Below are 114268 nucleotides of genomic sequence, written 5' to 3'. Positions count from 1 at the left end.
ATTCAAAGTCTTCATTTGTAAAAAAAACAAAAGAATATTTTAATTTTTTTTAGTGCTGTGACCCCCCCCCCCCCCCACCACAAATAATAGGACAGCCAGGCTCTGGGTTGGTAGAGGCATTTAGAGTTTTCTACTTTCTGCCATCAAACTTTTGAGGCTGGGCTCCTGTAGAAGAGTCTGCCTGGCTTCCCAGCCCCAAGGACTGTCTCATGAAGCTCTAAGAACACTGTCTTGTAATTGATGCTTTACTTATATATCTCCTCTTCTGGACTGTGGTTCCTCTAGTCCATCACAGCACTACCAGGGGCTGGCACCAAACAGGCATCTGGAAATGTTAGTGGACTTAACAACATCATTGCAAAACCTGAGGAGGAACATCTATCCTCCAAATTGTGGGTATCTTTCTCTAGCTCCATCACCAGAGCTGGTATTTGTTCTGGCGAACCCTTTCCTTAGCACCTGCTAAGTCCTGAAAAGGTAGAGACAGATTACGCACAGCTGGACTCTGCCCTTTGGGAGGAGAATATCCCCAGGCGCCTGGATGAGCCATCCTGAAAAACGAGTTCTCTGAGTCAACCCTTGAGTGAGTTCTGGTGGGAAAGGGCCCAGGATATTTGAAGCAGCCAGTGGCTTCTGAGAGGCAAAAAGAAGTGTCTCCTCCAAAGGGACCTGCCTCCTTATCTCACGCAGAAAGACAAGGAAGCATATAGGCTCAATTGTGCTAGCATTTTGTCAAAAGGATTGGGACGGTTCAAAAGACCCTGAACTAGAAATAATTTTTTTCTCGTTCTTATTAGATATGAGTATGTTTTGCCCATCATAAAACAAAAAGCCTCTTAACCCTAGATTATTCTAATTACTGTATGTTCCCCCTCCTGTTTATAGCTAAACCTCTTGAACAACTTGTCTAAACTTGCTATCCTCAACTTCCTCACTTTTTATTCACTTCCTAACTCAGACTCATCCCTAAAGTAAGGCTTTCCTTCCGGGTCCTGCCGGATGATCTCATCTAGTCCAATCACTTCAGCTATTGCCATTATGCTGACACTCTCCTGAACTCCAAACCCACATATCCAACCACATAGTAGACATCTTGACTTGGCTAACCTCAGAATTAATGTACAGAGCTGTACTCATTATTTTTCCCCCAAACCAGGTCACCCCTAAGTGTTCCTTGCCTTTGTGAATGACATCTCCATCCATATCCTTGATCTGCCCCGCTCCCTTTGTCTGACATATATAGTCAATTGTTCATACATCACTGTCATGAATGTCATGAATGTCCCTCAGATGCGTGCACTTCTCTTTGTCCTTATCGCTTTTTGGATCAGAACTGTCATCACCATCATTTTTGCCTACATGACAACATCAACCTTATCTGTGGTTTAACAAGCATCCAATCTCGACTACTTCAATCCATTGACTACCTCAAATCTATATCGTAGTAGTATTTCCTAAAATGCATATTAATTACATTCTTCCATTGCTTAAAACTCATCAGTGGTTCCCCATTGCTCTCAGGATAAATTCCAAATTCCTTCACCAACACAAAAGACCCTGCATGAGTTGGGCCTTGCCTAGCCCTCCAGCCTCATCTCTCAACACCCTGCTATACTCTACCCCTCAGCCATCCTGAATCATCCAAAGCTCCCCCAGTGAACCATTCTCTGCCCAGTTTCCAGGTCTTTGCCCATCTGTTCCTTCACCTCCAGTGCTCATCTCCAGTTGCCTTCTTTATCCTCCCTAACCTTCACCTAGCCAACTTCTGTTTCCACCTTTAGGCCTCAGTTTAAATGTTTCCACGGAGAAGCCTTGTCTCCTCAATTCTAGCCTGGAAGATCCTTTAAAGGGCTCCTACAACAAACATACTGTACTTTATCCCCAAAGCATTTATCATAGTAGATGGCAATTACTTGTCCTCTTGTCTGTCCCACTTACAAGGCCCCTGAGGGTAGGAACCATATCTGTCTAGTTCACAGCTGAATCCCTAGCACTAGGCATGGTACCTGGCTCATGGTGTGTGTGTGTGTGTGTGTGTGTGTGTGTGTGTGTGTGTGAGAGAGAGAGAGAGAGAGAGAGAGAGAGAGAGAGAGAGAGAGGGAGAGAGAGAGATGCAGTGAAGGGGCAGATGCCATAAGAACCCTGGAGAATGAGGGACAAATTATTATAGGGCTTGGCTGACTCTCAGAGATTATAGCCATTAATGGGATGTGGAGGACAGGATCAACTCAAGAGGCTCCCATGGTTTGAGCCTGAACAACTGGGAGCATATGGAGCTATTCACCAACAGTGACCATAGAAGGGAAAGGTAGGCTCAGGGAAAAGTTGAATTCAGGAGCAGGGGACTGTGGGGGCTATGAAACACACATACCAATAGACAGATGGGTAGATATTTTTGTAGCTCCAAAAAGAAGTCAAGACAAGAGACACCCATCTGAGAGGCTCTCTACAGAAGTCAATATAGAATCCATAAAGCTTCCAGGAGGAGGGTGTAGAGAGAGAAGAGAGGTTGATGGCAGAAGCCTTGGGGATGCTTACAATGTGCTGGGAGATGAGGAGGAGGCAGGAAAATGGCATTTGCAGAGGTAGGAGGGAAATCAAGAGAATTCACGGTCATTGGAGCCAAATGGAATGGGCCCAGAGAATGTGCCCATCCACATCACTGAGTGCTACAAGAAGGTAGAGGAGAATATGGCTAAATTATTTGGAAACTAGGAAGTCTCTGATTAAAATGGAAGCCAGATCAGCAGTGTTTGAAGGATGGGAAATAAGACAGACAAGGCAGCAAATGTGGACTAGCCTTTCCAAACATGTCAACCCAGGCGAGGGGAACAGCGACCTAAGAACTGAGATAATGTAAGTGAAGCACTTAGCAGAGCAAGTAACTTGCCAATTGATGTAACACGTTGTCTTTAACAAGGTGGTAGTTGGGGTGGGGGGGAATGGGAGAGGAGAAGAAGTGGAAAAGTTGCTGTGTGAGGGGGAGAGAAAATGATGGAGTGAGCCAGACTCTGGCGGCGGGGGCAGGGGGGGGGTGGCAGTGTTGGCATTGGGACTGAGTATTTGGAGGACTTGCTAGGGAGCACAGGGAGGTAGATCTTGTCAAAACCTGATTTGGGTTAAGCTGTCACCTGCTGGTTGTTAAGGGAGGCTGCTGCTTTTGTTCCATTTTCTTAGAGAGCCATGCTGAGTCAGCCTGGGGTGTCTCTCGCCCCCAGAATTTTCCAGAATGTCCTGGAGCCCCGGGTTTCTGCCTCTTTGCCTCCCCCTATCTGCTGTTCTTGAGTTGGAGGCAGCTGGACCTGAGCAGCCCCAAGATGTCCCCAGCAGGCATACACTGTGAGAGGGAGTGTCAGAGAGAGAGAGAGCACTTTCACACCTTCCCCGTGGGTTGCCCTCTTTTAACAGTCTGAACCTTCACCCTGATTCCATGTAACCTGCCATGGTTGATGACACTTCGGAAGCACTTGCAAGTGTTTCCACGGGCCCACTGATGAATTTGCCTATCTCCCGGGTCAGCTCTGCCACACTGTCCCCACTCTGCTGCGCATGGCTGTTCTCACCCCTGCTCCAAACCCTGTCATTTCTCACCCTGAAGTAGTGCCACGGTCATGGGAGAGGCCTCCCCACCCTCCCAGCCTCCTTCTCTGGTGTATTTCACATGTACCCTTTGCTTCATTCTGACCAAACCTACTCTCATGCCTGTGACTCTCCACCTCTTCATAAAGTGTTCTTCTTGCGGCAGTGCCCTCCCTTTTTTCCACAGGCCAGCCCCTCCTCATCTTTCAAGAATGGCATTCATCTGGAAGCCTTTCCCAACATTGCCCCTACTACAACCACTGGTGAGTTGGATGTGCTTCCCCCACCTCCAGCATTCCCATAGCAACTGGTGGCTGGCCCCCTCTTCTCTGTTATTCCTTGTACCTAATGGTAACAGTTGGGGAATGTCTGTCTCGTTGTCAGATCAGGAATTCCTCCAAAATGAGGATTAGGTCTTATTAATGTCTATATTCCCAAGGAATAACTAGTTCCTATCTACCACATAGCCCTCCTTCATTCCTCAGTGACCATTGGTTGAATGCATAAATGTCCTCATTACAGAATGGATGCCTTCTGGCAGTAAGATAAAGGAGGCATGTGAAAGTGAACACTCCTCCTTGCCCTGAGACACATAGCCAGGCTCCTCCATCCTTGTCGCTATCCTATCCTTCCATGACTCAAGAGTTGCCAGTTTTCCTGTTAGTTCTTTTCTTTTTATTCCACAAATTTCAACCTTTGCTGAGATGTTTAGTTACCAGTAGGCAAAAGGGTGTTTCTGGTTGTTACTGGGGTTGCTAGTCTGAGTCTCCTTCCTGTGTGTCAAGTAGACTCTTTTCTGAGGGTGTCCAAATCTCAACAGGGCAGCAGGTCCTTAGACAAGGTGCCACAGACAGGGGGGACTTCCAGAAGATACCGCTGCCCAAGAATTGGCAGAATCGAGACTGTGTCAGCATCCATGGTCAAAATGCTGGCAGGTGTATCCAGGTGCCATAACACGAGGGGTCCAGAGCCAGGTCCAAAGGGTGACAGAGGGTTTGAGAGTGCCCAGGAGTCAAACGTAGATTAGGACTGAGGACTATTCAGAACTCTTGGTCTTAAGTGACCCATTGGAGCTCAATTGAACAAAAGGGGGGAATTTATTCAAAGGTACAGGAACAGGAGTGAAATAAGGGCTGATGGAATTCAGGGCCTTCTCTTCCCCTCCTCCTTCTCTCCCCCTTTCCCAGCTTTTTTGGGCCCTCTTGACAGAAAATACCACCAGGGCAACTCCCCAGTGTACATCCTATAGATCCATCCACAAGAAGAGAGACCACTCTCTCCTTCCCAGTTCCAAAGTCTCAAGGAAGTCGATCTGAGTGACTCATCTTGAGTCAGCCTGGGTCAAACAACCGCAGCCAGAAGGACAGCAGCATATTTGTTGTATACATGTGTACATTGTGCAGAAGAACAGGTCCCTGAAAAGTAGAGGTTGTTCAAGACAACCTCATAGGTGTTCAGTTCTGGAAACCAAGAGTTGGGCCAAGGTGATAAGAAGAATCCCAAGAGACTGAGAAGCAAATAAGTACAGGCTGGATCTTGGGTGACAACCTAGATCAGGTGGCCTAAGGTCTGATCATTCCAAAGAGCCCAGTCTCAAAAGGCAGTGTGGAAAAAAAGGTTTCTGGGCTTACATACATTTTGGAGATACTGCATTTCATTTCCCTCTATTTAAGATTTGCGTATGTATTAGAATATTGATAAATCTGAGAAGTCCTGTGAGAAAAGACCTGTTTCACTTTAAATCATAACAACGTGTATGCAGCCCTTCTTTTACTGGGATATCTATAAATCGTCCACCTTTCACAGTGCATACTTTGGAAACAGGCCCATAACATCAGCTGTCATCTGCTAGTTATTTTTATAGGGATTGGGATGGTCCATGGGCCTTGATTTAAAGCAGTGTTTCCCAAGCCACATTTATTTGCCTATGACCTCACTGGAGTTTGTCTTATATGTTCCCTCTTGTTATTATTTGATATATGTATTTTTAAATTTTATTTATTTTTGAGAGACAGAGAGAGAGAGAGAACGCAAACACATGTGAGTGGGGGAGGGTCAAAGACAGAGGGAAAGAGAATCCCAAGCAGGCTCTGTGTTGTCAATGCAGAGACCGTTGCGGGGCTTGATCACATGATCCATGAGATCATGACCTGAGCCAAAATCAAGAGTCAGACACTTAACCAACTGAGCCACCCAGGTGCCCCTTATTTGATATTTTTATCTAAATCAACTGACCAACTTTTTAGAGGTACAATTTTTTTTTGCATGTTTATTTATTTTTGAGAGAGAGAGCATGAGTCGGGGAGGGCAGAAAGGGAGACACAGAAACTGGAACAGGCTCCAGGCCCTAACCTGTCAGCACAGAGCCCAACGCGGGGTTCAAACTCCTGAACTGCAAGATCATGACCTGAGCCAAGGTCAGATGCCCAACTGACTGAGCCACCCAGGCTCCCCAATCAACCAACTTTTTAAAAGCCTGATCCAAAACAGTTATATCCTTAAAATCATGGATTTGATGTGGTGGTTAAATATTTCCCCCCCATACATATGGAAATACATCCTTAACAATTACAGTAAAAGTGTTTGTCCATGCATTATCTATAATCTTCTCAAGTACTAGGGGTGGATGGACCACATTGCAGAGACACTGATTTAAGGTGTCAAGAGTCAGGGTGGCTATGTGACAAAATGCCTGCACACCTGCAGGTTTGTGCCTGGGACCATGCTTACTGTGCAATTTTGGAGTCTGTGATCTGTTTTTATGCCTACCCAGATCTTCTTTGGAGGGACCTGGAAATCAAATGCAGATTCTCCTTTGGCTTTGGGGGTTGGCAGTAGAGTAGTAGTAAGAGACTCTGTTATTCCTTAAGGCGGTCTTTGAATTATCTTGGCCTACCTGCAGCAAACAGATAGTATTGAAATGTCTCACTTGGTGGTCTAGGATTGATTCTGAAATGGGAAGTCTATTGAAAGACACCATTAGCAAGGCGAAACTCGTTCTGGCAGTCTGCCTGAGAGAAAGAGCATAACTTTGGAGTCAGGCCTATCGGAGTTTAAATCCAAAATTCAGTACTTACCAGCTGTCTGTTCTCAAGAAACTTTTTTTTTTTATAGTCTAATAAAATTCTACTATTATCATCATTGTCCAGATGAGGAAACTAGGGCTCAGAGAACTTAGGCAACTTGTCTGAGGTTACACAGCTAATTAACAGCAGAGCAGAACTCACACCTAGATTGGTTTGACTTCCATGTATGTACTCCTAAGCACTGTATTACCCTGCTTTCATTCATTTATTGTATGCCTCTTTGGTAGGATCTGTTGCTAGGTGCTGGGGATCAAGTTTCAACAAAGACAGACCTTGGGTTCAATAGGGGAGACAGACATAAAATCACTTATTGCCCTCCTTAGCAACTTAATAACAATTGTGATAAGTGTTACAAAGGAAAAGACACTCTATGAAGGGCACTTGATCCCAGTGAGGAAAGAGGGAGTGAGAGAATGTGGGGAAAGGGGATCACTTTGAAAAAGTGATATTAATGTTGAGCTTTGGAGCATTCACAAGAATTAATCCCAAAGTGTTTACCACTAGATGTGATAGAGATATTTCAGTGGTCCATGGATGGACACTTTTTGTATTTATTTGTAAATGACTTCATAGACATTATTATTTCATAGATATTATTATTAAGGAGGAAGCTAAGTAAAGAAGGGGATCGATTAAAATAGTAAGTAAAATAGTGGAAGTGGTAAGTAGATATGGCAAAATTCACAGAGGTCACACTTGAATTAAGCAGGCTATGTGGCACCCTGGGAGCTACTTTAGGAAATTTGAGCTTTATGCCAAGAGTGATGGGAAGTATTGTGGGAAAGGGGTAAGGTAGACCCGCGTGTTGAAAAGTTCACTTTGGCTCCTGTTGGCTATCAGCTTGTGAGAGGGCCAGAATGGAGGCTGAGACCCTTGTTAGGAGTGTATTGTGATAATGCAAGCAAGAGATAGTGCAGACTTCGACAGATGTGTGGGCAGAAGAGGTAGATGGGTTGAAGAGAAGCAACCGGTTGGACTAATGAGAAAGGAAGGAGGAAGTTGTCCAGGATGGAGCTTTTCTAGCTGGGTGGAGGAAGATGTTGAGTTCGGCCCTGGAGAAGCTTGTGAGGTTATCCAAATGTAGATGTCAGGTAGAAGGTTGTAGGTCACTTATCTCTGACACAGTTTGATAAAATAGCCCCACAGAGCTGTCGTGTTGGATTCAGAGCAGAGAACATAGTAGGTGGTCCCTAAATGGCAGTTCTTTATCCTGTGCATCTCACTTCTGCCCTATAGTGTGCTAGGGATGCAACGATGGACAGAGCCAGGTCGGGTTTACCCTGAGGTCCCATTCCCTTTGGCCCCCTGCACCACCACCCCTTTTCAGCACAATTCCTGACTCACAGTAGACGCTCAATAAATGTCTGTTGAATTAACGAAATAAATTAGGGCCCTTGTGACCCAGGACTACATGCACTCGTTTGGAAACTGGAGCTGCACCAGACCTTTGGTTTGTTAAAAAATTAAAATTAATAATAGTGTGAAATAATTCAGAAGGTTGAAAGGCATGGACAAAGGCTAGGGCGGGAGCTCCTGTCTCCTGGCTGCCTCGGCGCCCGGCTAGCGAGCAAAGAAGAGTTGGTGGAAGGGCTAGAGCCCAGGCCACCAACATATTCGCTGCTACGAAAAGGAGCACGAGGACAGCAGCTCGGCCGGGGACTGGCGCGGTCCCGCCGCGGCCTTTAAAGGCCCACCACGTGGCCGCGCTGCCGGCCACGGTCCGGGGGCGGCGTCTGGGATGCGCCTGCGCACTGCCTCGCAGAGGAGTACGGCGTTCCGAGAAAAGGCGCGGGGAAACGAAAGGAAGGTGGCTTAGGGTGGGCGGCCCTGGGAGGAGTCGACTCCTTATGCAAATCACAGCGGCGCGCAAGGGCCAGGAGGCGGGGCTTGCGATGCAAAGCCTGGTCCGCCTTTGGAAGCGCGAGGGGGCGGGCCCGCAACCCTCGGCCTCCTTCCGCGAGTCTCTGACGTCGCGACGTCTCGTTTAAAAGCGGCCGCGCAGGCGCAGTGAGCCGAAATGCGAACTTAGGCTGTTACACAACTGCTGGGGTCCGCTCTCGCCGCCCGCCCGGCAGTCAGTCAGCGTTGCCGCCGCTGTCGCCGCCTTAGCGGTTCCGGGAGTCTCAGGCCCGCAGCCGCCGCCGCTTACCCGCGCCTTTGGGAGCCTCCGGGAGCTCCCGTCCGCCCGCATAGGCCGGTCTCGACCGTCTGCGTCTCCTCGGCGCCACTCGCCGCCCGCCGCTCTCACCGCTCCGGCCGACATGAGCGGGGACCATCTCCACAACGATTCCCAGGTACAGTTCGGCACGGTCCTCTCAGCGCCCCGGCCCCACCCCGGCTCTCCGCGACCCCCAGCGCAGGCCCCGGCCCGGCCGCTTTGACAGGCCGGAGCCCCAGGCCAGGGGCGGCCGGCCGGCGGAGGTGGGCTCGCTAGGCCTAGGACGAAAGCCGCCAAGTTACATATTGGGGTGGCGGGGGTGGGAATGGCTGCCCCTTAAAGGCCGTTCCCGGGGGTCCCTTCCTCCCTGGGGCGCAGGGTGGGCTAGGCCCCCGGCTCCGCGCGCTCGCCGCCCGCGGGGTTAAAGGTGCCTGTTTTGTTCATCTTCCCCCTTTTCTTTCTCCAGATTGAAGCGGATTTCCGATTGAATGGTGAGTGTGCCCCCCGCCCCGACCCCAGGTCCTCCCGCCGCCGGCCGCCTACCCCGCGCCCCGCTGGAGCCGGGCAGAGGACAGACATGGCGTCCCAGAGACTAAGTCCCGGCTCCTCGCTCACCGGCCCCATTGTTCCCATCGGGCCGCCTCTGGACCCCCTTTCCGGGGACCCCAGCACCCCCAGATCACGGCCCTCCCAAGAGGGGGCAACGGAGACCCGGCGTCGCCCGCCGCCGGGCTTCGGGCAGCCTTTCCCGGCCCGGATTCCTCCCGGGAAAGTCGCCTTGTCGACAGTCGGGACTTAGTCTCTGCGCCATTTTCTTTTTCTCTCTCCTCTCCTTTCTGTGCCTGTGTCTCTTTCTCTCCCTCCCTCGGCTCTTTCCTTGAGCTGCCCAGAAAGAGCTTTCTGCAGAGCAAAGCCGTATAAATCATAGACTTCACCAGAGAGGGAAGGGTGGGAGACTGAATTGTTACAATTTTTTTCCAAAGAGAACTTTATTTTGGGGGTTATTCCCTTTCTGCTGCTTGTTTGTTTCCTTTTCTGTTTCCAGAATGAAAGATATCCTCCGGCAACTGTTGAATTTGGTGGTGGTTGGGGGTGGTGATGGTGTAAGTTGTTTGTGATGGGAATTATGGTTCTAAAACTAAAGCTGCCCTTTGTGGAGTTCTTCATATTTTGAGATTGTTTTTCCCAAGTTGTGTTCTTTGCGAAGGTAGTAGTCCCTCCCTTCAGAAAGTTTGCAAGTGTGTGGGCCGTCCAATGTAAATGTTGGACCCAGGGAGATAGATTTTTTTTTTTAATTAAAGTATTACTAGAACTTTTCATTGTGGCTGAGGTTCCTAAGGCAGCACTTTTCCCCCCTTTTTTCTTTCTTCCTTTTTTATTTTTTAAAGAACCTCAGTTTAGTGTACTTGTCAGGAGGAAAGATTGTTGAGCATCTCATCTGGACTTGGTGTATTGGCCTTTTCTTTTGGGCTGTAGGGAAGAAAAAGAGATTTTATTTATTGAAACAAAGAGTGACCAGCACCCACCCCGGCTTCCTGTTCTTTTTTGGAGGTCTCTGTTTTTCAGGAATCAAGAGCTAGCTTGCTTTTCCCAGAACTTTATGATTTTGACCCCTTTTCAGCCAAATCGAGGCATTTATTTATCTTTGAGTATTTCCACTTCACTTAATGAAGAGTTCCCCCAATAAAAAGCTCACCCTGAGGGCTTTTCAACAATCTTATTGAAGGAGAAAAGTACCCTCTGTAGTGTGCTGGGAATTCCCACTGATTCTGATGGTACATAATCCTGCTCAATTGAGTTTGGGTTCCGGGAACCTCTCCAATGGGAGAAGCTGATGAGTTATGTTTTCTGATGTTGTAATCAGCAGTCCATCGTGTTAGCCTGGTATACTGAGAGCAGCCTTATGTTCAGGTTTTGTAATGGGGCATCTAGCAAGAGATGGGACTCTGAAAGGAAAGATTCTGGTTAAATTCACATGTTGCATTTCTTGAGCACCTGATATGTGCCAAACACTGCGCATAGTGCTAGAGCTGAACCTTTGGCCACAACGCTTCTCTTGCCCTCAATTCAGTCTATCGAGAGAGACATAATTAGTTAATTATAAGGTGGGTGCTAAGGCATATGTATACCCAAAATGCTTTGAGAAACTAGGGGACTTAATTTTGTCTGGGGGTGGGGAAATTTCTCAGAGGAGGTGACTTCTGAGTGTTGTGCAAGACTAGGTGCTGAGTGTCAGGGGTTGGAGTATTTCTTAACTATGTTGAGCTAGCCTATCAGGGTTTTAAAAGGGAGATGAGGCCCCTGCAGTTCAGAAAACCGAAAAGAGTGTAGATGTTTCTTAGGGATGTGGGAGCAAAGAAAGGACATGGCAGGTGAGGATTTGTAAAGAGTCCTTTTGACCTCTTCGGGGAAGGTAGGAGCAAAACACAGAAAAAGTGTTCTTTTGACTTTAAGACCAGGCTGAGTAGGTCATGTATTTAGTAGTGAAAGAAAGTTTAGTCCTTTCTCATCAATGTTATTCTCCATGTTGCTCACTTAAATTATACAAAGGAACTATTGAGTATGTGAATGATTGTGGGCTGGGTGGGTTGTTGATCTTTAATGCTGTTTTTATAGAGATTGAAACCGACTATATTGACTTCTAGAATGTGATCACTTGTAATTGCAGTAATTGTTAATATTTGTTGAATACTTACTGTCTGCCTGGCACGAATCTCAGCTCTTTGCATGTATTATCTAATTCAATTTAGTCCTTGGAAGGACCTTATGAGTTAAATACTATTATCTCTGTTTTATGGATGGGGAAACTGAGGCTTAGTATGTTTACTAGCTTTCCCAAGGGCAGGGAGTGGGGCACTCCAAAGCTCCCAGGTGTAGCCAGTATGCTATATATGTGATTGTAGTATGACAAAATTAAAAGCTGAACATCTCTATTTTCTTACAGAGCTGAAAAATGTGGGAGGGAAGGATTTGCTAGTTTGTCATTTGCTTACTTTTTAACTAACCTACTCCTTCAAGAGAAAAAGCATTTTAACTGCCTCCCTACCACCGTAAGTGTCTGACACTGGACTAATTATCTTTGTAAATATTGTTCAGAAGAAAGGTGTAGTGTTAGTAACTGTGTGCTTACTCTATTAAGTAATAGCCTGGTAACAAGTGATTGATTTATGTAACCGTGAAAGACTGTTTTTAAAAAATAAAAATCAGTGTTTAATTGTACACAGACATGTCATTATTGATCTTTGTATTAAGAAGAGTTTGCTGTAGCATGATTGTAAGTGGACTTAGCTGAACTTACAGATAACTGTGGAAGTTCATATATACTAACATCCCTCATTCTGCCTGCCCTCGTCCCTTAAGATCTGAAAGGTTTTATGCCCTTTGGAGTTCATTCTTTACAATAGTTAAAACTGTTGCTGTTCATTTGAAATTCACAACATTCTGGCCCATGCTTAACTGCTGGGAAAATCTGTTATTTGTGAAATGCTTTTATATTTAAAATATTGATGGTGAGCTTGGAGTTTCAGTAGTAGAAACCATAATCTTTTGACTACCTTTTTCCTAGGTGTTGGTAGCACTAACTGTGGTGGGTCTGAGTCATTATTACAGTAACTGCCAGGTTATCTGCAGAGTTGAAAATGGTAACATCATGTTGGGGGTTAGTGATCCTTCTGCTGTTTTCAAGTTTTTGCCCATCCACTTTGCATTTGTGGGGTTCTTCCCTCCTTGGGATGAGCAAAGTATAATGCTTGATTCCATCAGTGACTGACTATTCTAAGCAATGTTATATGGGATCATAATTTGACATCATCTTGTGTTGATTCTGGTTTAGCTTAATAGATTCGGATTGTATGGAAGAATTAAATATAAATTGTTTCTGATGCAGATAGATGTATTTCTATGCTGTTAAGTTGCAGGTTGAGGTGGGGGGTGGGAAGACTGATGATGTGGCTATCTGAAAGTTACCATCACATTTTTAAAACTGCAAACTGATGGCGCCTTCAAATGACATCTGGCACATCTTCTTGCTCAATCCAGAAGCACTTAAGTATCAGGCTCCAGTGTTTTTCTTTCTACAGCTAGACTCCTTGGGGCATCTTTTCAGAATTAGTGACTACTGTAGCATTTTAATACTATTTAGACTTGAAACAAAGTTGCTTGTCAACATGTGTTTTTTAGATTACTAGCATATCAGAACTTCCAAACAAATTTCAGATTCCGATGTTGCTGGTAAAACAAGAAAATCCAGGAGTTATTAAAGGAATCAGAAACACCTCATAGTTTGAAAGGTGAAACTAGGTAATATTGATGACACCAGCTCCTACTTTTCTACCAAAGTAGGTAAAATGGAAAATACAAACCCAGAGTTAGTCCCCAAATCTCACTTACCAATTGTAGTAAAAAAAGAATTATCTGACTTTTTTTAACATCAGCATGAAAATGAGGAATTGTGAGAGTTTGAAGGAGTGATTCATTAATTTGTTCTGGGTTCTAGTGAATTGGTATCCATTTATACCATGTACAAGAAAGAGCCAGGGATTCTTCACATGTTTTAACTCTTTTATTCCAAAATTAGGCCATTGGGGGTTTTTCTTTGTTTTCAGCATATGTGTGGGGGGGGTGCAAAAATATCTATGTTTTAGAAAGCTTGGTGTCATATCAATTATAACAGTTATCCTCTGCTAAGCGTATGCGAAATGATTCTATTGTACTTCATGGATATATTTCATTTTAGGAGGCTTCAGATTATACTGAATTTGTGCGTGTTGTATTAATTGGGTATTAATGCATATGTATGTTATGGATCTTTAACAACTTTAGCCACATTTTTAGTACAAAATAAAACCTGATTTTTATCAGATGCAGAGTTCTTTCCCCAGAAGTATGTTTTTGTGAGGGATTTCATCCTTCCCATATGAAACTATGTTGAACTCCAATAAAGTTCTAGCTATATTTGGAAAAAAGGATTCAAGTGTAATTGTTTAGTTTTGAATGAGGCTATGGAAATGCTTGAATATTTGATATGGGACCCTGAGGTTAAAAAAAAAAATCCTTTTGAAAGAAGGTAAAAGGTAGTCAATTCATCGCTTTTGTATATGGGAGAGTCAGTTGAGTGACTTTTCCGTGTCCTGTGGTTCAGATAATCTGCCTCTTAAATATTTAGAGCCATTAACTTTGCATAACAAGGGCATTTGGGCTATTGAGAATTGAGAATTGGCTTCTTAAGGTAAAAAGGTTGGGATGGGAGAAGTTCCTAACTGGATTTTAAGAAGTGAATGAAGTATTGTGTTTAAAGGAAGCTTTCATTCAGATTGTGATTAAACTTTGAATAGTAATAGTTGGCACAAGTCTTTTCTCTATTTCCTTGTCTTGTAAATCCAAATTTGAGATACAGCTTTCTATCCCTGTGGCACCAGACCAGTCATCGAAGTGGGAAATCTAAAGAGAGGCAAGGAATAATTAGCATTTTGCCAGCCTCTGCCCTTCCCCCACAACCTGCCTATCTAGGTGTGCGTTGTATGTATGCTCTGTGTTGATAGCACCAGTGCTTGGGTACTGTGGAGGGGGTTAAAGATTGCCGGGGGGAGGGAGGGAGGACGGGTAGCATGGAAGCCTGGGCTTTATTATTAGGTGGAAAAAAGCTCGTAGGATATGTTAGATATTAATGGTTATTTTTGGTAGGGTTATAGGAAATGACAGTATGCTTAGTAGCAGGTATTATTTAACATGATTTTTATTCTGTATGTTCAAGAAAGATGCTAAGTATTTTTCAAACTGAAGTGATTCTGCTGATTATGTCAAGTATATCTTCAGGTATATAGATTGTAGTATCAAGCTATTAAATGTCTTTGTCATTTATGTCTCTAAAATTTTAATCAAGAAATTCAAAGGGACATAAGCAACTTAGGTATTAAATTTCTTTTTGGATGGTATTCTTTTTAATTTGTTGGCTTAAGTTTTTATATCTAAGTTATCTCACTGCCACCTTTACCTTTGTATACTGTTCTTGGTAATTTTTCTGAAATTTATAGTAGATATTTTTATTTACATCTCCTTCCATGCCCTCTTAGGGCTTAGGGTAGATTTAGGGTAGAGGTGCATTAGATTTAGGGTAGAGGTGCAACTCTACCAGGCTGTTCATTCCTCTCTGAGCCTTTGAAGTTAACTTTTGTTTCGGTGGATTGGAGGAACCAAAGAACTAGTTCATTAACATTCCTGAGATATACCTAGAGAAGCTCCAACAAAAGGTGTTAAAGCAGTCAGCATTACTGGGGACTTTAATTCTCTTGTCTTTGTTGATATTGTTGAGAACAGGTTTAATAGATCCCTGGGTATCTGACATTTTCCTGTTTTTTAAGAACAAAAACAAATCAGCCAACTCTTGGTCTCGATATTTGCATTTTTCTTAGCACAGCCTAGCAAAGATAGATGCTGGGATCTTTCTTGGAGAAGATATCTTTGGCTGTTTGGAATTCACCTTCCCCCATCCCCCTGAAAAGTTTTAAGGTGTAGGTTAATCCGCACTAGAGTGCACTAGAAATGCACCCTTTGGGGGTGCCTGGGTGGCTCAGTTGGTTGGGTATCTGACGTTTGGTTTTGGCTCAGGTCATGATCTCACAGTTCGTGAGTTGGAGCCCCGCATTGGTCTCTGTGCTGACAGCACAAAGCCTGCTTGGGATTCTCTTTCCCCCTCTCTCTGCCCCATCCCTGCTTGCACTCTCTCTGTCTAAATAAATAAATAAACTTAAAAAAAAAAGAAAAAAGAAATGTACCCTTTTGCTATTTTGTAAAAAGTCCAGATTTTAATCTTATTACCATACGAATGCCTAGATTTAGAAAGGTTTGTAAGCAGAATACTGGCTGGGCAGAACTTAAACATCGCAGGTTTCAAGATCAGTGGATTAGGGGATCTCATTGGCTAAGACCCTTTACTTTACCCAACTCCTATAAGATAGCCTCTTCATTTGTAGTGCGTTATCTGAGCTCTTGCTAGGCAGTAGAAGGGGAAGTGGAAGGAAAGAAACACGTTTTGAGAGCTTAGTAGACATCACATTTTTGTATTCATTAAATGGGAATTTAATGGGAATAGTACAGATTGTATAGGTTTATGGGAGAAGCTGAGACCAAGAAGGGAAAATTTTGCTTTTTACACCTTCTCAACTCCTCTTTTTGGTAGCATATTACCTGGTCTAGATTATGGAAATCCCATACTGTAATTGGTAAGCTTCTGGTATAGATGTCCCAGCCTTCTCTTAATTATGTGCTGGTAGAGAAAGTTTAGACCCCTTGCACCTGGAGGGCTAAGTCTTCAAGAGATGATTTGGTGTAAAGGCTGGAACCAGAGTGCTACTGAAGGGTATAAGTGATGAAGAGGGAGGCTGTGGGGAGTACTTTCTTGAGCACCTGTGGTAAAATAGAAAATTGGAGTAGAAAAATCTAAGTAAGTCCCTATTCTTAGTATGAAACTTAACTCGGGCTGCCAAATTTTGTTTTGTTATCTGTAGATAAGGATGGTATTTCTATGCTTCACCAGCTATTGAGAATTTATAAGTATATAATGTGCCTCTTTGTCCATATTTTACAATTTAAGCTTTGGTCAGACAGCTTCCATTATGAAATAGATCTTTATTTTGAGTGTTAGGTTTGACATACTGTTGTTGGTGACTCCTTCCTTCCTTCACTGGTATTCCCTGATAACCTTTTAAATCTTCCTGACATTTACACAGTGAACAGTAGCATATACCTAGAGTTGGTTGAGTCTTTATCTAACTGAACTTCACAGCCTACACTGATGTCTTCTGACTGTTAAGCAACCACTATAAAAGGAAAGGTGGTGTATCTATATGTAGGTTTGGGCTAAGTAGGAGCCAAATGTGTATCTGGTTCCTACTTTTCTAAGAATAAGGCAAGGTTGTCATTGCTGAAAGAACTACTTTTTCAGGGGAGATGGGCTTAGACATGAAAAAAACATATTGCTGTAGCTAATTTCTCAACCCTTTAATAGAACTATGGATTTTCTATTAAAGATACCCAGAGCTTATATGTCAATTATATTTCAATTTTAAAAAAGGTACCCAGAGTTTTATCTTTATTAGATGCATTTAATAAGTGAAATGCCAAGTTCATTGTTGATGATTTTATTTATTTATTTTTTTATTTTAGAGAGGGAGTGTGTGAGCAGGGGAGAGGGGCAGAGGGAGAGAGAATCTTAAGCAGGCTCCATGCTGAGCATGGAGCCCAGTGAGGGGCTTGGTCCCATGTCCCTGTCGGGATCATGACCTGAGCTGATGTCAAGAGTCAGATGCTCAACCGAGTGAGCTGTCCAGGTGTTCCTGCGATTTTTTTTTTTCTTAACAACAAAACTCAGTATTTCTTGTGTCAACATGTTTTTTTTTTCAAATGCCACTATTTTACTTCTTGCCCCAAAACATTTTAAACTCAGAAGACTGAAAGTGTCTAAGAGTTACCTACATTTTTCATTTATTCACATACTGCTTTTAGTGACCAACTCAACTTCCTGTGAAATAGTTCATTCTTGGCAACAGAATGCCTTAAATAATAAAACTTAAGGGGCACCTGGGTGGCTCAGTCGGTTGAGTGTCCAACTTCAGCTCGGGTCATGATCTCACAGTCTGTGAGTTCAAGCCCCCCGTTGGGCTCTGTGCTGATAGCTCAGAGCCTGGAGCTTTGGATTCTGTGTGTGTCTCTCTCTCTGCCCCTCCCCTGCTCATGCACTCTCTCTCTCTCTCTGTCTCAAAAAACAGAAAAAAACCCAAAAAACATTAAAAAATTTAAGAAAAAAAGAGTATCACAGAAGCATCACAACAGGAGCAGACTTCAGACTTAATTAATATTCAGTTAAACGTGGGCCAGAGAAAATAATTTTATAGGAGAGAAATTACAAAATAGGGTCTTATTTTATTTTATTTTATTTTTTTAAATGTGTGTTGATTTAAAGAGTCTTCAAAGATAAAATTTTCAGGATGTCTGGGTGGTTCAGTCAGTTAAGTGTCTGACTCTTAATTTCCGCTTAGGTCATGATCTCATGGTTCGTGAATTTGAGTCCCATGTCAGGCTCTGTGCTGACAGCATGGAACCTGCTTGGGATTCTCTCTTCTCTATCTGTCCCTCCCCTACTCACTCCCTCCCCCCCCCAATAAATAAACATTTTAAAAGTTTTCAAAAGATAAACGTGTCCGGAACATGGCTTTTTGTTGTTGTTGTTTTGTTTTTTAATGTTTATTTTTGAGAGAGAGAGAGAGAGAGAGTGCATGAACAGGGGAGGGGCAGAGAGAGGAAGACACAGAATCTGAAGCAGGCTCCAGGCTCCGAGCTATCAGCACAGAGCCTGAACCCACGAACCACAAGATCATGACTTGAGCTGAAGTCGGTCACTGACTGAGTTACCTAGGTGCCCCAGGAACATATGGTTCCTAAAGTATGTGAAAAAAAATCCTAGAGTAAGTGACTGTTTATTAATACTGCATGGCTCTTTTGCCCTCGGTATGTGAGAATGTCCAAGATTGGATTAAAGTCTTCAAAGCTTGGGCTTCTTTCTCTTACCCTTTTTTTTTTTTTTTTTAATTCCTGATTCAGAATGTGAATGGTTGGGGGAGGGGGGTGATTGTGTCTATCTGTGTGATGTGTGTGTGTCCCCATCAAATCATGATAGAGTGTAAAGGACAGAGATTGAGTCAAGGGGGATTTGAATTTAAGTTCTTGTGCTTCAATAGTGAGATCTTTGAACAAGTTAATCTCCAAGTCTTAGTTCCTTACCTGTAAACTAGGTCTAATACTTAACTCAAGATTGAGGATTAAAGAGCATGTGAAGATCACTTTAGAAAAGGTGACACTTAAAACAGAATCTTAGTTCCTTGCCACATCTTAAAAAAGAAAAATCCAAAACCCAGACCTTTTTCAGAGATTACTTTATTTTAGTCTTTTGTGCAAAGGGAATATCTTTAATTTTTAAATTGGGGTACCCACGGGGGAGGGTCGCCAGGGAGCTTTGAATATGATACTGTTGCTGTGAATCCAGATGGGCTCAGGACAGTAAGACTTTGTGTACAAACCACTTTGTTTTTCAGAGTTAAATTGCAGTTTAAGAATCTTTGGCAGCCAGTAACTTTTCCCCCTTTGCACTTGGGATGGTGCAATATTTATAGATCTACTCAGAAAACTAAAAATTTCATGTTTAATTGCAAATGGAAAATTTAAGCTGCCATATTCATTTGTTCAAACATTCGGAAAGTAAATACCAGTAACGACTAGACACAGATGAACGAGACAAATCCATATGGCTCTCAGAATGAACATTTTGAAGTGAGTACTTGTAGGTCTGTACACTCACTTCCTTTGTTGAGATGCCATCTTTTTCATGGGGCCACAGTATAAAGGCTCCTGACATAGGTTAAATGGGATGGAAGGTACTTTCTATCAGTGAATACTTAACTGTCCGTGAAAGAGGGACATCTCTATTTGAAGTTTTTTTTAGGATACCTATAAACTCATTAAATCCTTTCACCTGGAATAGAAGAAGTTAAAAGTTCTGTTTATGGATTTCTCATTATTAGACAACAGTATTGCATGAGTTGTAGAGAAGTAGTTTTCAGGTTTCCCTAAACTGGTAGATTTATCAGTGACTAGCAATGTTCACATTGTGTGCAAGAGATCCGTGTGACAATAGCCAGTCAAGTATTTGCTTGAAATGGTTAAAATTCTTGAACTCAGTTGCCTGAAATAGAGTAAAATCACCATCTTCAGAAACTTGAAGAACTAAGATCTTTGAGATTAGACTTAGTACTTAAAGTCCTGGGAAACTAATTTTGTGAAGCAGTATAAATATATTACTATTTTTACTGCTTCCTAATCCATGAAGTGTCTTGGTATGAAAGCCATTAAACTCCTCAGAAGAAGGTTGAGAGTACATAATGGTATTACTTCCAGTGATCTGAATACTGGAAAAGTGATTGAGACTAAATGTTAGACTGACCATGCCTATTCTTACAGTGAGTTTTCACAAGAATGAATGCAGTGTCACTAGTGCTTGCTATTTAACAACAGAAATGAAGAAACAAGAGTCTCTCAGAGAATTGAGACTATTTGTTAATTTTTCATGGTTCCTGTTAACCAGAAAAGAAAACAAAAGCAGGGAGGAGGAGCAGAAGTTGTCTAGGCTTTGTAACTGCTGGCTTGTTACACTTGACTTCCAAGCAGAAAGCTCTCCAAGGCCAGACCAGACTCCCAGCTCTGAGAGGTCTCCAGTTAGCTTCCTCAATGCAAGTTCAGATGGTGGTGATTTGACCATAATTATTACCTTTTCCCCTTAAAAATCAAATCACCTCCTTTCTCCCTTGAATGCAGTGTGATATAAAAATAGACACTTAAGCAGAACTTTATAGTCCTTTATAAATGTTAGCATCTTCCTAATCTCAGAATGTCAGGAGAGTTGTATATTAGCAGAGAATGCTTGTTTGCTAGCAAACTGTAGAAAAACAGATTCTAGCTGGGCAAACAAGCTGAAATTTTTCCTCCTATAGTCCTGAAAACACTATAGCACTTCTTTAGGACTGGAGCTAATCTGTAGAATTTAGATGTCAGATAGTGTTTGTGCTAGGCTCCAGTTTTTAGGGGAATAGTTTAAAGTTACAGTACAGTGTGATTCAATTGGGTCCATAAGAGACTGAAAACAGTAAAAGTGTTTGCATCAGTAAGACTACCAGTATATTAAGCAGAATCTATACTCACTGCACATATGTAAATATGCATGCTAGTCAGTGCTATTGTACAAAGGTGAAGATAATTTTGTTAAGCAATTTTGTTATTGAAAACTTGATTTGGGGTGCCTGGGTGGTTCAGTTAGTTGAGTGTCCGACTCTTGATTTCAGCTTTGGTCATGGCTCTCATGGTTCATGGGATTGAGCACTGCATAAAGTGTGGAGTCTGCTTGGTATTCTCTCTCTGTCCCCCAGCCCCCTCGCTCCCCCTTAAAAAAAAAAAAAAAAAGTCGTTCCACAACAACTCTATTTCCCAAAAATTACATTCAGTGTGTATTCTTCTCCCACAAGTCTATAGTCCTGTTTTGTTAAAGTATTTCTTTTTACCCTGGAATACCTTAGTCTTTAGGATTTGGTACAGTTGGATAAATATCCCCAGTATGTATCCATTTTACTACCTATTTGGGAAGGCACTAAGTATTAAAAACTCCTTGAAGGTTAGCAACATCTCCGCCTATTTTAGTACTGAAGGCATAGTTTTGGATACTCCTTTTCCTTTCTAAGTGCAGTCTGTCTGCAAACACCACTTAATCCCAAGCCATAAGTAGTCACTTTTCTCTGGCTTTGAGCCTTTCTTGTCCTCTTTTTCCAATTTTTTTTTTTTTCTAGACTGGAGAAATTTACATGTTTTGCTTATTTACTAGGAAGTGTGTAAGAGCACGATCTCATCCTGTGTGGACAGTACAGATGCTTTCAACAAATGTTTAAATTGTGAAGTGGGAACCCCTCTCTCTCCTAGCTTATTTGCTGGTTGAAAATCCAGTGAGAAAAATCGAGAGTTTTACACTAAGTTTTCTTTCTTTCTTTTGTAAAGATTTTATTTTTTTAATTTTTAAAAATATGTATTCATTTTTGAGAGAGAAAGTGAGAGCGAGCACGGGGGAGGGGCAGAGAGAGAGGGAGACACAGAACTCGAAGCAGGCTCCAGACTCCAGGCTGTCAGCCCAGAGCCCAACGCGGGGCTTGAACACAATGGTGAGATCATGACCTGAGCCAAAGTCGGACACTTAACTGACTGAGCCACCCAGCCACCCCTAAAGATTTTAAGTAATCTCCACACCCAACATGGGGCTGGAGCTCACAGCCCCAAGATGGAGTCACCTACTCCACCAACTGAACCAGCCAAGCGTGCCTGCACTAACTTTTCATTGTTGTCGAGCTAAAATGCTTAAGAATCACCTGGGAGTACTTGGTAAAAATACATATTTCTAGGCCTAAACCTCTTAAGTTGATTCTGTAGTGGCACAGACTGAGAAATCTGCATTTTTAATACATATCTAACAATCCTGGATGATTCTGATTAATACATGAGACCACAGATCATCTTTGGAGAAACTGATCTATCTGGACTTTACTATCTTACTTGCGTTAAGATGTATGTTTTTGCTTCATTTGTTCAGGGTACTCCATTGGTTAAGCTATTTAGTTTATGGTATTTTTTAAGGACCAGAACAGTGTTTTTCAGTATATGTTTATAAAAGGATTATATTTATCCTACTCTAAATACCTTCTTTCAACGAGTAATTCACCTAAATAGTAGAGATAGTTAACTGACTTTGCAGCTGTTTTCCTATTTATCTCATCAGAATCCTAATTCTTTCTCCTCCTTCCATGTTTAACAAGCCGTTTGATCCTGATGTCATCTTTTAGGATTGGGTGACTAAGCAAAGCACAAAGAGCAAGAGGTTGTTTTCATACTAATATCCCCAAAATGGTTAAGACAGGGACTTTTAGAAGGTAAGTGGAGGTATGGGTACAATTTAGTGGTCTTTAGCTACTGATAGCACTGATTGACATGGGAGGATGTGAATAGAGCAGTGGTTCTTCTAGCATGGTTTCCTGATCAGCATCAGCATTGTTTGAGAACGTGTAGGAAATGTAAATTATTGGGCTCATCCAGACCTACTGGCCTAAATTCTTGAGAGTGGGGGCTTAGCCATCTAGGTTTTAACAAGCCAATCAGGTGATAGGATATACACTAAAGTTACAAAACCAGTGGAATAAAGTAAGACTTAAAATTCACCCTTCCGTTGAGCCTCACATTTTTATTTTATTTTTTTAACTAAAGAAAAAAAAATTTTTTTTAGCCTCACATTTTTAGGAGGAATGAAAGTTGACAAAGTCCACATGCTTACATGCTTGAAATCTAGACTTTGGAGTTAGATAAACTTGGTTAGCTGGGTGGCCTTAAGCAAGTCACAACTCTGATCTTAGTTTCTCATCTGTAACAGTAGGGATAATAGCTATCTCAGTCATATGAGAGGACATTTAATAGTATCTGGTACTATTATATCCCCAAGGTCAAATAATTGACAAGAATAAGATAAGTTGATCAAAATAAGCTTTTAGTCTTGACATTCATATGAAGCTTAGAACTAGTTTTGTGTAGTAATTCATCCTCTTAAGCAGTATTCCTTTTTTTTTTTTTTTTACAAAGCCCATGGCTAGGCCTCCATGTGCTTCCTTATAGTTTTGAAGTTGGAGTAATTCATAACTGAAGCATAAAAAGGAGCCTGTTAAATGATTAGCACTAGAAAGTGTTCTTCAGAAGAAGAAATACATGTATTCAGGCTTAGTCTTTCTCCAGCTAGTTGCCCAGAGAATGGCCTGTGCATTTCAAGCGTGGTCAATAGTGATACTCTAGACAAAGAGGGCCCCTTAGTTGAATTGGTAATAGGATGCATGAAACCACTGCATCAACACCCTTGACTCCTTTATGGGTAGACAAGGTGTGGACTTGTGCTTCTTGGTTGAATTAGTAATAGGATGCATGAAGCGGTGCATCAGCACACTCAAGGTGTGGACTTGGGTGCATTTTTAGAAAATTTTTTATTTATTTTTTTTAATTTATATCCAAGTTAGCATATAGTGCAACAGTGATTTCAGGAGTAGATTCTTAATGCCTCTTACCCATTTATCCCTTCTCCCCTCCCACAACCCCTCCAGTAGTCCTCTGTTTGTTCTCCATATTTAAGAATCTCTTACGTGTTTGTCCCCCTCCCTGTTTTTATATTATTTTTGCTTTCCTTCCCTATGTTCATCTGTTCTGTGTCTTAAAGTCCTTATATGAGTGAAGTCATGATATTTGTCTTTCTCTGACTAATTTCACTTAGTATAATCCACGTAGTTGCAAATGGCAAGATTTCATTCTTTTTGATTGGGACTTGGGGGCATTTCGAGGCCCATGCCTGTTGTAAACAAAGGCAACTTAGGCTGAGCTGTGGATTCCTATGTAGCATAGACAGGAGGTTTATAGTCACTTTTACTATTTCCCAAGCATTAAGAGCTCACTTAATAGAAGCAAAGGAGGACAAGCCTGCAGGAATGGGCCTGTCCTAATTGAGTTGCCTGAGAAGGTACATTTTCAGGTTAGACAAGTCCTTTTTCCCTTTTAAGTTCTGCCTCTTGGGAAAGAAGAAGCATTTTCAGTGCAGGGATGTCCTTGTGAAAACATGACTCACTGCAGAAGAGTATATGAAATATAAATGCCAATTTTAAGGGTCTTGTAACTGGTTAATTACTTTCAGAGGCAGGAGTAAAGCTTTCTAACTTTGTCTTGTATTTAGACAACACAGGTGAGTTAGTAAAATGGAATTTGTTTGTCATACTCCTTATGCTTAAAATAATAGCTCTATCTAGCTTTGACTTACACCTCAGTGGACTGATCCCTTAGTTGAAATCTTCTCTAGGCAGCACTCATTGAGGCCCTGATTCTCCAGGGACTCTGCAGAAGTGTCCTGCTTTTGAGATGGCCAGTTTAGCCAGGAAAACTTTTGGCTGGCCTTAAGAAAACTACACAGTATAGTACCTTGCCATGTAGGGAAAAGGCCCTTGATTGGCCTCCAGCAGAGCACTTGGTGGTGGGGTAGTGTTGGGACAAGGAAGTCTTAATCCTGGCCTCGTCAGGTGTGACCAGAGCACATCACACAACATGGTGCCTTATGTTCTTCCTACCAGTAAAAGGAAGAAGCTGTTGACTTGGATTCAAGCTTTTCAGTCAACACTGTCCAATAGAACTTGCTATCATGATGGAAATGTTCTGCATCTGTGCTGTCCCATATAGTAGCTGCCAGCCAGATGAGACTATTGAGTCCTTGAAATGTGGCTAGTGTGACCAAAGAACTTAAAAATTTTTTATTTTATTTAAATTTAAAATAGCTACATGTGGCTAATGGCTGCCATAATTGGACGACACAGCTTAATTTTTTTTAAGTTTATTTATTTTGAGAGAGTGCTAGGGGGGAGGGGCAGACAGAGGGGAAGAGAGAAAATCCCAAACAGACTTCGTACTGTCAGCCTGGAGCCTGACTCAGGGTTCAAACCCACAAACTGAGACCATGGACCTGAGCTGAAATCAAGAGTCAGACGCTTAAAACTGACTGAGCCACCCAGGTGTCTTTGACAGCGCAGCTTCAGATAAAATTTAGATAAGAGCAAAGAGATTCAGGTTTTCCTTGGGATATAGGTGATTGGGGCACTTGGAACTTAAAAATCCGAAAGTGGTGTGAATTTGATGAGTGTGAGTAACAAGTCTTCCTTCTGGATATCTACATTGCCTTATCCTGGGTGACCTAAGAGGACTTAATGACTGGTACATACAGTTGTGTTTACAAGAACAGCTGGGAGTTTAGGCATGTTTCCATTTTACTTGGCCCCTTTAGTGCTACACAAAGATGAACATTTAAGGTCCTTTGGATTGAATAAATTCTCATTTTATCTCAGCAGCCTTATGAGATAAGTCATGTCTATTTTTGTTTTTTTTTTATTTAAAAAAAATTTTTTTTTCAACGTTTATTTATTTTTGGGACAGAGAGAGACAGAGCATGAACGGGCGAGGGGCAGAGAGAGAGGGAGACACAGAATCAGAAACAGGCTCCAGGCTCTGAGCCATCAGCCCAGAGCCTGACGCGGGGCTCGAACCCACGGACCGCGAGATCGTGACCTGGCTGAAGTCAGACGCTTAACCGACTGCGCCACCCAGGCGCCCCAGTCGTGTCTATTTTTGTAGTTAACAAAACAGATTAACTTACATTTTATATACACCTTTATGGATCATTATTCTTTAAAATGGTTGGTATTCAACTTAATTTGAAATTGCAAGCTTTTAGCATGTTGTTATAACAAGAAGTTAATTTGTTAAATTGTAGTCAGTTAAATAAGTGAATGACTATAAGTGGTGGAAAATCTAAAATTGTACAGATAGGAGTGCCTGGCTGGCTCAGTTAGTAGAACATTCAACTATTGATCTCAGGGTCGTGAGTTCTAGCCTCATGCTGGGGGTAGAGTTTACTTAAAAAAAAAAAAAAAGTACAAGCAAACAAATAGCACCAAGAGGTTAACTCACTCAAGGTGTTGGCTATAGTAAAAACAGATCAAAACTCAGTTTCTACAACTTATCTGGGAGTCTTCCTCTCATTTTCATGCTCATAGTGAATGTAGACTGCATCTCACTTAATACGTACTCTGGCCCGCAGTCAGCTAGACAATATTAGTCCAAGAGCTCCGAGTGGGGTTATAGCCTTGGCCACTGTGAGGACCACTGACAATAGTGGACATGTGAAGTCTCAGAGAACAACTTGGGTAAAATGCTTAAAAAGCAGGGACAGATCCATTTTCCTTCAGCTTTAGCTTCAAATTATGGTCATTTATTTTTGAAGTGGGAAGAGGAAATGGACTAGGGATGAAATAAATAACAGATATTTGAACATTTACTGTCTCCACTTTACTTTTGAAGAAACTGAGACTCAAGGCTGTGTAGTTTGTATGAAAGCCACAGAGCTGGGAGGCTAATTTAGGCCTACCTGATGCCACAACCTGAGTTCTTAAATGTGACCAAAAAAGTAAAGGGGAACCTGGGTGGGTGACTCCATTGCCTGCTGGGAATTCTGGGCTGTAGTGGAGCTACCCATATAGTATCAGACTGTGGGCTCTCAAAGCACTCCCCTTAATTTACAGTGGATTTTTACCAGACTAATATCATTGACTAGTAGGCTTTGCTGAACTTCCTATTAAGGAAAGTTTGCCTGCCTGTGCAGCAAAGACCCCACGGTAATTTCTTTTTTAGCAGATTGGCTTGTACTTGGATCCAGTTATTCCAGAAATCAGTAAAACTTCTTTTTATCTGAGTACTAAAGAAAAAGGTTCTTTTTGTTAGCCAAGGATTAACTAGACCCCTCACTTCCACCCGGCCCCCTTTTTTTTGAAGGATCCTGAAGTCTGCTTATTTACAAAGGAATTTCATTAGAGTTGGTTAGCAATATGTGAACAAGTTAAGATGTTCCCACTTCAAGGGGGATAAATAACAAATCAAACTAACTTGCTGTTTAAGAAGCAGGATTAGCAGTGGGCTCAGCATTGGCCTCCCCTTCAGTGTTCTCATTCATGCAACTCACTTCATCTAGTTATGCAGAGCGGGAGTAGATTTTAACCGCTTTTAAATCATATTGCTAATGACTCTTAGCCCATTCATGGGCTGTTTGAAGGAAGGAGAGAGGTGGGAGTGGGGTTTAGTGTGGATATCCTTTAGGAGAAAGCTTAGGAATTAGAGAGAGGTTGCAAGTAAAGGTAAGGAGGATATTCTTCACTTACACACTGACCTTGAGAAAGGCACCTCTCTTCACAGGGTACGTTGGAGCTAGTTTCAAAAAGAATTAAATACACCTGAAACTAATTTTATTTATTATATTTATTTCTTCTGAGAGAGAGTGTGAGTGGGAGGAGGGGCAAAGAGAGAGAGGGAGAGAATCTGACAGCACAAAGCCTGACGTGGGAGTTGAACTCATGAACCGTGATCATGACCTGAGCTGAAATAGAGTCGGACGCTTAACTGGCTGAGCCACCCAGGCGCCGCCCCTCCCCCCCACCTTTTAAATTTATTTTCAATTTATTTTATTGAAACTAATTGTATATGTCAGTTATACCTCACTTTTAAAAAGAGGTTATTTCAGGGGCGCCTGGGTGGCGCAGTCGGTTAAGCGTCTGACTTCAGCCAGGTCACGATCTCGCGGTCCGTGAGTTCGAGCCCCGCGTCAGGCTCTGGGCTGATGGCTGGGAGCCTGGAGCCTGTATCCGATTCTGTGTCTCCCTCTCTCTCTGCCCCTCCCCCGTTCATGCTCTGTCTCTCTCTGTCCCAAAAATAAATAAACGTTGAAAAAAAAAACTTTTAAAAAGAGGTTATTTCATGACACAGGAAAATTCTATGAAATTCATATTTCGGTGTTTATAGCTAAAATTTTATTGCAGTCTGTGTTCATCCATTTACATATAATCTGTGGCTGCTTTTGTGCTACGGTGGCATAGTTGAGTACCTGTTGCAGGAATCGAACGGGGTGCAAAGCCTAAACCACTTTACCACCCATCCCTTTAAAGAAAAACTTTGCTGATTGTTGGATTGGTGAGTAGTCTCAGATGCTTACCTGACTGAATGTATGTATCACAGGAAGCTCACAAGACTCTTTCCATATTACTTGGTAGCCTCTAGCCCCCAAAGAAATCTGTATAAGCCAGGTGTCAGAAGTTTACTGTGAACTTGCAGCTTCTTTAGGTCTTAATCCATTTTTTTCTTACTCATTTTCCCAACAGAGTCCTACTGGCCAGACTCAGGTTACCTGTTTCCCTAAGCATGGCTCTGCCCAGTGATGTCTAAACAACAAAGAAAATTTCTGTTCTAAAGAACTTGACTGTCTTACTCCTTATGTAAGCTGTGTCACCCCTTATGTAGCTCTTCTTCCTCTCAAATAGGGGCTGGGAGAGTAGCAGGTGAAAACAGCCTCTTTACTTCCTCAGTTGTAGAGACTCTGTATTCTTAGCTGCGAATGAATGAATGAATGAATGAATGAATGAATGAATGAATCCAGTCCCCAGGGACTGACTCAGCACCTTGTGCCTGCCTTTTAAAGGCACTGAAACCCAATTGAAACAGAAACTGGAAATAAAATCAGTAGCATGTCTATTATTGCAGGTGCCTGGTGTTTGGTATTAATTATTGCTCAAAGGACCAAGAAACAACAAGGCAGAATTTTTCAAAATAGGATTCTGGACAATGTAGATGATAGTCACCTGGAGAGTTTGTGTTAAACTCTACATAATCTGGGGATGATATAAGTCCCAGGTGTTAGGAAAGTTTGAGAACCACTGCTCTCAAGCATTCAATTTTTTTCTTTATACCTTAATCCGTTTAAACTAAAACAATTTTTAAAGGTCATAGAATTCTTTGGACAGCAAGTGTAGGCATCAGTAGAGGTCATTTTACAGATTGGGAAACAGACCAGAGCAGAGAAATAAATTAAGGACCCCATTAGGACATTGCATAAAGGACACTCAGAGTTGCTCTAAGAATTGACTTTTTAAATATGTCATTTAGTTCTCGGCATAATAATAATGTGAGCAGCCTGTTCTGGACCCTGATTATGTCTATAAACCACAGCTCAGAAGACCTTATAGTTAATTAGGTAACATACTTTTTTTTGAAGACAATTTGGTGGTCCTATCGCTGAAATCTGAGTTCTTTAAAAAAAATTTTTTAATGTAATTAATTGGGAATGAGAACCAGAGGAAGAGAGGAAGATGAACTTGAATTTAAGGAACATAATGGAAGGAAGGAGTAGGATGGGAGAGAAGGTTGTAAAATAAGTTAAAATAGGGTGCATAGACAGGAAGAGCCTGAAAAGACAGATTAAGGTAATTGTAGTGTTGTAAAAGCATAAAAGAAGTCCAAGAAATTTAAATGCGGAAGTAGACTGACTGGAAGAAAAACATCCTCTGACCATTTAACCCCTTTTTTGTGTGGGATTGAGGCCTAAAGCAAACCAGTTGGATGCTTCATTTGTGTCTTTTTCTTGACAAGCTCCTTAAAGGCAACATCTGGCCACTAACAGTTGCTGATGTTTAAGAACCACAGCAGGTTCTCTTAAGGGTTTTTAAATCAATGTGTAGCATTTCTTTTGAATATGTAGATACTTTGGGAAATGTGAAAGGTTTTAGAAATTTGAAGTTGTGTTGCTGATAAAAGGAGTTGAAAATACGAGATGTCTATCTTTGAGCATCTCTGAGTTATTTTTTATTAAAAATTTTTTTTTTCCTAATGTTTATTTTTGAGAGAGAGACACAGAGCTAGAGCAGGGGAGGAGCAGAGAGAGGGGGAGACATAGAATCTGAAGCAGGGTCCAGGCTCTGAGCTGTCAGCATAGAGCACGACGCGGGGCTTAAACTCACAAACCGTGAGATTGTGACTTGAGCCGATGTTGGACGCTTAAACAGACTGAGCCACCCAGGCGCTCCAACTCTGAGTTTTTTAATGCAGTGCACTTCTGAATTTCTGATGATGAAGTATTACCAAGTATTGAATATTGAGGAGAAAGACACAAGCAATTTGCAAAATAATCGGTAAGATTTATTTAAGTTTGACCCAAGTCTGTGACAAAAGGTCTTGTATATATACAGTACACATTTGGGGAAAACAAATACAAATGATAATTTGACTTTAAAAATTGGAAATGTTACTAGTCCCTTCCCTCATTCTTGATTTGCTTTAGAGCTGAATTCTCCCAACATTTTTCTTTTAAATTCCAGAGTTCTTTGAGCTTTTAGCCAGAACACCATCTGTCCTCCTTACTTTGAAAGGCTATTAACTATGCCCTGGAATTTTGGAAATGTTCTCATTGAGAATTGCTGTAAAATAGTGATAAGGACTCTTCTGTGGGCTACAAATTTAAATCGGCCACTGTTATGATGGATCACAGAGCAGGTTTCCCAGGTTGAAACCAGATTACCATTGGTAAAGTCTGAATTTAGAGAGCTGGGGGGGAGGGAAGGAATTTAGAGTTCTTGCACCCCTCAGTTATTTTTCCTTCCTGCTTTTAGTTTGGCATTAAGTTCCTGTGGAGATTCACACACCCTTGATACTGACCACACTCCCGGATACCAGTCTTTTATCACCAAAACCAGCTTGTTATCTGTCCTAGACAAATTTTTAAAGTGCTGGCACATACTGGGTATAGAGTATTAAGTAGAAGTGTTGATTTTATTTAAACTCCAGCTTCTGGAGATGTTGTATCCATAGGTTTGAAAGTGAGGGAGCAAGGAGAAGATGCAAGGATTTATCCCAGTAAACGTGATTTAATAAATGAGCAGCAGGTGATGAATATCTTCTTAAGAAAATTAATTTCTTTGGGGCGTCCGGGTGGCTCAGTCAGTTAAGCATCCAACTCTTGATTTTGGCTCAGGTCATGATACACTGGTTCTGTGAGTTCACGCCCCAAGTTGGGCTCTGCACTGAGGTTCAGTGCTGAGCCTCCTTGGGATTCTCTCTCTCTCTCTCTCTCTCTCTCTCTCTCTCTCTCTCTCTCTCTCTGCCACTCCTTCATGCTCACTTGCATGTGCGTGCGCACTCTCTCAAAATAAATAAACTTAAAAAAAATTAATTTCTTCACCCCGTGCTTTCACCCAAATGATTCCAGTGCCCACCTTCCTAATGCAGTGGTTGTATATTTATGTATCATCTCTGATGAGGTTATCTTTGGCAAAGTTGTATTGTGACTGCCTCCTTGGGGAGGGCAGCTTTTGGTTGAATAGCTATTCCTCATCCCCATCCTTCATACACTTGATGACTGTCTTTGGAGGAGGAGCCCATCATATTATACAGCTGCATTAAGTCTCAAAACTTGTCATTAAAGGTCATCGAAAATGAGGTCTGGCTCAAAACATGGCAAAGAGCTCTTTATACCAGAAAAGTCTCTGCCTTTGTTTACAAGGAAGCAGAGGACTCTTTTCTCCTGCCCTGATCTGATTACCCTAATAGTTTAGGAGAATGGTGGAGTGGTAAATGCTTTTTAAGGTCATGGAATAGTTGACAAAATGATCAGTAACATTTGCCAATTCCTTAGCCTTTTCTCATAGTGTAAATGTTTATGCTTGAGTTGAATAGTGATTGCATTAGAGACCCTGAGCAGAATAAGCTTGGCAAATACTGTTAGCCACCTACTGATTGCAGCTAAACTAATGCAAATGTTTCCATGCAGGTGGTGTTAACTGGTGTTAACATCCCTTAAAACTTGTAGGTTTTTTAGACTTCTGGGTACAGGACTGTTAGAGCAAGTCGGTTTGTTATTTCTTCATAAGTGCTTTTCTTACCTGGATCTGTAGACAGGTAAGAAAATCAGATAAGCTTTTATTTGTCATTGGCTTGTTGTGCAAGATGAATGGGCATGATTGCTGCCTTAAATGCATGTGTAGAACCTGAACTCTGAGTTATTTGGAATGATTGAGTAGGCTTGATTTAGTTCTATGTAAATTAATCATGAAGAGGGGTCAGTAATAGTTGTACGTAATTGACAGTTTGTAATTTTGTGGCGCTTAGCCAGGAATTCCATTACAACCATACACAAGGAATTTGACTGACTTTTGAGATAAAATAAGGTCACTTAAATATTCTGAACCCCAGTTTCTTCATCTGTAAGAGAGGTGAGTTTATTTACTAAGGCTACAGGTATCTGAGTTGATGATCAACAGAGATTTGAAGCTCTTAATCACTGACCTGTGCTGCCTTCTTATAGACCCAATAGTCAAGTGATGTAAAATATATATATATATATATTTATTTATTTATTTTGAGAGAGAGAATGAGCAGTGAGCAGGGGAGGGCCATAGAGAAAGGGGGAGAGAGAGAATATGAATCCCGAACAGGCTCTGAGCTGTCAGCACAGGAGCCTTCAAACTCCTGAAGCGTGAAATTATGAACTGAGCCAAACTCAAGAGTTGGACGCTTAACCTGACTGAGCCACCCAGGCGCCCCTAGTTAGGTGACTTACCCCAGGTCATACAGTAAGTGGACAAGAATTTGAATCAGCTATTTTTCATTCTGTTAAACTGGTCGGCTTCCTCCAGCTTCCTTCAGAAGTTGTCTTCCAGCATTCTGTGCTACTCTGTAACGTCCATAATCAGCATTAGGGTTTAGTCATGATTTTTTGTGCTTACTGCATCATTCTTGAACATATCTAACCAAATTCTTTTGGTTTTGTTTTTCATATAATTTTGTGTGTGTGTGTGTGTGTGTGTGTGTGTGTGTATCTGGTTTTCTTAATGGGGAATGAACTCTTTCCTTATGCCGGGTTTGACACTGATTTGACAACATGGAGCTGACTCTCTACCTGGTTTCCAAACCTGCAGCTTCATTGTGAGCCTGGGATTAGACCAGCTTTCAGGGACTTGATAAGAGTTGGATTGAATTTTGCTGGACTTACTTGATACTGATGTTTCTTATTCTTAGGTATTTGGTTTCCTTTCTATCTAAGCAGAAGATTAGGACTCTAAAGCTACAAGAAGTAGGAGTGCATCTATATCTTTTTTTAAGACACTGCTTTTGGAACACATGGCTTTCGAGAGGCAAATTAAATATAACTCTGGAATTTTATTTTTTTAATATGCCCCTTGCAAGAATCAACTCTGTCATTTCCTAGCTGGCAGAAAGTAGATCGCACTTAATTTTTGCTCAGTCATGAAGAAGATGAATTTTTCAGCAAAATCAAACAGTAATAATTGACAGTTGACTTCAATTGTTCATCTGCCAAGAATGCCCTCTCTCCTTCTACTTTCCTAACCCTTTTGCCTTTAGTAAGACTTAGGTCACACACTGCCTCCGCCAGGGAGCCTAAGTTTACTCCTCACTGCCCTCTTGGACCCTGGCTCTTTATTTCTTCTTGTTCCCTGGTTGTTTCCCCTCATCATTCTATTTTTCACTTGGAAACAAAGGAGTCATTAAGCCTTGTTTCAGTTATTTTTACTTTTTTTTTTTTTTTAATGGAGAAAAAGACCGGGTTTTAAAGGGGGGGGGGGGGCCAGGGGGGGGGGAGAGAGAGAGAGAGAGAGAGAGAGAGAGGGAGGGAGGGAGATTCTCAAGCAGGCTCCATGCTCATCATGAAGCCTGACCCGGGGCTCCATCTCATGACCCCAGGATCATGACTGGAACTGAAACCAAGAGCTGGATACTCAACCAACTGAGCCACCCAGGCACCCCCAATTATCTTTACCCTTAAGACTCTTTTCAAAATGTCCATAAATTAAGTAATTCTACTGCTTTACTACCCTTAATGAAAGATAGCAGGAGGGCAGTAAAGTAGAAAATTCTGCCATCAGTTAAGAGATGGGGAGGTCATGACATCCATATGTTTCATGTGTAGACTGGGGAAAATGTCTATTATCTTTATAAAAAGTTTGCATAGTTTCTAAATATGAGCATCATGATGCAATAAAACACTGTTGCTTTAATGTTAATCATTTGACATTTGAGATTTTTGGGGTTAAGAAATGAAATTTAATCTATTTTAGCAAGTCTCAAATTTAAAAAGGTTTTCTCTGCCTTCACATATGCATGGAGCAGCATAAATTTTCTTTCTTGGGAGTGTGTCTTCAGGCTGAATTCCTAGATACGGGTTGCTGGGTTAAAAGAAGTTGTGTATAAGTTAGTTTTGTTAGACATTGCCAAATTCCCCCTCCACAGAGGTTAATGAACTATGTGCACTTTTAAGATGTTAAAAGAGGCAAAAGTGTGTCTCAGATTTGAGGAAATTGGCACCACCCAGAGTTGTAAAAACCAGAGATGACATGTGAAGCCTACTAACTTGCATGGAGAACTCACCTAATAGGAGATAGCCATTAATATTATCTTCTGTGAAACGGCGAGAATATTTTCTTAGAAGAGTCATAAGAAAATTGAATAAAACTGTGTTTCTGAGTACTCTAGCATGGTTCTGGCACATATATTAGTGCCCCTTTTTTCTTGCTTGCTTTGGGCCGTGGTTGTTTGGCTCCGTGTCTTAAATATCTTACTAGATTGTAAACTCCTTGAGGGTTGAGCTCATGTCTGATGAATCTTCAGCAGGACGCTTTGGATTTAATAATATATTAAAAATGGTTGTACCTGAATTAACCCTAAGAATATAATTCTGAATCTAGTAGTAAAAGATTTCCTTTTCTTTTGCACACGAACCATCAAATCCTTATGTTATGCTAGCCAGCAACTTATCCTGAGAATTATGTCCTGAGGACACACAGGTATTTTCCTCTTTTGTCACTTGGAAGTGTCTTTACTTAAAATCTTTATTAACTTTAAGGAACACCTTAGATAATATTGGCAAGAGATGTTGATTGCTATTCTGTTTGTTCATTTACTTATCTGTCTTTATAACTCCAGTGAAGTCAGTGAAAGGAATTAGCAGTTAGCCTGTTTCCTCAAGGCTGCCTTCTTTCAGGGGTCATCCCCCCATGTCTTCTCAAAATTTTTAATGCTAGCCTTTGGAACAGTTTTTGTCAAGTTATTAGGTGACCTAACTTTACAACCAATGAGGTTTTCTAGGGATTTTATATGTAGTGGTTTACATCTTACATTTCTAATCTATCAGTCAAGTTCAACACCATTCTTTTTGCATTAACAGATGCTTAAAGTGGCAAGATCCTTTCTCTAAAACATTTTTTTTCCAACGTTTACTTATTTTTTGGGGGGACAGAGAGAGACAGAGCATGAATGGGGGAGGGGCAGAGAGAGAGGGAGACACAGAATCGGAAACAGGCTCCAGGCTCTGAGCCATCAGCCCAGAGCGGGGCTCGAACTCACGGACCGCGAGATGGTGACCTGGCTGAAGTCGGATGCTTAACCGACTGCGCCACCCAGGCGCCCCTCTCTAAAACATTTTAACAGTATCTATTCTTAGATGAATTCCAGTTAAGGGGAAGGGGTACATACTTATTGAAGTGATCTTTAAGGCCTTTAGTCTGCTTTCTATAAATATTTTCGCCATGAGGGACATAGATCAGTTTGCCCTTATTGGCTTCACTTTTTCACTTACTGGCTTCTCTTCTGAGCAACATCTGTAGTTGGATGGTCTACTGTTACCCTAAGTATAATATGACTTGAGTTAGTTTTATCATTTCTCCATTCTTCCCCTGACCTGCATCTTCGTTCTGCACAGCTTTCCTGTGTCTGTGAAAGCACGTTGTTCCCCTAATCACCTACACCCAGTCTTTGAGTTCTCTTTGACTCTTCTTCTGAATGTATTTACTATACACAATCTATGGAGTTCCTGGAACTGGGTTCTATTTCCATTTTCTTCAGCATGCTTTTACATTTTCCCTTTCTTTCTCCACTCCTTGCTATCACTTTTTCCTAGACTGCTTAAAAAACCATTAGCTAGTTATTTTGATTTTACCTTTCCATTCATGTTGCCCTTCAACTAATCTTCTTTAAGTATGGCTTTTATTTTGTTCCTTTTCTGCTTGAAGTGGCTCCCTGTCACCCTTAGAGTAGGACACCCTGGCTCATGGGTTAATGTTATCTATCAAACTTTTCTCTCTCTGCTCCTTAACACAAATCCTTTCTTGGGCTAAGCTAGTCTTCTCCTTGTATCCTTATGTCATAAAAAAGTAAGGGATTGGAAGGGAAGAAGCTTAAAGATAGTGTTCAGCTTTTTATTATTAAAACTTTCAAACATGAACAGCAGTAGAGAGAGTAGTATAATGAATGAACTCCATGTATCTTACACCCCCACTTCAGTAACTCAACTTTTTGCCAATCTTGTTTCATCTTTCCCCGTATCCCCCTGATTTTTTTTCTTGCCTTGAGCATATTTTAAAGCAAATTCCAGATAGCATTTACCTGGAAGTACTTCTGTATGCATCTGTAGAGGTTATTTATCAATTTACCTGGTGTAGATCATCTCTATAGTTTCTCTGTCAGTTGGTAATTGTGTTTGTTTATACACTGTTGATGTTCTGCAGGTGTCTCATTTTACCTCTCTGTCAGTTCTCCTCGGAGGACCCAGCCTGCCATGTGGAGCTATACTATAGCCATTCACATATTTGAAGTTGTCATATATTAGAGTTTCTGGTACCTGTCATGTCACACATAGCACAGTTTGAGCATATGATCGATACGATAGATATGTAATAACGTCTTTTGAAATTAAGGCACTTGGTTTTATATGTTTGACCTGAGTCTTATTTATATCATTGGATTATTAGCTACAGCCTTAAGTTTCTTACCAGACATTTTAGTTACGAGTTTTTAGATTAGCAATTGCTTTAAAAGACCTGACCTGGCTTTAAAATCAGTTTTGAAGTTTTGTGCCCTTAAAAAGATAATGTTATTGGCAGAATAGTTCCCTGAAACCTACCTGGAATTACTTACAGTTCATCTTTTACTTAGTTTCCTTTTTTTTAAGTTTAGTGCTTTTTAATGAATTAAACTACTTTTTCCTTGTGTATATGAGTATTTGGCAAATCTTGGTGATTTTTAAAAATAGCTTTTATTATATAAGTGATTCATCATGGGCAAAAATTGGAAAACAAGGCAAAGAAAGCAACACACAATCTCAGTTTTCTCATAAATTTACCAACCACAGAGAGATACTTTTAACATTTGGGTGTCTGTCTTCTAGTCTTTTTAATATTGTTTGTTTATGTATGTGTTAACTTATACAGAGAGCAATTAAAAAAAAAAAATATTGTGTCCTTGCCATTACTCTGGCCATAATAGCAGATCCTAATGTTCTGTTTCTTATTTGTTAAATCTGACCCGTAAACAAAATCAAAACACACAGACTTCATTCCAGGTTGTAGTGCTGGTGGCATGTTTTGTTATTATTGTGGTTTTAACCGTAAGTTGTTAGTTTGGGGCAGACATAATGTGGGTATTTATTACTGTCGTAAACAGGGGTCACCACCTTTGTGTATTGGATTAACTCAGCATTTTATAATTCTAGACTTGAGACTTTGAGAAGTTAGAGGGTTCTGTGTGCTAAGTGGAAGATTGGGTTTAAGTTCTTTTTTTTTTTTTTTTGACACCGTATGATTTTATTTTTCCCATCTCTTTGGGATGAGAATTCTTATAGCTAGGGATATGGTCATCAAATTTTTGTTTCTCTAGGGCCTGGCACAGGATAGATGCTTAGTGGATTATGCCAAATGTGGCTTTTTTTGCTGTGAGCCAGGAATGGGATGAGCATGCACATTGCCTGCACATTATTGTTAGTTATCTATTGTTACACAGAACATGTGTTCCACAAAACATGTTACCTCAAAGTTTATAGCTTAAAACAACAAACACTTGTTTTCTCATGTAGTTTCTGTGAGCCTGGAATCCGGGAGCAGCTTAGCTGGGTGGTTTTGGCTCAGGGTCTGTCATGAAATTGGAGTTGTCTGGAGACATAACTGAAACTGGAGGACCTACTTCTGAGATTGTTTTCTCCGATGGCTGTTCTTAGAATTTCACTTTCTCACTGCATGGGCCTCTCCACTAGTGTTGCTTGAGTGTCCTAACAGTATGGCACCTGGCTCCCCCCAGAACAAGAAGAAAGATCCAGCACCATTCATGACCTGGTGGCAAAAGTCTCATACTGACATTTCCATTTTATCCTGGTTTTTAGGAACGAGTTACCAGATCTAGCCTATACTCAAGGAGAAGAAAATTAGGCTACACTTCTTGAACAGAGAAGTGTCAGAGAATCTGTTGGACAGATTTTAAAAAACCACCACACATGTTTTGGGTACATAAACTTCCAATTGATTCATATTCAGCACTTGGTGTGACCTGACCCCAGTGAGCCACATTTTTAATAGGCCCTTGGAATAATTCTCATATGCAATAAAATTTAAGAGTCACTAACATAAATATGCAGAGAGATACCATGTTCACAGATCAAAAGACCTAATGATTTTTTTATGTCACTTCTCCACATTGTCCTGTGAAAACAAACTTCTCAGCTGTTTTTTTCTTCTTTTTGGAATTTGGCAAACTGAATATAAAACTTTCATGGAAATGCAGAAGATGTAGAGTAGCCAAAACAGTTTTGAAAAAGAACAAAACTACTTTTATGACCCGATATTAGAACATACTGTGAAAAGAAAATTAGTGTGAAACTATAGTAGTCAAAATAGTCTGTGTTTGTGTCATAGAGTCCAGAAATAAGACTTAAGATTATGTGGTCACTTCATTTTCAACATATAGGCCAAGGCAGTTCAATGAGGAAAGGGCTATCTCTTTAAGAAACGGCGCTGCAGCAACTGGATATCTTTATAATTTTAAAAATGTGCCCTATCCTTTACCTCTGTAAAATTCCTAGGAAAAATTCACAATACATATATCCAGCCAAAAAACTGTAATCTAAAGTGTATAAAGAGTTCTTATAAAACTCAATAAGAGGACATACATGTATATATACATACATATGTGTGTGTGTGTATGTATACATATACATACATACAGGTATGTATGTATATATGTACGTATGTGTGTGTATATATATTTTTTTAAGTTTATTTTGAAAGAGAGAGCACACGTGCACATGGGGAAAGGAGAGAGAGAGAGAGAGAATCCCAAGCAAACTCTGCACTGTCAGTGTGGAGCCCAGTGCAGAGCTTGAACCCACAAACCGTGAGATCATGACTTGAGCTGAAGTCAGACACTTAACTGACTGAGCCACCCAGATGCCCAAGAAGACAAATGTTTTTAAAATGAGGGAAGGATTTGAAGAGATACTTCACCAAAGAAGATACATGAGTGGCCAGTAAGCATGTGAAAAGATGCCCGTTATTTAATTAGGAAGCTGGATTAAAACAACAGTGAGATACCACTACATACCTGCTAGAATGGCTAAAATTAAAGACAGTACTGAGTGTTAGAGAATTTATAGCAGTTGGAGCTCTTAACGCATATTGGTGGGAATATATAATAGTACAACCACTTTGGAAAACAATTTGGCAGTTTTGTATAAAGTTAAACATATACTGGGGTGCCTGGGTGGCTCAGCTGGCTAAGTGTCTGACTTCAGCTCAAGTCATGATCTCACAGTTCATGGGTTCGAGCCCCACTTTGGGCTGTGTGCTGACAGCTTAGAGGCTAAAGCCTGCTTCAGATTCTGTGTCTCCCCCTCTCCGTGCCTCTCCCCCGCTCATGCTCTGTCTCTTTCTCAAGAATGAATAAATGTTAAAAAAAAATTTTTTTAAGTTAAACATATACTTATATAACCCTGTGATTTCACTACTAAGTATGTACCCAAAAGAAGTGCAAACATGTCTACAAAAAGACTTATATATGAATGTTCATAGCAGATTCATTCATGATAACCTAGAAACGACTCAGATGTACATCAACAAGTGAATAAGTAAATTGCAGTATATCCATAACAGTGGGATTCCACTCAGCAGTAAAATCTTAACCAGCTGCTGATAGATCCAGCAACATGGATGAATGTCAAAAGTATCATGCTAAGAAGTCAGACACGACAGTAAATCCTGTATGATTTCATTTATATAAAACTTTAGACATATCCATAGTGCTAGCAAATTAGTGGTTGCTTTCAGCAGGAGGGGGCTGGGGGGGGAAGATGGGGATTGACAGGGAATGGATGCAAGGGAAACGTTCTGGGGTGATGGGATTGTTCTAAATCTTGATTGTGATGTGGATTATACCTGTGCATATGTTTGTTAGACTTACCACACTGTATCTTTAAAAATGTGTATGTTTTCTGCATAGAAATTATACTTTATTAAAGTTGATTTAAAAGCATATCTCCTAAGGTTTGTATTTTCCAGAACTTATGTAGATAACCATCTCGAGAGTCAGTGTTCAAGATTTATCCTTTTGTATCATTTATGACTTAGTCTCAATGCTACCAGATACAGGGAGAAGAATGCCAAACTGTTACTTCCTTTTATAGTAGAATTCATTCCCATTTCCCCTTCATGTTTGTAACACATGTCTTGGTTTTAGAGGCAGGGTAATGGGATGCCTTGTCTGGGCGGCTTTGTGAAATCTTTCCTTCCAGTGGAGTGTGCTATTATGGCTACCTTCCATTTGAGTCGTGTCATTGTGCTTCTTGACCAACTTGTCAAGATAGGTGGGCAGGAGATAGCTTATGACTCTTCTTAACTGACTCATCTCTTACGGTTGCAGATTCTCATAAACACAAAGATAAACATAAAGATCGAGAACACCGGCACAAAGAACACAAGAAAGACAAGGAGAAGGACCGAGAAAAGTCCAAGCATAGCAACAGGTAAGGGTTAAACCACCAAGTCCTTCATCATTTGGCAGTGGGTTGACTGTGGCTTGGCTCACCTGGAATAGGCCTTAACTTGAGCCATGGGTAAATAGCATGGATAGCAAAGTAAGCAGAGACTGCATTTGATTCCAGAGTTGCTAAGAGTATAGCCTTGATAATTCGGCCTTACTGGGAAGGCTATTGTTCACATCAAGGTTTACAAAGCAAGTATGGTGAATCCTCTTTCAATATATATTTCATTAGAAATATAATTTTTAACTAAGTCCGCTATGGATTCATTGTAACACATGAGGTCCAGAGAACTTTGCTTGATAAAAAGGTGTGACTGGATTGGAGACTCTCTATATATTCTTTCTGTACTTTAAGCAGGCATAAATTAAAATTTCTTACCTTGAGCATCCATGGTCTATGAGCCCCTGAAATCATTTGCAAAGGTTGGATATATGAGATTTTCCTGGAGAGAGCATTTTTTAGTTTCATGAGATTATCAGAAGGGTTCAACTCTTACAGAAGCCAGTGACCACCAATATAAATGAAACTCAGTAGTGCTACCTCAGGGATTCAAGCCTCAGAAAGATGTTTTCATTTTTGCTTTGCTCCCATTTTTTGATGTAGGAAGCAAGTGGTTAAGCCCAAAGACTTTGCATATCTTTGGATATGTAACCCCTTGTTGAGGACTTATGCTTCCATTTTAAGTTAAAGGCAGTTGTTGGGGAACAGTGCTATATGATATCCTCAGAGTGGCCTAAGTTTTGTTAAAAGGGAACGTAAAGATCAATTGTGTGTTGGAATAAGTACCTCTAGCCTAGAGTTTCTTAGAAGTGCATCATTCTTGGCATATTGTCTACAGACAAGTCAAAAGTGAGAATTGTTTTTCCAAGTCTGTTCTTTATGAGCCACTAAAAAATGTTAAGATATTTCTAATGAATTCCTTTTATGAATAAGTCTATGAATCATTAAAAGTACCAGATTAGGGGCGCCTGGGTGGCGCAGTCGGTTAAGTGTCCGACTTCAGCCAGGTCACGATCTCGCGGTCCGTGAGTTCGAGCCCCGCGTCAGGCTCTGGGCTGATGGCTCAGAGCCTGGAGCCTGTTTCCAATGCTGTGTCTCCCTCTCTCTCTGCCCCTCCCCTGTTCATGCTCTGTCTCTCTCTGTCCCAAAAATAAATAAAAACGTTGAGGAAAAAAAAAAAATTAAAAAAAAAAAAAGTACCAGATTAAGGGCGCTGCCTGAGTGGCTCAGTTGATTTAGTGTCCAACTTCAGCTCAGATTGTGATCTCGCAGTTCACGAGTTCGAGTCCTGCATTGGGCTCTGTGCTGACAGCTCCAACCCTGGAGCCTGCTTTGGATTCTGTGTCTCCCTCTTCTCTCTGCCCCTCCCCTGCTCGTTCATTCTCTGTCTCTTTGTCTCATAAAAATAAATAAAAACATGTAAAAACTTTTTTTTTTAAATAACCAGATAAATTTTCTCTAGTGGGGACATTGCTTTTATGTATCATCTACCACTCCTGTGGTCTTTTTTTCCCCCTACCACTCACTAATTTCTTACCATTTGATCATCTAGTTTCCATTTTCATTACTCTGGTGAATTTAATATCAGTAGTTGAATCCAGTCTCCATTCACGTGTATCTTTTCTTCTCCAGTTTATAGTTGTTCAGCCCATATTAACATCTACCAAAGTAGATTTGAGAGCAGAGAGTATTGCCAAGAATAAGGAAGTTCATTTCATAAAGATAAAAAGGGACCAATTAGGAGGGCATAACAGTTATAAATGTTTATGTATGAATATCAGAGCCTTAAAATACGCAAAATAAAAACTGATGGAACTACAGAGAGAAATGGACAATTTATAGTCAGATTTTGCTAAGTCTTTCTCAATTGATAGTGTAAGCGGAGAGAAAAATCATTATGTAGAATACTTGAACACCACAAACTAACTTGATTTGATTGGAATCTATAGAATATTCCACTCAACAACAGCAGAATACAGATTCTTGACACCTAGAGCATTTTCTGAGATACACTATATTCTGGGCCCAGCCCTCCTCCTTAAAACCAGCTTCCTTGCTTTTCATGCATCTGTCCTTTTCCACCTTTCTGGCCACCTTTCTCCTCTCCTTCCAGTGCACGTAGCAATTCTCTGGCTCTCCATCTGCTACTTCTCTTGCCATTTACCCTTCTCTCATATTCCATATCCAGTCTTGGGAAACTTTTTTTTTTTAATGTTTATTTTTGAGAGAGAATGGGCATGTGCAAGTGGGGGAAGGGCAGAGAGAGAGGGAGAGAGAGGGAGACAGAGGATCTGAGGCAGGCTCCATGCTGTCAGCACAGAGCCTGGAAGGGGGCTCAAACTTACGAACCGTAAATCATGACCTGAGCTGAAGTTGGATGTTTAACCAACTGAGCCACCTAGGTGCCCCTAATCTCATTTGAATTTAACATGCTATTAAAATATGCCTTAAAATATGCGATTACTGTTTCTGGAGTACTCTGTTGCCCTCTTAATATCATTCTTTTAGTTACAACTTAGACTTTACTTCTTTCAGGTATCCTTTCTGCCCATCCCTTCATATTGAGTGTGACTTCAGTGTGCTCTCTGACACCTTGAATACATTCCTATCACAGTAATTGCCAAGTTGTGTTGGTGTTATAATTGTCTCTTTACTTCTTTGTATTCCCCATTAGACTCTTAAAGTCTCTCAGAAGAGAGCTGAAGTCTGTTTTGTTCTGCATTCTCAAGGCTTTGTATAGTCCCTGGTGGATAACTGGCACTTACCTAGCATGTATTGGATCAGTGCATGGATGACCTGTGGGTACACTGGTTGCCATCTTCTCTCTTCTTTTCACATACTCTTAATCTTCGACGAGATAGTTCCCTCTGGCGCTTCCATTTTTCAAGCAGGTTTTTTCTCTGTTTTTAGTAAAATATACATAATGTGTTTTGCGCTTTCAAAATGGCATTAAGTATATTTACAGTATTGTACGACCATCACCAGTGTTCATCTCTAGAACTTTTTCATTATCCCAAACCCACTAAACCATTCCTTCCCATTCTCCTCCAACCCCCATCCCTTGGCAACTTCTTTTCTACTTTCTGTCTCTGAATTTGCCTATTCTAGTACTAATGTAAGTGGAATCACAAAATATTTATCCTTTTTGTGTCTGGCTTATTTCCCTTAATCTGATGTTTTCAAGGTTCATCCATATTGTTGCATATCAGGATTCCATACCCTTTTTTATTTTTATTTTTTTTAATTTTTTTAGAGAGAGAATGTGAGAGGGAGAAAGAGAATCCCAGGCAGGCTCCATGCTCAGCTCAGAGTCCAGCACACGGCCTGATCTCATGACCCTGGGATCATGACCTGAGCCAAAATCAAGAGTCGTACGCCCAACTGACCGAGACACCCAGGCGCCCCTCCATTCCTTTTTATAGCTGAATAATACTCCCACTGTGTGTCTGTACCACATTTAAAAAAAATCTCTTCCTATGTTGGTGGATACTTGGTTTGTTAGTACCTTTTGGCAGTTGTGAAGAACACTGCTGTGAACATGGGTGTACAAGTCTCTATTTGAGTCCCTGCTTTCAATTCTTAGGGTAAATACTTAGGAGTAGAATTGCTGGCTCATGTGAAACAAGTATTTTTATCCTGCCTGCTGTGCTTCTCTTCTGCTGGTTGATATGAAATACCAAAAAAAAAAGAAAAAGAAAAAGAAAAGAAAAGAAATCCTTGACCACGAAGAACTTCATCCTGAGGAAAATGCTGTTAAAGAATGCTAATTTCTATGTTAGCATGAATCTGTCCCCCCCCTCCCCCCCCACCACCAAATCTTAAGAGAAAACGGAGGTTAATGTTTAAAACAAGCTTTTTAAGATGAATCCCTTTTTCTCTGGTACATTTATCCTTGTGTGAGAAAAGATTAGGTAGAAGTGGCATAAAAAGCTTTGGGACATCCGTTTGGCCCTGCTCCATTTTACCAAAACTTCCTTTCTAAAGATAAAAGATATTATTTTGGTGTCCTTTTTCTTGGAAAGCCCAATGTAGCTTAATTGCCTCTGTCTAGAAGAAGGCCTCATCCTGGTCCCTCTGCTTAGGTCTCCCATGATCTTGCTCATTAGGTGACCTAACCTTTCTTAACTCCTCTTCAGTTCCTGTGCATCAATACACATTTCAGAGGGGACTCAGAGGAGTCAGGAGGAGTCTTTAATTGTGAGAGCTCTTTAACTGTGAACAGTTTCACAAATAGGAGGAGGTGGTATTTTGTACATCTATCAAGCATACTTTTCCAAGATTATAGCATAGGCAAATTCATTGAATATTTCATTTAATTCATTTAATATTTTCTTCATTTTTATCAAAATACTTAAGAAATAATAGCCTGTGTTTGCCAAGAGGCATTGAAAAACCTGGCCCAAGTTTCTGTTTACTAAATCTAGTAAATGACTAAATCTAGCCCTGGATCTCTAATTCACATGTAAGTTTAAGACAGTTTAACCAGATGATGTGTTGTAAGCAGACTTCTAAATACTTCCTGTTTTGACCTCTACTGACATACTACCTCTTTGCAACAAAGCAAGTGAATTGGTTATATATTTATATTTCATTAAAATCCTGTACACTGTGTTCCCTTTTTTTTTTTTTTTTTTTCTTAAAGTTTATTTGTTTTGAGGAGAGCATGCACGCAGGGGAGGGGCAGAGAGAGAGAATCCCAAGCAGGCTCTGTGCTGTCAGTGGGGAGCCTGACTCAGGGCTTGAACCCATGAACCATGAGATCATGACCTGAGCCGAAATCAAGAGTCGGACCCTTAACCTGATGAGCCATCTGTGTGCCCCTGTTTCAGTTTTGTGTTCCTTTTTTTTAAGTGACTTCTGATCTTTCTAGTAGTTTTGGGTTTCTTCATTTTCCTTCTGTAGCAAAAGCCCAGAATAATTAAGATTTATTAACATGTTTTCTTAAAACTTCATTTGATTCCAATATTCGCTAATCAGTTTGGCATGATTTTGTTGGTGTTATAAGGAAACAAGTTTTACACTAATGTGTTTCTGTGTCTTTTCTTTTCTGTTAGATATTAGCATCAGTTATTTCTCAGACTACACTTAGGACCCAAAGGAGGTCCAGGAGACCTCTTTCTCCCACACAGTAACATGTGCTGCATACTTGGAATGCCAGAGAAAGGGAAACCAGCCTTTCTGCTGAGACAGGATGGGATGTGGACCCATCCCATCCCTCGGGAGATCCCATCTTATTCATATACATTCTCCTGTATTGTTCTTACTTAAGGTACAAAATAAGGGAGAGGGTATGAAAGATCATTCCATCTTATCTCTTTGTGTGGTCAAGAGTCTGAGGTGACATGCCCGAAGTCACAAGGTGGTGTGGTAGCAGAGCAAGGATGATAGACCAGGGCTTCTGAGTTGTGTTTTTTCCCCACTACATTATTCCTTCTAGTAAAAAGAAAAAAATCTCCCTGAGAAAGGTTAGTTGTATAGCTGAACTGCGTTAACACAAGCACTTCTTTCTTATATGCAGTGGTTGGCAGCTCAGGTTTTAAAATGCCAGACCTTTCAGGCACTGCCTCTTCTCTTTGGGCCTCAAATCCCTGAAAGTTTTGGTAATAGAAGTATTAATCTCATTAAGTTCCGACCCTATGAAAACCCCATCTCTGACTACTACCTTTTTGGCCCGTAATAACACAGAGTTTATATCAAAGTCAAATAAAAATAATTTATTCTATTATTTATCTCTGGCACTGCTTCTTTCTTTTAGCATTAATATTGAGCCTGTCAGGTCCTTTTAAAAAATATATATATAAATCTTGTCAAAAGAAACAAAAGGAATATTCTTTCTAGATGCTGAGGAATCACTGGGCTTGTGGGATCTCACTGGATACTTTCTTGAAAAGTTACAATCTTAGCCATAAATTATCTTTAATGATGGACCTGTTATGTAAACAACATTATTAGAAGCAATTGTGTGTGTTGGGGGGGTGGGGTTGGTTTTTAGAAATAAAGGACTATCATACATTAAAAACAAGATTCCTCCTGCTAGAGTCCCTCCCCCCACCCCAGTCCCTGCTGGTTTTTGACTGTGCGTCTCTGGCCAATTTTAAGCCTGGCACTCAGGCTGGAGTGACAAATTTGTGGAAAGCCAGGGAAGATAGAAAAGCTTTGCTGTGAAATAGTAAGGGAAGTGCTTTTCCAGCCATGTTGGCAGTGCTAATCTGTACAGTGTGAGAAACATGTGAGGATAAGGATGCTTTTGGTTTCTGTTTTCCTCAGTTTCAAACTCTACCTGAATTAGAATTGAGAGAATGTATGATCTTAGGAAAATACACTGGGATTAAGTATCCATTTCTCAGGGGACGTTTTCTTAAAGGAATCAAATTTAAAAGACGTTTTGCTTTCGTTTTTGTGAGCTATTTGCCAACGCCCTGCCACTTATCTGCAGATCCCTATATCAGCATGTCGGGGGGGGGGGGCAGTTAACCTAAGTAGGTAGGTAAAGTTGAGTAGTTGAGAAACAAAACTGAAGTACCACCACCATTCACGTGGGAGTCAATGTTATATAGTAGAAACACACAAAAAATAGAAGTTGAGAGTCCAGGTTCTATCATTTACTGTGTGTCCTACATTTACTAGTTGTGTGTCCTGATTCAAACCATTTTATTTCTTTCTGGATCTTGTTTTCCATTTTGGTCAATTGTTGATAGCAGTATTGGTCTGGTAAGCCTTTCAGGTTTGTTGGGGGGAGAAGTCAGTGAAATTAGGTAGATAAAAAGTCTTTGGAAAGTTTAACATACTAAATAATTGAGGTGGTGGTGATGGTGACCTTAAATCCTAGTAGAGTGTCATTCAGATAAAGTAGAGCTGTCAGTTTTCATAATCTTAGAATCTAGTTTAGTAGTTGCTAATTGATAACATCCAATTTGGAGCCCTAGTTTTCAATTCTGTCTAGCCTTATTATAATGAACTGTAATAATTTATTTATTTTTTTTAAATTTTTTTTTCAACGTTTTTAATTTTATTTTTTGGGACAGAGAGAGACAGAGCATGAACGGGGGAGGGGCAGAGAGAGAGGGAGACACAGAATTGGAAACAGGCTCCAGGCTCCGAGCCATCCGCCCAGAGCCTGACGCGGGGCTCGAACTCACAGACCGCGAGATCGTGACCTGGCTGAAGTCGGACGCTTAACCGACTGCGCCACCCAGGCGCCCCTGTAATAATTTATTTTTAAAGATCTCATGGTAGGAAGAGGATTTGAGCTAGCCACTAAAAAAGACTGTTAAGGTCTTGACAAGGGAAGATGATGGCTAGAAAGATGACATGAGACAGCGAGAAGTTTTATACAAACATGGACAGGCTGTAATGTGCTTTGCTCTGGAAGGAATCCATTTAGGTAGGCCTTGGGTTAATAGAAGATGGGATAGAAAATGGGACTCAAAAAAACAGCTTGAAGCAAAACTATTAAATGTTATTTTGCAAAGTTGGGACTTGATTCTGAAGGGAGCTAGAAGCCATTTGAAAACACTTGAGAAAGGAAGATACAGGACTTAGCCACAAATGGTATGAGGGGTCTATAAATACTTCCTAAAATTCCATTCAATACAAAGTTTTGATAATTCTCGTGATTTTGTTTAGAAACTTGTAATAGTGAGGAAATCTTCGTTTCTTAGAAGCTTTCAGAAACTGCTGGGTTCTTGATCCAGAGACAACTTTTGAATTTACCTGGAATTTTTTATTTAGCAAATGCTACTTAAGCCATAATTGCCTGCTTTCCTTGAAGGGGCCATGAATGTCCTCCTTCCATAGCTTTGAAGCTCTCTAGGCTCTCCCATAGGAATTCCCCATTGGCTGTGCTCTGCTTCCTTGAGAAATGGCCCAGTAGCAGGGATGAGTTTGTTCTCTTAACCATTAGTGGCTAAGTCCTATTCTCAGAAGATAGAAAGCCTCCTTCTGTCCCTAGCAGTCTTTCTTTTTTGTTTTGAGAGGTGACATAACAGTGATTGAGTGCTTGACTCAAGCTAGACTGCCTGAGTTTAAATCTTTATGACTCTCATTAGAGGTATTCCTTGATGAGTTACTTTTCTGTGTCTCAGTTTCCACATCTGTAAAATGGAGATACTAATACTTATCTCAAGAGTTTTGTTACGAGGATTTAAACTGCTTGGAAGGGGGGACGGCACTAGTGCTGTTAAATTTTTTTTTTAATATTTTTTATTGTTTGTTTATTTTTGAGAGAGAGACAGCACGAGATGGGGAGGGGCAGAGAGATACAGAATCTGAAGCAGGCGCCAGGCTCTGAGCTGTCAGCACAGAGCTCGACGTGGGGCTCGAACTCACAGACCATGAGATCATGACCTGAGCCAAAGTCAGACACTTAACCGACTGAGCCATCCAGATGTCCCATCTGTTAAATATTTTTATTGGTGATAGAGGACAGTTTCTGTTTTCTTTAACAGATTTCAATGGTTTCCCATTGCCAACGTGCTAGCTTCCCAGAATATCGGACACAAGTTTGTTGTTGTTTTTTCCCCCTAAAGAGGTACCAAGTGCCTTCCCAGGACAAAAGGAAAATACTTCTTCCTCCTGGCTTCTTGCTGCCATCTCCCTACTTCCACACTTCTGCCTCAGTGCCTTATAACCCTGGTCAACCTTCTCTGTTGTCTACTCAGCTCCAGCAGGAGGTACAGACCAAAGGTTTCATTGTCACTTTAAAAATAGTGTAGCATGGGTTACTTTTTTTGGTAGAATCTGGAGATGTGGCTTTGAATCTTTCCATTTGTTCTCTTTGGCATTGCCTTTTGCTTGTCCAGGCTCTGCTAGTGTGGTGGATCTAAACCCCAGACAGACAGGAGCCCTAAGCCAAGGAGCCAGCTTCTGTACCTAGCCAATAATTGGTGCTTTCTCTCCCAGGATTCTAATGGTGAAATTAATATTTCATCCAAAAATGTGACCATTACAGAAGTTCTAGGAATGTTAGCTACTGTCTGTATTTTGGCCTTCAGTATATCCCAGACTAAACTCATTCTTAAATTTTTTCCTTTTTTTTTTTTTTAAATATTTATTTATTTTTGAGAGAGAGACACACACAGTGTGAGCTGGGAGGAGCAGAGAGAGAGGGAGACACAGAATCCAAAGCAGGCTCCAGTCTCTGAGCTATCAGTGCAGACCCTGACGTGGGGCTCAAACCCATGAACCGCCAGATCATGACCCGAGCTGAAGTCAGACGCTTAACCGACTGAGCCACCCGGGCTCCTCCAGACTAAACTCATTCTTAAAATGCATTTTTTTCTTATATTTGGGTTTCTTACTATGATCAGTAGTAAGCCTTTCTCCTAGTTGATGTCTCTTATGTCACCCCACTGAAATTTCTTCAGTGTTTCAGTCATCTGTTCACTGCCTCTGAATTGGCCAGTATATTAAAGTCTATTTTGTGACTTTGACGTATTGTGTCTATTTTTTTAAAGTTTATTTATTTTGAGAGAGACAGAGACCATGCTAGTGGGGGAGGGGCAGAGAGGAAGAGAGAGAATCCCAAGCAGGCTCCGTGCTACCAGCGCAGACCCCGATGCAGGGTTTGAATTCACAAAACTGCGAGATCATGACCTGAGCTGAAACCGAGAGGCAGATGCTTATGACTGATTGAGCCACCCAGGTGCCCCTGACATTGTGTCTATTATGTGTGGAAAAGTTGGGAGGATCAGAATAAAGATGAAGGTAATTTCTCTCGACAAGCAGTCAACATATGAACTCTTCTACACTGGTCAGAATTTGTATCAACTCACTATCAGTGGAAAAGATGCTGCTCATTAAGCCACCATGAAAATCAAACTAGTTTTAAGCCTTCTGGAAAAAGAGGTACATGTTAGGAAATCCTCAGTGATGATGAGTCAGTCTAACTGATCCCAGATTGGCTCCATTTATCTGCCACTGACCTAATCCTGCTTCTAACCTTCCATGGCGCAGCCTTAGACATGCTTCTGTATCACAGGTCTTTGTACCCCACGTGCATTTGCCACTTGAGGTAGATTCCCAGGAAAGACTGACACTGGGTCTTGCTCCTTGCCAGCACTCATGCCAGCATGGGAGTTATGGATGAGGGGGTAGGACTCCAGTACTCTGTTCTCTGTTTTTGGACACAGGGACAGGAACAGCACCTGACAAGTAGACTTGTTAGCCTTGTGTTCAGGGATTCATAAACTCTAATTTTTAACAGTCCTAAATTGTCATCTGAGCTCACTTAGTATAAAAATCCTTACTGGCTCTCTTGCATCTAAACGATTGGGAATGGAAGAAAGTGAGTTTCTTTTGGAAAGTCACATCAGTAGTTCCCATCTCATTCTGGACTTTGGTTTAATTATGACTTATAAAAGGGGTATTACCTACCCGGTACTTTGAATTTCCTGAATAGATTTCCCTCTCGTTATGTAGGCAGAGGAAGTATCATTGACTTTTTTCATTTTCCTGGGGGTGGCCTGGGTACTGTCACATTGCTTTGTTGTTTGCTGACTTCTTTTCCTTGATCTCTGTTTGGTATGATAATGAACAGCAAAGCTGAAAACTGGAGGGCTGTGTGTACACTTACAGGTAGGTTCCCATGCTGTGATGGCCAAAAGGCCAGAAAGCCAGTTTCCTAGCGAAACAGACTGATGTTCTTTCTAGGAATTGCTTTCATTGAGAAAGAAAGGAAAGTGGAAAGGAAGATGGAGCGTTCCTAAACTTAGATTCCTAAATCAACTGTTTATAGTTTCATGGGAAGAAAAAATAAGGAACAACTGTCCCAAAGGTCTTATCATTTCAGATATCCAAGATGTCTATTCTAGAAAGTTTCTCCTTGATGGTACAATAAAGTTTTGACTTGTGTTTCAAATCTCAGACTGGCCATGCATCTTTCTCTAATACCGGTCTACTTTAAGTAGTAGGTATCAATTTCATGGACATGTAATGGTACTGATTTAGTGGAAAGTACTTTGAACTGGAGGTGGAAACACTGAATTAAATCCCAACTTCCCTTCTTTCTAACATTGTACCTTTGAATTAGACTTTGAAACACTGACTCCTCTGTTTCTTCATCAGTCTAAGAGGATAATAAAATCCACCTCACAGGTGAGGATTGCATGAAATGTATGTGAGAATACCAAGCACAATGCTTCTTTGGAAAGTGGGAGTTTTTCTTACTGTGTGTGTGCGGGGGGGAGGTATTTATCCATAGGTATTATGGATGTAATTGTTCCAAATTTTTTGCTCTTAGGCAAAAACTTGTGTAGATGGCCATTAATTCCTCTTATAATTAATGTTTAAAAAGCACTAAAACTACAGTGCTCATCTAATGGAATAGTAAGCTCACACGGTTTGCTGTAATGGGATTTTGTACGTGTAAGCTTCTGAAGAATTCATGGCAATCTTGGCATCTTTGCTCTTTGGTTAGTCTAAAGTGGGAGAGAACTGGAAGTAAGAGTGTTAAGGGAGTCGGGAGCCGTTTTTGTACAAAGTAAAGAATAATATTTTGGTAAAACATTGCATCTTGGTAAAAACCAGTTAGAACACACTAAGTGGAGGTGACATCGTTATCATGCTGAGCACAAGAAGCATGGTGGGACACTGTCACCATATGCCTACAAGTACACTGAACTGGGCTCAGCCTTCATGAGTTAAAGTTTGCCTATGGAGAAACTTGTTACTTCATTTTGTGGCACATCTAAGTAACAACCTGATGAGAGCAACAGAGGGAGGAGTATATAAACAAGTGGAAGTTGACATCATTTTCTTTTATCTGACAGTTCCTGGATCTTCCTAACCCTGTAGTCCTGTTCCTACTAGTTCCTCTGTCCTCCTGGCTAGATTTCATAAAGCTTTTGCTTATTTATCACCCAAATGCCTACCTCGAGTTGAGGCTCCTTTCAAGCAAAGAGATGTGTGTGACAGAAGATGCCCTTTTGATCCAGTTTCTGCGCCTCTCCCCTAACTGGATGCCATCATTTGTTTCTCCCTTTTGGCCTTTTATGTACCCAGGTGTGCTGGCCAAATCTCTTTAGAACAAACCCCATGGGATGAACATAGCCTAATGAGATCATTGTTGGTAAAATCTCCTTTTTCTGGGCTGAGGCTAAATATGACAGATGGGAAATTCAGTGTGTGGTGGCAGGGTAGGCAGGAGCCGATGCTACCTATAGGCCTGACTGTCCCTATGAGATGGGGTTGCTGCCAGCTTCCTGTGTCTAAGGTGGGCTCCCCAGTGCATAGCACTTGAGTTCACCCTCCTTTTGTTAACTTGTGGAATATATTGGTTAGTGCAGTAAACAAGTTTCATAAACTACCTGCCCAGCGCACTGAAGAAAACACTCATCTAGGTCATCTGATGTTCTGCCACCCTAAATATGTGATTTTGCTTATTGCCTCTAGTTTTTATCCACATGCATGCTTTTATATAGTTGCACTCATTTTATATATTCCTTTTTTCTATCTGTGGTCATAGGCATTGTATGTATATATCTGTAGGGCTTACAAATTATAGCACGATAGCTGCATAACATCTTTATGCAATGTTATTTCCCAAAGAGAAACTTCCAGGATCTAGATCCTAGGGTATGAACATTGTTTTAAATGTTTTTATTTTTGAGAGAGTGCAAGTGGGGGAGGGGCAGACAGGGGGAAAGAGGATTCAAAACGGGTTCTGCATTGACAGCAGTAAGTCCCATCAGGCTTGAACTCACGAACCCCAAGAATACAACCTGAACCGAAGTCAGATGCTCAGCCAACTGAGCCACTCAGGTGCTCCTAGGGTATGAACATTCTAATGGCTCTTGCTTTGTAATGTCATATTTAGTTTTCCAGAGGAGCAGTTCCTTTACAGTGGTTACCAGTATGTCCACAAAACCCTTTAATTTTTTAATGAATTAAAAAAAATATTTTATGTATTTTTGAGAGAGTATAAGCAGGAGAGGGGTAGAATGTGGGAGACAGAGGATCTGAAGTGGGCTCTGTACTGACAGCAGTGATCCTGATGTGGGGCTCAAACTCACCACTAGATGATGACCTAAGCCGAAGTCGGACGCTTAACCAGCTGAGTCACCAAGGTTCCCCGTCTACAAACCCCTTTAAAAGCAAGGCCTTAAACGTTTAGCACAGGATATGTCTTTGCTTTTAGCTAGGTCTTTTCTTATTGCAGGGTTTATAAGCCACCTCTGGAAGGGACCAGCCTTGGAACACCTGGGTGACTCAGTCGGTTAAGCGCCCAACTTTGATTTCGGCTCAGGTCATAATCTCATGGTACGTGAGCTCGGACCCCACATCAGGCTCTGTGCTGTCAACGCAGAGCCTGCTTCCTATCCTCTGTCCTGTCCGCCCCCTACGCTCTCTGCCCTTCCCCACCTCTGCACGCGTGTGCTCACGTGCATGGGCTCTGTCTCTCTCCCTCCCCCTCTCCCTTCCTCCTTCCCTCCCTCTCAAAAATAAATACACATTAAAAAAATTTTTTTTAGAAGGGACGAGCCTTTCCTAGTTAAGCTAGCAGGAAACATCTACTGTGTTGGGCTGTCGTTGGGTGTACATAGTCACCAAATGCATTTTTGTGTCATTTGTTTCTACCCTCTCACCTCAGATGTGATTGCTCAGTTTGGAGCTTCCATCATAGTTTTTGCTGGTAGAATATTGTAGAAGCCCAGTCTGTATATTATCAGTCACTTAACAAAAAGTCCTGGTATGTTTAGAATGACTGTGTTTCTCTTTGGTTTCTTTGCTCCTTCGAAAACATAAAAACATCAAACAAGAATAAAGAAAGTACAGTAGCCAAGAGCTTCTACTTGAACCTTCTGTCAGGATTGTTTGTTTAAAGCATTATAAGTTTCCATGGTTTCATGTCATCTTAGGGTATCTTGTGAGTTGATCTTGTGAAATGAACCCTTGTGGTCCCTACTCTGGGCTAACTCTTTCTTTTCTTTTTTTTTCTTTTTACAGTGAACATAAAGATTCTGAAAAGAAACACAAAGAGAAGGAGAAGACCAAACACAAAGATGGAAGTTCAGAAAAGCATAAAGACAAACACAAAGACAGAGACAAGGAAAAACGAAAGGAGGAAAAGGTACAGAACTTTCTTTCCAATGAGGAAGGAAGAGCTGTGAGATGTACTTTTCATTTTCTTTATCTATAAAAGCAGGTAATGAAAGTACCTTCATTGCATAGTAAAATCCCTTGGCCTTTGAGTGAAAAGGTCTCTGTCAGGAGACTTCGGCGTCAGTCACAGTCTTAAGCAATGAAGACCAAAGCCCTTTACCACTGAATTTCACAGAACCAAATCTATCCATATCGTTATCTTACTTTAAATGGCATATGGATAAATGAAGAATGTAGAGTTTCTGGAAATGTCAGCTTTCTTTCGTGGGGAAAATAATTCTGTTTTTGGGAGAAGGCATAATGCCATGTTGGTCTTTTGTTGAATGAAGGTCCTTCCTGAGTGAAAACTTAGTGATGCTGGTGCCCTTTGTAGCTTTTGGTTCCATAACCAGTATAGGCCTTCTCAAAATGGCTAGGCTCATCTGGCTGCAAATGAGTGGTAAATCATTAAAAAAAAAAATCATTTTTATTTTAGTTTCTGAGAAGATAGTGTTGGTACTTGGTAAATTCAGACAATATGAAAGAGAATGTAATGAAAATTACACCTTCTTTCACCTCTTGCTCATTGTCCTTCATCGTTACCTTTTGTTTTGTTTTTTATTTTCTTTGCACACTGCCAAGGGCAAATCCTTGAGAGGTGGAGTATATTTATTGCGGGAGGGGGACCTGCCATCATTTAATGATAAAAAACTGTCATTTTGAAGGGAAACATTTCTTAGTAAATTGGGTAATTCACCCTGAAGAACTGTAAAAAATGAGTCTTAGGAAAATGTCAAGACCTTTAGTTCACCTGTTCAGTTTTGCTAATAATAAGTCCGTCTGTGATCAAGAATTGAGACCACATGTTCTCAAATCAGAGCGAGGCTTCTTCAAATTTAGTCCTGTCAAGGTACTAACCAGTTACTATTATTTTCAGGTTAGAGCCTCTGGGGATGCAAAAATAAAAAAGGAGAAGGAAAATGGCTTCTCTAGGTAAGACTCCTCTGCTACCTTGGCTGTTCTTTCTCTTGGCCAGCTATGCATGTTGTAGTGTCGTCTGAACTTAAATAAAATATACTGACTTGACCCACCTCTAGGTTCCCAAGGAGGTCAGTAGTGAGAGGACTTGCTCTAAGCCAATCTAAGCATTTCCAAAGTGTCATTTAGTGAAACTGACCAGCACATTGTCCAGAAGGCTATTTTCAGTGGAGAAAATTGACAGGAAGAAATTTCTAAAAATTCAGATATAATTTACATACCATAAAATTCACCCTTTAAAGGTGTACAGTTTGGGTGCCTGGGTGGCTCAGTTGATTAAGCGTCTGACTTTGGCTCAGGTCATGATCTCACAGTTTGTGGGTTTGTGCCCCGCATTGGGCTCTGTGCTGACCGAGCCTGGAGCCTGCTTCAGATTCTGTGTCTCCCTCTCTCGCTGCCCCTCCCCACCTCTGAAAAATAAACATTAAAAAAATTTCTTTAAAAAAAAGTGTACAGTTTATTGGTTTTTAGTGTATTCACAAGGTTGTACAGCCTCCCCCTACCCCACTTTCTAATTTCAGAGCATTTTCATCACCCCCAAAAAGAAACTTCATATTCAGTCAGTAGTAATTATGGATTTCTTGAAGAAAACTCTACTCTGAATTCCTTCTTAGTAATACAGTAATCCCCCCTTATCCACAGTTTTGCTTTCTGTGGTTTCATTTAGCCACGGTCAGGAAGTAGATGATCCTCCTGACATACCGTCAGAAGGGCGGTAGTAGCCTTAATGCTACGCACAGTGCTGACATCATTCACCTCACTTCATCGTATCACATAGGCATTTATCATCTCACATCAGCACAAGAGGGATGAGTATAGTACAGTAAGATATTTTTAGTGAGGAAGAGACCACATTCACATAAATAATTTTTATTAAAGTGTTTTATAATTGTTCTGTTTCATTATTATTATTAATCTCTAGCTGTGCCTAACTTATAATTTTATTGCAAGTATGTATGTATAGGAATAAACATTGCATATATAGGGTTCAGTACTCTGCAGTTTGAGGCATCTACTGAGGGTCTTGGAATATATCCCCTGTGGATAAGGGGGCACTACTGTATTCTGAGGCTCATCTGTAGAAGCTTAATTGATATATGTTTTAGGGATTGGTGTAGATTTGAGTAGAGATACACGATTTCTTTTCAAGAAGAAGAGGAAAATGCACTCTCGAGTTTGGTTTTCCTGTACTGTTTTTGCCATTTTGATTCTCTTCATCAACCTTAGCTCCCTAAAAAAAAACATGAAAGTCCCCTCTGGTTTCAAAAAATAAAAAGTTTATGGTCATATATTCTCATTTGTTCTATTGAATGACAGAATGGTTTTTCTGAGAATTGGTGGAAGGGTTTGCATATTAACTAGAGCACAGTGTTGGGGAATTTTGCCTCCTTGGAACTTCGAACTTTCAGTTTCGTTTGAGAACAGTTTTGAAAATTCTGCTGTGTACTCTGAGTCCATTGACTAGGAGAAACAGGTGCCCTCTTCAGGCACATTTTGTAACTGTTCTAGGAATGCAGAATAATACAAGTCAAGAAGCATTAGAGCTGAAAGCTTCCCTAGGTGTTCTGATTTCTCACAGTGAGTACAGGGTAGCTATTTGCTGCCAAGAGACCACCTAGGACTTTCATTAAACTAACACTAAGGTACGAATAGACTCTCTGGACTTGGTGTGTAGTCCAGGATTCAGTTTCAGAAATTCCATGTTAGAAGATCAGGAACACAGCCTTCCAGGCAGCCTTCCATTCACTTTGCCAGACTGCTTGCTAGCTTGCAGGTTTTTTTTGTGGACCAATCCAGATACTTTGCTGGGTGGAACACAGTTTTACAGTAAATTGTTTTACAAGTTCTTCCTTCAGGCCTAGTAACCCTTCCCACATGTTGTTAACTTCACCCGTGATAGTACTAGGATCTAGCATTTACTTAACTAGTTGGGTGAATGACAGTGTTTCTTTCCTTCTGGTGCAAAGTGTTTGGAGATACTGGACTCTTGACACTATGTTAGTAATTTCCGTGGTGAGGAGAAGCAGCTATAGAGATTGGCATTTGAGGAGTGTGCAGGTGTAAGGAAGAAAAACTGATCTCTTTAAACATTCAGATTCTGTTACAAGCAAGTGGATCCAGTATGGTTGGGGAATTGGGGGGTGGTAGCATTGAAACCCTGTGAATATCTTGAGTGTTCTTGGCAGCTGACTCTGGATGCTTATCTCTTGGACCCCTTAGAAACAGATGGTTTCATGTTGGGAGGCATTCCCTGTACTGAGTTAGCTTTGTTGTTGCTTCTGTCTGTGAACTGTGAGGTTCTGCTGACTTATGCCAGGCCAGGGAACATCCCAAGGTTTGGTGATTGCTGGTCCCATGGTTTTGTGTGTGTGTGTGTGTGTGTGTGTGTGTGTGTGTGTGTGTGTGTGTGTTTTGTTTTGTCTTTTTTTAACTTGTTCCTTCCTCTTTCTGGTTCAAAATAGTTGTCTAAGAGAATCATCTTTTTGTATTCAGAAGGCAAAAAGTCTTAACAAAAATAGGGCAAGGCACTCTCCTGTGTATAAAGTAAGTAAACTCTGGGAGGAAGTTGAACAATGAATAGATTTGGCTTGGAATAGCTGCAGTTTCTTGTCATTTAGCACATGCACTTCTTTTGTTGTAATGTGAGCTTAGTTATTTTTCCATGTAACTAAGGTTATTTTCCATTAGAATCTTAAGATACAAGTTCGAGAAATAAATTTTTATTCCCTTCCTTATAAAAGCTGTATTTAGCTTTTGGTACTAGAATAATCAGTTCGCATCATTGGTGGGTTTAGATACATGTTCATGTTGTGGTTTGGGTCATGCTGGCAAAGGCAGCGAACATGCAGTAGGAAAGAATACTGACTTAGATTAAGGAGTCCTGATCCCAGATTTTGATATTGCCTGTTCACCTGTAAAATGGCGGGCAATACTGCCTACTTCACAGTAGATACTTCTACTGTTCTACTTCTCACAGTAGTGAGAATTAAGTGTAAGGAAGTGAAAACCTTTATAATTTGTACAAGTACATGTTGTTATCCTTGTATTAACTACTTATCAGTGAGATGATTTATCCCTACTTTGCAGTACTTAACAAACTATAGACATTCCCAGTCTCATTAACTAGTCTTTTTTCCCTCTTCAGTCCACCACGAATTAAAGATGAACCTGAAGATGATGGCTATTTTGCTCCTCCTAAAGAGGATATAAAGCCATTAAAGAGACCTCGAGAAGAGGATGAGTGAGTATTTCTTATTCCTTGATTTTTGGAAACAAAAAAGGATTTGTTTAAACAGTAAATGCGATGTATGTCTCTCCAGTTTGCAGAAAAATGGCATTGATTGACTTTAGTCATTTGGAATTTGTGATTAATGGTTGGGCAGCTTAGTCATCTTTGATTTATAAATGTAGGCTTTGCTAAGCAAATAAGTAGTGTACCTGACTGATGCTTAATGCAGAAATATTTATCTTTTTATTTTTTCATATTTAAAAAGGTAATGCCTGTTTATTGTACAAATTTCGAATAATATGGAGTTCATCAAGAACATTTAAATTATTCAAGTTACTTTAAATTTATTATCTCCTACCACAGATAAGTTTTCACTGTTAAAGCAATTTTTCCTAGGTTCTGTGCCTGTCCATGCATTCTTTTTTGGGTTTTTTTTTTTGTGTGTGTGTGCCTGTCCATGCATTCTAAGTGAAGTTTCAGTGTATAGAGATAATAAAATTGCTCTTAAAATAATTATTTGAGGCTTGTGTGTACCTCTTTCTCAGATTCAGTGAGGTTAAGTTCTACTCATTATAATTTCAATCTTGTATAGCTTCTTATACTCCAGGAATCTAAAAGATTTATGATAGAAAGTGGGTGGAAAGGGAGGAGGGAAAATACTTAGTGAACTCATTTGTATTCACTTAGAATGCATATAGTATTTCTTTCCTCCCCTTTCCAGGTAGGTATTACTTTGTGGTAGCTGTTGTTGTGCTGAGCATTTGGTCCCCAGACTTTCATCTTCTAGTGGTGTCTGTTTCTGTAGATAGCCCTCCATCCCCCATCTCTTCCAGGCCTGTATATAATAATATAAATGTTTTGTTCTATGTAGGACTATAACTGTTAGTCCTTGTTAGGCCTTCTTGACTTTCTCCATTCCTGTTCTGACTGTGGAATCAGTCCCCAGCCAAGAATAATAGTCATGCCTGCTTTGGAAGCCTCCAAGAGGAGTTTGGAGGTCCTGATCCTGTTGGTGAGAACTACTGAGTCAAAGTTGTGTTAATTGCATATTCATGTTCCCCTTTGTAGTGCTGATTATAAACCTAAGAAAATTAAAACAGAAGATCTCAAGAAAGAGAAGAAACGAAAACTGGAGGAAGAAGAGGTTAGTAAAGAGACTGTGGCCCTTGGAGGCTTGGGTTTGGAATAGGGAGTTTTCCATAAAACAGCTTTTGAAGGCAGGTGAATTTTAGGAATTTATTGGTCTTTCGTAGGGGAACTGCTAAGAAAGACGTGTAACAGTTGCTGTGGCACTGCAAGTTTTAAGATCTTTCTTAGCCTTCGTGGGTGACTGCCCATAGCTCTGCTGCTAGCTGATGTTCTTGGAGAAAGTACACCATCTTCATACCTGCAGAGGAAGTGTTAACAAGAAATCATACTTTGGCTTACAACCCAGAAGAGTTTTCCCTAAGAATGCTTTTTAGTGCTCTCATATCTAACAAAGCTTGCTCATCACTTACTTAGGGTAACTCTCCGTGTTTAAAGGTCTTTAATGGGTGCCGCTTGGACATATGATGCAATCCAAGCTCTTTACCACAACTCCTCCAGATCTGGCCCCTGCATCTGGTACCTCCCTTCATCTTGTGCCTCTTCTCTAATTTAGCTTGTTCCAGACACACTGAATTCCTTTGTTTCTTTTCCACACTGGATTCTTTTGTGCTTCACAGCTTTGTGTAGCACATGCTGTTCCCTCTGTCTGGAACACACATGCTCTTCCTCCCTTCTTCTCCTGGCTTATCACCTTCCTTAACATCTCAGCTCATCACAAGTACTTTTCTAGGGGTTTGGTTTTATGCTTGTAGTAGATTTAAAATAATATTGTCCCTTCTTTTGACACTTCCTATTTCTTATACTAAAGAGTTATTAGCAAGTAATTCAAGTGAAAGATGTTAGAAGATCACAGGAGTCTTAACATCTTGCATTCTCAGAAGGGGTTGAATGAGTTCTTGGCTCTTATGCTGTGTTTGTGGTTAGCCATGGTCATGGGCAAGATGGATTCACAGGTATTAAGTCACTAGCACATCAGAGTATGAGCAGTAAAGATAGTAATAGGAGCAGTGGGTTTTAAGAGTGTAATCTATTATAGTAGTAGTAAAATTTATAATAATTAAAATTAAACATAACAGATGCTTACTGTGTGTCAGACACTATTAGTGCTTTAAATGAATGATTGATTTCATTTCATCCTTACAATCACCTTTAAGAGGTAAATACTGCTACTATCGTCTCTCCATTTTACAGATGCAGAGACTGAGGTATAGAGAAGCTGAATCATTTGCTTGAGTCCTACTTACTACTAAGTAGTAAAGCCAGGATTCAGTCCCATGCACTCTGATTCCAGAACCATTACACTAGCTACCATGTTATCTTGTCTCCTGCATGTCTTTGCTGATCTTTTAACTCCCCGGGAGGGGAGAAGAGTCTGAAGTGAAATCACATTAAGATTATTAATGAGAAGGAGAGCCATAGAGAGAGATGATCAGGTCCTAAGTTAGGAAACTGGTTTTCCTGACAGCTAGCCCGTTCTTAGCAGTGTCAGCTTATGAGCACCCTCTCAAGGAATCGAGAGTGAAATGCGGAGTGGTTGTGGTAGTCACCCCACTTTTGTGTAGATTATCAGTACAGACTAGTGGGTAAAGAAATACACACAACTTTAGCTTTTCGATGCTTTCTGTACTGCCTTTAGGCCTTTGCTGCACTAATGTAAAATAATACCTTTTTCACAGTTTAGAAGGAGGTAATAATAACTGCTTTAAACCGTTTGGAAAAAAGGGCGCTTAACTTTATTTTTTTATTGTCCTTTTCAGCAACCCTCTCCCTACAGGGGAGGAAAAAAAAACACACAGGCTGAAAGACCTAGAGTTAATACACAGTCTTATTATGGCCAGTACCCTAGATGGCAGGAGCAGTCCTGAAACCTCACTAACTGGCTGTGGTTTTTTTTCATTTCTGGGAATTGTTGGGAAGTCTCTCAGTGACTGATTATCCCATTTTGAGGCTTGAAAACATACAGTGTAGCCAGTGGTTTCTTGATGGGACCATCTGCTTGCGTGTTCAGAAGCTGTAGGGAGAATGTCTTAACTGAAAAACATTTCCCTTTCCTGTGGTGTGTTTCAGGCTAAATAGTAAACATTATCTGGATTATATGATCCTCTAGTACTTTCTCCTCCCAAACATACATTTATATTCTCCATTCCTATTTTAAAATAGTTTGGTATCATAGTCCTTCCCCTTCCTTTTACCCCAAAAATCATTTGCTTTAAAATCCTGAGTTTGGGGCGCCTGGGTGACTCAGTTAAATGTCCGACTCCAGCTCAGGTCATGATCTCGCGGTTCATGGGTCCGAGTCCTGCATCAGGCTCTGTGCTGACAGCTCAGAGCCTGGAGTTTGTTTCAGATTCTGTGTCTTCTCCTGTCTCTGCCCCTCCCCCGCTCATGCTCTGTCTCTTTGTTTCTCTGTCTCTCCCTCTCTCAAAAATAAATGAACATTAAAAAAAAGAGTTTTAAAAAAATCCTGAGTTTATCCTGATAGTTATATCCTGTCATGTAGTCTTAGAATGTTTATATATTCCAGTCATTCCCATGAGTCACACTATTATTTTTCTGGTAATAGCAGCTATATAGGACCTTGAACAAGTGACCAAATCCTGTTTTGGAGTTTTCCTTGATTATAACTGGAAAAGGTCAAACTGTCGATAAAGGTCTTGATTCAAGCCCTGCCATTCTGTAATTGATTTTAAGAGGACTCAAAACCACCTTTCAGAGCTACATAAAACTTGCTGAGTAAGAAGTTATCTTGGATAGTTAGGACAAAGGAAAATATTCTTTAAGAGTTTAGATCCTGTGGAGCAGGACCCCCACCTGTTGAATAACGCACTTTTTACTGGATGTGTGTGTTTTGAGATTAATCTCCTGTGTTACTGAGTTGTATTTGTTTATGTTTGTGCCACAATGACAGCTCATCTAGGGTCACAGTTCAAAGAAGAGCCATAGAGAAATACATTACTGTACTAGAAATTGGTGATCATTTTAGGACCTCTCAAATACTTGTTTACTGCTTCGTGACTATATGCAAGCAACAGTGATAGTTAATATTCCCCCACTAGACTCCATCAGGAATTTCCTTTCAAATTGTATAGTAAGTGTCTAATACAAGGCCTATACCCATTATTTGATGGTGTTGGGAGAGGTTTAAAAACAAGTGAGTGTAATACATTGGGATTACTCTCTATTAACAGTGTTCTCCCAGACATTCCTCTGAGGCTAAAAAATATACTTATAATTTCCTAGACTCTTCCATGCATGGTGAATGTTTTTAACTACTTTCTTAGGTAATCATTTGTCAGGGAGTTTTGGGAAATACTGCTCTAGAGAAAAGGACCAGTAAATTTTCATTCACTTATTAAATTGAGAGGATTGGATTTAAGAACCTCTCCACTTGTAATATTCTGTGGTTCCAGTTTTTCTTCCTAATGGCCCCTCAGAACTACTTCTAAAAATGTGATTGGTACTTACTTAAGTGCTTTCTCACCATGTTTCTTTGTAGGATGGTAAATTGAAAAAACCCAAGAATAAAGATAAAGATAAAAAAGTTCCTGAGCCAGATAGCAAGAAAAAGAAGCCGAAGAAAGAAGAGGAACAGAAGTGGAAATGGTAACATGGCAGCCCTGGTTACAGTGTCCACTCTTGGGTTCCACGGCCTAACTGAACAAAAGTGTTATTAAAATTTAATAGCCTGATATTTGGAGGAGGAGGAAAGTACTTAAAATCTTTCCAGAATAACATGCTGAAATAAGTTTTCTAGGTCCTAGCAAACATCCTAGTGAAAGCATTAACTGCATTTCAACGTACTGGTTGTCAAAATTTGGTCCCACCCTGGAACAGAATGAACTACAGAAGTAGAAAGAGAGAGAGAGAGAGAGAGAGAGAGAGAGAGAGAGTGTGTGTGTGTGTGTGTGTGTGTGTGTGTTAGAGGAATTGGCATATGAAGAAAGTTGCATTTAAAATGATAGAGAAAAGATGGATTATTCTATAAATCAGGTTCAGGAAACTGCCTATTTATAGGTTTAAAAAATAAACTCCACAAGAAAACCTGGATGAATATTTTATAATTGTAGAATAACGAAGACCTTTTGAAGCAGGATATATAACCAGAGCCATAAGGAAAAGATTTATAAAATTGGTCTATCGAAATTAAAATGTTGCATATGGCCGACAAATTCATGGCATTAAAAACAATCATATGGGAAAATACTTGCAGAGGACTGAGATTCTTAATATGAAAAAAGGTCTTTTAACATAAATATGAAAGGAACGGTCTTAGAAAAGTGATCAGTAAAACATCTTAGGATAGGAGAAAAGAAAGATGCCAAGAACAATAATCAGTGATACATCTTTTTGTTTAATGTCTTTCAGATTAGGAAACAATGCGTATCAAAATATCTAGGGTCGTAATTAAGAAAACAAGTGTCATCGACAATGGGAGTGAAGATTTAGTCTTTATGGGAGGAGTATAGTAGTAACAGGGTACTTCTGAAATGTGCTTAGGTTGGGAAATTTTATTTTTTAATAAATTTAGCTATTTAGAATTTTGAAATAAACAAGTATTTTTAATACTGATATGTTTTTTAAGCTATTTATTTGAGAGGGAGAGAGAGCACGAATGGGGGGAAGGGCAGAGAGAGAATCCTAAGCAGACCCCATGCTTGTCAGTGTGGAGCCCGACGTGGTGCTTGATCCCACGAACCATGAGATCATGGCCTGAGCCAAAACAAAGAGTCGGACGCCCAAGTGACTGAGCCACCCAAGTGCCCCTAATACTGATATTTCTTACAACTTTTTAAAAAAAAAATTTTTTTTTTTAATGTCTATTTATTTTTGAGACAGAGACACAGCATGAGCAGGGAAGGGGCAGAGAGAGAGAGGGAGACACAGAATCCGAAACAGGCTCCAGTCTCTGAGCTGTCAGCACAGAGCCCGACGCGGGGCTCGAACTCACGAACTGTGACATCATGACCTGAGCCGAAGTCGGACGCTTAACCGACTGAGCCACCCAAGAGGCGCCCCTCTTACAACTTTTTAACTACTGTATAATTATGTATGATTTGTAGTTGTGTTGAAAAAAATTTGAATGATCCAGAGGTGTACAAGTTAGAAAAAAATGAGTTCTTTTTCCCATTCTCGTTTTTCCTTTCCAACTCTGAAGTAACTACCATTCATAGTTTGGTGTGTAGAGTTTTAGACCCACTAGTATGCATTTCCTCTGTGGCTTTTGTAATTTGGAACAGTAATCTCCCCAACCCAGCATGTCTGAGGAAAAGGGAAGGATCAGTCACCAGGGAGGTGACTGAGAGGAGCAGAGCTAAAGTGGCAGAAATGCTCAACACAGCTATGTAATTGGCATAGTTGGTTTGAGCATATGTGGGGTTAAAAGGAAAGTCTAGAAACAGAAAGTCACAGAGCAAAGCAATCCTGGGCCAGAGTCAGGAAACAAAAGGATGTGTGTTTTTATTTTCTTCAGAGTTTTTCAGAGATAGACTGTTGACTGTTGCAAGATAAAATGAAATGATTATGTAAATTAGGGGTTGTTATTAGGAGTCATGAGAATGGTGAGGTAGTGATCAGTTAAGTGTTTGCTGAACGAACAAGTTTATTTCCTGGTCATCACTAGCGCCCTGCTGTCTTCCCCCTTCCTGTGGAGCCTTGGCTTTTATTGGGCCCTGAAGCAGACATTCTCTTGTCCTGGTCCAGCCTTGTATGTGTGGAATTAGATAACCCTTGAAGAGTGTAATAGTCTCGTTTTGCTTCTGTGGTTGAAATCCTTATCAGTGTTGCCACACATTAATCCCGAGAGACCATGACCTTTGATTTTTATATTCTTATTTTGGCTTAAGTGGGACTGCTTAGTCTTTCACTGAAGATGGTTGGTTTGGGGGTGAGCTGTCTTTACTACAGCCTCCAATGCATGCTATCCTCATACATTGTTAAATTTTGTGCTTTCCTAAGCACATTGCTTGTTGGCACACTGTAAGTTTTTAGAAGTAGAGAACAAAAATGATTGGCCTCTTAACTGATAGCTTGCCCGTTCTTCCTTTCATGGTAGGTTGCGTACTGTACTCTGAAGTCAGTTTTCTAGTCCTCAGTGTCTGCCTGCCACTGGCAGCATAGTCAGGGACCTTAAGTGGAAGATGCTCTCATTTTTATTATTCCTCTTGGCATCCCACTGAAAGTGTTACACACTTCACCAGGCACACATGAAGAACTTTTTTCTCCCCCACCCCTCTTACCCACCCCGCAAAGTCTGCAGACTTGTTAATCTTGCCGAAAAGAAACCAGAAAAACTTTGATCTTTATCTTCCTCACTTTGGTAATTGTGGAGAGGGGAAAATGGTTCAGATCCCCTCTGGGTTTTATTTTTTCACATTTCCCCCATACAGACCATGTTACAAGTGCTTGTGGTATGCTCAGGCTTGTCTGTGAAGACCTATTTACCCAAGAGCCCCCCTGTTTTTGAGGGTTACTCTTTGTAGGTGTATGGAGTTTCAGTTCTTGAGTTAAACACACTTTTCTGTCAGGACTGACCTGTCGGAACAGAAGTCCCGTGTTTGTTCTAAACAGATGATTCTTCACAAAAAGACCTAGAAACTGGGGTGTTCGTTTGCTGTATTAGGTATGATTTTAAATGGAGTTTTCAGTCTTTTTCAACAAAGGCAAAATGCTGTAAGGATTTAGGATCGTAATGTAAGGAATTAGTGTTGAAAGACCAGGACTCAGAAATATAATCAGTAATAGAGATAATGAAATTTATGGAATATGAATTGATACTCTCCTCAAACCAGAGAAACTGTCCTTGATTCCAGAGATTAGCTTCAAGAAAGCTGTAGTAACTGAGCTTTATTTCTGAAATTTTAAAAATCACGCATTTACAGTGTACTGTGAGGTGCTTCTTAACTGCGAGGGAGCTTGATTTCACACAGCACATGGATGTTTACCTTCCTGTCTTACATACATTTCTAGCACATTTCCACCTTCCCCTTTTCAAGTGTATTTTACTATCCATTGATACCTACCTTGAATTCATAAGTCTGCCATAAAGAAGTCATTTTGGTGTCTAGGTACATGTTTTTCTTAATTTTATTGGTGAGCCATTGATGTAGGCCTAAAAGGGCAATACTACTGTTTTCATATTTAGAGTAATAGTTGTTGATCCGATGATATCAGCCTGTTGAAGGATATGGTCTCTTTCTGTTTAAACTGAGGTTTAGTGTTGAGTGATTCACTGAATCTCTTATTTTACTTAAATGGTAGAGAAGTTACTGTGAGTCCTCAGGATGAACATGCTGGAATAGGAAGAATTATAAAAACAGTTTGGAGTCTTAATTTAAAAACCACTGGAGGGCGCGTGGGTGGCTCAGTTGGTTAAGCGTCTGACTCTGGGTTCTTGGTTTCATCTCAGGTCATGATCTCACAGATTATGGGATCAAGGCTAAGGTCAGGCTCCACAGCTGGCAGTGTGGAGCCTGCTTGGGATTCTCTCTCTTTCTCCCTCACTCTCTGCCTAGCCCTCCCCTGCTCATGCTGTCTCTGTCTTTCTCAAAATAAATAAATGAACTTTAAAAAAAAAAACACCGGAGTTGGGGTACCTGGGTGGCTCAGTTAAGTGTCTCACTCTTGGTTTTGGCTCAGGTCTTGATCTCACGGTTCGTGGGATCCAGCTCCCCTGTCAGCCCAGAGCCTGCTTGGGATTCTTTCCCTCCCTCTCTTCTCCAGCCCTTCCCCCCCAAACAATAACCACCACCACTGGAGTTGATGAGAAGAATGGAACCGAGTCCCAGTATAAGGGAAAACGTGGTGTTCTCAGTCTCCTCACTGTCACTCTGGCAGTGCTGCACATAGGTGTCTTGCAGTTACTTTCATATACATGCCTACACACATAATACATATATACGTACATGTGGATTTTTTTACTTACTCCTGCATCTGAGCCTTTCTGTGCCAGTGTCTAGTTGGGAGATTCTGCCAGTTTCATATGTGGAAGTGGTAGGTTAGTTATTGAGGATCTTTGATGCAGTGCTCCTTCTAGATTTAAGATTCTGTTAAATCTTTGAGGTTTTTTTTTTTTTTAATTTTTAGTTATAAAATACAAAAACCGAGAATTTGCCATATTAACCATTTAAGTGTGCGGTTAAGTGGTACTAAGTACATTCACGTTGTTGTGTAACCCTTAGCACCATCCCATGTATCTCCAGGACTGTTTTCATCTTACAAAACTGAAACTCTCCCTCATTCCCCTTTCTCCTGGCTCCTGGTAACTACCTTTCTGCTTTCTGTTCTTTGAATTTGATTACATAACCTCATGTAAGTGGAAATATACAATGTATGGCCTTTTGTGACTGGCTTATTTCACTTAAGAAAATGTCTTCAAGGTTCATCTGTGTTGTGGCATGTGTCAGATTTTCCGTCTTTCCCAAGGCTGAATAATATTTCATTGTATGTATAGACTACATTTCGATTATCCATTCATCTATTGATGGATCCTTAGATTGTTTCCACCTTTTGGCATTTGTGCATAGTGGTGCTACGAATGTTGGAATGGAATGTTGCTGTGATTTTGTTTAAATATCTGCTTTGAATTGTTTTGGGTATATTCCTAGGAGTGGAATTGGTGGACCATGTGGTAGTTCTGTGTTTAACTTTCAAGCACTCATTCACTATACTGCTTTCTACAGTGGCTGCACAGTTTACATTCTCACCAGCGGTGCACAGGATTCTAATTTCTCCATATCCTCATCATCGCTTGTTATTTTCTGGTTTGTTTATGTTTTGATAATAGTCATCCTAATAGGTGTGAGCGAAATCTCATAGTTTTCTTTTATATTTCCTAATGACTGGTGATGTGGAACATTTTTTTTCAGATGCTCACCAGCCATTTGTATATCTTTGGAGAAGTGTGTATTCAGGTCCTTTGCCTATTTAAAAAAAAATTTTTTTTAGCGTTTTTTTTTTTTTCTTTTAATTTTTGAGACAGAGACAGAGCATGAGCAGGGGAGGGGCAGAGAGAGAGGGAGACACAGAATCGGAAGCAGGCTCCACTCTCTGAGCTGTCAGCACAGAGCCCGACGTGGGGCTCGAACTCACGGAGTGTGAGATCATCACCTGAGCTGAAGTCGGATGCCTAACCGACTGAGCCACCCAGGCGCCCCTCCTTTGCCTATTTTCTAATTGGATTGTTTGTTGTTTTTATTGTTGTAGTTCTTTATTTTGGATATTAATCCTTTATCAGATAATAATGCTTTGCAAATTATTTTCTCTCATTTGTGGGTTGTCTTGTCACTCTGTTGATTGTGTCCTTTGATGTGCAGTTTTTAACTTTGTAGTCCAGTTGGTCTTTTTCTTTTGTGGCCTGTACTTTTGTTGTCTTAGCTAAGAAATCATGGCTTAATGCAGAGTCATGAAGCTTTTGCCCTTCTGTTTTCTTCTATGAGTTTTATAATTTTAGCCTGTATGTTTGTGTCTCTGATCCATTTTGAGCTTATTTTTGCATATAGTGTAAGGTAAGGACCCAATTTCATTCTTTTGCATGTGAATGTCTAGTTTTCCCAGCGCATTTGTTGAAAAACCTACTTACTCCGTTGAATGGTCTTGGTACGCTTGTCAAAAATCATTTGATCATCTCCGTTGACTTTGGTTTTATAGTGATGCTCTTTTTACAGTAATTTGGTATGTGTAATTTTTATTTGATGTTTCTGAACTTCGTTTAAAATATTGGAGTTAGGGGCACCTGGGTGGCTCAGTCAGTTGAGCATCTGACTCTCAATTTCAGCTCAGGATGGTCTCACAGTTGTGAGATCGAGCACCACAGCAGGCTCTGTGCTGGGCACGGAGCCTGCTTGGGATTCCCACACCCTGCCCTTCACTGGCTTGTGGGTGCGCTTGCTATCTCAAGATAAACAAATACTTAAAAAAAAAATAAGGGGCGCCTGGGTGGCTCAGTCGGTTAAGTGTTCAATTTTGGCTCAGGTCACGATCTTGGCAGTTGCGCGTTCAAGCAGAGCCTGGAGCCTGCTTCGGAATCTGTGTCTCCCTGACTCTGCTCCTACCCCTCTTGTGCTCTCTCACTCTCTCAAAAATATATAAACATTTTTTAAAAATTATAAAAAATAAAATATTGGAGTTGGAAAAAATATTGTAGTTAGAAGATGATAAATAATATGCATAGTTAGCCTTTAGGAGTATTCTGTAGAACTTTGGAGCTTTTTAATTTTAAAGTAGAAATAGTGAAGATTAAAATTTGTGAAGTTTTAAAATATCCTATTTTGAGGCATCTGACCCTCGACTTCAGCTTAAGTAATTAGCCTAGGGTCATGGGATTGAGCCTTGTGTTGGGCTCTGTGCTTGGCCTGGGACTTGCTTAAGGTTCTCTCCCTCTCTCCCTGCCTCCCCCGCTCTTTCCCTCTCTCTCTCTTCCCCCCCCCCCCCCGCACTGTCCCACTCCCTCCCTCCCTCCCTCTCCCCCATTGGCGCTCTTTCTCTCTCTCTAAAATAAAACCAAAAGTAATAATAAAATATTCTGTCTGTAAGACAACTGACTCTTAAAAAAACAAAATGATGATGGTGAGAGGGTCTAATTCAGAAAAAGAAAGACTTTGAGACCTATCAGCCAATTTCAGTGCATGATCCTTAATTGGATCCTGGCCTATAAAATACATTTTGAGTATAATTGGGAAGTTTTTAGTATGGTCTAGGTATTAGAATGAAGCTAATTTTATTAGATGTGATAGTATCATAGTTATGTGAGAGAATATCTTTATTTTTACAGGTGAACTATTTAGAGGTGAGGTATCATACTGCAGTTTACATTGCTGAAATGGTTCAGCAAAAAATAGGAAACTTAGCATAATATTAGCAGTTGTTGAACGCAAGTGATGGGGATATGGTGTTCCTTGTATTTGTCTTTTTCTGTATGTCTGATCGTTTTTAAGGTTTTTAAAAAACTCTTTGCACTAAACTTTACATTCAGTTAGTTACCAGTGTCTGCTAGATAGCTCTAGGTAACCTATGAGTACCTTAAACTCAGTACCCCAACTGAACTGTTATTTCCCTGTCTTCTGTTCCATCTTGCACTTTCTTATAGGGTTGTTTTTCCCTACATCTTCACCTGGCATCTACCTCTGTCATATATACCATGGTGGTAAAACAATTCTTCCATTTCCATATCTCCCAGTTATTGCCAAGGTCCTTGAGTTGGGATCCCTTGTATCCACTCGTAGAACTGAACTGTTGAACTGTATTTTCCTGTGTTCACTTGAGTGTATTCCATTTTATTTATTGTGAGTGTTGGCTTTTTGAAGGTGAAGAATACTGGTTCTTTTGATCCAGGTCTTGAATGTGGCGCCCAGAGTTATTTTAGAGCATCAACCAATTGAACGATAAATTCTTTGGGCATTTAAAAATGACACTTTGTATACTAGGTGATCACTGAACGGTGTTATACTTTATCTTTTAAAGGTGGGAAGAGGAACGCTACCCTGAAGGCATCAAGTGGAAATTCCTAGAACATAAAGGCCCTGTTTTTGCTCCACCATATGAGCCTCTTCCAGAGAATGTCAAGTTTTACTATGATGGTGAGTTATTCCAAGGTTGTCTAATTGTTGGCCAAGAAAAGAGCCTGCTTCTACTTACGAATAGAAAACGTGGAGGGATCTTGTGCTATATAATCCTTTTTGTTTATTTCATTTTGTTTTATTGTCATTGTGTGGTTTGGGGGAATGGTCATCAGTTTACTTACCTCTTAAAGGCTCATTTGGTGATGAAGGAACTGCCTTGAGAAAAAGGGACTGTTAATGTTTTAATTACATGGTCCCCAAAAGTTCCCTCCACATAGCTTACAGCACTTGGTCCCCCAGTTAAATGTTTTTATCTGAACTTCATTTCTGAGAAGCCACTCTTTGCAAGATTTATTAGAAAAGCCTTACTTGAATGGTAGTATTTTACCTTAGCAATGTAATGCAAGCTGATAAGCTGCTCATCATGAGAAATAGTACTAGTATTCAGTTGAAGATTAGTCAGCCATCAGCCTCTAGGTAGGGCTGGTCGGTGTCAATCACTCTGTACATAGCACAACAATATGCCTTTACTATATGTGCAGTCAGATTTCATAGGCTGCTGTAAAGAACTGCCCTGCCTACGCGCTTCTCTCAGAACACTCAGAGTTGTCCATTAACTACCATTGGTGTTTCTGTCCTTGGGCTGAAGAATTGAAGAGTACCTTTGACATTCTTCCTCTTTGCAGTGTAGCACTGTGCAGATGGGAATGTTCAACTGATCTCCCTCATTCCAAGAGTTCTATCCATTAATGGGTAGAGCATTTTCCCCCAGACCCTTACATGCTTAAGATTTGCTAGGTGGATCTGGACTCATTTAATAGATGTGGAATAGTATTGGGTGGTTCTGAACCAAGGGGTCTGCTGACCAAACCTTGAGAAATACTGGGCAGGAAAACTGCCTATGGGCATTAGTGGTGAACACACTCAGGAAAATTCTCGTACATCTCTTTGTCCGCCAGTAATGGCCTTAGGGCCACAGATATTTATAGATAAAGGTAGTAGTTTATACTGGGTCTTGCAAGTGGGGGACGTGTCAAGCTTGGCAAGCTGGAATTCATTTTTTATCCAGTGTGCCTGTGTTAGACACCAAGACCCAGCAGCCTTGGACAATATTGACCACTCTCTGATTGCACAATATTTGCAGTCTACCAGGACCCTATAGCCTGAATGACAATTACTTGCATCATATAAACATTCTGACTTGTGTCGACCAGAGCACACAGGACACAGTTCTATTAGCCCTCATAGTTGGTTACTTAAATATAACTCCAAAGCCAAACTCCAATGAGGAAAAAGAGCCTAGAACCTTGGAAGAAGACAATCCTAAAAGGCCATGTATTTTGTTTGTAGCTCATGTCTGGACTTACCAAGAGCTTTAGAAAGCTCAACTAGTAAAGCCCCATTTTGAGGTTCAAAATGGTTTGAAGGAAAGCTAGATTCTCTAGTCTCTGGGTTTCTCTTTTTCAAGATGGGAAGCCAAGGCCTGAACCAGTCATCACTGGTCACTGTGGTCCTTTCCTTCATTCTTGGCCAGTGCTCCATTATAGGAGCTCCAGCTGTATCATTTTCTCAGTTGGGTTTCTCACCGGTATTTCTTCCCTTTGATTACATAAACTCGCATTGTGCAGTAAGTTAGGATGTTGTATTTGAATTATTGGTCCAAATTGATACTGTAAGTCCTGCCTGCTCTCTAGGGAAAAGAGTTCTCAGACTCCTTTGGAACTGCCAGGGAGGCAGGGCACCCGCTTGCTGAAGCAGTGATTTGTGTCTCTCTTGAGAACCTCCAGTTTTCAGCTCTGACTCAGCAGTTTCTTCTTCCTGGAGCTCAGGCTTTTCCACAAAGTGCTCCCATTGCCAGGAAACTTCTAGTCCTCTTCCCACCACTCTGCTGCTGGGGAGCTGTCATTTCCTCTTGACAGCTCATCTAAAATAGGAGGCATCAAAATTCCTTCCTCTGTTGGTACAGAATTCAGTAAAATTGCCCAAAGAGTCTCCATTTTTTTGTTTTCAAATACTTATTGATACTGGTTTATGTCAAACAGACCTAAGAACAGTTTACATTCTTTTCTTGCCGTTTATTTTATTTCATTTATTTTATTTTTAGTGACTAGAATATAGTGACTTAAATTTATAGTGACTTAAATTTAGTGACTTAAATTTTCCTTTATATCAGAAACATTACAGGGTGCCTGGGTGGCTCAGTCGGTTAAGTATCTGACTTCAGCTCAGGGCGTGATCTTGTGGTTTGTGGGTTCGAGCCCCGCATCGGGCTCTGTGTTGACAGCTTGGAGCCTGGAGCCTGCTTTGGATTCTGTGTCTCCCTCCCTCTGTCTCTCTCTGCTCCTCCCCTGCTCATGCTTTGTCTCTCTCTCAAAAATAAATAAACATTAAAAAAGAAAAAGAAACATGTTACAGCTTTACTGGCAACTCTAGTTCAGACCTGAGTTGGGGAGAGCTGAAGAAGTGCCGGAAAGCCTTGAAAGCTAATAACCCTGTCGTCCCGAAAATGACTTCTTTCAAAGGCAGGAGGTTGGGGGGAGGGGGAGGAGGTTTGAATGGGGAATGTGGTGCCACCTGTTGGCCTTTCGAGTTGCGGATTCCACACAAGTTCTGTCTACCCTGACGATTTCAGTTTTGTGCCATGATTCCCTATATCCCGCAATTAGGGATGATGATTTCCCAGCCGTCATGAAATGAGTTATCTTCTGAGTTTTGAAATGAATGGATTTCTGGTTAAGATTTAGTTTTCTATAATGAAAGTGAAAATCCTTGGTGAATTTTAGTAGCTATGTAATAGCAAGACAGTGGGATGGTATTTAACCGCATTTTAGGTATAGTCAAATTATTATGCCGTGGATTAGTTCCAGATGGTGTTGTAAAGTTGGATGTTCAAGAAAAAATGGAAATTGTCCCTAAGAGTACGGTTAAAGATACTCTATTCTAAAAGTAGATTAAACTCCCAAGTACTTCCCCTTATTGCTTTATTATCTAATTAAGGTACACAAAGCCCGTAGGCCTCATTCAGATTTACGTTACAGTTAGCATTTTTCATTGTATAACATCAGGATTCCTTTAGAACAGCTTTTGCTAACGTGCACGCTACCAAGAATCCCAGTCATCCCTTGTGCTCTGGATGAGTCTGTTTCCCTGAAAGAGGCAACTTCATAATGCCTGTGTTCCAGAGCAATCATCTCAAACTCTAGTATGCACACGAGTCACCTGAGGGTCTCTTAAAATGCACTTGCTGAATCTATAGATCTGGGTTGGGGCTTGATTCTACGTTTGTAACAGAACGCCCACGTGATGCTAATGCTGCTGATCTGTGAGCCACACTTTGAGTATCAGAGTTCTAGAGGAAGGTCTTACTTAGATTTTTCATGTGGGATATCTGGGCTTGCCTGCTGTGGATATATATTATTTTATTCATATTCCACCCACCTAACTTTAAAGAAGAAAGATGCCTATTTCTTTTCCCCACAATTCCTTTCTTCCACTCCCTGCCCTATCCCTTCCTCCCCTTCTTGAACAGAGGCTGCTTAGCTTAGCAGTGGCAGGAGTCCCTCTGAGGATTTGATTTTTAAAAACCATTGAAGAGGTGTAAAGGACCCTGCTTGCTGAAAGGAAAAGGAAGAGTGGCTGGGCCTCCCCCAGCTCATACCTGTCCTGAGCAGGCACCTGGGAACAGTTTACTGGCATAGTCTCCAGAGAATGACCCAGGTAAATATCTGCTAAAGAGAAGGAGAACTTCTACAACTAGATATAAATCAGTGTATTGTCTTTGTTGTTGTTGTTACCATGTGTCACCAGACCTTGTATACCTTGGGAAGGTAAACCATTAGTTAGAAGACTTCTCCAGAGCTCAGTATTTATACTCAAAACATGAATTATACACCTCAATTTTTGGAACCACTTTTTCCTCTAGGTAAAGTCATGAAGCTGAGCCCCAAAGCAGAAGAAGTAGCTACGTTCTTTGCAAAAATGCTCGACCATGAATATACTACTAAAGAAATATTTAGGAAAAATTTCTTTAAAGACTGGAGAAAGGTATTGTAGCTCATGTATTAATATCCTAGCACCTCGCAAAGATATTAATCAAATACTAAATAGTAAACTGTAACTTCACAAAAAATTCTGATGTAAAATTTGAGCTTTATGAATTTTATTGTATTTAAAGTTTTTCCTTTTTCCCTATTTGTTCATTATGTTACATAGATTTTCTATCCAACAAGAATATGTATATTTCTTTCCTCTCACTTTCATATGGCTGCAGGAGGGACTTTATCAGACCAAACAAAAAAACCTCAATTCTGGTTGAGCAAAGGAAACTTTGTCTCTGCAAGACTGCCTGCCCCTCTGTCTCCTATTGCAAAGAGAGATGTTAATGTGATGTCCCATTCCCTTTTTATTCTTACTTCCTTGCTTTTGGTACTTTTTGCTCTTGAAATCACATGCCCTACATCTGTTTAGGTGATTTTAAACAATCTACTTACTCTCAATTTGAATAATGTGGACAGAGGCTGAGGTGAAGTTTACCTTCTGAATAGCCCTGAAAATAACATTTTAAGTGAGTAGAGTAGGGATGTTTCTAAGAGAGAATAAGTATGGAAATGTTTCTCTTATTGCTAAAGGAAATGATACGTATTCATGTTTCTCAACTATGGGATACACAGGCCTGTGGATATGGCAGGGTGTAAAGAGCTCAAATTACATAAGAGTTCCATGAGCTTTTTCAATGATAAATCATGTAAAGTTTTTTTCTATTAAATATTTTATAATAGCACAAAGTAATAAAATTATGTTTTCTTTTTTTTCGAAACTCACAAATTTAGATTGGCTACCTCTCCAAACACCTTTGGCTGAAAAAAATGGTGCTTTGCTGTAATCACAAAGAAACCTAGGGTATTAAATAGTGTATTTACCTTCTTCTTCTGTCTCCCCCCTCCCCCTTTTTTGACTAGGAAATGACTAATGAAGAGAAGAATATTATCACCAACTTAAGCAAATGTGATTTTACCCAGATGAGCCAGTATTTCAAAGCCCAGTCAGAAGCTCGCAAACAGATGAGCAAGGAAGAGAAACTGGTACTATAGAATTTCTTTTTTTTTTTTTTTTTTTTAATGTTTATTTATTTTTGAGAGAGGCAGAGACAGAGTGCAAGCAGGGGAGGGACAGGGAGAGAGAGAGGGAGACACAGAATCCGAAGCAGGCTCCAGGTTCTGAGCTGTCAGCCCAGAGCCTGATGCGGGGCTTGAACTCACAAACCACGAGATCATGACCTGAGCTGAAGTTGGATGCTTAACGTACTGAGCCACCCAGGCACCCCGGTACTATAGAATGTCTTAAACCTCTGGAGAATTTTGGAATAGTGATTAGTTCATCTAATTTTCTTCTTGGTTCCTACACAACTTTGACTTCAGTAATTTTACATGGCTCTGTACTGAAGATTTAGGATTCTTGGCCGAGTAAAGTTTAAATTTTCTTAAGGGCTTTATATACTGAATGTTGTGAATAATAGGCACTTTATTGAATGACTTAGTGTAAGAACCTGGTGCTCTTTTGATCCAAAACCAGTCAGTAATTCCAATAATACAGTATTTAAGGACGGGCAGACCTGCACAGTGACTTCTGGATATTAGGGTTTTAAACAGATAATATTGTTCCCATACCTCCCTGTTCTTGATCTCCCTGGGATCTAGGCATGCTCATCCATCTCCATCTTCATTCCAGAATGATCTTTCTAGTATCCAGTGAGATGTCATTTTCTTCTAGGGTACCAGTAGGCAAACTATAGGCTGTCTGTTTTAATTAAAAAGTTTTATTGGAACACAGCCACAGCTAGCTGTTTAGATATCCTCTGTGGCTGCCTCTATGAGGCAGTAAGAGAGTTGAGTAGGTCCAGCAGAGACTGTGTAGCTCTCAAGACCAAAATATTTTCAGTCCAGAGAAAGTTTGCCAAACCCTGATCTACAGAAATTCAGGCCAAAGTTTCTTTTTCTTTTATTCTTTCCTTTTCCTTTTCCTTTTCCTTTTCCTTTTCCTTTTCCTTTTCCTTTCCGTCTGTCTTTAATTGGAGGTCCAGATGTTAAGGACTGTAAGGAATTTTAAAGCCCTTTAATTTCTATATTTTAAAGGATGTGCATGCTTATACAGTTTAGACGACTGTATTTATATAACTCATTGTTTGATGGTACCTATTTGACCTTTAGTTTAAAATTCGAGTTACTGTAAGAATGATAAATGCACCAGACTTTTCAGTCCCATTTTAGTCTTCTCAGTATTCCCAGTTAGTGAAACTTGGTTTATTATTTACTTCAGGGGTATTTTAAAACTTAAACCACTTTGGAGCTTTGTTTTTGCAAATAGTGATCCAAAGATAGGACAGTTTCAGAAGTATCACCTTGTCAGAGCCCTGGCCAAGGACACCTGCCAGCAAGTTCTGAATCTGTTTCTACCTACAAGGCAACAGGACTTAGTTAGGTTGAATTTCTAAGTATAATACGAAAGAGTCAGCAGAGGGTAAGGAGGCTCCAAATTCCACACCCACACTCCTTTTTTGGAGCAAGGATCACAAAGTAGACAATGTATGTACCCATATACCTAGGAAAGAATCTGTAACAGGTATGCTTGAGTTGAAAACCCATCTGAAGTACTGTACAACTAAAATGTGTCTGGAACCTATGAGAAAACATGGAGATGTTTTTTATGAGGCCTGTCAGAGAGTCATACCCCTCTGCCATTTTGACACTACTCAACAAAATGACGTTAGTTTTTAAAGTTATATTTAGAAATACCTATGTAACATGTTCACACATAAATCCTTTAAGAGAATAGAATCAGTTTTGAATCTGTAATTAGAAGTCAAGCATAGATATTTTGGGGAATTTTTATTGTGTTTATGTTTGGAAACTGTTAGAGGTTATCCTTATTTGCATTTCTTTCCTTTTTTTTTTTTTAATTTTTAAAAACGTTTTATTTATTCTCTACACTTATGGTGGGGCTCAAACTCATAACCAAGTTCAGGAGTCACATGCTATTCTGACTGAGCCAGCCAGGCACCCCTATTTGCATATTTCTTAGTGATTGTTAGACTTTTCTCTACCTTGACCTGTTCTCAAATAAGAGATAAAATAGTAGGAATAGGGAACAGCAATTTGAATCCCTTTTGAATACTTCTTTGCTCTGTTCCAGAAAATCAAAGAGGAGAATGAAAAATTACTGAAAGAATATGGCTTCTGTATTATGGATAACCACAGAGAGAGGATTGCCAACTTCAAGATAGAACCTCCTGGGCTTTTCCGTGGCCGTGGCAACCACCCCAAGATGGGCATGCTGAAGAGACGGATCATGCCTGAGGATATAATCATCAACTGTAGCAAGTGAGCACAGCTCATTGTTTGGGCCAGAAATAAAGTTGGGGGCTTCATTTGTTCTTGGGAATATTGTTGCTGGGAGTATTTCCTAGGTTGCATAAGTCTGTTTGGGAACAGCACAGTATTTCCATATATATAGATCTCCTGGTATTTTTCAGTTATTGACTGGTGATGAGGAAATTTGGAAATACATGCTTAGCAGATTTACCCACTTTAGGTCACAAAAGGTGAAACTGTCCCTCACTTCTCCTCAATTCACTACCCTCCTACTTTGTTATTTCCACAGAGATGCCAAGGTTCCTTCTCCTCCTACAGGACATAAATGGAAAGAGGTCCGACATGATAACAAGGTTACTTGGCTGGTCTCCTGGACAGAGAACATCCAAGGTTCCATTAAATATATCATGCTGAACCCCAGTTCACGAATCAAGGTAAGAGGTAGCTAAGAGCTGCCCCAGTTAGTGGGGCTGATAATCTCTTGTTGAAATGTAGTGTTACTGGTCTCTAGAATCACTGTGACAAATTAAAAACTCTCCACAAAATCAAGTATTTTCATGCCTTCCTTAGGTGTATCTGTCTTCTGCGTCACATTATAATCTGATTCATTTATTCACAAATATTTACTGAAATCCCAGTATGTGCCTGGCATACCATATGTATGCATGGTGTTAGGAACTGTGTTGGTAAACAAAACAGATGCAGTCCCTACCTTCGTGTTGCTTACTATCCAGTGGTGGGGTTGTGATGAAAAATGCAGTAAATGTAAATTGGCTTCTGCTACTTTCTTCCTCCCCTTTCTTGGCTCTGAAGAAGGGAGCAGAATTGCTCTGAATCCAGAAGTTGTAAAATCTAGAGTCTTACATACTTCGGCTTCCTAAGGTTACACCTGGATAGGTTCCACCAGGACCAGGTGAGATTATGTATATGAAAGCACATCATAAACCATTGTATACCCCTGTGTTGTTATTTGTTAATACTATTATTGAAAGGGGAAAACTGTCTTGGAAGGACAGTCCGTTCTTGTTAGCCTGCTAGGCATACCCTGCTTGGGAGAACTTCCTCCCTCAGATGTACTGTGGAACTTTGCATAACAACCTAAAAGAGAGATGAGCTCTAAAAAGGCAACCAAGAAATGAGTTCTTTGTAGACTATGACTGTTAACTTACAGAGGACTGGCACTAAAGACACTCTTAATTTTGGTTTATAGGTTATTGAACATGGTAAGACATGAAAGCCACACCTAAAAAGGCTATGTGTTTTGCCAGCGCTATAAACTGCACACTCTCTAGCTTATAGTTCTTTGTTCTTTTTTTTTTTATTTAAAAAAAAATTTTTTTTTTCAACGTTTTTTTATTTTTATTTTTGGGACAGAGAGAGACAGAGCATGAACGGGCGAGGGGCAGAGAGAGAGGGAGACACAGAATCGGAAACAGGCTCCAGGCTCTGAGCCATCAGCCCAGAGTCTGACGCGGGGCTCGAACTCACGGACCGCGAGATCGTGACCTGGCTGAAGTCGGAGGCTCAACCGACTGCGCCACCCAGGCGCCCCATAGTTCTTTGTTCTAATATGAAAAATCTCGGATACTTCCTGCCATTCAGTTGGAAAATGTCACTTTTCCTAGTTTAAGTATAGAATCAGAAAGAAAACCCTCACGAGCAGAAGTCAGGTCTTCTAAAGGGGCATGTTATTTTCTTCTGAAATAAAGGTAGATAAATGGTGGTTTTAGCTCTCAACTCGTAGGCTAGTGGGCAAATTGGGTAAGTATTCAACTGTATTAGAAGAAAGGTAAGCATTACATGCTTTAGAGAAATGCAGCAGTTATTTCCCAGCACTTACGGATGAGGAACAACTTTATGAAGGAAATTAGGTTACTGTTGGTGTTAAAAGAGAGATATTCCAAACAGAATTATGTCATTATAGATGGAGAGTGAGAAGTGTTAAAAAGAAGTAACAAAAAGAATTAGCAAGTGGTGATTCTTGCACAACATTGTGAATGTGCTAAATTTTATGTGTATTTTACACATGGAGAAAAAATAAAAATTTGGGACACCTGGGTGGGGTCAGCTGGTTAAGCATCCAACTCTTGGTCTTAGCTCAGGTCTTGATCTCGGGTGGTTCGTGAGTTCAAGCCCCGTGTTGGGCTCTGCAATAGGCATGAAGCCTACTTTAAAAAAAAAAAAAAAAGGCAAAATAATGATACCAGGTTACTGTTAAATATTTTCACATAAGTTTATATTTGATTATCTTAACAACCATACAACATGTACTAATGCCACTGTCTTATAGCGAAATAAATTTAGTCTCTTGGAGGCCAAAAAATTGCTCATGATCCAGTAGTTAGTTACTCACTCTGACTTAAATCCTTAGCCTCCTGATTGCCTGCGTGTGATAACCCTACTGCCAAATTGTGGCCAGCCTTAAGTGCCATGCTAAAGAGACTGGTCTGTGCTCTGCATCTGGTGAGGACCCATTGAAGGACTTTGAACAGAGGCGTGTCTGGAACATAGACCCGCTTCAACAAGATTCCGAGGCTTTACACACAGTCACACCAGTAAACACGAGCTCTTGTAAATGATGCAAAGGGAAAGTACAGGGTGCCATATAAGAATGTATCAGGGCATTCGATTTGACCGGGGTGGAGGGAAGGCCTTTCTGAGTAAGTGACATTTAAGATAAGACTTACAAGATGAATGGGATTTATCCATGGAAAGGATAAGGGAATGGATGTTCCAGATAAGGAAAATTGCCTTTTGAAATCCCTGAGGTGAGAAAGAGTTTGGTGGTCTTGAGGACTGAGAGAAGGTCATTGTAGTTGAAGTACAGTGAGCAGGAAGGGGGCAGGAAGAGGAGGCTACAGGGGGATGCAGGCCAGATTTTCAGGCTGTTTCGTAAAATTGTTTATATTCTCCTAAATCCAGTAGGAAGCTATTGGGTTTTAACAAGAGGAACAATACCAGATTCGTATTTTAGAAACTTGTGACATAACTGATCATTCTGAGCACTGACCTCTGAAGATTGGATTATATGCATACCAGAAGTACGAATATTCATCAGATGCTGTTGTATTCTAGGCAATGGATAGTGGTGGCCTGGACAAAATGATGCCAGTGTGGGTGGAGAGAGGTGAACAGATTCCAGATAAATGTATACTGCGTTCTCTTAATATCCAGGATTCAAGTTAATTATAGGAGAGCCTTCACCGGTTGAGATCTCCATTGTTGATAGGCCAGGTGGAGACCCTCTGGAGCTGAGAGCCACCAATTTATTCCTGACAATATCCAGATAACCCCCATATACTGTAGGGATTTGTGCAAGTTTCTGAATGATGGTTATGGTAATGAACCTAGAAGTCACCCACAGGTAGGCCTGCCTAGAATCTTATACCCCTCACAGAGTGGCTGACTCTCCTCAGCTGGGTTGGGATCCTAAGAGTCATGAAGATGGTTAAAGGCTTGGGAAGTTGGAAGGGAAAAAGAAATGTGATTTCTCCAGCTTTTTGCCAATCCTTGTTGGCTGTTTCCCACTCACCAAAACAGTGAGAACATCAGAGGTTGGGGTTTGACAGTATTTTGAATAGTCTTTAAATGCAGTGCCAGTAGGAGAAGCATTCTCTAGATAAAAATAGACAACTCCAGGGCGCCTGGGTGGCTCAGTCAAACGTCTGACTTCAGCTCAGGTCATGATATCATGGTTGGTGAGTTCGAGCCTTGAGTCAGGCACTGTGCCGACAGCTCGGGAATCTGGAGTCGGCTTTGGGTTCTGTGTCTCCCTCTCTCTCTGCTCCTCCCCTGCTCGTATGCGCACGCTCGCGCGCGCTCTCTCTCTCTCTCTCTCTCTCTCTCTCTCTCTCAGAAACAAACATTAAAAAGAAATTTAAAAGAGACATTTGCAACTATGTGGATGGAACTAGAGGGTATTATGCTAAGCAAAATCAGTCCGAGAAAGACAAATATATGACTTCACTCATGAGGACTTTAAGATACAAAACAGATGAACATAAGGGAAGGGAAGCAAAAATAATATAAAAACAGGGAGGGGGACAAAACATAAGAGACTTAAATATGGAGAACAAATAGAGGGTTACTGGAGGGGGACTGGGCTAAATGGGTAAGGGGCATTAAGGAATCTACTGAAATCATTGTTGCACTATATGCTAACTAACTTGGATGTAAATTTAAAAAGTAATAAAATTAAAATTAAAAAAATAGATACAACTGTTTCCGATTCTGTGTCTCCCTCTCTCTCTGCCCCTCCCCCGTTCATGCTCTGTCTCTCTCTGTCCCAAAAATAAATAAACGTTGAAAAAAAAAATTAAAAAAAAAATAGATACAAGCATTAGGGGTCTTATTTTTTATGAACTAGTTCAAATATACAAGAATAGATAATGTATTGAATACTATGTCCACCATCTGGCTGTGTCAAACCTTAACATCGTATCCTGTTTGTTCAGTTACTTCATTTCCTAAAAAGTATTCTGATGAACACAATTGAACCCCACCCCCCATTCTCCTTCTTCCTTGGAGGTTACTATTACTGAACTTAATGTTTTCATTCTTGTGTATATTTTTGTTTTTCATAATTTATTTCTGTGTGCATAAACAATATGTAGTATTGTTTTACAAGGCACACTTTTAAACTAGGTAAGTTATTGACATCATTCTGCAACTTCTCTCACTCAGCTTTTGTATTGAGATTTTCTTTTGACATATACTTCTAACTTATTTGTTTTATTTGCTACACGGTGTTCTATTTTATAAAAAAAATTATTCTTGGGGTGCCTGGGTGGCTCAGTCCGTTAAGCGTCCAACTTCGGCTCAGGTCATGATCTCATGGTTCATGAGTTCAGGCCCCACATCGGGCTCTGTGCTGAAGGCTCAGAGCTTGGAGCCTGTTTCAGATTCTGTGTCTCCCTCACTCTCTGCCCTTACCCTGCTCCTGCTCTGTCTCTCTCCATCTCTCAAAAATAAATAAATGTTAAAAAAAAAAATTCCCTTGTCAAGAAACATTTAGAGTTATTTATGATACTTTGCTATTATAAATAGTTCTGGAATAAACACATTTTCCTTGTATAGATGAAAATTTTCCTTAAAGATTCTTTATTAGATACTTTTAAGTTCTCTAAAGTGCCTGAACCAGTTTACATCACCATCATTCCCCCAACAGCATGTACACATTTCTGTCTCATGTATCCTTGTCAACATTTCTCAAGTTTTGCTTTTTGCATTTGGATCTTTGATCTATTCAGATGTATTTTTGTGTATGGTATGAAGTTGAGATCTAATGCATTTTTTCAAATGAATAACCAGTTGTTCCAGAACTATTTAGTTGTATTACCCTCTCTGTTTATATATCAAATTTCTACATGTGTGTCAATCTGTTTCTGGGCTCTCTGTCCTGTTTGTTTCTTCATCAGTAGCTTACTGTGTTAACTACTGTAGCTTGGTAAGTTTTTACTGCATAGGACAAGTTTTCCTTCATCTCGTTCTTCAAAATTGTCTTGACTGTTCTTTCCTCTCTGATGTTTTGCATTCATTTTGAGATAAATCTGTCATGTTCTAATGGATACTGTTAAGATTTTTTTTAATTTTTTAAATGTTTATTATTCATTTTGAGAGAGAGAAAGTGCATGTGCATGAGCCAGGGGAGAGGCAGAGAGAGGGGGAGAGAATCCCAAACAGGCAACTTAGGGCTCAGTCTCACGACTGGTGAGATCATAACCTAAGCTGAAATCAAGAGTTGGATGCTTAACCGACTGAGCCATCAAGGTGTCCCGAGATTTGTATTGTATTGAATGTGTAGATTAGTGGGGGGTTGGGAGGATACATTATTTTGAGTCCTCCAGTCCATGAACATATTCTACTTCTTCACTAATTCATGTCTTTGAATATACTCTCTAATATTGCTTTGTAATCTTCTCCACAGAAATTTTTCCTGTTTTTAAAGCCTTTTTTTCTTAGAGACCTTACAGTTTTTAGTGCTACTGAATGTGATTTTTTTCTACTACATTTCTGTTCTTCCTAGAGTGGTAATATATGACAGCGTTGCTGAGCTCTTATTCTAAAAGCATCTGTCCTTTGTATTTTCTACATAGACAATTAAATTACCTGTAAATAAGGGCATTTTAAACTAATCATTCCCAGTTCTTACACTGCATACTTCCTCTGCTTAAGTTTTACTTCTTTTTTTTACAAGAACCCACAATCATACATAAAATCCTAACCCTCTGTCCATTCAGCAGTTATCACAGTGAGATATATTTGATTAGTTTCTACACTCCATACCTTTCTCTAGGTATTTATTTATCTGAAAATTTCTTTATTTTCATTCTTATAATCTATCTTTTCTCCAGTAAAGAGTATCTTTATTACTGTATATCTAAATATGGATATACAGTAAAACTTTGGATTGTTCTGAGTGTTCCTCAAGACATACAAACTTTAATAAATTTTAACTTGATTAGTAAGCGATGTCTTGCAATAGAAGTAGTAGTATGTGGCACCAAATGTCACATGATCACGACTGAGCCAGTGGTTCTTGAAATTCGTTTTGATATACAAGTGCTTGATTACAAGCATATTTCCAGAATGAATTATGCCCACAAACCAAGGTTTTGCTGTTTTTGTATAGATGCTCAGACTAGACTTTGAATCAGATGACTAATGTATTTTTATTCTAGAAAACTCTCAGCCATTTTTCCACAGCTTCTAGATCATTCCTTCCATTTGCTTCTTTTGGAATTCTCTTAGATGAACATTGAGCTTCTCCATCTACACTTTTTTTAAAGCTCTATTTTCCATATTCTTTTTTTTTTTTTTACTGTTTATTTACTTTTTGAGAGAAAAAGAGACAGAGCGGGAGTGGGAGAGGGGCAGAGAGAGAGGGAGACACAGAACCTGAAGCAGGCTTCAGGCTCTGAGCTGTCAGCACAGAGCCCCATGTGGGGCTCGGACTCACAAACAGTGAGCTCACGACCTAAGCTGAAGTTCGTTTAACCGACTGCGCCACCCAGGCGCCCCTCTATTTTCATATTCTTTACCTCTAGTTCTGGTCTTTATTTGGGGAAGTTCTTTAGGACTCCCTTCCAATTTGCTAATTCTCCTTTTGATTATATGCATCCTGAAGTTTGTATCTCCCCTATAATTCATTTTAATTATTAATTTTTGCTTTCAGAATTTCTAATTATTATTTCATGTGTACTGAATTTTATTTCACTTCATTTCTGTTGTTTTGTTTTATAATTTTTTGTCCTTTTTTGTGGCTGTTACATCTGTTTTCTCTTTATTCATAATTGATATATATGAGGAAACCTTTGTTAGATTGTTTTTTAAAATGTTGCCTGAGGGGCGCCTGGGTGGCGCAGTCGGTTAAGCGTCCGACTTCAGCCAGGTCACGATCTCGCCGTCGGTGAGTTCAAGCCCCGCGTCGGGCTCTGGCCTGATGGCTCGGAGCCTGGAGCCTGTTTCCGATTCTGTGTCTCCCTCTCTCTCTGCTCCTCCCCCGTTCATGCTCTGTCTCTCTCTGTCCCAAAAATAAATAAACGTTGAAAAAAAAAATTAAAAAAAATAAAAATAAAATGTTGCCTGAACTGAATTTGTGTACTAATTATTGTTGGCAGTTTTTCTAAGTCATTTTTCTTTTGTCTTCTGGAATTTCTGTCTGTAAACTTTGGGAGGTGGTTTTTGTCCATGTTATCATTCTCATTTGTTCTTTGCTCTCCACTTCTCTGCTCCCTCCTCATAGCAGTCTTCGAGCCCAGCTCAGCCTGAACTAACACAGGCCCTGGCTTTAGGTCTCCCCATCTTGCTTGGAACACTTTCATTGCTGTTTGAAGCAACCTGAGGATTAAAGTATGATTTCACTTAACCCCATCTAACCCAAAAGTCTATAAATAAGTTTTTGTAGTAGTGTGTTGAGTGGTAATTGATGGTTGTACTTCATCAGGGACTTTAGATCCAAAACATGGGAGGCTACCATGATGGGGCTTTGTTCTATACCTTTCTTCTCGGCCTCCAGAGACTTTTCTATTCTGAGATTCTTTTGCTTGTCTTTATTTTACTTATTCACTTCCCCTGTGTTATGTTATTGTTCTGTTCTACCCCATCTCTGTTCCATTAAGAAATTTAGCTCAAGCATGACGTGACTTAGAGATTTTTGACAATTTTATTTTTATTTCTTAATATTTATTTACTTTGAGAGAGAGAAAGAACACAAGCAGGGGAGGGGCAGAGAGAGAAGGCGAGAGAGTCCCATGCAGGCTTTGCACTTGTCAGCCCAGAGCCCAGCGCAGATCTCACAAACTGTGAGATCATGACCTGAGCCTGATGCTTTAACCAGCTGAGCCACCCAGACACCCTAAGAGACTTTTGGCAATTTTTTAAAGTTGGGCAGTCAAGGGTAAAAAAAAAAAAAAAGCACAGCTGAAGTGTATCTTTTTAATGTCTCCCTTTCCGGAAACTTTAATTGGCCTACTTGCAGTCAGAGTCAGGTTTATACTTCAAACAGCCTCACAAGCCGTCGAAACATTAGGGACTTTTGAGAGCCGCAGGAATGTGTGTTTCAGGTAAAGACTGTCCTGAGCTCATTCGCATCTTTCTTTTTTTTTTTTTTTTTTTAATTTTTTTTCAACATTTATTTATTTTGGGGACAGAGAGAGACAGAGCATGAACGGGGGAGGGGCAGAGAGAGAGGGAGACACAGAATCGGAAACAGGCTCCAGGCTCTGAGCCATCAGCCCAGAGCCCGACGCGGGGCTCGAACTCATGGAGCACGAGATCGTGACCTGGCTGAAGTCGGACGCTTAACCGACTGCGCCACCCAGGCGCCCTCATTCGCATCTTTCTATGCTCATCTTGGTTAGTTCTGCTTTACCTTCCAGGATTTTCATTATATAGACATCTTGTTGCAAGTGTTTCCATTCCCTTCCTCTTCTACTCTGTACTTTGGTGCCCATGGAATCTGAAATAGCGGGAAAATGACAGTCAGCCTTCTGGAACCAGTGGTTTCTACAAAGCTCTCTGATCCTGGATAAACCATAGATCCAGAGGTTAAAAGGACTGCTTATTAAGGTACTCACTGCTAAGTCCAGCCCACTGCCAAGGTTGGAAACATGATCTAGTCTCATTACCTGTAAAGTAGCCCTTAGTAAAAGTGAGGTTCTTCAACCGGTCTTAACTTTATGAACAAAATTTGTCATTTTTTCTTTAAATTAAGTACAGCAAACTTTAGAATCCGTGTTGACATTACATTGCATTCAATCCTAATAAAATATTCTTAGGGAGAAATACACTTTTCTATCTTTAGAGCTTATAATTTTGGGGGGTTTCAAAGATGTATATACCTACAAACTTTTGAATGTAACCATCTGGGGATTAAAGAGCTGGATTGAAGGAAAATGTCCTTATAAAACTTTATAGTCTTGGGAAGCTCTGATTTTGGTGAGTTTTATTAGAAAAGGAAAATAAGACATAACGCTTATTTTTTAAAAAGTTATATTCTGAATCTTTAAAATTCTGAATTCTAAAGTAGAAGGAATAAAACACTAGAACTTGTAGATGGTATTGTGATAGAACATCTACATGACCTTGTAGATTTCCTAGGACACAATAAGCACTAATGATAAAAGAAACAATTGATAAAGTTGACTTCATTAAAACTAAAAACTTGTAGGGGCGCCTGGGTAGCTCAGTTGGTTGGGCATCCGACTTCGGCTTAGGTCATGATCTCACGGCTCGTGAGTTCGAGCCCCATATTGGGCTCTGTGCTGACAGCTCAGAGCCTAGATCCTGTTTCAGATTCTGTGTCTCCCTCTCTCTCTGCATCTCCCCTGCTCGCGCTCTCTCTCTCTCTCTCTCTCTCTCTCTCTCTCTCTCTCTCAAAAATTGACATTAAAAAAATTAAAATTGGGGCACCTGGGTGGCTCAGTCAGTTAAGCATCCGACTTCGGTTTAGGTTCTGATCTCACGGTTTGTGAGTTCGAGCCCCGTGTTGGGCTCTGTGCGGACAGCTCAGAGCCTGGAGCCTGCTTCGGATTCTGTGTCTCCTTCTCTCTCTGCCCCTACCCCACTTGTTCTCTCTCTCTCTCTGTCTCTCAAAAATAAGTGAATGTAAAAAAAAATAATTACAATTAAAAACTTATGTTCAACAAAGGACAAGGTTAATTAAATTTATGTTACAGGCTGGGAGAAGATATTGGCAGCATGTATATCTGACAAAAAACTTGTATCAAGAATATACAAAGAATTCCTATAACTCAATAAAAAAGACAAACATTTGCATAAAAAGCGAAAGATTTGAACAGATGCTTAACAAGATAGAGGTATGGCCAATAAATAAGCACACGAAAGAGTTCTCAACATCACTAATTACTAGGAGATTTAAACCACAATGAGATCTCAGTTTCAGTTCTAGGTATTTTTGCCCTAAATGAAATTGAAAACCTATATCCACAAAAAGAGTTGTACAAGAATGTTTATAGCAGCGCTGTATTCGTGCAAGTCTCAAAATGGAAACATCCTAAGGGGGTCCATCAACAGAATAAACACATGGTCTCATCAAACACATTAGGGATAGTCCTGGATTGTATCTATATACCAGCAATTAAAAGGAGCAAGCTACTGATAAATGCAACGACATGGATGAATCTTAAAAACGTATTGGGAAGCCCAGACACAAGAACCTATACTGTATTATTCCATTTTTTTTTTTAAGTTTATTCATTTTGAGAACGCATGCATGAGCATGAGTTAGGAGCAGAAAGGGGGGAGAGAGAGAGAGAGAGAGAGAGAGAGAGAGAGAGAGAGAGAGAATATATCCCAAGCAGGTTCCACGCTGTCAGCATAGAGCCCTACATGGGGCTCGAACCCACAAACTGTTGAGACCATGACCTGAGCCCAAATCAAGAGTTAGACGCTTAACCGACTGAGCCACCCAGGCACCCCTGTAGGATTCCATTCTTACAATATTCTAAATTAGGCAAAACCAAGCTATGATGATACAAGTCAGATTAAAGGAATAGTGCTTGCTTAGTTGGTGATTAACTGGGAAGGGGCACGAGGAAACTTTCTCAAATGATAGAGAGTATTCTCTGTCTTGATGAGATGTAGGTTACAGGGGTTATGAATTGTTAAAACGGATTAAACAGTACACTTAAAATTGTATAACATAAAATCTCTTTTAGATTTATTCAGAATGAAAGATGAATAGGAAATAGTGGACTAAAATGCACTACTTGTATGTGGAAAAGAATTTTGAATATATATAACAACCTCTACATATCAGTAATAAGGCAAACATCTAAAAATGAGCATATATGAAAAGTTGGTTGGATTTTATCTTTAAACATGGTATTAAATGTATGAGGCCAGTTTGTTGTATCTTTTGTTTAAATGTTAGATGTTTGGAATTCAGAATGCTAGTCATTCCTCTTTTGGTGCATCACCAGCTAAGTGAGAAGAGCCACTTATGGGCCTCCTGACTGGCTCAGTCGGTGGAGTGTGTGACTCTTGATCTCAGGGGTGTAAGTTCCAGCCCAAAGTTGGGTGTAGAGATTCCTTAAAAAATTAAAAAATCTTCCAACAAATAAAGAAGAAGAGCCACTTAAGAATATTGGCAAATGTCATCGCTCCCCAATACAAATCTCAGAGAGAGGATTGGAGAACAGGAACAGCTCATTTCCCACTTTGTATCCTGAATTCAGATCCTGACCCCATTTACCTAGTGTGTATATATATATATATATATATATTTTTTTTTTTTTTTTAGACTTTTTTTTTTAAGTTTATTTATTTTTGAGAGAGAAAGCAAGTGTGCCAGTGGGGAAAGGGCAGAGAGAGAGGGGGAGAGAGAATCCCAAGCAGGCTCACACAGTCAGCACAGAACCCGATGTGGGGCTCAGTTCCATGAGCGTGAGATCATGACCTGAGCCGAGATCAAGAGACACTTAAACCAACTGAGCCATCCAGGTGCCCCTATCCAGTATGCCTAATGAGTAAGCAGTTATATTAGAACCAGAAAATATGGTGAGCCCACTAGTTAAAAACAATCTCTCAAAGAATGTCACTTATAAGTAGTCAGATTAGATTCTCATCCATAGAGAGGGTTGACTGGGTAGGGAAAGATGGGAGGGGGTTAAAGGCAGTTCCCCTGTGGTGGATACCTTGTTTCACTGCGATGGTTTTGAGGAGGACCCTGTCTGGAAGACCTAAATGGATATTTTTTTTTCTGGGAATAGTCTGAGAAAGCTTGTTCAAGTGCATTTTACTGTCTGGATTCCGTTCAAGGAAACTGACGGCAGGGCTAAGCATACTTCCTGGAGGCTAGCTTTCCTTCCCCCAGACCTAGACAAGGTGGCTTCTGCCCCTCCACCCCGCCTCTTATGTCCTTACTTGAGAGAATCCTGGATCCTTGGGTCAGGAGCCGAGCCAACCTGTGAGGAAAAGTTGGTCTTGTGGTACCCTCTGTGAATGGCTTATTTGTTGGGTTTTTCTAAACCTTGTTTCAGTGGCATAACTAAGGAATTGCGCAAATGTGACCCTACAGGACTTTGAAGACTTGGAGTTAGGCTTTAGTAGGCCTGCATGCATTAGAGTGATGGCCAAGAGCCCACTCCTGAGCGGGAGGCTGTGCTGTTAAAGATTGTGCATGTGTGTCTCTCTCGCACGATTGTCATGGAAATGGATTACTTGTATATGAGGACAGCTGTATCACACCTTTTCTTCACCCTGTTAAATGTTAGTACATACTTGGAAAAACCAGTGAGAAATTTTCAGCTTGCCATTGTCAGGAAATAGAACTTTGATATTTCTTCTGTATTGTATCAACAACTGCTAAATCACCCACCCACAACAAGTAGTTCACTTACAAACAACTTGGGCACATACATTTGTGGCAGAGTGATGAACCCTTAGTGCAGCCAGGTGAGCTTGCAGTTCGGGGTGCTGGTGGAGCTAGAAGTAGATCTTTCTTGCTTTCACTTAGCCAACTTTCCTGCGTGCTCAGAAGGCTAGTTACTTTGACCACAGTTCTGAACACTTCAAGGACCATGTGTCCCATGGCATAGGCGGGAGCTAGGCTTATGTGGGTAAAAATCACGATGTCCCTCTCTCTCATAGGTGGGGGAATTAATTGCAGAGATTCTTGGGTTCTTGAATTCCATCCCTGTATTCATGTCATATAATCTGTTTTAGACCTTAGAATACTCCCTGACTCTCTTGGGAGTCCTTGGATTTTTTTTTTTCCCCCTTTCTTACCTTTCTCACTTGACATTAGTATCAGCCCTTGCTTGTGAATTTCCTTTCAGCGTGGCAGCAGGACTAATCTCCTGTCACTGTTGGGTAGAGACCATCTTTTCACTCTCTTTCAAAAACATTTCATTGGTTTTAAAATCCATCTTAAAATCTTATATCAAAAGCTCTAATGTTTAAAAAAAAAAAGTCTTCCTAGTAACATTGCTTTCCTCAATCTAATCAAGAATACTTTTAAAAGCAGAAGTTAGGGTTGATGGGGGGTGGGAGGGAGGGGAGGGTGGGTGATGGGTATTGAGGAGGGCACCTTTTGGGATGAGCACTGGGTGTTGTATGGAAACCAATTTGACAATAAATTTCATATATTGGGAGAAAAAAAGCAGAAGTTAGAAAATGGTGAATGATTACAGCTGTTCCTGGAAGTCATTGTGTTCCTTAGTAATTACAGGTTGTAATCTTTGGCTCTATTTCCTTGACACTTCCATCAAATTGTGCATGGTTGTCTTGAATGTAATGAAATTCGGTCTTAGCAGAAAACTGCTATTGGCTCACAGATTCAGGAGCAGAGAGAGCCATGATGCTGATGTGGGAATGGGGATGTTTATACCCTTTGTGTTGACAGAAGTCCGTTTTGGGGATGTGCCATGTGGGCTTTTCCCAAGAACATAAACAATTTAGCAATTAGAAAGGAGTCGTGTGTGTGCTTGACAGTGAAACAGGACAGCATGAGTTCTCATCAGGTTAAATGCTTTATAGTTTCTCTTCAGTACTCTTTTTCTACCTTGCTTAAGCTCAGGCTTCTTTTCTTTGGTTCACAGCTCTGAACTTGGGTGTTCAAAGTCTGTTTTTACTCCACCATTCCTAAGCAATCCACCTTTGGGGTTGGGTCTCTGCAGGGTGAGAAAGATTGGCAGAAATATGAGACCGCTCGGCGGCTTAAGAAGTGTGTGGACAAGATCCGGAACCAGTATCGAGAAGACTGGAAGTCCAAAGAGATGAAAGTTCGGCAGAGAGCTGTAGCCCTGTACTTCATCGACAAGGTGAGCATCGTCCTGTCACATTGCTTAACATGTTCAGCTTATCAAAGATGTGGAGCTTGTTTACTCCTCCAGGCCCTGTGCTAAGTACTAGAGAAGCACCAACCTCTGGTTGAGTAAGAAGGTAGAAGTGGAGAGAGAGGCGTTCAGAGTCTACTGCTATCTGAATCTGCCAGAAATACTGTGACATTTTCAAATTCTTTTTTGACTATAAGCTACCAAAAAATTTTATTTTACATCACAGACCCAACACATATATATATATGTATGTATATATATATGTATATGTGTGTATATATATATGTGTATATATATATGTGTATGTATATATGTATACATATATATATATAGGTGTTTGTGTATAACTGAAACAAAAGTTGCACAAAACAATGTTTAGCTTTCTACAAGGAGTGAATTCTGACATTTTAAATTGTTTCTTGTTTTTAAAAAGGGTGGTTATAACCCTTAAAACTGGTTAAACCACTAATGTATCACAACTACAGTTTGAAAGACTGTGTTTTAAAAAAATTTTTTTTATTAAGTTTTTTATTTTGAGAGAGAGAGAGAATCCCAAATAGGTTCTGCACTGTCAATGCAGAGCCCGACATGGGGCTTGAACTCATGAACCATGAGATCATGACCTGATCTGAAACCCAAGAGTCTGAAGCTTTAACCATCCGAGCCACCCAGGCACCCCTGAAAGACCGTGAGGGAGGTCAGTTTGTCAGTATCTTTTAGAAGATTTTAGTGCTGATTAGCTCAAATTCTGAGTTATCTAAAAAATAAGCAAAATTAAGAGACTCGCATGTTGAGTCTGATTGCCCAGAATAGGAATGCTGCTTTGTTTTATTATTATTACTTTATTATAAACTGAAATATATCTCTTTAAGTAAAAAATGCTGAGAGAGCCACTCTTTTTCTTTTCTTTTCTTTTCTTTTTTAAATATTTGTTTATTTTTGAGAGAGAACACAAGCAGGGGAGGAACAGAGAGGGAGACATGGAATCTGAAGCAGGCTCCAGGCTCTGAGCTGTTAGCACAGAGCCTGACTCGGCTTGAACCCATGAACTATGAGATTATAACTTGAGCCAAAGTTGGATACTTAACAGACTGAGCCACCCAGGTGCCCCTGCTTTGTTTAAAAAAAAGAAAGAAAGAAAGAAAGGAACAGGAAGGAAGGGAGGGAGGGAGGGAGAAAGAAAGAAAGGAAGGAAGGAAAGAGAGAGAGAGAGAGAGAAAGAAAGAAAGAAAGAAAGAAAGAAAGAAAGAAAGAAAGAGAAAGAGGTTCTTTCCTCCATCCCCATTTGAGAGAACAGAATAAAGAGAAGCTTGGTTTTCTGAGAAAGGATAATACTATTTTGATTCTCTGTACTTCATTTTATTTGAAGAAGAAGCACTAGTGTAGAATCCAGAATTCCCCGACCTTGCAGACTGATGCTCTGTCCCAAAGAGAATTGGGAGACTTATTTGGGTTTCTTGTAGATCCTGTGAGATTGAAGTATTTTCATTTGTTCTCATTTTTCCCTCCTCCCTGGACAGCTTGCTCTGAGAGCAGGCAATGAGAAGGAAGAAGGAGAAACAGCAGACACTGTGGGTTGCTGTTCACTTCGTGTGGAGCATATCAATCTGCACCCAGAGTTGGATGGTCAGGAATACGTGGTAGAGTTTGACTTCCTTGGGAAAGATTCAATCAGATATTATAACAAAGTACCTGTTGAGAAACGAGTAAGTTTCTATGGCCTGTGCTCCCTTGCCTGTTTTTTCTTTCTTCCATTTAGTCATTCAACAGTTACTGAGTGCTTTTTGTATGCTCTGCATTTTGCTCAGCACTAGAAGAAAATGATTTGAAAGGGAGGGGAGAGGTGTTGTCGGTTGTCCTGTGTACCTCCTTTTAGTCCCTGTCCCTCACCTCCTCTGCTCCATGCTACCTTTCTGGGATTAGGGGGCCATATCCTGTAGTATTCAACAGAGCATGCTGTAGAGAGTGGGCCCTTATGACAAATTTCAGCATAAGATTTAACTCACCATGTTGTAATGATTCAACCATGTTTTAGTATCCCCTGGTCATGTTGCACATTTGTCATTATTGTAGCTTTGCTCAGCCTCTCCCCAACTCCTGACTGAGCAAAGCAGTAGCCTGTTATCCTCAAACCTCTGAGCCCACAGCTGAAGACGGTGCTGCAGGGCCCCCATAATCCAGTCCTTTAACAGCCTGATGTCTAATCAGGTAATTGGGCTTTGCTGGCTGTGGCAGTGGTCCGTATTAAATGAGGCTAAAGAAACATGACAAATATAATACCTTACCTTAGATTGGGTTCCATACTGGGGAGGTAGAGGACATCACTAGGTCACCTGACCAAACTGGACCACTAAAGTATGTCCTCATGCAGATTTATAAAGTTGATGAGTACTGTGCATATGTAAGGCAGTATCTCTATCCTTAGAAAATTCTTGGAAATACCTTGAGGTATTTAAGGGTAAAGGACTATAATACAAGTACCCATAAATGGTTCAGAACAAACAATGAACATGTATATACACACACATAGAAATGGGGCAGACATGTGTACTATGTGAGTGGCAAATGACGTGTAAAATGGTAATAATGGGTGAATCTGGTAAAGGATGTCAGTGTTCCTTGTGCTTTTTTGTTTTCCAAGTTTTTGTACGTTTGCAATTATTTCCAAAGTAAAGGCTTTTCAAATAATAGGTTCTTCTATTTCTTTTAGGTTTTTAAGAACTTACAGCTATTTATGGAGAACAAACAGCCTGAGGATGATCTTTTTGATAGACTCAATGTGAGTGGACAAAGTGCAGTGGGTTGGAGGAGGGGCCAGAGCCACTCGAGCTCCTAAAGGAGAGGTTTGCCCAGGGGTGGCTTGGACTCTCCCTTTAGTCTGTCCTGTGCCATCCTATCCTAGACACACTTCCTCCCTCAGGCACATAGTGAATTCACGACCAAAGTCCTGAGACAGGTAGACAAACCCTGCCTTTTATCCTCTTCTGGCTCTTAGCAGAGTCTTCTCTTGCTGGATGCCCAGCCACCTCTGCTGGAGACCAAAGCCTGATAGCTTATCATGGAAGGTCTTAATAGGGAAGGACACATTTGTTTTATTGGCCTGCTTAAGATTAAAGTACTTCATAGGGAGGTATCATGCAAGCCTGTAATTTGGAATTCTTTTCTCCTTTTTTTTCCTAACTTCTCACTGGCAAGGCAGTAGACTTGGCAGAGTTGAGATTGCACTGGCATAAATGTCCTAGGGCTTGCTTGCCAGAAGGGGCGGAGTGGTAGGGCTTTTACCTAAATCCCAATATACTCTGTGCCTTGTCTCCTCCAGACTGGTATTCTGAATAAGCATCTTCAGGATCTCATGGAGGGCTTGACAGCCAAGGTGTTCCGTACATATAATGCCTCCATCACGCTACAGCAACAGTTGAAAGAACTCACAGCCCGTAAGTATTGTTTGGCCAAGCAGTCCTGTACCCTTATTTGTACGTCCATTGCCCTTGCTCAGCTAGCTTAAGTCCTGGATCGGTTTTGCTTTTTCTCCCTAACTTTGTGACTGGAAACTTTTCCTTCCGTATCTCTAATAGAGAGCTGAGGCTTAGTTGTATAAACAGAAGGTCAGTGCTATTTTTCACCTTTCCTACCCCAACGTCAAGATTTATTTTCATGGAATGCTGACAGGAGCTTTTATTTGTTCTGAAAATGCTTGCATTTTATATTTTATATGTATGTTAATAAAGGTAATAGGATGAAAGTGCTATAATGTTTGGTTAAATTGGAGAGAACAAAGTTGTCATGTTATTTTGCAAAAGGAGAGCACATCCTTCCCCTGAAGTTTCTGCCATTTTTACCCCCTTAAGAGTTGATAGTATTCTCCTAAAAACTAGGTGCAGGAGGTATGACCAACATCCACAAACTTCTTTTTCTAGAGCCCAGCCACTGCTAAATTTCCTCTGTCCTCTATGTCAAATGGCTTTAGAATATAAAAGCCAGAAAATCCAAAGAGGGTATTTTGAGGGTCAGTATTTTGGGGTGGGACAAAGGATGCCATGTGACATAAGTAAAATATTCCTCCAATGACACTTTGAATTTTTCTTTGTAAAACAGATACCAACTTATGATTTTAAAACATAAAGCTTGTGATCCTTTTGTCTTGTCCTCCTCTACAGACATTTTCTGTTCCAATTCTACATTTTCTTCAGACTACATTGGGGGACAGGGGGTGGCCTTTCAGACAAGCTGATGACTTGACTCTCAGTTTTGACCTTGTGTCTCAGGAGAACTTGATCATCTTAGTGAGATGAGGGCTGGCAGAATCATGAGGAAGTGCTGGGGAAGCCATGTGGTGTATTCTCCTCAGATATACAAACTAACTCTTTTATTGTCATGTTTCTTTCTTCACAGCTGATGAGAACATCCCAGCAAAGATCCTGTCTTACAACCGTGCCAACCGAGCTGTTGCAATCCTTTGTAACCATCAGAGGGCACCACCCAAAACTTTTGAGAAGTCCATGATGAACTTGCAGTCTAAGGTAATGTGGATCTGGATGGTGTGGTCGCAAAATGAAGGGAGCCACATCTGCTGTGGATAGATGATCTGCAAATAAGAGGCCTTCTGGGCTGGGATATGAGAAGGCCAGTTCTAGGTCTGTTCTGGAAGATATGTCCATGCTAAAGATAAACAAATGGAAATATGATAGGAGTTATCCCTGATGAAGATAACTGAGTATCAGGTACTCATTGTTCAGAAAGTCTATTTCCAACTTCGGCTCAGATCATGATCTTGCGGTTCGTGGGTTTGAGTCCTGTGTCGGGCTCTGTGCTGACAGCTCAGAGCTTGTAGCCTGCTTCAGATTCTGTGTCTCCCCCCTCTCTGCCCTTCCCCTGCTAGGCTCACATGCACGTGCACACTCACCTGCTCTCTCTCAAAAATAAACATTAAAATTTTTTTTTTTTTTTTTTTTTTTTTTTTTTTTTTTTTTTTTTTTTTTTATAAAGTCTGTATTCTGTGGACAGAACTCCTGCACTGGCCACTCTTCCTATTTTGAAAAGCTGAGTTTGATGTGTGCCCTCTTTTGAAATATTATTGTCCTTATTATACATAAGAATAATGGATATAAAGATGGTCTTCACCATTCCTTGCCACAGTCCAGAAATACAACTGTTTCTAAATTAGATTGCTTCAAATTAAAAAGATGATGAACAATGATATTTTATTTCCCCCTAATCCTAGCACAACTATTTTTATTTTTACACATTCCACATGACTCATATTTTTATGTAGCTCATCACCAAACATCTGTTGAATTCTGGCTGTGTGTCAGAGTTGCTGCTCTAGAGGGAGAGAGACATACAAACAAGTAGATGCTATTCCTCTTCCATGTGCTTTTCTTCCTTTTGACTCTGTCTGGTACTGTGCTTTCAAGCCACAAGGCACTAAACACTTCGGTGGTGAGCGTTTCTGTGTTAGCGATGGCTACGTAACTAATCCATTCCAACGTACTAACTCTCAGTGAGAACTGGCAGGTATTTCACTCTAGAACAGACACATAGGGTTGTCACAAAGGACCAATTATCCTGAAATACACTTACCAAGTATATTTTAAAGTCTGTGATGTGCTTCCTTATTAACTTATTAAGTAAGATCTGAAGGTGGGTCTAATAATCACTAAATTTCAAGGGTAGTAAAGAATACGTAGGGGCGCCTGGGTGGCGCAGTCGGTTAAGCGTCCGACTTCGGCCAGGTCACGATCTCGCAGTCCGTGAGTTCGAGCCCCGCGTTGGGCTCTGGGCTGATGGCTCAGAGCCTGGAGCCTGTTTCCGATTCTGTGTCTTCCTCTCTCTCTGCCCCTCCCCCGTTCATGCTCTGTCTCTCTGTCCCCCAAAAAAAATAAATAAATAAACGTTGAAAAAAAAATTTTTTTAATAAATAAATAAATTTAAAATAAAAACTAAAAATGACTGCTATAAAGTGAGGCTCCATAACACATTTTCAGGTCCATATATTTTCCTCCTGTTGAAATTTCTTCAAGATAAATACCCGGTAGTAGTATGTCTGGGTCAAAAGATACCCACAACCTACAGTTCATGCTACAGGTGCCATCTGGTTTTGCTAGAGGGATGCACATACGCACAGTAAATGAATATATACCCCTAGACCTCTCAAATCCTTAGAATATATGGTTGGCAGGCAAAGAACCCTATAGGCCACCCATCCTAGCAGCTCCTGTTCGCTGCCACTCTGTTAAATGGTGGTCATGTGGAATCATCTACTCTCCCCATGTTGTTGTTCCAAGCCAGAAATAAAAGCATGAATATTCAGGTGCTGTTTACCCAATTCAAGCTACCCATCCCCCTGGAGCATGAGGAGGTATTTTGTTGATCTTACTCTGGAACCACTGTTTGGGCAGCCCAGGGCCGCCTGCCAGACGAGCCCTCCAAGCCCAGGAACCCTCTCCTGTGTGCCCACAAAGCAAACACACGCCCCTGTTTGCCAAGTGAATCAATGGAGTCTTTGATGCTTTGAGAGAATTTGAAACAGCCTGCCAATTTAGCATCCACGGAAATGGTTAAAAGATTGTGGTCTGTTAAATTTCTAGCCCAAGAAGAATCTAGCTAGTGGTGTCTGATGCTTTTGTGTATAGAATCAGTTCCTTCAGCTTGACTTTGGACAACATGGATGTTGGAAGTAAGCCATTCATAGTAAAATACATTTAATGATTCTCTCACAATGGTGGCCTCTGTTTCCAAACTTGGGCTATATGTGTATATTTAACAGACAATTCTAGGCTGAGAGCAACAGCCCAGACTGTGTTGAATCAGGCAAGTATTTATTTACTCTGCAGAGGTTCCCTTGACCTTGTAGGTTAGGAAAGGTAATAGCACATCTGAGGTTCTGCCCCCAGCAGCATGAGCTCCCTGGTTTGGGCTCTAGTTTCCTGGTGTTGCCTGCTGCTGTCCTTAAGCAAGAACTAAGAACTTAGGTTTTCCAGAGGCCCTCCAAGGTTTCTATAAGCAAGAAAGGGTGGAATTGCTTGTTTCATCCTTTATAAACCGGGATTCCGTGAGATTTTATTTGGAAAAAAGAGCTCCATAGCTAAAAATGTTTTCAGACCTCTGTTTTTGAGTGATAACTGCTTTAATTTCCTTCCAGTCTCAGCTCCCTTTCATTTAAAATACAGAAGGCCAAAGCCAGGCTGTGCCATATATAGGTTTCAGCCGACTGGCTGAGCTGTTTAGCTTCCTGGGTTCCCTTGGGTATTCTCTCCAGTGCATCCTTTTTTCCTGAGAAGCTGGCAGCTCCTTCCCAGAGTGCTGGCAGAATCTGAGGAATGAGCTGGGTTCAGTAGATGCAAGGATCCTGTCTCAGCTTCATAAAGAGTTATCTCCTGCAGTATTTGTAGAAGGAAGGTTATAACCTGACACAGGATCCATTTAGTAAACAGTTTTCATCTGTAGCCCTCCTCCCAGGTGTCTAAAACTAAAGCATTATGTGATCGAAAGATTGGCACTCACATTCCCAGTCCTGGCAGGTTCTGTAACCTGAGCTTTTGCATTAAGGGGACAGGCCCTGGGTCACTGCCTATAGAAGGATCACGGATTTCTTGAAGGGTCACTGAAGAACATAAGTGACGAAATAGCATTTGCATTCAGCAGTCACTGTGCATCTAATCTGTGCCTTCATGAAGCCACCCTGGGAGAGCGGGGAGGTTTATGTGGCATGCCACTGACATAGGCAGCCTGCCTGGTGGAGACAGCTTCTAGGTTTCATGTCTGATGGAGCTCTTTTCTCTCCGGGCTGATTTTATTTTTAAACCTTACTGTTCTTCCCCACCTAGATTGATGCCAAGAAGGAACAACTAGCAGATGCCCGGAGAGACTTGAAAAGTGCTAAGGCTGATGCCAAGGTCCTAAAGGATGCAAAGACCAAGAAGTATGTACCTGGTTGTTATGCAGAGCTGGGGACTGGTTGAGAGAAAAGCAGGGGTAATATCAGAGGCCCAGGGGCCCCAGCTTTTCTAGAGTTTCTGAGTGGTACCTTTTGGAAATCTATGTATTTAGGGTTTTCCTGCTTTTGCTGCCCCTCCATGGCCGGGTGGGGTTGCAGTGTTTTTGTCCAGAAGCTAGGCCTGGTTCTTGATGACTTCCATTCTTCCAGGGTGGTAGAGTCAAAGAAGAAGGCTGTGCAAAGACTGGAGGAGCAGTTAATGAAGCTCGAAGTTCAGGCCACAGACCGAGAAGAAAATAAACAAATTGCTTTGGGAACCTCCAAACTCAATTATCTGGACCCAAGGATTACAGTGGCTTGGTAAGTAATCTTTAGGCCCTTCTTGGGGTCCTGCTGCTGGCTTGAGAATGTAGTGGAGGGTTCAAGAGCACTGTTGGCCTTCCCATGCCATCCCTTCACCTCATACTTGGAAGTCCTTTGGGAAATCCTTGCCTTTCTACTATGCACACTGCAACTGCACTAGAACATCTTCAGTGACCCTAAATGGTCAGTAATGTTGTTATACTGCCTTGGAGCATGTTTTTGTCTGTTTTTAAAAGGCAGTTGCAGCCTCTACCCCTATGGAACTTTAGGACAAGAATAGGAACTCTTGGCCCTTATTAAAGGAAAAATCTAAAAGGAGCCCATCTATCTACACTTGAACAAAACTTTTCGATAAATTTTTTTTACAAATAAAGGAAGAAAGGAACAAGCAGGAAAAAAAAAGACTGCAGATCTGAGCAACGTACAGAAAGAGTTAGAGGGAGCTTATAACAAAGATAAATTCTCTATTGTTTGTGTCCCCTTTTAACCCCACAGTCATAAAATGACGTCCAAAATAAGTGAGTTTTATTTATTTATTTTTTGGAAGATGCTTATTAATTAATGTGCATTTTTCTGAGCCTGACCTGCTCCTATGGGTCAGGGATTCCACCCGGCTCTTGTACCCTTTTTGCTCTTTTGCCCTGTTGGGTGCTAGAGGTTGAGTTAGATTGAGGGGCAGTATGCATTGTGGTTGAGAGCATGGACACCAGAGCCAGACAGCTTGGGTTAACTTTTTAGCTCCATCTCACTAGCTGCATGACAAGGTAAGCAAATTACTCAACTCCCTGCATTAGGTTTTTTTCACTAGTACATCTGTAGTAGCATCTACTTTAGAGGTCACGAGCACATGATACTGTTAGAATATGTTTGGCATGTTCTTAAAATTCATTCTCAGCAGATGGACACAAAGCAAGCATATTCAGGTCCCTGCCCTGGGTCTGGGCTGTTGCTCCCTGAGACACTAATCCCCCTTTTTCTCCTTTGTGTACAGGTGCAAGAAGTGGGGGGTCCCAATTGAGAAAATTTACAACAAAACCCAGCGGGAGAAGTTTGCGTGGGCCATCGACATGGCTGATGAGGACTACGAGTTCTAGCCAGTCTCGAGGGGCGGGCAGGGTTCTGTGAAAAGGAACAGTGTGGTTTGGGGAAGGTGGATAAACTGTGAGCCTTGCTTACCCTCACAGCTGAGGGAGAGAGGCGGCAAGTCTTAACAAACGAACATCTTTGCGAAAAGATAAACCTGGAGATATTATAAGGGAGAGCTGAGCCAGTTGTCCTATGGACAACTTATTTAAAAATATTTCAGATATCAAAATTCTAGCTGTATGATTTGTTTTGAATTTTGTTTTTATTTTCAAGAGAGCAAGTGGATAGGAATTTGTCAGAGTTCTGCCAGGCAAATTCACTGTTTCACTGAAGCATTTGGATTCTCTTAGCTACTGTATACGAAGTCCGATTATATTGGTGCGTTTTTACAGTTAGGGTTTTGCAATAACTTCTATATTTTAATAGAAATGAATTCCTAAACGCCCTCCCCCCTCCCCCATTTCAGGAATTTAAAATTAAGTAGAACAAAAACCCAGCGCACCTGTTAGTGAGAATTGTCACTATCTATTGTCATGGGAATCAATTTTCATTAAACTTGAAGCAGTCGTGACATCGGCAGTGTTTTGGTTCAGACACCTGTTCACAGAAAAGCATGATGGGAAAATATTTCCTGACTTGAGTGTTCCTTTTTAAATGTGAATTTTTATTTCTTTTTAATTATTTTAAAATATTTAAACCTTTTTCTTGATCTTAAAGATCGTGTAGATTGGGGTTGGGGAGGGATGAGGGGGTGAGTGAGTCTAAGGATAATGAAATAATCAGTGACTGAAACCATTTTCCCATCATTCTTTGTTCTGAGCATTCTCTGTACCCTTCATATATCCATCTTTTTCATTTTAAACCCAATCTTTCACTTGAAAGATTTTATTGTGTAAAAAGTTCCACGAGTCAATAATTTAGAGGAAAATGAGTATTTGGTCCAAAAAAAGGAAAAATAATCAAGAATTTAGGGCTTTTATTTTTTCTTTTGTAATTGTGTAAAAAATGGAAAAAAAACCATAAAAAGCAGAATTTTAATGTGAAGACATTTTTTGCTATAATCATTAGTTTTAGAAGCATTGTTAGTTTAGCGTGTGTGCAGAGTCCATTTCCCACATCTTTCCTCAAGTATCTTCTATTTTTATCATGAATTCCCTTTTAATCAACTGTAGGTTATTTAAAATAAATTCCTACAACTTAACGGAAACCTAGTGTCTGCCTCTTTGTTACACAAGGTCCCCGACCTGACTGGGGCAAAGTTGGGGTGGGGGCGTTGGTGGGAGAGGGCAGGGCTCGGCTCTGTGTGGGATGTGCTCTCATTGCTCGGCTCGGCACTGGCAGCTCCCTCCCCACGGGTTGGGTGGGGCCTGGAAGGGGCTGCACCTGTCTTGCTGCCTTGGGTGTGGGTCAGAGGGGAGCCAAAGTCCATATCCTAAGATAAAAGCGGGCCCAGGAAGTAAGGGAGGGTGCAAGAACTGAATTTGGAGCCCAGGGTAGGTATTGTTTATTGAGCAAGATAAAGTGAATGTATTTGGGGGACAGGCTTTCTGAGCATATTGGCCAGAAGCAGTAGGGAGCTTGTCTGGGTTTGCTTGTCTGGGTAAGCTTACAGTCAGGATGGCAGGAATTAAGGGTACTAAGCCAGTTAGGACACTGGATCCCAGAGGCCCAGCTGTAGGCTTCTCCTCATGTTGATTGGTTAATTGAAAAATCGTGGTCTGTGGCCACTCCCCAGGGCTCCTGTACCCACATTTGTAGGGTCCCTAAAAAATTGTTCCTTTCTTTATACTAGGTTACTGTTAAGTCTGGAATTTAGGGTGAAGAGAGAGCTTTCCTGGCCAAATGGAGCAGGAAGAAGGTCAGTGGTCAGAATTGGCCACTTAGCCCTGGGCCCTCTAGCTTGCTAGCATGCATGCACAGGTATATTCTGGGAGGAGAGCCATCTCCTGGATGGTCTCTCAGCTCCCTGGGGCTGGGTGCTGGTCTGGTGTTGGCCCACTGCAGAGAACCCTGGAGGTCCTCCTTGGCAGCCCGCATTTCATCGGTCAGTGAGGGAGGTAGCATTCACCCCAAGAATAAAGGAGGTTATATACCATCAGTGCGTTGGAGCAGATTACAACCACGTATTTTTTTAATCGTGTGGTGTAGAGGTAGCTAAAGCATTGAACATAAGAAATGGCAACAGAGGCTCTTGCAACACCTGATCAGTGCACTGTATTTTATGGCTTGGGGGTGAGTGATGAGAACATGGGCCCGAGGTTTGGGACTGGAGCAGGACCTGCCACAACCAGGGGACAAATCTTAGTCCATAACTAGGAATTAGGGACAGGAGGCCTCACAGGCATAAGATTTTATTCATGGGCAGCAGCAACTCGTGCCTACCTTTCCCAGCAGGGATCTTCCTACAGGTCTTCTGAGGGCAGGTGCATGGCAACTAAATCCTGGTCAAGAACGATTGTGAAGGGCTCCCTCAGTGGTGGCAGGCCTGGGAGAGCAAACGAGAGGATGGGAAACTGACCTGTCCAGTGGGGATGAGGGAAGAGGCTGGACAGGTAGGTGAGGGCCAGCTGTGAAAGGCCCTGAGAAATACTTGAGCCTGGAGTCAGGAGAGAACTCGCCTCACTTATTCCTCCAGTAGATTTGGTTCCCTCCTCACACTTCTGGCTTTGTCCAGGAGCAGAGGCCCGATGTGTAAGGTCCGAGAAAGCCCCTCCTGTCAGGGTCTTCTGGAATGCTCAAGTCCAGCTGTAGGCAAAGTGGAACGCAAGCCAGGTACCTGGGTGCTTGCTTGCTGCTCAGCAGCTCCTCCATCCATCAAATCCACCCTGGACTTAACGTCACGTTTGAAAGAAAAAAGGAAGCTCCTAGCTCCCAGCCATCTCCCTCTCCCACCATCTCTCTCTCCATTTCACATATGAGTGCCTGGAGCCAGTCATCCACACCACCAGATCATTCCCCACCCACTGTAACCAGCGTCTGTCCCACCTTGCCCCCAATTCCTCCCTCCATTCCAACCACAACCGCCAACAAGTGAGTGACCGATAGATGGGCTTGTACCGTGTATCTTAAGCTTTTTGTGGCACTGGGCATGTGACTATTCTTTGATTTAGTAGCCCTACTGAAATATATTTTACATACCATAAATATCCACCTGTTTCAAGTGTAACATTTGTACCTACTGAAGGTTATGGCTGTCACCATAAGTCACTTTTAGCATATTCTCCTCCCCAGTAAGATCCCTCATGCCCATTTAAGAGTTAATCCCCACTCCCACCTCCAGCCTCCACTAAATCTACTTGCGCTATACCTTTGTCTTTTTCTGGACATCACACACACAAATGGAATTGTACAATACGTGCCCACTCCCCTCTCCAAGCACTTCTCTTTGGCTTCCACAATGGCCCCCTCTCCTGGTTTTACTCCAGTCTCTGCCAGTCTGCTGCATCTTGGTTACCGCCCCCCCACCCACCCCCCCAGGCCTGGCTGCTGTGACTGTCTCCTTGGCCTGGCCAATTTCATTTGCATGTGAGGGTGATGACTCCCAGACCTCTGTCTCCAGCCTAGACCCCTTTCCTGAGCTCCAGACCCATGGTGGAGCTGCGGGCCAGGTCCCCAGGCTATTAGATCTACCAATTTCTGGAACTCGGCTCAGTACCAACTACACGGCCACTGGGCTGTTTCACATCCTACTGAAAGGCACCTCCATCCACTCTGCCCCCTCAACCAGAGTCTAGTGGAGCCACCATCCTTCACTCCTTTCTTTTACTTCCACACCTGGTAAATTACCAACTGAAATCCTCTCCTAAATACACCAAACATAGGTAGTTCCCCCTCAGAAAACTTAAAAAAAAAAACAAAACAAAAAACGTGTATTCTGAGCAAAGAGTTTACTTATTACATTTTGGTCTTTACAGAATCCCTCATATAATGGGATGCTCTCTCAACTTGTTTTGAACCAAAAAGCACTTTTTGGAGAAAACACATTACCCTGAAATGACCTCAGTCAAGCTAGTTTTGGACGATTACAAGTAGTCCCCTGACAAAATCAGTAAACAAAGAGGCAAAGAAATTTACCACAGACTTAGTAATTATTTCTCACAATCCCAAGTATTATGTATAAACAAGCCTCTCAAAGGTCACTTTAATAGCAATACGGTATTGATTTTTTTTTAGGTTTGGTAGAGATCATATATATATATTTTTAAAACAGTTTCAGAAAACCCCTGAAATACATATAACAGAATTAAGATTTGTGTCAGTATGGAAGGGGTTGGTTAGTAGGTGGAGTTTGACATGAAACAAGAGTGGCCATCAGTTCATAATTGAAGGTGGCTGATAGGCACAAGGAAGCTCACTATACTGTCCTGTCTACACTTAGATCCATTTGAAATTTTCCATAAAAGTTGAGTAGTTATGCAGTAATATATACCCCTGGGAGAAATGAAACCTGTTTTAATGTTATATATGAAAGATAATGATGCTTAGATTAAAATTTCTAGTAATAGCATAACATACTGACCCGAAAAGTACTCTCTCTGCAACAACATGAATGAGTCTCGAAAACATGCTGAACAGAGACCAAGGGTACATACTCCTTGATTCCAAGTATGTGAAATTCCAGAATGGGCACCACTACTCTAGTGATGGAAAGTAGGTTAGTGACTGCCAGATGGGGGCAGTGGAGATGGACTACAAAGAGGCACCAAGAAACTTCAGGGTGATGGAAATGCTCCATATCTTGATTAGGTGGAGGTTACAGGAGGGCATCCGTTCGTCAAATCTCACCAAACTTTACACTTAAAAAAATGGATGCGTTTTTTAGTATGGAAGTTATTCCTCAATAAAGCTGATTTTTCAAAAATGGTCTCAACTGAGAAGGCAGTGAAGGTGATATGCTTTCAGAAATTATATTAGATGAGTCAAAGTGGCCCTAATGGTGAACCTTACATAGAAATCAAGGACTCATAAAGAGTTTGAACATAAATTTATTACTGGACAGGCAAGAGTGGGAAAAATCAATATTCATACATCAATATACTATTTTAAATAATACATGATTTAAAATACTATATGTGTGTGTGTATATACACACACACATATATATACATACATATATGTATATATACATACATATATATATGTATGTATACATACACACACACACACACACACACACACACACACACAGGGGCGCCTGGGTGGCTCAGTAGGTTAATTGTCCAACTTGATTTCAACTGAGGTCATGATCTCGCAGTATACGAGTTCAAACCCCATGTCAAGCTCCACGCTGATAGTGCAGAGCCTGCTTAGGACTCTCTCCCTTCCTGCTCCTCCCCCTCCTCTTTCTTAAACTGTTATATTGGGCATTTGAATCATGCATCTCTAAGAAGGTTTATATTTTAGCTGCAAAAACACAAAATATCTGGACTGCCCTTATTGCATAAACAAGTTGATCGCCTTATATTTGGAGCTGCCATATCTTCAGGCATATATGTTATCTCTCACTTTGCTCTACCCCCACACCCACCAACAAGTGTCCCTTCTCAGTGCTCCAAGGGCCCTTACCACACTGAATTGTCATCTATTGACAAATGTCTGTTGGCATTTCTTTACCCACAACTAGAGTAAGAACTTGGTCTGATTCATCTCTGCTGTCTTACTGCTATAGAGGAGCGTCAGGAGTGTCTGTTAAAGAAAGGAAGAGAAAGCGGAAAAACAGCGGTCAGCCTGGGCCATGGCTGGCAAGGGCTCTCCCCTTCTCTTCAGAGAAGCAATTATGGTTTCCCTGCCACCTCTCTGAAAAATCCTTATCTGGAGCCCGGCTCTCCTGCCTCAACATCTGGGACCTACTTCAGGAGCCCTTCAGCGAAGGGGAAGCAGAATCTGCAGTGAAAGCCAAGTCTTGGGTAGGCCTGGTTTTACCTGGAGTGATAGAAAACAGGAGGCTCTTGGGGCTGGGAGTCCATCCCAGGTATGGAGGGAAGCAGAAGAACATGACCTAAGAAGTGTGAGATCCAACGACTAAGTTGGAGCCATAGATGGATATTGGGGCCAGAGGTCAAGAGTCCGAAAAGAAGTTGTGGGGTGGAGCTCAGGGTGCATTGAGGTGAGTATGGAGTACCAGCTATATACTGAGGTACAGGTTACAGAGTCAGAGATGGGCTGATCAGACACCTAACATGAGAAACTACCAAGCAAAAATTTTAAAGAAAAAGGATAAAGTTTTATTTGAGGAAACAAGATTGCAAGTCTATAACTCTGCCTACTCTCAATTGTGGAAGGGCTTCACTGAGCTATAGAAGGTATATTATATCTTCTATATTCATGCAAAGTCATTACAAGGAACAAATGAAAACTGCATCAGCATTTGCTATTGATCTGCTGGGAACATTCTACACTATATCAGTCAAGTAAGTGTCCAATTGAGAAACTTCTTTCATAAATTTTTTTTAATGTTTATTTTTGAGAGAGAGAGAGAGAGCGCGCGCGAGCAGGTGAGGGGCAGAGAGAGGGACACACAGAATCTGAAGCAGGCTCCAGGCTCTGAGCTGTCAGCACAGAGACCAATGTGGGGCTGGAACCCATGAATCATGAGATCATGACCTGAGCCGAAATTGGACTTCACCAACTGAGCCACCCAGGCACCCCAAGAAACTTCTTTTAGAATTTAACCCCAAGAAAATTTTTCTCCGTCAGGGAATGTTACCAGAATAAAAAGTTTTTGCTTTGCCTACCAGGAAGCTCAGCCACATTCAATTCTCAGTAACAGCAGTCACGTTAACCCATACTAACCATATTATATTCCTCCTTCTAATGGCACATTCCATTTCTAGAGTGCAATATTTTTGTCCTTTGTTTTAAATACTCTAAACTTTTTTAAAGGACTGGAAAGGAATACATTTGAGGTAGGTATACCGATGTGCCCCTCAGATTCTCCTTCAAGGAAGCACTTGTTGCCCCAACTGCTGGAGGATCTCTCAGCTCTCAAAGATCACCTCAGCTGCAGAGAGCCATGTGACTGAGGCTGTGCTCTTCCCAGGGCTGACTGAAGTGGGGCTATGAAGGCCCAGCCATTTTCAAGCCAGCACCAGACACAACAGCTCCCTGGAGGTTGGCTGCGGCTGTCATCAGGCCTGCATCACAGCTGAACTTCTCCCTGTGCCCTGTCCTGTTTCCTTCTCTCCTTTCCACAGTGTTGGTCCCAAGAGCACTCCCTAACAAACATTCTGCACACTAATCTCTGCCCCAGAGTCCGCTTCCCAAAGAACCTAATCTGTGACATCATTTAACCAACTATAGATGGTCCCTGATTTACGACAGTCTGACTTACAATTTTTCATCTTAATGATGGTGCAAAAGCGATATGCATTCAGTAGAAACCGTATTTTGGATTTTGATCTTTTCCTGGCTAGCCATCCACAGTATGCTCCTCTCTCATGATGCTGGGCAGTGGCTACGACTCCCAGTCAGCTGTGTGATCAAGGTCAACAACCACTCTGCACCTGCACAACCATTCTATTTTTCACTTTCACTACAGTATTCAGTAAATTACAGGAACCATTCAACACTTTAGTATAGGACAGGCTTTGTGTTAGATGATTTTGCCCAACTGTGGGCCTGTGTAAGTGTTCTGAGCACATTTAAAGTAGGCTAGACCAAACTATGATGTTCTGGAGGTTAGGCCCAGTAAATGCATTTTTGGCTTACTGTATTTTCAACTTACGATGGTTTCATTGGGCTGTAACCCCATCGTAAGTCAAGGAATATCTATAACTAAAAATAAAAAACACATCAGGTAGGGGTATTAAGGAAAAGGGTGAGAACACACAACAAAATAGTTCATACCTACATGAGAGGAAACATAGCATTGACTCTGCAGCCAGGATGCCTGGGTTTGAATCCCCTCTCTGCCACCTCTCAGTTCTATGTCCATAAACATGTCTCTTAATCTCTCTGTGTCTCAGTTTTTTCATCTGTAAATTAGAGATAAGAGTACTTATCTCATAATGCTATAATAAGTAAGTGAGCCAATGTGGGTAAAGCAGTTATAGAGGACTTACTATATGCCAAGCGCTGCTCTAATTGTTTCGATAAAGAAACACCTATCAGATCAGGCCCACAGGGCCAGAGGGGCATCGAGCCGGGACTCTTACCCAGAATCCAGGCACAGGGATGGTGGAGACCTGGGCATGTTGAAGCATGAGTGCTGACAGAAATAGGCCCAAGCAGGGCTAGCCTGGGTGATGTCAGGGCGTGTGCCTTGTGTGGGTTCTGGGCTGCTCCCTCCAAGCCAACACAGCTGCACGCCTTGCCAGTAACACCCACGTACCCATATATATGCTGAGCTGGGGGAAGCCCAAACCAACCACACCCTCTGCATGCCCTGCTTTTCCCGAGTCTCTTTGGGTGGAGGGAGGTACCTGAGGCTTGGGATGCTGGTTCAGAAGTCCCAGGAGGAATTGGGGCCTTGTTTTCTGATTAAGGGCCTGGCAGCAGGCTGAAAATTTGAGCTCCTGTTGACAGAGATTTCTGGAGCCCCTGGGGGCCTGGCCCTGGAGGCAAAAGCAAAAGCAAGGAAGCATGGTCTGTGTTGGGAAGCTCTTGGAAAATGGAGAAACAGATTTTAAAAGTGTATCACAGCCTTCAGGCTGCCCAGGTCAGTACAAGGAGGAGGGGGGCAGGAGTACTTAGGAGGGAGCGTCCTGGACATATGGACAAGATCAGATAAGCAGGAAGAGGCCCCATCCAGTCTCTGCCTATCTTCCTGGCTTCATCACCTCCCATGCTCCCCCTCACTTAGTAAACTCAAGCCTTCTTTCTATTCCTACACTCTTTAAGTTCTTTCTGGCCTCAGGGCCTTTATATATGATGTCACGTCCACCTGATAAGTACTTTCCTCCAACCCACCCCTAATAATTCACCTGGCCATCTACTCACATCCTGTAGGCCTATGCTGAGTCCTAGCAACGCCTTCCATTTCTACCAAGAGAGATCTAAAGTACGTGTTCCCTGTGTTTTATCTCCTAACCCTATGTGCTCTTCCTCCCTACCCGCCATCACCACTGTCCCTACATAACACCATTTCTCTGTTTAATGTCTGAATTCCTGGAAGGCTGGTGCTGGATTTCTCTTTTTCTTCCAACACATGGCACCAAGGCCCAGCACATGGAAGCTCAGGGGGCACACTACTTTAAGCCCAAGTCAGCCCAAGCCATACTCTAGGAGCACTCACGTTCTGTGAAGTTCCCTGTGCTCAGGACCAACCATGGCCAGAGCCTCCCCTCATCTGTACTGACTGGCCAGCTAGCCTCTGTGCCCACTGACTGCTGACCACCAGGACCCACTAAGGCTCCCTTGTGAAGCAGAAAATGTATTAAGTCAGACAGACCTAGGTTCAAATTCCCATTTGTTTCTTACGTGGCCTTGGGGCAAGTTGTAGAACTTACCTGAATCTCAGTTTCCTCATCAGTAAACTGGAGACAATAATCCCTGATTAGAGGGTGATTATGAGGATCAGGTGTAACCACAAGTGTAAGCCTAGGCCGGGTGGGTACCAGGTCAACTTTAGTGCCCTCCCTCCCACTTTAAAGGGTGGGCACTAGGTGGCAGTCCATCTCAGCCACTACACCTCCCTTCAAGTGGCAGAAGCCTGTAAGAGTCTCAACTTCATGCTGGATTCTCAGCTTCTTAGGAGCCACACTTGAGGGAATTAAAACACAAACCCACACAAGTTACCACTGCACCAAGACAAAGTCAGAGGCAGCCCCAGGCACTAGTCACCACTCAGCTGGGTAGGTTGTCTGAGCACACACATACTCACAAATTCCAGAAGCCTGGATCTTTCTCTGGCACCAGCTGGGTGCTCTGCTGGGCCTCTCGCCTCTGAAGTTGTCCTGCTCTGCCTGACTCAAAATCTGTCAGATGGGCTCCACTGTGACCACAGGTGTCTTCAGTTTTTCTGTGACAGGGGTGTCCACATTGCAGGGGCAAGTCTAGGGAAATGGTTTCCGGAAGATGGAGTGTGAATTATTCAAATAACCACTTAAAGGCCTTGTGGCTGGAGAATGGAGAGTGAAGAGGAGGTGGGGAGAGATGAAGTGGGAGGGAAAGAAAGGGGCCAGACCACACAGGACCAGCTGGGACAGGAGTGAGTGTGAATTTTACATGCAATGGGAAGTCATGGAGGGTTTGAAGCCAAAGGTAGGGGATCACAATTTAAATTTCTTTTTAAAGACTGAAGCATGAAGAATAGACGCAGGCCAGACCAAGGAGGGTAAATAGTCTGGATGAGAAAAGACAGATGTTGGGTTTGTGGGAGGAGTGGAGATATTCCGTGGTAAACAGGCCTTACAAGACTGCTGGGTGGTGGAGGCCGACTGAGGGCTCAAGGATACCTCCAAGGGTCTTGGCCCAAGCATCTTAGAAGAACTGGGGCCATGTTCTGAGAAAGTAACGACAGCGGGAAGAGCAGTTTGAAGAGGGACGTGGAGCCGGCAGTGGGATGCTTGGGAGATACAGATTTGGCGCTATGGGTGCCTGGGTCTGGGGGTGAAGGCATGGGAAAGGTCAGGTCGTCTTAGGAACTGGTTCAGGACCCAGCCCAGAGGAAGAAAAATTTCTGGGGCTGAAAGGCAGCGACCTGAAAGGAAGGAGGAAAACGCGGGGAGTTAGTCTGGGATAACCAAAGCTCCGGAGAGCGTTTGCAAGGGCGCGTGGAGGCAGAGAGCGAGGTGGGGCGGGCAGTGGCTGATGAGTGGAAGGCGCAGAGATTTAGGCCACTGGGGGCCACGGGTCTAAAGGCCCTACAGGGGACGTCCAGGACTGGGGAGCTTCTCCAAAAGACCGGACTGTCAAAAGCCACACTGGCCGCAGGGGCGGGGCGGACGAGTCTCGGCAGTCGCAGGAGCGGCCTGCGGACCAGCCCTGCGCGGCCGAAGGGGAGGGGCGGGACAAGCCTGCTGTCCGTCAGAAACCGTCGGCCAATCCGCAGGCGGCTCCGCCCCCGCCCCGCCCCGGAGAGGGCGCGCAGAGGACCCGCCTCCGTTGCCGCCGCCGCCGCCGCCGCTGCCGCCGCGGGTGTGAGGCGGCCCGGCCCGGCCTGGCTGGCTCCCTCCGCCGGGCAGCCCGCCCAGGTAACCGGGTTTGGCCGGCGGTCCTGGGGGCGCTCTGCACCCTCACCTCTTCTTCCGGCCGCTGTGCGGGTAGTGCTTAGGGAGCAGGGTTGAGGACACGGCTGCAGCTGGGCCTGTGCGGGACAGTGGGCTGGGCAGCCGCCTATGCGTGTGCGACTGACTGACGGGCCGGCGCGGGGCTGCCGCGCGTGACGGGGCCGACGGGGGCAGTGTGAGGAAGCTTTGCGGGACGGAAGGACGAGCTGGTTGAGCGCGAGCAGCGCGCGCGCTCCCGCCGCCATTGCGCCCCGCGCCCCCGCCCGGGGCCTGTCTGGGGGTCGCGGGGCGCAGGCGCGGCAGGCGGGCGGAGGGTCCTTTCCACGGGCGCGCGGGCGCCTTTGTTCCCGGCGCGCGGGCCAGGGCGGAGCCTGCAGGGCCGCCCCGCCCCCCAC

General features: G+C 41.4%; 1 protein-coding gene and 1 long non-coding RNA gene across 2 annotated transcripts; one reads left to right on the top strand and one right to left on the bottom strand.

Annotated features, from left to right (window-relative positions):
* Positions 1–8670: 8670 nt before the first annotated feature.
* TOP1 (DNA topoisomerase I) lies at positions 8671–103912 on the top strand. Its single transcript, XM_040447058.1, has 21 exons — positions 8671–8959; positions 9290–9314; positions 40543–40645; positions 54608–54731; positions 55680–55735; positions 58926–59021; positions 60078–60153; positions 63595–63701; positions 71556–71671; positions 75576–75697; positions 76612–76734; positions 78842–79029; positions 79310–79454; positions 93162–93305; positions 94841–95026; positions 96031–96099; positions 96640–96754; positions 97713–97840; positions 101147–101241; positions 101467–101616; positions 102611–103912. The coding sequence occupies exons 1-21, from the start codon at positions 8927–8929 to the stop codon at positions 102711–102713; spliced, it is 2304 nt and encodes a 767-aa protein (XP_040302992.1). The 5' UTR covers positions 8671–8926; the 3' UTR covers positions 102714–103912.
* Positions 103913–109269: 5357 nt separating this feature from the next.
* On the bottom strand, positions 109270–113576 carry LOC121011980 (uncharacterized). Its single transcript, XR_005781890.1, has 3 exons — positions 112526–113576; positions 111126–111257; positions 109270–110678 (listed from the first exon to the last, which is right to left on the bottom strand). It is a non-coding gene; the product is annotated as an uncharacterized LOC121011980 (long non-coding RNA).
* Between the last annotated feature and the right edge of the window lie 692 nt (positions 113577–114268).

Source organism: Herpailurus yagouaroundi, unplaced genomic scaffold, assembly GCF_014898765.1.
Source record: "Herpailurus yagouaroundi ecotype Mexico unplaced genomic scaffold, PumYag 196, whole genome shotgun sequence".
Lineage (NCBI taxonomy): Eukaryota > Metazoa > Chordata > Mammalia > Carnivora > Felidae > Herpailurus > Herpailurus yagouaroundi.
This window is presented reverse-complemented; position numbering and strand designations above follow the sequence as displayed.

What these genes read in the sequence shown, in the direction of transcription:
- TOP1 (XM_040447058.1), top strand. Translation starts at nt 8,927, where the DNA reads ATGAGCGGGGACCATCTCCACAACGATTCCCAG. An exon ending in AAGGAAAATGGCTTCTCTAG is followed by an intron (nt 55,736 to 58,925) that starts GTAAGACTCCTC and finishes TTCCCTCTTCAG; the next exon opens with TCCACCACGAATTAAAGATG. An exon ending in TGATGAACTTGCAGTCTAAG is followed by an intron (nt 97,841 to 101,146) that starts GTAATGTGGATC and finishes TTCCCCACCTAG; the next exon opens with ATTGATGCCAAGAAGGAACA.